This window comes from Sinohyriopsis cumingii, chromosome 19 (genome assembly GCF_028554795.1).
Source record: "Sinohyriopsis cumingii isolate HCF-2022 chromosome 19, ASM2855479v2, whole genome shotgun sequence".
NCBI classification, from domain to species: Eukaryota; Metazoa; Mollusca; class Bivalvia; order Unionida; family Unionidae; genus Sinohyriopsis; species Sinohyriopsis cumingii.
Genome location: NC_142979.1, coordinates 17,346,869 through 17,491,047, shown reverse-complemented (window position 1 = coordinate 17,491,047; position 144,179 = coordinate 17,346,869). Strand labels below are relative to the sequence as shown.

At 36.4% G+C, this 144,179-nt stretch overlaps 2 protein-coding genes across 3 annotated transcripts; both read right to left on the bottom strand.

Moving 5' to 3' along the window:
• Positions 1-23,950: 23,950 nt before the first annotated feature.
• LOC149775204 (uncharacterized) lies at positions 23,951-33,184 on the bottom strand. Its single transcript, XM_089943020.1, has 4 exons — positions 33,031-33,184; positions 31,584-31,722; positions 31,091-31,207; positions 23,951-24,057 (listed from the first exon to the last, which is right to left on the bottom strand). The coding sequence occupies exons 1-4, from the start codon at positions 33,076-33,078 to the stop codon at positions 24,041-24,043; spliced, it is 321 nt and encodes a 106-aa protein (XP_089799146.1). The 5' UTR covers positions 33,079-33,184; the 3' UTR covers positions 23,951-24,040.
• A 10,073-nt stretch (positions 33,185-43,257) lies between these two features.
• LOC149775203 (TNF receptor-associated factor 4-like) lies at positions 43,258-130,713 on the bottom strand. 2 transcript variants are annotated; one of them, XM_089944279.1, is made up of 7 exons: positions 130,213-130,713; positions 82,496-82,547; positions 63,237-63,341; positions 57,910-58,074; positions 57,056-57,214; positions 56,440-56,595; positions 43,258-52,674 (listed from the first exon to the last, which is right to left on the bottom strand). In XM_089944279.1, exons 1-7 carry the CDS (start codon positions 130,353-130,355, stop codon positions 52,063-52,065), a joined length of 1,392 nt encoding a protein of 463 aa, XP_089800405.1. In that variant the 5' UTR covers positions 130,356-130,713; the 3' UTR covers positions 43,258-52,062. The 2 variants fall into 2 exon arrangements, with proteins under 2 accessions (XP_089800405.1, XP_089800404.1); XM_089944278.1 differs by having other exon boundaries at positions 57,056-57,217; positions 130,213-130,711.
• Positions 130,714-144,179: the final 13,466 nt, after the last annotated feature.

Genomic DNA, 144,179 nt, shown 5'->3' with positions numbered 1-144,179 from the left:
CACATAGATGTTTATGTAGATGTTAAAGTTATTGATGATCACATAGATGTTTATGTAGATGTTAAAGTTATTGATGATCACATAGATGTTTATGTATGTTACAGTTATTGATGATCGCATAGATGTTTATGTACATGTTACAGTTACTGATGATCGCATAGATGTTTATGTACATGTTACAGTTATTGATGAACACATAGATGTTTATGTACATGTTACAGTTATTGATGATCACATAGATGTTTATGTAGATGTTAAAGTTATTGATGATCACATAGATGTTTATGTAGATGTTACAGTTATTGATGATCACATAGATGTTTATGTATGTTACAGTTATTGATGATCGCATAGATGTTTATGTACATGTTACAGTTATTGATGATCGCATAGATGTTTATGTACATGTTACAGTTATTGATGATCACATAGATGTTTATGTACATGTTACAGTTATTGATGATCACATAGATGTTTATGTATGTTACAGTTATTGATGATCGCATAGATGTTTATGTACATGTTACAGTTATTGATGATCGCATAGATGTTTATGTAGATGTTAAAGTTATTGATGATCACATAGATGTTTATGTACATGTTACAGTTATTGATGATCACATAGATGTTTATGTATGTTACAGTTATTGATGATCACATAGATGTTTATGTACATGTTACAGTTATTGATGATCACATAGATGTTTGTGTATATGTTATAGTTATTAATGACTGCATAAATGTTTATGTACATGTTACAGTTATTGATGATAGCATAGATGTTTATGTATATGTTACAGTTATTGATGATCACATAGATGTTTATGTACATGTTACAGTTACTGATGATCACATGGAGATAAGCAGGATGAACACACTTTAAAGCGAGTCAACAAACAAAACCACGTATATACATTTCTATGGAGAACAAAGTTAAATTTAAAACAGCAGATTCAGACTCGGTATATGAATGAACTATTTTCGAAATACTACAGGAATAGCACAATTTTACAAATTACTGACAACGTAAGTACTGTTGTAGCGAGATGTGTCCCTGGCTTGTTGTTTTTATCTAAAGATATAATACAGAAAGTCGTCTCTGGGGGGTTTTAATACATTTTTTTTAAAAACAAAGCGTGCGTGGCATTTAAGACATCATTACTACAGTCTTTAAAATCGATTTACTTGCAAAAATAATAGTGGAACGAAAAAAAAGAAATAAAATTAATATAAGCTACACTGAATCGAAACAACGGTTAATTGCGCAGTCTTCAAATATATTACACAAGTAAGCGAGGAAACGATTTCCCTACAAAACAACTTATGTCCGTCATGTAGAAGACAAGTAGCAAGCAGATACTATTGACACGCAAGCAAATGAAAAAAAATACAACCATGAATTCAAGTTCAGTTTGAAATTATATTTTTTTCCGAATACTCATCGGCACAAAAAGTGAAAACAAAAAAAAAAGATATAATGCACAATGCTTTCAGAAAAATCTTCAGTAATATGACACTTGTACTCCATTCTGAGTATGTTAGTAATAATAATTATAGCGGACGACACCGTTTCTAATCTGTGTATGTTAGTAATAATAACTGTAACTGTATTAACTTGTACTTCAGTCTGAGTGTATTGGGAATAAAAACTATAGCGGAACAACAAGTAAAAATAAAAAAGATATATGCACAATGCTTTCAGAGAAGTATTCAATAATCCAACACTTGTACTTCATTCTGAGTATGTTAGTAATAATAATTATAGCGGAATACTCCGTTTCTAGTCTGTGTATGCTAGTAATAATAACTGTAACTATATTAACTTGTACTTCAGTCTGAGTGTATTGGGAATAAAAACTATAGCGGAACAACACTGTATTTACTCGTACTTTTACTCCAGTCTGAATGTGTTAGTAATTGTAAAATACCCACAAATGGTGATGGTCCAGTCAGTGGTTTTGAATTTCATTTTTTTATCTTCTTGTATCTTATAAAAAGGGATACAAAGATTAGTCCAGCTCTACGATACATTTAGTACTATACATAATATATAAAGGGGGAGTCATTCTAAAATGTCGTACACATGTATATTCTAGTTATACATACTATATTTTGCTCAACGTTGATAACCATGTGACATATGAGATAAATTACAGGTATATATTTCTTAGTAGAGAACTAAGTTTTGAAGACTTTTCTAATATTAAAACTGAATTGCTTACATCGGTTGATAAATATGTCTTATTAATTAGTGTGTGTGTAATTTGGATTTTTAACGTAGCTTTTAAAAAATTTCAGTTATATCGCTACGATGTCTGCAGTGTGACAGTTTATAGTGATGTCTAGCACTGGGGCATCATGTTGCAGAAATGTAGCATGATGTCCCACCCAGTCATATTATCCTGACACCAGACCGACCAGTCCTAACAATAACATCTTAATGTTGAGAGCCAAGCGAGGCAGCTGTTAGTACCATTTTTGTTTGTCTTTGGTATGACTCGGTCGTGGATCGAACCCACGACCTACCGCATCCGATGCGGACGCTCTAACCACTAGGCCACCGGAGCGGTCATGAATTAGTACACGAAATATAAATCTTTTTCTTTTTGAAAAGCCATTCAAAATGTGCAAGTTGTAATTCACTCAAAATGGGAAAATACATTTTTGCAGTACTTAAAAGTATTTCTCATATATGACCGCGCGCGTGTGTGTGTGAGTAGTGAATAGGGTCACCCTAGCGACAATGGGAATTAGCATTACAGACCCCCCCCCCCCGGGTCACTCTAGCGACAATGGAAATTTAACATGGAGAAAAATCGTGGGTCACTCTAGCGACAAGGGAAATTAACATGGGAATAAATCGTGGGTCTGTCTAGCGACAAGGGAAATTAACATGGGAATAAATCGTGGGTCACTCTAGCGACAAGGGGAATTTAACATGGGGGAATAGAGTTTGGGCTTGTCTAGGGACAAGGGGAATTGAACATGGGTTTTTTTTTTTTTTAAATTTTTTTAAATTTAAATTTAAATTTAGGCAATTGAAAAGTCATTCTCTTTTCGAGAAATATGGCTGGCCCTGAAAAGGGCCTTTGGTGTTTCTTCTTCTTCTGCTTCTAATTTCTTCTTTTTCTCAACCAACTTCTTATTTTCTCTCCTACACTCTTTCTCTTCTTTTTTTTCTCCTCCTCTTCTTTCTTCTCTTCCTCCTCTTCTTTCTTCCTCTTCTCATTTTCTTCTTCTTTTTCAATTTTTTCATTCCATTGTCTTATTCTTATCCTTTCCTCTTCATCCTCCTTCTCCTCCTTTATCTCTTTCATGACACCACTTATTATGTCCTTTACTTTTCTCAAGTTATTAATTTCCATCTTTACACGATGGGGACTATAGGAATAGTGGTCTTCATTGAGTCTTACTAACATCTGCTCCATCATTCCTAAATTGTCTAAAACGTCTTGTAATTTTTGCATCTTGTCAAGTTGGTTCGAAGCCATCTTCTTTGTAGAATAGTTTGAACGACGCATACTGTGGGTTCTTATACGAAAAGCGCGAACGTGAAGGAAAACATCCCCCTAAAAACATAAAAATTGATCTTAGCTAGATCATGACCAAACAACGCGCGGACGTGAAGAAAAACATCCCCTACTTTCTCATTTCATAAAATAAACCCCAAACTATACTCTCCACATACGCTAAGAAACAATAAAGAAACCCATAATCTACTATTCACACAAACGTACGCGAACCGTTACAAACACAAACACATACACTCACACTATGAATAAAGAGTTAGTGTTTATATTCACACTACTCTACCTACACACACATTGGCAAATGGATCGTTATTTCTTTTCTAGAGTATTGGGTAGCCCTGAAAAGGGCTGTTTTTTTTGGAACTTCATGGACACCTGGTTAATGGTGACACCTTCCAGGCCTGGCGCCACATACACATCTTGTCCCCCAGTTACTTTTTACCTTTTGGGGGGAGAGAGCAGAGGCAGGATATGTGGCTTCAGAATCCCAATTTTCGGTTTCTGGGATTCTGAAATTTTTTCTTCTTCTCTCCTTTTCCTCCTCCTCTTCTTTGTATCTTCTCTCCTCCTCTTTGTATCTTCTTTCCTCCTCTTCTTTATATCTTCTCTCCTCCTCTTCTTTGTTTCTTCTTTCCTCCTCCTCTCTCATCCTTCTCTCTTCCACAATGGCCTCCGCGGCCAGTTCGTTCAACAGGCGCCTGGCATATTCCAGATGCACATGAAGTTCCAACAGTTTCGTCAATCTCGTGTTCATATTTTGGTACTGATCAATCAACAAGGGTAGCTAGACTGTCGAACGGGTTTCAATTTATAGTGAAAGCGCGGACGTGAAGGAAAACATCCCCCTAAAAACATAAAATTGATCTTACCTAGATCATGACCAAAAAACAACAACGCGCGGACCTAAAAGAAACACTCACTCACTTTTTTATGCTGCCCATCACTATTTTAAAATTTTTTATAAATCACTTCAATAGACTATCCACATACTCAAAGCAATCCAATCTAACCCCAAATATACACCTCAAACACCAAAAAGACATCATTTTAATCTACTATCCATACCAACGTACTTGAGCACTTACAAACACAAACACACAAACACATACCCTCACATTTTTTAAGAAAGAGTTAGTGTTTATATTCACACTACTCTACATACACACATTGGCAAATGGATGGTTATTTCTTTTCTAGAGTATTGGGGTAGCCCTGAAAAGGGCTGTTTTTTTTTTTGTTTGCTATGGCAATCTTTTTAGTTTCTAAGAATGCGATGTCCTCTGAGGATAGACTTTCTGGCGATAGGTCTGCTTCTTCGGAAAGAGAAGAAGAACTCTTTGGTGTCGATACGACAATCGACAAAGCCTCTGTCAGCTTCAGGTTGCTGCTGCTGCTGTTGTTGTTGCTGCTGTTGCTGCTGTCTCTGAAGTCTGTACGTCTCTGTCCATTCTTCTTTTTCCCTGTTCATTTCTTCTCTGAAGAGCTCTTCTATCAGGTCTTCAGTGATTTTTAACATTCTCACATTCTCTATTTCTTCTGGCTTCGGTATCAGACTGTGTCTGACCCTATGCAAATTCACGTAGGCTTCGTTTAGCTTAGCTAGTTTGGAGCACATCTTCTTAGGAGGATGAGTCGACAATGGATGATTAGACTGGAAACAACCCCCGGTTCTTAAAGTCAAAGCGCGGACGTGAAGGAAAATATCCCCACACGTTTTCGAGCCGCAACGTTCAGTGAGTGTCATGAGAGGGATAGTAAGAAATGAAAGAGCATCAATCCAACATTCTTATAGCTAAACAAAAGACAAAGGCATTTTTTTTCAAAACACAACATTTTTTATTCAAAAATCACTTAATACTAAACAACAACTCTAACATTTTTAACAATAATCCAACAATATAACATCAAACAATTTTTTTCAAATCACAAACATTTTTTCTCAATTGACAGTCTACTTTAAACAGGGCTGACAACGTTGTGATTTCCACTATTTGGAAATCATTAGGCCATTGATGGACACTACGTTTCCTAGCTTGAGACAAAAGATAATCATAATGGTCACAAAACCATCGATCTACTTTCACATCGTTTCTAGTAGAAGAACGAGGATCAAAATGAGTCACTAAATGTTCTAAGGAATAGCCCAGGCTGCGATGATGCAGAAAATACACACAGTACTGTCCACACACCAAGGAATCTGTGCCTTGTAATTTCACATTATTGAATCGGGTGGTCTGAGCATTTCTTCTCATAAAGTCGATGATATCGTCTTCCAAAGGGGGCAATCCGTACGAATCGAAATATTCCACACATCCTTCTTGAGGAAAGTAGACGGCTACCCAGTGGGTTCCTGGGAGATGACTGTCGTCCGTGTTGATCACGTAAGCTTGATGGTCTTTAGGTTTGCGATGAGGGAGTTCATCTTTAGCACAGACGACAGGATTCCAAGAAGCCGTATACGAACTGTGGTTCAAAAGGTAATAAAGTTCCCAGGTATCCATGTTTTGTGTTGTTTTTTTTTCTTCTTCTTCACAGGTAATAATAAGTCGTCAATTCGATCCTGACTTTTTGCTTGAAAATGTCTGACAAATAACCGTTTCTTCGTTTCGTCTCCTCACTCTGATTCAGGAGAGCTTCGATACGATGGATCTCTTGAGTGGTTAATGGTGGACAAGAATGTTCACGCAAGTCTTTATACCACTGGTGCAACACGTCTTTGTCCGAGATGAGACTCCAAGCCTCGTCCAGGTACTCGTCCAATTTTTCTTCTTGACTCAACATCAGGCATTTATCGTGTTGAATTTGACTGGGATGATCGTTTTGACATCCATAGCAATTTTTCTTGATCAATTCCGTCATTTTTTCGACCAAGTGTTTGGCAAAACAGGAGACTAAATGGGCTTCTTGTTCTGGCCATCTCGACTTCATCATGATCACTTCTTCTTCCACAGTTTTCTCACATTTCATGTGCAAAGTTTCTCCACTAGGTAAAGAGGGATAACAGTCTTCCATGGCTTCTAGTAATCTAGAATGACTTCTCTCAAACTGTTGATTTCTATCGTATTATCGAATTCTGCATACAGGATGACGTTCACCGTTTCATCAGGGTCTCGGTCTTTAAACTGAATTTCCACGCGAATCTGGCAGGATTTTATAGGGTGGAAATGTCCCTCCTCGCTGCCTTGGTCTGGAGTGAAATCAAAACTCCACAAAGCGTAGCCTCCTGCATAATCCTCGTACGTAATACCGTGACTGGTATTGATTCCTAACTGTCCGTTGGCTTCGTACAGGGACAAGTACGATCTCAAGTAATTCTTCTTGGTAAAGTCAGGTTCAAACGGTCGGGTACACAAGGTTTTGCCATCGCGACTGACTTCGATTTTGGACACGCCAAAGTGTTGAAAGTAGAAAGGATTTTTTTCGGCAGCTCCGTTGAAGGCTGTATTCTCGACGATACCAACGATCAAACGTTTGGGTAACTGTCCTTGGAACAGATGATCTTCGATCATGGATCGCTGTCCCTTGGGAATGGTGAAGTTTTCACTTCCACGCGTCGTATGGGATACTTGGCGTTCGTTCTGCTCAACGTCTGACTGATGTCGTTTCCCACTTTAGGTAACACTTCCACACGGCGTACGTAGAGTCTGGCTTCTTGGATTTTGGTTTTGTAACCGTCACTATCAGCCAATAAATGGAAAGCGGTACTGCTACGATTCAGTCTCAGGCGGACATCCACCCCGTTCAGCAAATACTTTTCTTGCAACCACATGTCCAAATGCAAACGATCCATCAGTTCTAAACTTGTGTCGACTCCCGTGATTCTCTTTCTTCGTTCTAGAAATCCATCATTGTTGTCTTTCTTTTCATTAGTTTCCAATATTTCAAACTTGGTAGGTTCGTCAGCTTCCCATACCACACAGGCATTGAGATGAGTGTCCTTGGCATCTATTCCGTACGTCAAGAGATTTTCCAGGTAGGCACGATAAGGGTAAGTATCCATGCTGCTACTGACCAGTTTGTTATTCAAGTACAAGTCCACTCCACTGAACAAGGAATGCATGAAATTGTTGACGGGAGCTACTGCTTCATCGTCTATAGCACCTCCAGTCTTATCTAGAATTTTGACTTTCAGGTACAAGTAACTGCTATTCAGATCGATGTAATCTTCGGGCTGTCCTTTGATTGCAAACTCGATGGGAGCGGAATCCGTCAAAGAGGAGACCGGGTGAAATTCCACCCACTGGGATTCTTGCATGGTCATCATGGTAGGTAGCATGGCAAACAGATCCAATTCCGACTTGGAACAAGCGCAAGACTCTCGGTGCATCATTCTTTTTTGTTCTTTCTCAATAATCGAAAACGTCTAAGTCTCGAACGGTTCTTCTCTTCTTTGCCTTTCTAGCTTGAAGTCTGGTGAAAGGGTGTTTTCTTCGTCGTCTCTTTCTGCCTTGTCCTTGCTGAATGCCTGACTCGGTAGCGTGCAGGGCATTTATAGGTGTGTCTCGTCGGCCTAAAATGTCTTTGCCCGTTTGCAGCAAGATATTTTTGCCTGCCCTCATGAAGGCTTCTTTAGGGTTTTGTTTGTCGATGATGACATTTTGGAGAAATTCTTTGCCTTGCGTCAGTGCCGCATCTTTCAAGGCGTGCAATCCGCGTGTCACCATCGGTTTCAACACCGGGGCCACCGAACGAAAGGCCGATTTTAACATATCTCCTAAACCGTGTCCTCGCTGTCGAGCAACCCCTCGGTACACTGGATACATGACTTACGAATCGTGAGAGAACCGTTTTCGAAAATGGAGTTTCACCGTGACTTTTCCTTTGGTGAATGGAATTTTTTGTCCCAAATCTCCTTTTATAGTAATGTTGACCATGTCCAAATACGACTTACTGACAGGCAAATAGTGAGGATGGACAAATTCGCGGTGAACGTGGTAAGTGTTTCCACCTTCCTCGTCAGCGTTCGTGGCAGAATCCACTTTGAAAGGAATGACACGCAGTAACGGCACAGAGGTGTGTCCCACCACGTTGTACTCCACCACATCGGAATACACGAACATCAAATTCAGTCCTTGATTCAGTTCTACTGGGGTACGAAATAACTTGCTAAAAGACTCGTTGTCGTAAACGATGGGTAATTCGTTTTTCTTCATCATAGCTATTCTCATGTTCATGTCTCCGCCCAACATGTCATACAATTCAGGACAAAATAAAATGGACATGATTTGACTTCGTTCAGATTTCATCGAGAAGCGACGAGCTGCTTTGTGGTACTCCATGGTGACACTTTTGTTGACATGCTCCAAAGGTTTCAGAAACACGCCATTAAACCTGGTGGGTATGGTGCTAACCAAATGTTGACCACTAAAATAATAGCCTGGGGGAATGAACAAGTGATAGGTGGTGTACTTTTGATTTTGTGTACGGGTTTTCTTGTCATATTTGACATTGCTATCCATCCACTGTTGCAACTGTTCGTCATGAACTTCCACATCAAAAAAATTTTGATTGGGAAGGACATTGAGGACTTGGGTCGGGTGAATCATTTCTACTAAAGCCACTTCCCAATGGGCTTCGTGATCTAAGGGGATGGCATGAGGTAATTTAGCCGTGTAACAGCACAACGTGTTCTTGGGAAACACCTCCATGGAACTGTCACTGGGTAAGGTTAAGTAAAATTGGTTTTGGTGACTCATAATTCCAGAGTTCTGTGGCTGTCCGAGGGGTTACTGGACGTCAGAGGCGTGTCTCCGCCCAAAATGGGGTTCTGGTTGTTGTTGTTGGAGTGGTGACTGACACTGGCACTGGACACAAGGTTCCCGTGGTTCCCGTTCGAGGAGAATTTCAGGGAGGGATTGGGAAGCAGGTAACCGATGCAACTGCTCAATAAAATGGTCCACAATTGTTTGTCTCCTTGTTGCAAACTCAAATTGGCGATGGCTGCCCCGATAACACAATACACCAGGAAGATTTGGCAGAAAAGACGATTTGCGTTTTAGGCACACGTTCTCCACACCACACCCACAAGGGTTGTTTTTGTAAATCTTGCACAGAAGAACGGGGTGAAGGAGGAGTGGTCGACGTAGCTGCGTCTGTGTGAAAGGGCATGATGGTCACTTCTTTTTATAGTCGATGACTTGCGAAGCGTCGATCCAAGAATCAAAACTGGGTGGATATCTTTTCCAACGTACTTTGACTTCTTTGACACGTCGTTTGCCCACTTTACGGGTTCTGTGTTCGAGAATGCTTTCGATGTCGTACACGTCGTCTTCTTTTATGGTAACTCGGGAAAATAAAAGGTTCCTTTGAGCACTTCTCCGTTCATGTCTTCCAATTTATAGACGGCAGGATGACGGCCATGCACTCGTCCAGTGACACGAAACAATTCGGTCGTCCAGTTAGGTAAGTAATCTTTGTCGAAAGTGCGTTTGGTTTTGCCAATGCGCACCCAATCTCCTACGGTCAACTCTCCACTTTTCTTGGGGACAGCCCTCGTCGGGGACGTACCGAACAGGCGCTCAAACACCAACACTTCGTTCTCGGGAGTCACGTCTTGCGGGGCACGTCCGATGCTTCGATGGTAAGATTGGTTGTACGCTTGCACCAGGTGCGGTAAGATGTCGATGTACTTCAGAGTGTGGTGATGCGTAAAATATTTCCACATGCGTTCTTTCAAAGTGCGTTGAAAACGTTCCACGATGCTGGCTTTGGTTTCGGGATTCTCGGTGGTAAAAAAATGAATGTCACGTTTCTTTAATTCTTTTTGGAAAGCTTGGTTCAGAAATTCGGTGCCTTTGTCCGTTTGCCATCGAAGAGGGTGACGACCGCTTTGTTTCAACACCCGTTGCAGGGCTCGCACTAGCTCGCTGCTCGATTTGGAAGTCAAGGGCACGACCCAGGCAAATTTGGAAAAGACGTCGATGACACAAAACAAATATTTGTAGCCACGATTGTAGCTGGCCAAATGAGAGACATCGGCTAAATCGGCTTGCCATTGATGATCGATGCCTTCCACTCTGGTGCGACTTCTGGCAAACTTGCGTCGAATGGGTTTGTGTAAAGTGTAGGTAGATTGTTCTTGTAACCATCGTTGCACTTGAGGTAAACGGAGACTTTTCAGTCGACTTTTGGCAGCACGATACAATTTTTGAACTCCTGCGTAACCTGCAGGATGGGAGGGATCGTAGTAAATGCTGGCTAAGACTTTTTCCATTTTTTTGTGTTTGTGTGTTAATAAGACACCCACTCTTGGAGGATGCTACTCTTTTTCTCTTGGGGTACTTTCTTGGATTGCAATGCTTTGCGTGTGCGACCGGCAATAGGTGTTGAAGAGGAGGATGTCTGAGCGGGGGATATCGGTTCTTGTTTCACTTCTGTCTTCACTTCTGTCTTCACTTTCTTTTTCTCTTGTGATGAAGAAGGGGTGGCCATCATCTTTTTAAATCCATCCAATTCTGGAGGTAGGTGGTGTTGTTAACTTGCGTACTTTTTCTGGTGGAGTTTGAAACCCTTCTTCTTCTTCTTCTCCTTTTTCTGTCTTGGTCACTGGTACTGGTACTGGTACTGGTGATGGTGCTGGACTTTTCATCAAGGTCTTAAAATCTTTCAGAGTGGGTAGAGCTGTTTCGTCTAAAGCTTTCTGGTGAAAGAGTTGCAGTCGTTGCAAGAGTTGACCGTACTTTTGCGATTTTTCTGTTTCGGACAAATCTTGGCGATCCATCAAGGACTGCAATTCGTGTTGTAACTCGGACATCTCGCTCAAATTGGGATTGGGAGGTAAATGCGGGGTGCGTTGTTCTTGCCACCGATGGTATTCCATCCATCGTTTGTAAGGCACTAAAGCTAGTTTTCGTCCTTCCATGGGGTTGTCAGGGGTCGATTCTGAGATCTTGGGACTTTCGAAGGCCTTTTTATCTTGCTCCCACCAGTCCTCCCAACATGGTTCCCAAGACTCCTTTCAGGATGGGGCCTAACAAGAGAGGCAAAATGTCTCCACGTTGGACCAACATCTTCTTTTTTTGACGAATGGGAATTTTCTTTCGAACCATTTGGCGAAGAACGTGACGATGCTTGCTTAAGCATTGTTTCTGGTGTTTGGACAAAGGGATCGTGCCTTTCAAAACGTTCAAACAACATTCGCACACGGTATCGATGACCTCTTTGGAGGCCGTTTGAATGAGTTTTTTTCGTAGGGGTGGAGAAGCTTTGGACAGGACAGATAACATGTCCCCATGTTTGGCTAAACGTCGTGGCAGTCCTTTCCTTTTCTTTCCTTGGGGTTTTCTGGAGGGTGACATATTTGAGTCTTCAGGAGCACCAAAAAAACACTGATACCCTACTTGGTCACAGGCCTTTTTTATACTGGAACGCGTCGCCACTGATTGTCTTTACGTCGTATCAGTTTGAGGACAGGCATGACACGTCGTGCAGGGGTACGTAACGGACAAAATCGAGCCAGTTCTTGCTTGGACAAATCCAGTAAACTTTGTAACATGCCCGATCTTTCTTGGACTTTGATTTTGGGAGAAGGTACTTTGTGAGCAGCAGCCACTGCCACTAAATTGGAGGGTCCTGCCACTGGGGAAGTTCTTTTGGGGGTCATCAACGGAGAAGTTCTTGGTGTGATCAACGTCTCCAAGTACTCTTCAGTTCTGGGTGTCATTAACGGAGAAGTGGATAAACGTGAGGCTGCCGGAGACGCAGTCACCGCTGTGGCAGGTCGTGGTTTGCGAGTGTAAGGTTGCGTCCTGGCCGAAGTGCCTCTCTTGCGACTAGTTTTCTTCTGTGGACTTTTCTTTTTCTGGGGACTTTTTTTCTTTTTCCGGGGTGGTGTCTGGTAAGAGGAGGGTCCTGCCACTGGAGAAGTTCTCCTTGGGGACCTGGTCTTTTTCTTCTTCATGGGTCTTCGTTGGACTTTTTTCTTGGGGATAACTTTGGGGGCATTAGGATCCCATCTTAAGAGAGAGCGAATGATGAACTCTCCTAGAGTACCGCTCCCTCCAGGTTTCAAAATGATTTGGTTTTTTTTGGTTTGAAGGTCGATGCGGGGATCGGCCAGTTGGACCAAAGCGACTTTGTTTCGATCGAAAAAGCGTTTGGTTTGATGAGGAATCTGAATGATTCCTTGGAGTATTTGACATGCCGTCACCGTGAACCATCGCAAGACTTCTTTGAGACTAGCTTCTAAGACACGAGCTCGTGTTTGTGGAATTTTTTCTCGACTGATGCCATACAAGGCACGAATCAATTTGACGGGAAGATGCGACTGAAGGGACGTCATGTTCACACTGTGTGAGACAGACGAAAAAGGGTCTGAGGTTTTTATAGATTTTTTATGTGGAGTGAAATTAAGTCGAGGACGGAGACGTGTACATGACAGGCCCTCCGTCTTGGCACCAGTGGTGAAACAAGTGGGTACGAAATCGCAAATCCTCGGGAGTCGTAGGTTTCAAATCGACGAGTAAATAGGCGTGTGGTGTTTGAGTGGCATCGTCGTACGCCTGAGTCAGCCAAGGCGTTCCTAACTGTTTGGCTAAGACTTGCACTTGCGATTTATCTCGAGGGCTTTTAAACAAGACCACGTAATGCGCATTGAGAATGATGGTGCGATGGGCTTTACTTTGTTGAAAGAAATTTTGGGTGATGTAAACGACACTGGCATTACGGTGATGCCCTTTGCGCGTGAACCACAATTTAATTTCTTCTTCGTCTTCTCCTAACATGTCGTCGAAAATGACCAAATGGGTTTGACGGGAGTCAGAGACGATGCTGTCGTCTTCTTTAGGAATGCCTTCCACAAACACGATGGAATCGCCTTGACTTTCTCGCAAGAGGTTGTACGCCGATTGCCACTCTTTGTAACACCACACGATCCGTTGAGGTGGCCGATCGATCAAATGATGTTTATGTTCGATCAAACGTTTGACGAATTCGGTTTTGCCTGAACCGCTAGGTCCAGCAATGAGCATGTTAAAGGGATGGCGAAGATACAAAGCCTCCCAACTGGCACGATCTAAGTGTTCGTCGATGACTTTGATAGTAGAGGATGAGGGAGCAGAGACAGCAGAGGTAGCCATTGTGTGCGAAATGTCACTTGTGACACGAAAACAAACAAGACAAGAGTTTATATACTTTTTCAGAACACGTTTATTGAATGTTTTTTTTTCAAACATGAATACGAAAGACAAAAATACATAAAAGCCAAAGGCTTAAGTACAAGAATAAAAGGCACATGATAACCAGTAACGTGGAATAAAAACAAGTGTCTGTACAACAACAACATGTTTTGGGTAATGTCCTAACCAGTTCTATAGCAGGGGGTAAGGTCACACAAGTGTCCTCCCGAAAGGGTCTTTCAGGCCTGTCGACGACAGTCCTGTCCTGGGTGACGGGTTCTTCTGGCACCGTCACTAACACGGGTTGAAAAGTAACTTTTTTCCTTGAACAACTCTCGTGCATACTGGGCCACTTCTTGGGTCCAAGCCTCAAAACCCCATTCTTTCCAGGCACGGACATCTGTCCAATGGGGATGTAAATCACAAGCTACACACACATCGTCATACACGTCTTGGGTAGCTAAAAGTTGACGAATCTTTTATTCCTGTTGAGGTCGAGAAGTATCCAGATGAAAACGCAAGGCTTTGAGCAAAAGGAGTTTTTCGTGACCATTTAAGGCCATTGAGGTGGTAAGTACTGATCGTAAAGAGTCCACAAAGAATCGGCTTGTAAACGAAATCCCAGAAAACAAGTCACTAAGACACACACCACTTGTCGTCCCAAATTGAATGGATACAGTTCTTGTAATAATCGATGGTAATGATCCACGGTTTGAATATGGTCATTGAGTTCCTTCCACGGAATCTGTTCAATAATATGTGACATAATCCGTGGCATGGCAACTTGATTTTATAGTGTCTTTGTTTCGGAAGCAATAAAGGTAATTTCTAACCAAACATGTTCGTTCTCCAGTAGGGAATTTAAATGTTACATACTGTAACTGAAACGTCAGAGTTTGTCTAGATGTTTCGTCTTTTTCTAAGCAGATTCCATGTAACAAATGTTGGTAATCATTTAACTCGTCTTCCTCAATACGTTGCAGTAAGTGAATCTCGAAGTAACCAAAATTACGAACGTCTAGTCCATCATCATCCCCAAACTGAAAGTGTTCAACAAGGTCTGACCACTGAAAAAATTTCTGACGAATCAGTCCTCTTATACCATTCAGGTACCAGTGGTTAAAGATCTGGTGACGTAACGGATGCAATTGTTCTTTACGTTTCACTTGTATTTTCACCAGCTCTCGGTAAATCCTTTCTCTCAACTCCTCAGGCAAGCCCAAAATGTTCTCTTGTAAAGTATCCATAAGTATATACACTGTTTTTGGAATCGTTGGGTGGTGGCCAATAGCCTCGTTTAACTTTGTGCCTAATGTAATATCCACTCATAATCAGTCTTCTTGTACTTTGGAACAGAGCATAATTTAAAAACGGATGAATCACTTTGAGTTTCCGTTTCACTTGTATTTTGATCAGTTCTCGGTAAATGCGTTCTCTCAACTCCACAGGCAAAGCACGAATGTTCTCTAGCAAAGTATCCATGAATAGGTCATACTAAATCCTCTTTGGTCTGACACAAGAAATGTACTCTTTGCACAAACATGGTTTTACTTCAGTGTCGAATTTAAATCGTTTAGTCACTAATTTGCACATTACAATTCGTTCAGAAGTTTCCTCTTTCACTAAGTTGACATTGTGTTCAAGATGTTGGTAATTCGTTAACTCTTCCTCTGGAATTCGATGCAGTAAGTTTACAATGATGTAGGTAGAATCGTCCATAACAAACCAATCCTTTTTAAAACTAGAGGATCGTTGATCAATGTCTGTCCGATGGAACACTTTCAATTGAATCAATCCTTGTATAGCCTTCACGTACCAGTGGTTCAAACACCGGTGACGTAACGGATGCAATTGTTCTTTACGTTTCACTTGTATTTTGACCAGCTCTCGGTAAATGCGTTCTCTCAACTCCACAGGCAAAGCACGAATGTTCTCTTGTAAAGTATCCATGAACAGATTATGGTAAGTTACTTCAATGTCTCGGTCCCACTAAGGGTAAGTAATGACAATTCGGTGACCATCGAGCATGTTCTACGTAGGCCGAATCTTGCGGTTCCCAGTGGTGAAGTGACACACCGCAACTGAAGCACTTGACTTTATCTCCTTCGCCCAAGTAGAAAAATCCGGCTCTGGCTAATTCTTCGGGGGTCGGTCCTCCAAGATACTTAGGCCATTTTCCTTTGAACGATTGAAGACGATTTTCAAAGTCGCAGTATTCCGACAAACGCACAGGAAACGAATATTCGTCTTTCACAGGTTCGTTTCGATGAGGGTTGAGTGACATGGGCAGGAGTTTGCTCAGGGCTGGATGACATCCGTAGGGGGGTAGACGTGAAGGTGAACATTCCCCTTTAAAACGAAACCCAGTAAAATGTCCAAGAGGACGAGCGGCATCACTTTCGCATCCCTCAGGTTGGACACGCACAGCATCACTTTCCATGATAGGGGTAGTGACACTAAAGTTCCCATGATGCTTTACGGCATCGCTAAGGTCACAGCGTACAGCATCGTACCCATCGCAAGGCTCACAATCGCATTCCACTTCCGAAGCCTCACACTTGAATTGTGCCTTTCTAAACAACTTGTTCTGTGTTTCTCTGAAAGTATTCATCTTGTTCGCTCGGTCTTGGTAGTCACAATGAACTATCGATCTTGCCTAGTGTTCCTTTTTATATACAGACCAATACCGACGTGACCGTACGGCAACGTAAAGTGATTGGGAAGTCTCACTCGCTTCTGGTACACGATTTGATAGACTTTTTCCAAGGGTCGACTGACGATGTGGTGAGTGGGTAAACGTCCAATCTTGTTCGGTTGATAGGTGGTCACTTTAAAGTTTCCATCCTCTCCCGATTGCAAGGCTTCTTTCAATACCCCAAAGTTGACCACTCGACTGGTACGATAATTCAGAGTCAGTCCTTTCACTTTGCACGTCGTGTGCACTTCTCCTTGTTTGTCCCGGTATTCGTAGCCGTAATTTTTGGGGCCGCCACTGACGAAACTTAGAATCTTGTCGTCGGGATGCTCGTCTGTCCAGGCTCCTAAACGGTCTCCTTCGATGTCAGGGTGATGTTGAATCGGGTGATGGATGTAAATGCAACTGTCCGTGTCAAAGTACAGGACGCGTTCCCCTAACAGTTCTAAAGCTTCGTACAATTTTAAGCGAGCATGAGCTGTCACGTAAGCCGCAATGATGACATTTCCAAAAGGGTCGTCTTGTTCAAAGTCCAAATCTTCTTCGTAATTGACCAAGATCAAATTCTCTCGAACGACGTCCACGTATTTCATGTATTTGGTTTTGTCGTGAATCATCTGGAAGTAGCGGGAAGGTTCTGTCAAATATTCCGTCTTGGGTAAACACGGTCGTTGTGCCATTTTACCCCACAAGCAATTTAACATCACTTTGGCAAACGATCGCCTGCCTTCGTTTTCTTCGATGTGGTCTAAAGAGATGCCTTCTTGTGCCCAGTATTTCTCTTTGAATTGTATTTGGTCTTCGGGAGTGTGACACCAGGAAGGATAGCCGCTGGCTTCTTGTTTCAGTTTCAAAAAGGCATCCACGTAGTCGGCGAAAATGCCTTTCTGACTGGGATCACCTTTGTGGTATTGTTGTGTCTTAGGAAAGTGGCAAATTTCGTACACTTCTAACAGTTGGTATCCCATGTCCAGAGCTTTGAACAATTCTACGCTGACCCAGGTTCCCGTCAAGGCACGTTCTTCCTGGGTGTGCTGACAAGGCTGGTCTTGGTTGCACGTTTCGGCACAAGTACGGCACAAGGGAAACATCAGTTTGCCTTGACAATGGTGAGGTAAGACGGGATGGTACAAGTCCGTGGGAGGCAAAACTTTACACTTGATCAAGCCTTCGTATTGTCGAATGTTTTTCAGGTCGATGTGTTCCGTCAGCAATTGCGGGTGCCCTACAGGAAAGCGACAATATTTGCACACGTAGGGATACAGCGAACACACGTCCAAGTATCTGATTTCTTCTCCTTTCTCTTCGTCGGCTTGGTACAGCAAACAGGTGGCATTGGTCCTTCCTCCGTACAAACTATCCCTCGGGTTCAACGGGTCCATGAACTGGTAACTTTCCACGAGGCGTTTAAACTCGGGATCGGTTTTCATTCGGTGATCGTACTCGTGTTCCCACATTTCCACCACTTGGTATCCTTGCTGTTCTAACTTTAGGCGTCGCTGACAAGTGTCCTGGTACAAGTCTTCCATGGTTCGTTGTAAAAACTGATTTTTAGTACCACGGTCAGGGTAACAGACGGGACATCCGTGAAATAAGCAACCGTTAAACTCGTACACTATCTTGGGGTTTTCTAAGTCCCAGCCATCGACCGAATACGTTCCGATGGTCTTTTCGCCCCCTCCGTTGCGGGCATGCTGAATCCACTTGTCTTCCTTGTCGCACAAGTAATGTAACCAACGTAGGGCTTTGACCGAGTATTGACGCTTGACATAGTGGGTCGTTTGAGGACTGATGACAGCCACAGTCTTTTCAGGCATGAATCGTTGTCGATACACTAAGGAACACGCTTTGGCAATGGTGCAAGCTTCTTTCAAAGGATCGACCCCTCCGTGTTCCATGAACAGTTCTCGAAATTTTCCACAGCAACGCCGTAAAATGTCCACGTCGGAACGACAATACTTTAACATTTCTTCCTGAAAGTCGAAAGGGTCCGAGGCATGAGCCTGGTACCAAGCGTAGAAAGCTTCTCGTTGTTCGGTACTCATGTTGTCGGGGTCGTAATAGTGAGCCTCAGGTAAATGGGGTAGAACGGCGTGTTGATTGGCTTCCGTATTGAAAAAGTGAGGAAAGTACCCTTTAGCCATTTCTGTCGTTCCAAACGTTTTAGGCATTCGGCTCAAAGGCATGGCCAAGTAGCTCATCGAATCTTTAAACTGTACTTGTCCCACTTGCATGAAAATGATTTTGGCTCCGTTCAAAGTCACTTTAGGACGCTCGGTGCCTTGTTCCGTATAGTACCTCAAAAGAAACTGTCCATCGTATCCGGAGAAATTGTGAGCCATCACCGTGGCATGACGATGACAATCTCCATAAAGTTCGATGTCCTCTTGGCTCCACGTCTTGTCGATGGGGTCTAAGACCCATTGGGCAAAATCGGCTAACGTGTTCGGTCCCCGAAAGATTTTTTCACGTCCTCCAGGAATCTTGCTGCAGTGAGGACAATGACTGAAGATAGGTTCTTGAATGCACTTCTCGCACGCTCGATGAGCCACGCATAAATTAGGAATGTGAATGCCGGTCTCTTGCATGCATTCGAAATCGAAAAAGATGAAATTGCCTTTCTTCTTGTGACCGTCCTCTTTCTCTGGTGGGGGTTGGTATTTTTGCACGTAGCATTGGTGTTCCAAGTCCACGATGTGGTGACAAATGTGACATTTTTTCTTTCCTTGACATACGTGTGCCTTGGCAGTATTGGTACATATGCCTTGTCCACAGGTAGGGCACAATCCCAGCAGTTGACAAGCACATTTCTTCTGTGAACCTTGTGTCTTCAAATGTTGTTGGTAATAGACAGGGCTTACAAACGTGCGCAGACAAGTTGAACAAGGCACTGGTTCTTCGCTCAGACAGGGTGAAGAGGCCAAACATCCTGGGCATTTCATTCCACAATGCTTGTGTTGCTCTCGATTGTTATAACCATAATCACATTTCTCACAATAATAAATATATCCAAGGAATCCGGTGATAGTGGTAATGGTATCGAAATGGTCATCGTGATAATAAACATGAATGTATTTTCCGTCCTTAAAATCTTGGCCTCGAAACAACAGAGGCCCGCGCACTTCTTGAGGGTGCACTTTCAAGGTGTATCGTGGAGCTAGGACATCTTGCAATTTTTGCGTCTCAGGAATGCCACAGGGTGTGTCTTTGGACAGGCCAGCTTGTTGCAACAGGAGTTCTGCTTCGTTTCGTTGTTTGGCTCGATCGGATCTTTGAATAGTTTTCCAGGTTCTTTTCCACTCTACCGTGTCGTTCTTATTGGCATAGGTTCGTCCCACCACGATGGCACGGGCTAAACACATCTGGTCCTGAGGGTTGTTAATTCGGACGAGACTTGTTTTGGTGTTGCGAAGGTCGTCCACCAATAACATCTTTTTGCGTCCAGTCCCTTGAGGAGGAGAGACGTGGGTCATGTCCAGTGTGGCTTTTCCATCGGTGATGTCAAACTGGTCATTAGATTGTTGTACGTGTTGAATCTTGTCCATGACTTTGGAAGCGGTCAATTCTGCAGGGGTGCTAAACTCGATCCAAACAGGGGATTTCAAACCGTCGTGTTGTATGGAAAGTCTCAAGCGATCGTCTTCTTTGGGTTGACATTGTTGCTTGAGTGCAGTGAGCAAAGAATCCCACACCCCAGTGATGAACACTTCTGCTTTATCTAACGGCACTTCAGCCTTGAAATCTTTAAACTTCACCGTGTATTTGTAAGCCGTGGTTCTAAATTTTCTAGAGGAGCGCTTTTCCGTCTCTCGAATGGAATAGTATTTTTCAGGGTTGACTAAGGGTGGTGAACTTGGTTTAGAGGTTTCAAATTCTGGTTCACTCATGTTCTCTTCAAAATCACTGGCATGAATTTGTGCCAAGATTTCAGCCCTGGTACGAGGCGATAGATCACGTTTCTGCCTCTTACTTTCTTCTTCTTTCTTCTCGAATGAATAGAATCGTTTCATCTTGAGTGCAAAACGTCAAATGACTCAAGTTTAAACACCATGGACTAATTTATAGTCATGGCAGACCAGCGTATATAAAAGGGTGTGTGTCTTGTCCTTTCACTATTCATTTCACTCTCAAGCCGAGCACAACGATGGAAGAGACTAACCAAATCGAACGTTTCGTCAGAGCTTTGCGAGGGGTCATTAGAAAATTCTCTTCAGACCAACCCACGGACTACTCTCCTTCCTTTCGAGATAAAAGTCAAGATACTTGCTATATCTGTCAGAAGAAAGGGCATTGGTCTTCAGAGTTTCCAGACCGTCAAAAAAGAAAAAAAAACAGGGGCTAAAAAAGACAAAAGTAAAAATACCTGTTATTATTGTAAAGAAAAAGGACATTGGTCTCCAGATTGCCCAAAAAAGAAACAAGAGGAATCAGAAGAAAAGAGGAATTCCTCTGAGGAAGAGAGGGGTTCTTCAGAGGAAGAGAGGGATTCTTCTGAGGAAGAAAGAAGACAGGTGAAGAAAAAGAAACAGGAGAAGAAAAGAAGAAGGGAAGAAAGCGAGGAGGAAGAAGAAGAGGAAAAGAGTGTGACGGTGAAAAAATTCAAAAAACAGAGAGACTAAACAAGGAGACAGAAGTCAATGAACTTTTTATTAAAGTGTTCTGTTGTGAATTGTGAATTGGATTGTAAAAAAATGGAGAAAAGAATAAATTAATGATACAAGGTAAGTGTCTTTGAGTTTTGATTTTAAAATAAGAAGCTACACTCACGCACTCATACAAAAAACGTACTATAAGGGTAAAATGGGTGGGCTATTTTTTTTTTGAGTTATTGGCAAAATTGAAGGGCTATCTCTTTTCGAGAAATGTGGGTGGCCCTGAAAAGGGCCTTTTTATTTTGGTGTAGGGGTGAGTTTAAGCAATCAACTTTAACTGCCTTAAGCCTTTGCTACGGCCAAGGCCTACTTCTGGACTGCGTAATGTTGATGATGATAATGATGATTGGGTTGAAATCACTAAGGGTGGTACGGTAGGCTTAGTCACAGGGTTAACGTGTTTAGGTCGGGAAGGTCGTATTCTCTTCGGTCGTAATAAAGAAGTCTGATACATTTGTTTCAGACTTCTTAACTCCGCTAAAATGTCCAACAGTACCGTGACCGTTTCATTTTCACCCTCTTGTTTCTTTGCTGCTACTTCTTCTTGCTGTTGTTGCTGTTGTTTTTTTTTTCTTACCTCTTCTTCTTGCTGCTGTTGTTGTAGGAGAAAAGCTTGTTCCGCTTCCTTTTGTCGTTGTATAAATTTCTCCAATTCTTCTTTCTGTCTCTGTCTAAAATTCTCCACTTGCGGTAATGAAGAAGGTGACGAAGGTTCCGGAACAAATTCTTGCGAGGAGAGAAAATCCACAAAATCCCAATTCACCTCTTCTGAAAGTAAGTCCGGGTTCCCTTGGGCAGTCTCCCCTGTTGGTGCACCCCAATGGATCGTTTTATGAGTTTCCGTCATGTTGAATCACTGTCGCATAGATTGACTGCACACAAGCGCTAGCGAATCTATATAGACCACGTGACGTCACAGATTGTTCTCTTCGGATTGGATGCGGGCTGACTGAATTTTGTAACGCGTGTTCGGATTGGTGAATGAACTCAATCCGTTTCAATCCTTCCTCTACCTATAAATAAGCGCAGTTCACTGCATTGATTCACCTGTTCTCGTCGCTTCAAGATGTGGACCGATGTGCAATCTTCTACGCTTGTATCTTCCATGATGTTCCGGACGGACATACCCATGTATGTCCGATCCAAGTGGACCGTTGTCCACAGGACGGACACCAGCCTGTGGATACGTAGGATTTACGTGGAGAGGCAAGGATGCCTCAAAAGAGTCCTGATTTACGGGCCAAAAGTGAGACGCAGTCTAAGAACAAGAAGAAGACCAGTGCGGTGCCCTTTATGTTAATGGATACATTAACATAAACCCAAAGGCCCTTTTCAGGGCCAGCCATATTTCTCGAAAAGAGAATGACTTTTCAATTGCCTAAATTTAAATTTAAATTTAAAAATTTTTAAAAAAAAAAAAAAAAAAAACATGTTCAATTCCCCTTGTCCCTAGACAAGCCCAAACTCTATTCCCCCATGTTAAATTCCCCTTGTCGCTAGAGTGACCCACGATTTATTCCCATGTTAATTTCCCTTGTCGCTAGACAGACCCACGATTTATTCCCATGTTAATTTCCCTTGTCGCTAGAGTGACCCACGATTTTTCTCCATGTTAAATTTCCATTGTCGCTAGAGTGACCCAGGGGGGGTCTGTAATGCTAATTCCCGTTGTCGCTAGGGTGACCCTATTCACTACTTGTGTGTGTGTGTGCTTCGCGCGCGTGAGTGTGAGTATATATAGAGTCACTTCAGGTAGGTACGTTATTCTTTGCATTCTCGTAAATAAAGAATTCGACGTCATGTTATGTAAATTAATTCATCGTTTTTCCCCTAGAATAAGAGATATTATATCATCGTTGCCAGAGGTAGACAAAAATAAATTACAACTATATACAGCAGAAGTATCCACAAGACCGTTTGAAATATTGAAATAAGCATTAATAAATCGTCACTGCTTAGATGCTATCAGCTAACTACCCAGTCGATGATTTTCAGAATATAAATGAGAGAGAGAGAGAGAGAGAGAGAGAGAGAGAGAGATTTTTTTTTTAAACACATTATCTCGCTCAGACGCCGCGGCTGAGAAAGAGTGTGTTTCACACAATTATACACGAGATCATAAAATTCTTCATCACACCACCACTATAAAACAGTAAAAAGCCATTCCGGCTTTTGTACATTTTCTCTGGCTCGACAAAGAAATTATGCTACTAGTCACATATCGATGCACATCCACCGATTTGTCATTTCCATTTGTATATTTTGATCCAGGCAAAACTCTTATGTTGTGAAAGTGGTTCGTATTCTAACATTCAGTGATGTAAGTCTATTCTGTTCACATTGTTGTATAGCGATGCAGTCAGCTTCAGTGTGACATAAGCTCTGTGGCGTAGCAAAAATCCAAGCAACTCCCAGAAGCGGTTGGGAACCAAAGCTCACAACAACAACATAAACTTTGGGGGGTGGGGGTGGAGCCCTAGAATTAAGTTCTGCCCTCGAGGGGTGGGGGTATTGCTACATGACTGTACAGGTTAAATGTAAATGAATATAATTTTAATCGGAGACAGTGAAGATTGTGTTTCTCGTTTGTCCTTCCAATGCAGAAGTTTGATACAAATGTATAATTTCTAAGTGAATTTTCACTCTGCAGCCCTGGCCAGAAAATACACTAAAAAGGAACCAAAAATAATTTACACAGTTTCTAGGTCGGTATATTTTTCTAATAAAATTGCTGGATCCGTATTTTGCACCCTGGTGCAACATCTTGAAGTACGTGTGCATATTGGTAAATGATGGTTTGCACAACTTAAGTTTTACAATTTCAGTTTTGTGGTGATCTTGTTGTGAAATTTTCCGCTTTCTCTTGTAAAAAAAGAAAAGCTAAATATATTCAGCGCCACGAGAAAAATACAATCTCTACTTCCAAGAAAAGTATAAATAAGTTGAAGAAGTGTGGTATACATTATGTAGATATTTATTACTCTTCGCGTATTAAACAGACGTCATGATGTTATCCTCTTGACAGCCTTGACTTCCTTGACGCTAATTTTAACGATGGCAAATACCTGTAACGAAACAAAAAGAAATGACAGAACGTCCAAATAGTGTTGTAAAATATACATAAAAAATTAATCATGCACCTGATTTGACAATATTATGGTGACATTTTATGTAGAAGGGAAGATATATTTCAGTTTCATTCAGTGGTATAGCTAGGATATTTGGCCTCCCTGTGCAAAGCTTACCCATGGGCCCCTGCCTAATCTATAGTGTAAAAAGCTTACCGATGGGCCCCTGCCTAATCTAGTGTAAAGAAAAATAATTCGTGGGCCCCTATGCTTTGCATACTCGTGCTAAGTGGTAGCTACGCCCTGGTTTCTTTGATAAATGTTAACAAAGCGGTGTCGCGGGTGGGTGGTTTGCTTACATGCTTGTAAGTGAGCCACAGATGAAAATTTCTTATTACCACCTTCGTGTATGTCTTACTTTCTTGCTTTTAACAATGAGCTTAAATACATCGATAACATTTAGTGAATTTATGTTTTTCGATCCAATGTACGCAGTGAAACGGAAAAAGACGCAGTGAAAGAAATGCATAAAATAGAATCACTAAAACTGACCTTGACCTTGAAGTTTTGTGGCGGAAAAGAAGTGTGTCGGACAGACGGAAAAAATTAACTCTAATCTTTGACCTTGATATAACTCACGCTGTGGCAACCAACACACCCTTGACTAATGATACATGGTTGTACTACATTTCATCAATTTTTTTTCAAATGACTTCAAAATTTACAAAGCAATATAAGTGTAACGGAAGGAAAAGCTTAATGCGGCACGAAACACACACACACACACACACACACACACACAAGAAATATCTGCATAATTGGGTAGTCGATAGTGAAATCAGCAAAAACCACAGGCAAACTTTGCTTCATCTGGAATGTGAGTTTGTATGGTTATCCAGCTTTGTATAGCTGCATTTTAAGGTACAAAAGTAGTTTCGTGAGTCTCACGATGAGGTGGAATAACATCGCATACTCACGATGAGGTGGAATAGCATCGCATACTCATACACTGAGTATATAAGATCAAAGACAGTACATAACCAGTTCCATCTTGTTGTCAATATGCAATGCAACAAGTAATCCGTTGTGCCATATGAAACTCTTCCGTCTTTGCAGTTGATTTGTGTAGCAAAACACAAAATCTTTTTTTTTCAGAAATCAACCATTTCTTTGTTAGTTATGATGTGTTTTTGTACATATTTGTTGCTGTACAGTACTTGGATATCTCTCATTAGTTGGCTCTGTAACCCTATCAGATGGCTTCAAAAGTTTCAGCAGCTTTCTGAAGAAGGTTTGGATAAAGCGATAAAAGACGTTCCGTTCGTTACCTGTTTTCTTCTAACTCATCCTCCAGTTTGTCAGTCTTGTCAAATGAATGCTTCAGTCGATAACCTAGCATTTCACGGTTGTGCCTATATTAAAAGGTTTGATTAGTCAATGTTGCATATGACTGTAAATATGTTCCAGCATTAGATGAAATGCACTCCATCGATTCTAATGGTGCATTTTCCTCGAAAATGTCTAAAAAGTTAATGTAACTTACAGTAAGTTGCAAATTTAATTTACCCTGGAAGATCCATTACATTGTCAACCCCATAAAAAACTATCCGCTAATTTTTTATTTCGCTATTCAAATTATGCATTTTATTCACTGGACCTCATCCGGTAATGAAAGACGGCTAATCGGAGAGAATCTCGTCATTTATTCTTATCCGCCTCGATTTAGGTGTGTTGGACTCGTGTTAAATTCCGTCGTTGTTGGTCGTCCCAACAATGTATGTTGTAGGCGCTTCAAGAGTTGTATTCTACTTCAAAGACGTTTCTCGATTTGTGCTTGTAACTATTTTGTGTATCTGAATAAGAATGGTATGTCATAATTTTTATCTATTGTACGTGATCCGATGGGCATCAACATTTTTGGCAGGCTCTTCACGTCTTTCTTTACTTTTTATTTTCAGAGAATACTCAACACTGGTAAAAGCTTGAAATTTTGATTTGACATATGCCAAACACAAACATAATACTGTACACGGCAAGGTAGTTCCGGTTAAACGAATGTTTGCTTAGCTATGCGGGTACATATCTGTAAGGTATTGTATTTTGCACTATCAACAAGACATTTCTTGTCATCAGCACATGATAGGCTATTTTGTTCGATTTGATCGTATCCATGTCATGAATGTATGTTCTAAGTAATGTCGATAGATATCATCACACTCCTTGTACACATAAGCTCTTAATTTTGTTTATTTTTCAAACTGTCTTTATTGCAATCATATATTTGTCACATGCGAAACTCGAGCACTGTAAATCCACCACAGTGATTGGGTAAGTTTGATCTTATTGACGTCATACTCACAAGAACTAAATCTTCATAAATATTACTTCTATCAGCAAACAACAACTCATTTTTGTAATTTTTCATATATATTTTCATCTGTACATATTTCATTGCATCTCTGGGTGGGGGTCATAAGTAAATATAGTTTTATAATATCCAAAACATATCATGGTCCGTTAGTAACTTTACACTCGCTGTTTTCAAGCTTGTGTCATGCGCGAGATTTGGAGCTTTGTGCTAGTGAGCAGGGTCTTGTTTCTAATCTGTTTTGCAGACATTGCAAAATTCTTTTACAACGTTAGAGATCATCACATGATAATGAATACAGTTTATTAACATGAGGCAATTTTGTTCAAGGGAATTAGGCAAAGCAATCAAATAATTCGTTGGCGTGAACTTCTTTTGGAAAAACAATTACTCCTCGTGTTTTCAAAGAGTGTTGTTTCCACGAACTTGTCATCCTGTATGTTCATTGGTACATGCTCTGTCATCCTGTATATTCATTGGTACATGCTCAGTCATCCTGTATATTCATTGGTACATGCTCAGTCATCCTGTATATTCATTGGTACATGCTCAGTCATCCTGTATATTCATTGGTACATGCTCAGTCATCCTGCATATTCATTGGTACATGTTCAGTCATCCTGTATATTCATTGGTACATGCTCTGTCATCCTGTATATTCATTGGTACATGCTCAGTCATCCTGTATATTCATTGGTACATGTTCAGTCATCCTGCATATTCATTGGTACATGCTCAGTCATCCTGTATATTCATTGGTACATGCTGCCGAATGAAACTATATATATATCTCCGTATCTAAATGTTTTTTTCCCCAGGAAGTTTCTTACCCTTTTTCTTGTTCCAGTCGACCATAAACTCTTTACTGAAAGAAATGCATTTTTCGTCGATATTATGGATACTTTTTACATAGTTTTCTGGATCATGTCAAATAGCTTCCTTATAAGACAGGTGTGACACATGGCCTGAGATGTTATGAACGAACAAAGGAATAAATTTTGGATATTTAAAACCTTAAAATTGTATTTGTAGGTGAAGGCCATCAATATTGCTAAAGTTAACTCGTCACGATCCCTAACTTTATTCTAACAAATTTCGTAATCACTAATGTGACAAATAATGTCGAATCGAACAGCTTTTCATCTCCTTTCGTGAAGATCAAGCGACTAGCATTTCTTCATCTCAATTCTTCGTGTTGTAAACTACCGGATTAAAATCAGTATTACTAGATACGAACGGTGCGTAATCTTGATGAATTGCCGTCATGTGTATCCAAAACCTGGTTGAATGTGATTTGAAATGTTTTCGTCTAACTTTTAAGATGGTTTATTTGTTTCTTCGTTAATTTATCACGAACGCATTCAAAGTTACGATAAGCAACACATGGAATTTTGAGCTCGATTGTGAAGTAAATAACAGAACATTCTTCTGGCCTGATGCCACTAAAGTTGCGAACGTTGAAACATAGTCTTTTGTGATCTGTAAGTTTTATCAGATGTCTTAAAATAGTAGAAACACTTTATTGCAAATGTGCTTTTGGCCTTTACTTTTATCTGTCTGGCTCGATACAAGCCATGATAGAATTTAAATGCCTATATAGTGATATGTTGTATCGTGATAGTTCGTGGCACCGTCGAAAAGTATGAACATGTCAACGACCTGATCTTTTTAAAGTAGTGATACAATAGACTTGTTTTCAACTACTTCAAGCACGTTGTCTAATTAATAAATCATTCATTTTCATCTATGAGTACTTGTTTATGCTGTTTTTCGATGACCGACCAGTATTATCCGAGGTAGTATTTAGAAGTAATTCGACTGGATAAAAGAAACATTTGTCTTCTTTGCACTGAAAATTGATACGTGTTATTTTGTTGTTCTTCTTCGTCGTCGTCCTAACAGGTAAAATGATATAAGTGACACCCTTTAACAGTTTAAACTGACACATTTTAAAATAAAGGGCATTGATTTTATCAAGCATTCACTTGGAGGTAACAGTTATATATGTGCTAAATTCAGTGCTTCGCTTGCATAACAAACCATCAACTGCATTTTTAATTGCTAAACTGTGAAATATTTCAGTAATTAAAAAACGCCAGTATATCGTTTTTAATTTTTGGCCACTTTGTAACAGCGTGTACTTTCTGAGACTAAATTAATGCTGAAGCAGAACAGTTACTGATTGCAATTATTTTATTTTTCTCTTTACAAATCTTACACACTCATTTTCCACTTGAGAAAAGATAAAACATACAACTTTGCTGTTACCTCCTGTAAATTTATATGAAATAGCTTTTAAAGCAGCTATTCTCTTAATTTATATTTCTTGTTTTCTTTTTGCATCAAGTGGCCTCTTTTAAGTTGCAAACTGTTTTCTATGCTTTTTTTAAAATTGTTGGTTGCTTTTTGCTTTTCGTTTTATTTCATGTAGGGATTCTCTTCCTATGATGTATTTTTGCACCGCGCAGTATTGTCATCCTATATAATTCCTCTACTTTTCAAAATATCGTACATGACAAATGTGGTAATTTCATCTAAAAAGGATGTCAGCAACCGAATTATCCCTTCGTAGTGGATTCACTTAAACAGGGTTTCACACAGAATCATTTTTTCTCCAGCAAAGTATAACGTCATCGCATACTAACAGGAGTAATCCGGTGGTTCGTCACATTTCAGTAAGATACAAAAATTGATTTTGAAAAATGTAATGCTAACTTTTTTAATAGATTTCCAAAAATTCAAAATGGGGGGGGGGGGGAATAAATAATAACTACATGATTTGTACTTCGCAAACTTATTACTTGCATTTTTTAAAATAAAGATGCTGATATACCTAGTCATATGAATATCATGTCCATTTCACCTTTGCTGAAAACCAAAAATAAATCGTAAATAAGTTTTACACTTCCTGACCACTGCATTTGTCTCTGTCGTGTTGATGTAAACATGTACAGTATCAACAGTGTGCCCATACGATATTTCCTAAGTAAGCAGGCCACCATGGGCTTCTTTTGTTGTAAGGGTGTTGGACTATCAGAGATGGTTATCATAACCAATTCCACGATTCATGGGCCATAATGACCTACTTCTTCAGTGAAGGAATAGTGCGTATCAATATGCATCCCCCAACAACTTTAGATAGGAAAGTATGTAAGTTATACAAATAAAAACCTCTACGTAAATCTGTAACCTAAGTCAGTAAAATATGACCTTTTAGTCAGAGTAACCTCTTATACAAGTGTGGTATTAATAATAACATGAACACTTAAAGCACAAAATTAGATAAAGTCAACCGATGCGTGAAATGTGGGTAACAGTGACCCACTTTTGTGATAAGCATCGTACTCTGCAAGATGCATCCTCTATTCCAGATTACTGATTTCAAATATTGCAGTATGCATTACATTGTGCAAAAACACCTATGTGGTCATGAGCTAATGCAGAAATTGCACTTAAGCCAGTATAATAATAATAATAATAATAATAATAATAATAATAGTAATAATGACTTTGTACGGCGCCTAATCTTTAGAAGCAGTAAGCGCTTTACAATATTAAATAACACATAAAAACGTGCACAACGACAAGATTACAAAAACAAACACCTGAAATTACAAAACGAAACCATGCTGGCAATAATTAAGGAAATTAACATTATTAAGTCTTTAAGTCTTTTCTTGTAATCGAAAAGGGTGAGTTTTAAGAGCGCTCTTGAATGAGATCACATGAGATCTATGGGCAATTCGTTCGACGTAAATGGACCTTGGTAAGCAAAAGAACGTTGTCCGTATGACTTCGTTTTAACAGTGGGAACAATGAGAATGAGAGTGTTGGTGGATGAGCGTAAGTTTCTAGATGGAGTGTGCACATGGGTGAGGTCAGATAGGTATATTGAACTGGAGCCAGTCAACGAAATGTAGCATAGTGAACAGATTTTGATGTCTGATTCTGGATTGAGCGGGTAGCCAATGAAGATTACAGAAGAGACAGGGTGGGGTGGGGTGGGCCCAGTTCTTCGTACTCTAAGAATGACCCAAACAGCAGTGTTTCGAACTCAAGTTTATGTTGTAAGACTAATCAGATGGAAGTGAATTACAATAGTCATGTCTTGAACGTACTAAGGAAGACACACGAGTTTTAGTGGCATCAACCGAAAGGAAACTGCGATGGAGATTACAGTATTACAAAAGTCTCAGTTTGATCAGAGTGTCATTTACGATTATTTCATGGCTTCCTTCTTACAGCTATAAATGGCATGAAATATTAATCAATTTCCATTTCTTTCAACAGAAGTTGAGCTTCAAATGCAATTTACAGTGGAAAAATACGATTTATCCGAAACGTAATTTAAAAGATCATTTTTTGAAGTATTGTTCGAAAATAATTACCTTCTATAACGTTCATAGTTAATGTAATATGTTTTAATTTTCCAACGCCCATCCAGTCTCTTATGAGACCACTTTGCTTAAAGTAACAATTGAAAATGGCCGGAAAACAGTTATGTTTAAATAATTGACGTTTGAGCGTATTTAAGATCGATGAAGAAGGCACCAGTATCTCGCTTAAAACAAAAAACTATATATATATATATATATATATATATATATATATATATATAAATGAATCAATTAATGTTCATGCAAAAATACAATATATATTTACCGATCTCTCCAAGTGGCATTTCGTATAGACCAGTGCCCATACATCTGAAGCCCTTGGCACAGGGACAGACATAATACATTCCGGACGGTAAGGGTTGGGGAAAACTGACCAAGCAACCTGAAATTTTAATACTGATTTATGCAAGGTTTTCTATATCAGTCCATTGGTGATCATGGTCAGGTCGATCCGACATGATTTCAGATATGTGATTTCTGTGACCACATAGAGTTTCATGATTCAGAATTTATGTACCGATTGAACATACGATTTCTTCCATCTATGATTTGTTAAGATGCATGGCACGTGGGCACGCTATATAATATTAATACTTCGAACAAATCATTATAAAAAGGTGGTAATTCTTCTAATATATTACAATTTTGATGTACCTTTGCTTGGATTATCAAGAAAATATGATGTAATTTCAATGCCCTACTTTTCTTTTGTTCTTTTCTAATTGTTAAAATAGTAAAATGTGATATCATTTACGTACGTGAGCCACCAGTTCCAAGCCTATGGCACGTTCCTTGCGGGGTCGTATCACGTTTTCCTCTGACTTTGGTTTCCGTCACGCAGCATTTGCCATAACCACAATCCGTTGCGTCATCACAGTAACTAGTGGGTGCTATAGACTTGAATATAGAATGGAGAAAATAAGAAAAACCATCTTGCTTTCACTTATAAATAAGCCTTGGTTACAGTTGTCTTTGCATCTGAGAACCATAGCTATTAAAAAAAAATAATAAGAAAAATTGAAAACCAAAAATTAATTGGTACATAATGTATATGTGTGTTCGCGCGCGCCAATTTTGCAGCAAACAAAGAACTTCGCAGTAATGATTTATAACTCTGTCGGTATGACATCTGGATACTTGTCACATCCTGGATCGCTTTCATACAAAACAAAGAATACGGGGAAAAAAAACACATAGCATGTATATTGGATGACGGGCAAGCAGTATTCCAGGAATAAACGCTAATACATAATGCCGTCGAACTTTAAAAATCTTCGCCTTTCTGAAAATCATTTAACAAACAAAGTTTTGTAGTCCCGTTTTAATGTAAAATTAACAGTTCGACCGAGTTCGTGTGGTATGTGATCCAAGGGGCGCCCGCATATAGGGGTATGGGGGTGGGGGCTTCCCACGCCACGATTTCACTTATATGCATGTTTTGGTCTTCATCCGTAACATTTAATAGCTCACCACTACGGGCTTGCCCCCACCCCTGGAAATAATTATGCGGACGACCCTGATTGTATGTGGATTTCAATGAACATAACCGTCTTCATGACTGTCCTAGATAACATCACTGCATCAGTACACCAGGCGGCAAAATATATTGGACAAGAGAAAGCTAGTATTTAATAAAACTAACAATTTCAATGAATAGGGCAAAATTAACATGGCTGCCTTAAGGAAAGCAATGTCTATGTAGGAGAGTTATTTACGTCTGGGTAATTAGAGGTTTTCCGTCGTTCGACTGAAATTAAAACTTGCCCCCTTTTTGTGACCTTCATCAAAATTACGACTTAAGTGCGAAGATAAAATGCAAGATATATGACATACCAATTTGTTAAGGAAATAATTTAAAAACAAGATGGCCAGGTCTTACGTTTCGATAACACACACACACACACACACACACACACATACATACATACATACATACATACATACATACATACATACATACATACACACACACATACATACATACATACATACATACACACACACATACATACATACATACATACATACATACACACATACATACATATATACATACATACATACATACATACATACATACATACATACATACATGCATACATACATACATACATACATACATACATACATACATACATACATATATACATACATACCATCGGTTGTATAAATCATATGAAGTCCATAAATAATCCTCTTACTTACCTGAACAATATGTACAAGCAGTAAAGTAAAAATAATAAGGGATAACATAATGAACAAAATGTTTTCACTGCGAGATCCGTGTGCCTTCTCTGTTGATTTTACTATATATACGACGATAGGAAGATTAGACAAATATATTCTAATGTATACCTAATAAGTAAATTAGCCAATCAAAACAGAACAAGCAGTTACCTGGAAATAATAGTCCACATTTCAACGAATGACCTTCTCATCGCCGTTTTAAATCCAAATCCGGTACAAGTTTAATACATCAATCGGTCCTGTACAAACGCGGATTTTCAACCGTTTTACTGATATTTTCCATTAAAACTCAACATACAGAACAACGACATTGATAATAGGTCATTGGTAATGCATGCCATCGTCCCATACTAAGACATTTACATAACAGTGCTAATGCAGGCCATGGTCCCATACTAAGACATTTACACAATAGTGCTAATGCAGGCCATTGTCCCATACTAAGACATTTACACAGCAGTGCTAATGCAGGCTATTGTCCCATACTAAGACATTTACATCACAGTGCTAATGTAGGCCATTGTCCCATACTTATACAGTTAAATATCTTATGTTACGTGTTTAGGCTCGAATAAACAGTAACAAAAGAAAGAGTGAAAACAACAAGCTTTGAAAAATGTAACAAATAATTTATTTCCCTGGGGGAAAATAAAAACAATGCAAAAATGAAAAAAAAAGAACTTACGGTTTTACGAATGAAATCCAAAAATAATCCAAGAATAATCCACCAATTAAATTTTAGAAGTCCTAGTAATTAAATATTCTAATGAATTCAAGTTCGAGTCCCGACGAAAAAAATCCAAAATGGAAGGCGATTACGTATACTGTAGTCAGTATAGAACTGATGTGTACATTCCTTTGTGAACCACATAAAATAATTTCCGAATAAAATTTAACTAAATATCTTTGTCCAAGAATTCTGAACGAGCACTCAAATATTTATAGGAAAAAGAATTATCCTTTAGAATCCAAATAATCTGAATAAAATTAAAATGTAATTCCTAAACTGGTCACAAACACACTTTCCAGGGTAAAGAAAAATCCTCAACTGAGAAATATCTCTATAACAAAGGTTATACAGTAACTTGAAACAAAGCAGATTCTAGAATTTTCGAGAAGTATTTACGTCTAAAAGCACGTAGTCCCAGTATGACCTTGATAAAAACCAATCATTTTACTCAAAGAATAAGATACAAATAAAAAGTTGTTCACTTCTCTCACTGAGTTCTAGATCAAAGTCGGGAACTAGGTCAGCTTTAGGTGTTTACAACTGAAGAGTCAAGGTCAAACTATTTTCTCAAAATGTCTCTAGCTCCTAGTAAACAAATCAACATTATTTTGACATGTAATGAAATTAAAAATAAAAGATTTTAAAACTTACAAACAAATAAATTAAATCAAATATAAATCAAATCAAATATACATAAAACATAACAGTGCTAATGTAGGCCATTGTCCCATACTAATACAGCTATATAACAGTAGCAATGTAGGCCACTGACCTATACTACAACATGTACATAACATAAATTTAATAGTGTGAAGTGATAAACTATATTTTACTTAACAGAGTGAAATGAAAAAGAAAAATAGTCAAGCAATCAAAATAGAACAATGAAGGAGGAGAAAATTTTTTTTTTTTTTGTTATGGGGTTTAACGCCATTTTTCAGCACACGATAGGCTATACATGGCGGCCAGTATTAATGGTGGAGGAAGAACCCGGGAAAACCCCGGAAAGAACCACCGACCCTCGAGAAGCTACTGGCAAGCTTTCTCACATACCCACAGTGGCTGAATCTTAGACTCGAACCGCCACAGACAGAGGTGAGATGGCAATGATCCGTAACGAAGAGCGCTTTAGACCACTCGGCCACTCGGGGCCCCGGAGGAGAAAAGGGGAATTACATCAAGGAACTGTTATATTACATATAGCTGCTTGAAACATGATGTGAACAATAAAAAAGCATGCTTTCTGTTATGGAATGATTGAAATGAGATATTGTGCAAGGCATCCATTACGACTGAAATGACATGTTGATTTTCACCCATTCCGGCTGAAATGATATCTTTAATTCTTATGAAAGAGACTTTTTATAATTTTCTGAATAAAGATGAAGGATAATTTGAAATTAAACAATTCTTAAGATTATATATTTTCAGGGATTCCTAGTCTCTTTTCGAAAATGAAAGATTCGATAATGGGCCATTTCGGGAGTTTAATTAAAAATACACGTATCATGGTTCTCTCTCTCTCTCTCTCTCTCTCTCTCAGTATAATGAGGCAAGTACTCAAGATTTGTATTTTCTCTTCTCTCACCCCAATATTTATTTGCGTATATCGTGCAAATTAGCTGGTACTAAATTGACTCTACGTGCTCCATGTTATACCGATGGTGCAGACTCAAGACTTTCCATTGACGTATCGATCACTGTAACTGAAAACACAAGGCTCAAAATGGTAGGTTCCTTGTCTTTTCTGGCTCATTTGTGCATAAAATCGCACGAAACAAAAGAAAAAGTGGCTCGAGAAATCAGTAGTATTTAGTTGGTGAAAATCAGCGTAAACATACGACCGAACAAGCACGAAATGAAAGTTTGCCTACACGTGATTCGATTATGCCACTACTAATGATGGGTTTGATCTTTCTTATATTTTTATTTTTTGTTTTAGTTTTGTTTCCACGTATTATGCCAAGTATATAGAACCCGTCATGTCTTTAATGGTCGTTGTAATCAAGGAAAGTATGTTTAGTGGATAACATTTTTAGACATAAAATAGAAATTATCCCACACCCATCCTAATTTGAAAAACATACCTGTAATATACATAGTATAGAGATTATCCTACACACATCCTAATTTGAAAAACACCACTGTAATTACTATTCCTGTCTTAACAGGAACATACAAGATTCACAAAACAGATAAATATTCATTCGTTTCGAAACCACTTACCTTGACATGCAACAGTAAATTATAATTTAGTATATATGTCATCAAAAACCGCACCTCTATTTGCGTTCCTAAGTATATTTTGTAGCATTCTCTTGTAGACACAAACACGCCGAGGTAAAAAAAAAAAAGTCAGGAAGATGATGGATTTATACATCTCATATACAGATACAAACAAGGCTTAAAAAAATTACAATAAGCACGATTTGGATGATATCAATATATTTATTAAGATTTACTTTTTACCGTACCTGTCCGGATACTGCAAAATATGTATTTTTCACGTCACTTTCAACATATTCAAGACTATATCGTGTCAAGGCAATAAGGGGCCAAGTGCCTTTCCCAATGATACACTTAGCCAGTTTGGAAAGGACCTTAGATCCCATTATACACCGAAAGGAAACTCCAGAAACAAGTCTCGTTACATGAACTCCTAACTGGTAACGGTATCGTTCGTATAGAACAAATGGAAGAGATATTGTTATAGAGTACATACTACAGACTCATGCATACCTCCTGAAGGGTAAACTTCGACAAGAGTGCATACTTCGCCAGTGTCCACTAACATCGAAACACTTTTTTCTCTCGAGTGTATAGACTTACAGTTAAAGAGCATTTTGATGACGTATCACCCAGAGAAAATGTTGTTGTTGTTGTTGAGTGTTTAACACCATTTTTCAGCACAAGATAGGCCATACATGGCGGCCAGTATAAATGGTGGAGGAAGAACCCGGGAAAACCCCAGAAAGAACCACCGACCCACGAGAAGCTACTGGCATCCAGAAAAAATCTTGAACTTAGTAATGAATGCAGTTTATATACACACTTTTGACCCCATATCTTAATGATTTATACTGGCACCTTTATCTTTTATTTTATAAACTAAATGACATAAATTCAGCATAGTTACTTTGTATCTTGTATAAAAGGTAGTGTTTACTTCTATTTGAAAGAGTTTACATCCAAAAGTTTTTTTTTCTTTTCTTTTCTTCATCCTGTTTTGCAAATGTACTTTGACAACGCTAGATATTAACTTCTTAGACATAGTTGGACGAGTCAGAGAGGTCTTTCTTATGACCATGATCATCTTTACCATGATGACAGGACGTTCCCTTAATAGTAATCGGAACCAACTGTTTCTCCTCGAATAGGCAAAGGAAAAAAATATCAGTTACTTGTGGGAGAGAGGCAATCGAAGGGACGATGTTTTGGACGTTGTGCCAGTGCCTGAAAACGCGTCACTTACCTCCGAAAACCTCTATAGTGGCGGGCTCTCTAGATCGTGCAATTCTTTCGATGATTGAAGGGTTGAATTGTTTCTGCTGAAAGGTTCTCCGGACAAGAACTAAGCGTGAAGAAAAGGACGGTCCCGCCAAGGATGGAACACGTGGGGTCGAGGCTGTTTGAGAAGATTCGGCCTGGCCAGGATCTTTCTGGGTAGATTTATCGCAATCGAGGGAAAGAGCATCGACGGACTAAGCCTCGGGATCCAAAACTTGAGGAAGAAACGAAGGTGGACAGTATGTGATTCCACCCGTTGTACAAAGATCAATCATCATATGCCCCATAGCCATATATGGCAATCTGATGAAAAACCGACGCATGGAGGGACTATCCTGTAAGGAGAATCTATTCCCTCCTTGAAAAAAAAAAACTCGGCCAAGACACTGATTCTGCTGGGAATATATCTGATCTGGATGTCGGTGTAGCATTTTGCGCACCAACGGAGCATTGCCCAGACCAGCATGTAGAGTTGGGGTGATTTGGTACTGCCCTGTCTGAGGAGGTACGTCACCACCGCCGAGGTGTCTGACACCATCTTGTTCTGAAGGTGGTCGCTCCAAAAATGAAAGGCTTTGATGACAGATTTTATCTCCAAAAGATTGATGTGGAGACCAATGTCCTCTGGTCGTTGACAGAATTTAAGTCCATCAACAGATGGGTTCCCCAACCACAGGTACTAGCGCGTGTGTATCCGGTTTGGCTGTTCGAGAGGTATTCTTGTCTTGAGCCAACCAGGAATGACACTATCCATGAAGCTGATCCTGTAACAGAACGGCATGGATAGCAAGGTCATCTGCAAAGGGTGCCTGTAGAGGTAACGGGATAAGAGCCGCTGATTCATAAAACAGAGAAGCTGAGGCATTTCAGCAATTGTGATTCATTTATTAGAAATGGTTTTTGCAAGGACGACTATCTGGACCACCCAAAGATTGGAAAGACGTACCAGGGTTAGGTGAGTGAGAAAAGCCATACCTAGATGGATGAATTGATGACATGAACAAATATGGGACTTCACTGTTGATCAGAGAACCAAGATGGTGTATAAAGGAAAACGAGATCGTACTTTAATCTGACTAAAATGGAACTGAGCATATGTTTCTGTAGGATGTCGTACAAATAAGCCACCGTGGAATAAGATTAAGTCGTACGGAACAGGACTACGAGTAGGTTCATAAAAGCCCATGGTATTTTCTCGGTATCTAAACCGCAGGAATATCCATAAAGACGGATTTACGGAAACGTGAAAATATGCTTCGGTCAGATCGAGACAGATGGCAAATTCGTTCGGATGGAAGGAGAGTTTATAGGCCGTCTTAACCATAAATGGTTTGAAGGAAAAATCTGGAGGTTGTGGATTCATCACAATCTCCACTGTCCACCTCTCGACGAGCGTCCGGATCTCTAGCTACAAAAATGTCGTTTATCGAGACCAACGGGTACGTTCGTCAGGAATAGAGAGGACGAAGGGGATGGGTTGGCAAAACAAGAGCATAAGCCTTTTTGAGGCAATTTAGATCTCCCACTCCCTCTGCGCATAAAGATTGATCCAATGCTGTTTGAAAAAAAAAACGTACCGGATAGTTGTCTGCGGTCGGCTGAGGATCCTCGATACATATGCCTCCAGAACTGATTAGCAGATTGTCATGTATACGATTCGGATAGCGGTTGGTTTTTGGGTTGTGAAGGGAACGATACCGTATCTCGTTGTCTCAGTTATCACGCCATCGAGTGTGAATTAGAGAAGATGTATATGGCGATGGTTGCTGCGCAGAGAGATGGAGGGGAAGTTTGGGGATGCCTGCCACCACAATTCCTAGATCTTACCACCGAACAGCCAAGGCGATCCAAAGAGGTCAGGGTCAGGGCAGGATGTGCATTGCCAGCCTTAACTATAAGTAGGAAAAACAATTTCGAGAAACGGCACGTCCAACAACGTAGATGTGGCCACTTTATTATCAACGAACTTTGAAAACGTGTAGAATGCCTGTATCCACTGAAGATAAGCAGACTAATTCAGACTGATCTCAGTGTAATTCTTGTCTAACGATGGGAGATCTGTGAAAAAGGCATTGGAATGGATCTCATACCAGCGAGATAGCAAAGAACGATGGAAGTTGACTTTTAGAAAAAGAAAGGATTTGGAATTTCCCGTGTCACTGGCTTTGGCAGATAGACTGTCAGCAATTTCCTTATTTTAGCACCGACAGCGGCGAAAGACGGAAAGAAGGGCTGAATTCTCCGTTGCCAAAGACAGCTTATGCCATTACTGTATGCCGGCATGGAATGGAAGTGTTGGTTGGCGGATATTCTGAGTTCGGCAACACCTCATAAATTCCTCTATTGCTGCCGTAAAGCTATATTCAGTCCGCTCCATTGTGGGATCTGAGCATGAACTATCATCAGGTTTACACCCACACTCAGTGTGCGAACATTTCCGGTTGGGATCAGTATTGATATACGGATAGTTCATTCCCGTAGGCATAACCTGAGCGTGATCGTTGTCCCTAAGACTCTCAGGTACCGTCCAAGAGGGTAAGCCGTGAGTAAATAGTCAGCTGTATTGACAAGATGTAGTCGTCGAATCGGTACGGACGGCTTGTTGATCTAAAAATAAGCCATCCAGTACGGGTGTTGAGCGTACGGAGGACAGTGTACACGGCTGTACTGCCGGAGTAACTGTAATTTTTGGCGGACGGGTGGATCTATCAATATGATCCCCGGCAATATGAACTTTCCTTGATTCTAAATGACGAGGCATTCGGTTACTGAATGGTATAGATTTAGAGCCGGACGGCTGGGCAGTACGGTCGGTAGCCGAGACGGCATCAAAATTGGGGTTAAGCTAGAGAGCACTGCTCAATCAAGTCAATGTTAAACCCCATCAGCCCGGACTTACAGGTCACGCTCATATATGGAGTTACTCAACCTGGGCTAACTAGAATTGGGTGGAAATTCTCCCAAAAGGGTCGAAATACTTGACTTAAACAAGAAGAAAAAGGAAAGACGAGGATAAATTGAACAGAACTAATCAACTCTTTCTTTGATTGTTGTACCAAACGACGCAACTGTAACTCCTGCGACAGTGTAAACCGTAGAAAAGTCTCAGCTTTCTGCATTAACCCAGATGTAATTGCGTCCCCCATCAGGCTGGCCAAAGATTCAGTATAAGTGAAATATATCAGTACTCTCAGTCCTTTGATTTTCTAATGTTCAAAGCACCAGTAGTCTGTGTTTTTCGATTTCCCATGTCATTATCCGTTCTGGCAGTTTTCCATAGAACTGTCGACCATATATTTTCCGACCAACTAGCGCACATGCCGACAATGTACTCATGGTACACGTGAGACACGTGGCAACAGCTTTGATAAATAAATAGTGTGCAAGATCGCGAACTACATCACGTTCTATTACAATGTAGCCGTGTAGAGCCATGCGGTCAGAGCAATAAACTAAGTCTGCATAGGTGCTTAAAATTCACATAATTATGAATTTAAATAAAAAATACGGGATATCAAATGCAGAATAATCCTTAAGGGGGCAGGGGCCAGTTTTTATGTACAAATTTAATGCCGCAATCGGCGACCTAGTATAAAAATCAAACACACAAGTGAGGTCAAAAAGGTCCATATTTGTGGGTACCTATATTAAAACAAAACATAAGAATATTATCCAACTGACCAGAGAAGTCAATGGCAGTTCATAGCAGAAGACGTTTATGCACCCCAATCCCATATATATACCTGCAATTTTCATGTCCGAATGTCATTTTTGACACAAGTGCAAATACAAGCTCTTTTCCTGGATGACAATTCTGCAAAACAGTGCGTACTAAGCAGGCTGATGCAATTGAAAGTAGTTGTCATCGATGCCGTTTTTGAGATATTCTACTTTCCCCAAACCCATGTGTTTACTGCTATGGGAGGCTAGCTCTTCTTCCTAGCCGACTATTGGTATTTCACTATCAACATACTGCAGAGTAACTACGGAAAGTGTACAAGCCTGACATACATTTTAAGAAAAACACAAGTCCGAAACACAGTTCACATATATATCCATATCTTTAGTTAGTAAACAATAATAGCTGAAAAAGTCACACCAAAGCCTTAAGTTAAAACATTTGCAAGGGGCCAATTTACGAAACTGTACCTTGCCACCTTAACACATACAAAAATAGCAAATTTCTCAAAGAATGGAATGAAAATAGCACATATATCCACTTGGTTTAGGAGGGCGAAGTGGACAAAGTCATTTCAACAGCGAAAGCTTAAAACAAACGCCACCTGTAGGTAGCAAGGGAGATAATTGTAAGAGTTATTGCCCTTTGTCTATATTGCGCAGACAGAAAAGATGAATTTTCGTTTATACAGGGCTAGATTCGAGAGGAAGCACGGCTTTATATTTCTAACGTTAATATGACCGGGAACGTATTCGAAGGAGAAATGCCTGCATAATCCATTAAGGTAAACAACTGTTGAAGAACAGCTGGATGGGCAAACTGGGCGATATTGCCGAATATTCTTAGCACTTAATATTGTTACACGCACACGGGTATTTACTTGACCGAGCGGTTGTCAAACCCTGGCGCGATTCTCGCTAGAAGTCATAAGTTTACCCCGACTTTCCAAAGACTTCCATACAACTTCATTAATAAATTAGAAAGCCCGACGTGTCCATTCTATACCTAAATTTTCCTCTAATTAAAGCAAAACCACAGATAAACCAAACTGCCAACTATCTATCAATCGCACCTCTGCGTGTTTTGGCTTCATCATGTTTCCGTACCACCAACCGTACACGCCTTAGATAATATATGAGTACTCCCTAACAATGGGAACTATTTTAACTCCGCCACATTAGGCCAGTCAATGTATGCTTTCCAGGCACATTTCGCCAATATAACTGCACCATATTCGCCCACATGGCGACATAAACGGTGTCTGCCAAGTCCCTTTTTATTTATTCCCTTGTGTAATTTACCGGTTTAATACCGTAAGTACTGTCCTTGCAGTCACGCTACCAATGTATACCACTAGATTTTAATATGGACTTTTTTACAACAGGGACATTCATTCGGTTTTGGTCGGAATTCACTACTAGTGAACCAGGACATCATGGAAACACACTAACACTTCACTCCGTGACGTTTGCTCCTAATAATTAGCTCATTAGTTCGGGCTAGGAATATTTCCATGGTGCCGAATTCAAATAATCACACAAATCTAAGGATTGCTTAAAACGGGGCGCTATAACCAAGTGCGCATACTCTAAATTTACTACAATATCTTTCTCTTCCCAGACCAGAGAGATATGTCTGCATGATCCATAAAGGCTTAGATAGTTGTAATAGGCTTTTATATTCTCGTGTGACATTGATAAATAAAAATATGTTCAGAGCATGATATTGTCCCTAACGTGTGGACAATACAATCAGTCCACTCTAATGACAGCAGAACGGCTAAGGAGGAAACTGCTACTTGACAGGAAGACTCAAAATCAGGAAGACAAGACATGTAAGCAGGAAGGCAAGATTTGTAAGCAGAAGATAAGACTCATAAGCAGGAAGGCAAGACTTGTGAACAATAAGGCAAACAATTTAAGTAGGAATGCAAGACTTGTAAGCAGGAAGGCAAAACTTGTGAGCAGGAAGGCAAGATTTAAAAGCAGGAAGGCAAGATTTATAAGCAGAAAGGCAAGACTTGTAAGTAGGAAGGCAAGACTTGTAAGCAGGAAGGCAAAACTTGTGAGCAGGAAGGCAAGACTTGTAAGTAGGAAGGCAAGACTTGTAAGCAGGAAGGCAAGATTTGTAAGGAGGAAAGCAAGATTTGAAAGCAGTAAGGCAAGATTTGTAAGCAAAAAGGCAAGACTTGTAAGCAGCGAGACAAGATCTGTCAGCAGAAAGGTGAGACTTGTAAGCAGGAAGGCAATCTAAACATAATACTCAAGACTTGTTCATAGCATTTCCAGTTTATTGAAAATCAAAGTAAAAGTATTGTACTTATAAGCAAATAATTTACTTCAACATACTAACAGTTTTGACAAATAACATACAGACATTTAATTACTGACCATATTCTGTAGTATTATGAAAATAAAACATTTCAACAAGTTTAACTGTCTCTACTGTTATTTTTTCAAAAAGATACATGCTCAGATGCAGAGCTCTTTACCTTTTCTTAAACGGGCATATTAAATATAGCTATCCACAACATTATCAAGGGCATATTAAATATTGCCATCCACAACATTAAATATTGCTATCCACAACATTATCTTTTAGGCATATTCAATATTGCCATCCACAACATTATCAAGGGCATAATAAATATTGCCATCCACAACATTATCAAGGGCATATTAAATATTGCCACAACATTATCTTTTTAACAATGCAGCAAATGTTTCAGGTGCAACTTTAAAACTTATTTGTAAATTAGGTAAAACAGAGCAACATGAACTAACATAATTAGTAAAGCTGATTCCAAGACAAGTCGACTGTATTATGATCTCTCGTTTATTATAATGCTCAAATTTTCAGCTTCTAAAACTTGATAATTAATGAAGAATACCTAAACAGATTTGAAGATTTGTCTGCAAAAATGGGACAATATAAAGATCATCAAAGTTGGCATGCTATGTTTTTAGTAAACCGCCAATACCTTCTAATAAATTTTTAAAATATATCTTCAAAAAATGATTTAGTCAATTGCAAGATATCATTTATTTAAAAAGTAACTCAAAAAGGAGTAAGCTAAGTCCCAATATTTAAAAATGAGCTCCCCCCATTTTGTGAAAGGTGAAATGTTAAAAGGACAAAAATAAACAATCTAGTACACGCAATTGTGACTATTAACACATCATTAAGTTTTATGTACAAGAATCACAAATTTAAAAAATGGCAGGTATTATTAAAAAGTCTTGGCAGTTAAATTTACATAAACACCTAAAAAAAACTGGCATTAAATAGAACATAATGAAAAAACCCACATGAAACTGAACTGAAGCCTTGCATTTTACAATAGAAACAATATGAAAACTCAAGTCCTCAAAATAACTGACACTACTGGCTGAAAAGAATTTAAAGGAATTGACAACAAGAATATTTCTACTTTTAGCTTGGTGTTGAAACCATTTCTGATATTATTTTAACAACAAAATGGTAACTGTGGTGGCCATAATGGATGTAAGATCAGCACCATTTTCCTTTAGGACAAACTATTATTACATTATTTTTTAGTGAATACCCCATGTTGATATGACCATCCATCCATGAGTCATAAGAAGAAGAAAAGGACATTAACAATGGCTACCACAGCAGACAGAATGGATGTAATATGAGCACCATTTCCGTTCACAACCAACGAGATATCGTAAGAAGTCTTTTGGTGAAAACTCCTTTGGATACGACTTTCTATTTAGGAGTAGCAACAACAAAATTTGTGTTATGGCTGCTATAATGGATGTCAAATTGGCATCCTTTTCATCTAGCACCAGATAGATAACTTAAGAAGTGAAAACTCCATGTTGATATGACTATCAGTTTAGGAATAGAATTAACAAGATTTTCATGATGGCTGCTATATGGATAACAGACTGGCAACATTTTCAAATTAGGACCAACAAGACATCACAAGAAGTCTTTTCGTGAAAACCTAATATCAATATGACCATCTATGCAGGAGGAGTAGAGATAACAAGATTTTCAAGATGGTCATCTTCAAACTAGACATTATATAAGAAAACCCCATGTCAACATCACTTTCTTTTCAGGAAGAGAAGTGATAAAAAAAGATTTCATGAATATCAAATTGGCACCATTTTCATTTACAACCAATAAAGCATCACAGGATTCTTTTAGTAATGCCTATCTCTGTATGACCATCAATTCTGGAGCTGCAAAAACAGTTTTAAAAATGCTGTTGTGGTAGCCATAGTTGAAGTCCATGTGGCAGTTTTCTTTTAGGACTATGTAAATCTTCGGATGAACATGTGTGTAAAGTTCCATAGCAATCCTCTAAGAGGAGTAGCAATAGCAAACCTGTACTAATGGATGGAGTTGATGGACAATAGGACTATGACCAGTATATCTAAACAAAATAAATCATAAATATGACTACCAATCAAGTGTACACTGTTATGCAGGTAACATATATTTTCAAATGACTAATGGACCAATTAACCCTTTACCTCATAGAGCATAGTGACAAAGTGCAGCGCGCTATAAATAGAACACCTGTTAACCTAGTTGACCGCATACGCATAGCCTGCCTGTGAACTGTTAAGCAATGTAGTGCATGTTACGTTTAACAGCAATTTTAACCATTTTACATTTTTGGTATACATCTATTATATCTGGAACAATTTACGAGTAAAGTCCGATTGTTATAGCTGTGTAATTATTTATCACGGAAGAATTTGTTATGTGCTTTAAAATCTGGAGAGAACTCGTTCACCATCATGTCAGTGAGGCTGTGTGACCAACCATAGCTGCCATTTCTCATACTCAAAATTTACAAGTTTTTCGTCTGTATCTACATCACTAAGTCATCTGAATTTGATAATTTATAAAAACTAATTGCTGCCTACATCAATATCAGAGCCTTTACCAAGGTTACTGAATCTTTCATAATTGTGATTCTAATCATGAAAACTTCGTAAGTACTGAATGAAATCCGCGACTGCCATTTTGGAGAGTGGAAATTACGACCCAATTACTTTAAATAGCAGATATTGACCAGTACATAAAAACTGACCACGTGATCTGACATAATTGTCATTCACAGAAATGAATGTAGTATCTAATAAGGGGTTTTCCCCGAAGGTGGCGCTACGAGAACCGGCTTAAAATGGCTGATGTTTACAGCCGACGTCAAAAGGCATTTCCATGCAACTTTTGTAGAGGCATTAAAAGGCGCTTCCATGTGACCTTTTGTAGAGGCATCAAAAGGCGCTTCCATGTGACTTTTGTGGAGGCATCCAAAGACGGTTTCATGAGGTAAAGGGTTAAAGCATCATGCTACACTATGTCAAGTTAACATTTTCTCATATATAACCAATTATAAAAGCTTGTGATGAGAAATAAACATTGGTACAATGTGGATGCAATTTTTTATGCAGTAGTGAAAGACTGAACAAGCACACTACTCACAATAAAGTGTGAAGCATCAGTAGTTACCTCCCTTGCTATCTGTGAGCCTTTATAGCTTCAATTAATTCACAACACTGCATGGAACTTTATAGCATATTGTACAGTGGTTGAAAATCAGAATTACGACTTGTCCTCCAAAAAGATATATATATATATAACAAGCAAAGTACACAAAAGTGTCAATCTCTGAACGGCAATTTGGACAAAATGAAACACATGAAACAAGCTAATATCTTCTTTTCTATAAAGACTCGCACATTTTTCTAAAATTCTGAGATAAATCCTTACTTCCACTTCTCTTCTGTTCTGAAAAAAAAAACTTGATGAAGTTTAAAGATAGCCCTCATGACTAGATTCACACATCTGGTTTCAGTTCTATGTACAAATACAAACCAGTTGCCTGCAAAAACCAAAACCAACTATTTTGGTTCTAGACTGAACATGATTAAAGGTAGGGATGATTATTATGAGAAATCTGATTGGGTAGATTTACTTTATACCAGAATATTCGGGTGTTCATATTATTTTCTCTCTTTTCTAGGTCTGGAACACATAATTTTTATAGCTGTAACCAGCATGACAAATTAAAAACAATGTTCCTCAACACACCACTGAGTGTTGCCTAATCTAAAACTGGATTAGGTTTCATTCATTACATACTGTATGTACTCACTTATAAATAGAGTCGAACTGCAAAATAAATAAAAAATCCTGATCTGCCATACCATAATGCACATGCAGATCAGGGTCTATGCTGTTTGTCCTTTTGATTACTCCAAACAAACTGCAATGAACCAGATCTGCCAGCACATTATGCGACAGCAGATGTGGGTCTGTGCAGTTTTGCAGTTGCACTTATCTTATAAGTGAATATATGGGGTCAAAGTTTGTCCGACTAGTTGTTTTTATTTTAGGTGGCAAGGTTAACTGATCTATCACCTTGGACAAATTTACAAAATTACATGTACATTTTAACAGTACTATTATTTCATACATTTTTCAAGAAATTTTAACTATGAACAAATTTTACTCTCTAATGTTAAATTTTTCAAAAATAAAATCTTTGATGTGATAAAGAATGCTTTATTAATTAGTTGACATGCACATTTTCAGGTTCACAATACTGAAATTGCATCCACTGATATGGCCAAAATTAATGAGCATTTAAAGTTGCTGAGGAATGTGCAAGATTCTGTATACAAAGACCTGTGATGATAGACAACATAAGAATGGTCTGGGACTGTGCATAAAAACAAAAATCAATGCACTGTTGTAAAACATACGACATTTACCCCAAAGGTCAAAGGATGATATAGTGTAGTCTTAGTTTCATGATTAAACGTCCAAAGTATGAAGAAATTCTATCAAGGGTTTTAGGAAAATACAAGCAAATGAAAAAATTTAAACCAAACTTGCACATTTTCTTTGACCAAGACACTGACCTAAAGGTCACAAAATTGATTACCTTAGCATAATGAGGTCAACCTGAATGGCATGGGGGGTCAACTTTAATTGTATAATGAGGTTTAAAAAAATACATTAAAAATTCAGAACATTTTTGGCACCTCTGTATTAATATAAAGAAATAATTGTTGGTCCTGGGCTCACCATTAATCCAAATGAGCGAAAAATCTGGATATTGGATGGTTTACTGAACAAACTAATAATAAAATGTATGGACCACTTAATGTATCCAGTAGATGATACATCAACAGATCTACTTTCAGGCAAACAAAACAGTGCATGTATGTCATTCATGTAGGTAGATATGTAGGTATGTATATATGTTGAGTTTAATGATACCTCAGCACAACAGTGCCAACAAAAGGTAAATGTTCCAAAACTATAAAAGTAAACTGCATAACAACTTACAAGATAAACCCTGGAATAGCAGTGCACTTAAATCATTTTGGTAAATGTATGATGTATCTTGTAGAATATTAATGCCTACAAAGCTAAAGTTGAAAAAAAGAGCACCAATAAAGTAAACAAAACTGGCAAGTTACAAATCAATATAAAATAAATAATTGTGTATTTCTCCATCTATGAGAAATTATGAGGAAAATGCTACACTAGCTCCCACTACTTACAGATTTGTCTTGTTCCTAAATACAGAAAAATGTATGCTTATCTAATGAGGAACATCTCAGCTGTTTTTCTTTTAAATATTCAACTTTCAAAACTATGACATTATTCTAAAAAGAATTTCTTTTTTAAAAATGACTTCCCTATGCATGTAATTCATTTGCCATATACCATACCACTGAATATTCAACTTTCAATACTATGACAATATTCTAAAAATAATTTTTTTATAAAAATGACTTCCCTATGCATGTAATTCATTTGCCATTAACCATGCCACCTGAATATTCAACAGGTGAAACTAAATGGGTTTGTCATGTTATATATCAGGTCATGTTTTGCAGGCATCTAGTTCACAATTGGTTACAAGCAGGCAATCTTTGCAGGCTTCCATATAGGTATAAACAAAGCATATATATAAGGTTAAACATCAATAGTATCCACACTTATATGTAATAATTCACTCACATTACTTTAGCACTATTGTTTAGTAAGGAATAAATAATAATGGAATGAAAACCTATACTAATTATGTGTAGATTATAGATTTCCACAACAACTAATTATCCCTGCACCATAGCTCTTTCTACAACAATGGAAATACATCCAAGAGTACTGAATTTGCATTTGAATAGAAGGGAATCACAACCATTTTGTCTGCACTCTGACGCATTTTTACGTACTTTTTTATTTCTTAAAATAACAGGTTATTTGGTACATTCTGAAAACCTTGTTTACAACTCAAATTTGCACTCCAAGCATTCTCGTGCATTGTATATTTTTGTCTCCCACAACTAGAACAAAATTTCGAAGGAAACAGTCACTAATATCTTTTTTAACAGTAAAAATATTTACATGCTTCTGAAGAAGTTAAATATATTTTAAGATACAGTCAAAGCTGTCAAGAGTGGCCACTCTGGGAAAACTGTAATTTGTACACAGGTTACCTCTCTACACAGGTTACCTCTTTACTCAGGGTAATGTTTTAAACAAACACCATGCAATGAATATTGTTATTATTATTTTGTGTCTATGTCATTCTCAAATTGATCAATCTTTGTCTAATATGTGCACCATGACAAAATAACAACAATTTCACTACTGACTGACGTCTTACATAGGACTGTAAAACAGAGGACTGACTTGTTGGTCTGCCGGCTTGTATAAGTTAGGTTTGGAATCAGCTGTTCATGCATTAAAAATAATATCTGAATCAACCTAACTGCAATCAAAAGACAGTCAACAATATATGAGAAGCCTGTGATAAACAGGAAATCAAAAGAAGCTGTACATTCTTTGTGACCCATGAATTTCATGTACCTTTACATGCATGAACCTTTTTCTTCAGAAAAGAGAAAGTTTTAATTTACAGGCAAATAGATCAACATATCGAACTGCACCTATCACACTGGCATCAAAGGTTAATTCCATTTCAGCTGTGACAACACAACTACATTTCCCACCATCCAGCAAATGAATTGCTCTACCATCTACCCAATGATAAAAACTGCCTCACTTTTAAATATGACAGTTTGATGCCTTTGCATTTCACTGCCAGCACAAATGGAGTAGATAGTAGAAACAAAACGAAGAATGTCTGCATATCATTTCACATGATATTCCTTGATCAAAAACAATTTTGTTTACATCAACTGAGTGGTTACTGCACATATAAGGCAGTGACTGCTTAAGGTCGGTAGAAACCATTGTTCAGCCAGGAAACACCTGTCTACTGACTGTAAAAGGCAGGTGACCATTACAGGATATTTATATAGGAAATTTGACTGGCCATTGTGAGGAAGTGACCTTTGAGCAAAGGTGACCATTAGGATTAGTTTGACTTTATACACTAATTTCAATTTTAAACATTATGAGCATGTATATGATTTTAATGCAAATATTGATACATTAATATATGTATGCATATTTGTTCATCCATATGCATATTCACTTGTGATTTTTTCATATACCAAACATTTCTCATGTGTGTTTAAATATATGGAACAAAAATAAGGAATTGATGATGTGAATTAAAATGCCTTCTTTGTAAGTAACTAAAATCTATGTAATAAGAACCTATGTCCAAGCTATCACACAGACATAGTACTGCAGAGAATTTGAACTTGTATCTGAGCTATCACACAGACAAGATATTGTAGAGAATGCCTTTCTCATTAATAGCTGATAAATTGTAGTATCATTTATTTTCATGGGACTCAATTTTCATAGTTTTGAAGAAGAAAAAAGGACATCTCCATGGGTACTTAAATTCATTGTTTTGCCAGTCCAAGTTTGCAGATGTTTAGGTTATTTAAATTCATGGATTAAGCTCAATAAATGACTCAAATAGAGAATGTAAAAGGAACAGAAATATGTGGGCAGCAAATGACATTCACCTGTATGACTGCAAATCGAACATTTCTCAAGATAAATCACTTGTGCTAAATGTCAAAGGGAGCTGAAGCAGCCAACAACACTAACCTACTAATAAATTATTGAAGTACATGTGTATGATCTCTTCCTTAAACATTGTCCATTAAGTTACACCACTGATTATTTTCTGATGATCACAGGATTAACACAGTGGCTTAAGAGTGGCAAAAATCAACTTAGATCCACGTTGGCTTGGATAATATCATCATTCCACATGTGAACGAAGTACATGACCAGTGCCCCTTGCTCAATGCACATGTGAACCAAGCACATGACCAGTGCCCCTTGCTCAATGCACATGTGAACCAAGTACATGACCAGTGCCCCTTGCTCGATGCACATGTGAACCAAGTACATGACCAGTGCCCCTTGCTCAATGCACATGTGAACCAAGTACATGACCAGTGCCCCTTGCTCAATGCAGCATGCAAGCAGTGTCAACATCTGATGTGTTCGGAGCCCATCAATGTGTAAAGATGCTAACAAAACTAAAACAACAGAATCACTCCTTTGCTTGAGCCTGCCACATCAATGAACACTAGGTCTTGAGTTTACTTAAAACATCACCAATGAAGCCAATTAATGCTGCATGGATAATTGCACAAAAAATGTGAAAGATTGGACATAATTATGAAGGGACGTGAGAATACTAGACTTGTTTAAATCAACAATTTCAGGATTATTTATTTATGAGATTACAGAAATAATGTTGATTTATCAAACAGCTTTGTTGATCTCTAGAAAACACAGTAATAAAATGGGTGGGGGGCTTCTTTATATGTGGCTAAATTTTGGCGGGGTGGGGGCATCAATTCGAGGTTCAGGGCAGCAATGAAATCCACGAAAATTTGTACTCAGTGAAAATGAGTGACACTACAGTAATTAGTCTATGAATTTAGAGTTAATAAATTCAAATTCTCTGATGAAATGCAGCGAAAAATACCCTTTTTATTAAATAGCTCATGATTTTACTCATTTTGTTCAATTTTCTTATTTTCTTTTTAATAGAGAATCAAAACACAATTCTGTGAGACATAATTTCTACAATATAGCTCCAGTGAAGAATAGTTGCAACTGTCATTGAAAGTCATGGTTTGATGAAGTTTGAAGTATCCACTTTTACCTTCAGAATTATGGAATCATCTTTGATGTAATTTCTGGTTTTTAGGATTTCATGTGAGATGAACTTTGGGTAACCAAACCCGAGCTGGTCCTTGTCCTTGCAGGGCTTCTGAAAATGTGTCCATGTTGGATCTGGCACAAAACTCTCCGATATATTTGCCCTCTGTTCCAGATCTGAATTCTGGTCGAAAACTGCGAAAGAAATTGGCAGTGTGAACGGCCAGTGTAAGATGTTATCATACTCTCCTGATAACAGTTTTATGTACACTGACAGGTATTTTCCTTCACCTGACCCATTTCCATTAAGAAAGACTGAGGCAGCCATTTTGTACCCAAATCTGGATGTATAGAATGGTTCACTGACTATTTCAGTACTTTTGTACATAGATTCAATCAACTTCTGCTTGTAGTCTGTGATTTTCCACACAAATGTTCCATCTGTAACTTGAGTGACTGAGTAGAGGGCATTGCACAGCTGAGTGATTTGTGTCTGCTGATTTTTCACGAGGTCACACATAATTTGAAGGTGATACTTTATACTGTCCTCAACATGGCGGTCCATACTGAATCTGGGGCACTGAAATAAACACAACAGGAGTTGAGAAATTGGAGCTCATTTACTTGATCAAACTGTGCATTTGTCAAGAACTTAAATAACTTGCTGATATTTTTATGACCACACCTACATAAAACCGGAGAAGTCACACAAGTTGCTTAAATATCTCCTGTCTCTTGTGAATCACACTATCAAATTACAAGGTGTTATCATATACTGCATGATAAAGCAGAAAATAAAAAACACCTATGTATCAGTACCATCCATAATTCCAAGATAACGTTAGTGATTTCAACGAAGTTAAAGACAGTGATTTAAATCGACAATGCTATCCTTGCCAAATTTTTACTACAGACAGTATCCTCTTTTAAGTGTTTCTGAGTCTTATTCTGTTGCAATGAGGTTAATGTTGTTGTAAGAATACATGTTGCATGTAACTCTGGGTAAATGGTTAATGTTGTTGTAAGAATACATGTTGTATGTAACTCTGGGTAAATGGTTAATGTTGTTGTAAGAATACATGTTGCATGTAACTCTGGGTAAATGGTTAATGTTGTTGTAAGAATACATGTTGCATGTAACTCTGGGTAAATGGTTAATGTTGTTGTAAGAATACATGTTGCATGAAACTCTGGGTAAATGGTTAATGTTGTTGTAAGAATACATGTTGCATGTAACTCTGGGTAAATGGTTAATGTTGTTGTAAGAATACATGTTGCATGTAACTCTGGGTAAATGCTGTTACCTAGTCACACAGAGAAAGTATCTGTCAGCAATAGACAGGTTTTCTAGTCATTAATAATTCGTGATTTATTACTTATTACTCAAAAATGCATGTTATCAAAGGAATACAGGGATCATATGTCATCAAAGGAATACAAAAGTGCATGAGCAAAATGAGATGTCATCAAAGGAATACCAGATTACATGAGCAAAATGAGATGTCATCAAAGGAATACCAGATTGCATGAGCAAAATGAGATGTCATCAAAGGAATACCAGATTGCATGAGCAAAATGAGACATCTACACACTGAATAATACGCTGAATGGACTTGTATCCAATAATATGTTGAATGGACTTATACCCAATAATACGTTGAATGGACTTGTACCCAATAATAAGTTGAATGGACTTGTACCCAATAATACGTTGAATGGACTTGTACCCAATAATACGCTGAATGAACTTGTACCCAATAATATGTTGAATGGACTTGTACCCAATAATACGCTGAATGGACTTGTACCCAATAATACGTTGAATGGACCTGTACCCAATAATGTGTCAATATGTCTTCACATTCTACTCACACATTACATACCCCTCATGGAAAATAAGCAATCACAATACCAGTGAGTTATCTGAGAACCTTATATTTGAAGATACCCCCACCCCCAATCACAAACCAATCTAAAACGTAATTAGTTATAACTGTTGAATAAAATGTAGGTTCCAAAGTTTCACTAATGTTTCATGCATGATTACAGTACAGTTCACATGATTTTTTGAAATACCATGCTTCATGGTGTTGGTGGGGAGAGAGTGGAGAGGATTAAGAAACAAAAGTCCACAACCTCTCTGTGCATCATGATGGAGTTGCTGTGGTATCCTGTGGAGAATAGCTATGCAGACAAAGCCTTCTCACAGAACCACAATGACCATCACAGTGAAGTGGATGTGGTCTCGATAATATAGGCATGGTTTACTGTTTATAACACCTGCAAGCATGCTCAAAAGAGTTTCAGAGTGAAACAGAAAGAGGCACCAATTTATATCATCATCTATTCACAAGCAATTTACTTGTTTTAATACTGGAAAAATGCATACCAATTAGTTAATTGCAAACATTCTCTAGTTCGAATGAAGATAATGTGATTCGCCAAATACAATTTTAGATAATATTATATCAATGCCTCACAAAATGTAATAATACTAGATTTTGTGTAAGGAATCTATTATTTTTATCAATGTTACATTTTTTGGAATCTACAGATGTATTTATTTCCTTATTTCTGTTTTTCTGTTTGTACAACATACCTTTTTAATGATATTGTAGTAATAAAAATCACATCCCTACCAGACTGAATTGAAACAAAATTGACAAGTTTTGATGGTAACCCCAAACATGAGTTCTCATTACCATAATGTACAATTTCTTCAAAACATTTATATTGGGGTAATTGAAAAATCATTATTAAGATCTTGTACTATTTCCTATTAGGTAATGTTTTTGGGAGGTTTCAATGCTGTTCAAGAAAAGCTCAACAATGTATGCCTTTTGTCAAGTCAGTGCATAAGTGTGTTCAGATTTCTTTGAATAAAGTAAATGCATAAAATGATTGCAAAAGAAGTTAATCAATCTTTCATGAGTATACATGTACTGAATATACAAGACTTTTGAAATTATTTTTTTATTGTCCAAATATATTATCAAACAAAAGATGACTGATTCTTCAAATGATATCTGGTTGTGAATCATTTTTGATGTCTCAGTCTTTACATGGATGGTCTTCATTCAATGACTTTTCAAATGTCAAATCAGTACTGTGGAGAGAGTGAAAGTGGTGATTTGTACACACTTGTTCCTCCACCAAGGAACATTATAGCAGAGCAAATGTAGAGGGTATTAAGGTGGCGCTCGACAGTTTCGTATTTTGCATAGGTTAGGATTTTAAAGGAAAAGAATTACCCCGGCTTTCCTCACTGGTTATACTGGCTATTTAACAAAGACCTTGTATATCTTAGGTATAATTCAAAGAACCGTTAATTCCCTTTATTTTGGTGTATGATTGATGGGTGTACTATGGGTTATAGAGTATACAGCTTGGCCTTACTTCAGATGTGCACCTTTCAAAAAAGTTCTAGCTCTACTTGGTCATTTTCACTTCCTGAACTTCAGAGGTAAATTGTATAATACAGAGCCGATAACCTTTTTTACATTTTATATATTTGGTAATTCATTCATTGCACTTTCAGAAGCTGGTATTGTCTAGTCTGGCAAAATTCATTTTCCCTATTTTAATAGCTGCTATGTAAAGTGTACTTTAGACTAATTCAGGCTGATGTTTTAACACAAAGGAGCAGTCATTTTAGTTAGCAGTGTGCTTAAATCATGTAAAATTTCCAAAAGTACAATATCCAAAGAAATATCATCCACATTACATTAATGTGGCATAGAGGTATGCCAACATTCTCTCCATTGTGCATGTTTTTTATGCAAACTACTTCACCTTACATACGTCACTCTCTCAAAAGTACATATTAACTGGTGAGCGCCCCCTAAGTCCCATACCATAAATAGTGCAGTTTTAAAAAATCTTGAGCTGTAATGTATTCCATTTTGAATTTTCACAAATGCTTTAAGTTTATTATATATATATATATATATATATATATATATATATATATATATATATATATATATATGTATGTGTATGTTGTTGTTGTGGTTGTAGGGTTTAGCGCCATTTTTCAGCACATGATAGGCTATACATGGCGGTCAGTATTAATGGTAGAGGAGGAACCCTTTATTTAAAAAAATAAAGAATCTCTTTATTTTACTGCACATCATTCAGACATCACACTACGGTATTATTTAACTGAAAACAAGAATTCTTTCAGGACATATCATTGGTATGAAGTAATGCAGTATGGAGAAATAATGTGTGATTCTGACACGGTTACTGTAATGGAGGAAAATAAAATGACTATCTGACAAAAAGGGTTACATATTACATGTAGTTTAAGAATATAATCAATAATAAAACCAAATCACAATGGTACCTTGTGTTTACAGCCAGCATGCTTAAATGGACAAGACACTGTGGCTGAAGGACAGAGCTCCTGTACATGAAGATCCACCTCTTCCCGTGGGATTTTGGAAGGATCACAACGATTTGGGCACATCACAGGGAAGCGTGGACACTGATACAGATGTGCCTAAAATAATGAACAGCAACTATCAACTCCCTGTTCAACTTTTAAGAGTTGCCTCCCTTGCATTAAGAAAATTTTCATTCCTTAACGTCCCCCAGGAAAATGAAAAGATTTAACAATCCCAGCTTGGTACATATGGATTCTGTATTTATACATGTTTTAAGCTGTAAGTCTTGATGTAATTGTGATGATATACATAATATTCATTTAATGTGGAAACATTTTAGGATTTTCATTTTGATATTGAAAATAAAGCCTATATTTCAAACTAGATATTTCCAAAATTGAAACCCAATTTAATTTAAGCTACATTTTATAAAGGTTATCTGTATATCTGCTTATAAATTATTATTTTTAAAAATATTGTGTTGCCAAAGATAGCCATACCACCAATTAACAGGAAACATTATCTTTAACTTGAAATTGCACAGAAAGGTATGATCATTATTATGCATAATTTTACCTGAAGCGTTTCATGAACAAATTCTCTCAAACAATACTGGCATGTTATAGTTCTTTTGTGACATTCGTTCCTCATGTGGTTGTCAAGGAAACGCCTCTCCAACTTGGCTCCACACTTGTTCTCACACCACACTATCTCATATTGACAGTTCCCAGCATGCTGCTAATGAAAATGAACAATGTCAACATTTACAACATAATTCAGGTTAGACTGTACAGCATGTAGTTTATGTAAAATGAGACCTAATTTATTTTATTCTGTACATTTTGTTTTTTTCCCCAGTTATTATTATGGAGAAACCCATGTTAGTGTGAACCAAGACATTACAGCCACTTTTTTGGTGGCAGCAACAACACTTTGTTATTTATTTTGATTCCAGCTTTTAAGCAATGCTTTGTCTACGATTTGGCATGTTGGCCATGGACATTTGGTTGTATTGAGCTGAATTGGTGAAAATTTGTATCCACAATTACATGCAAACAAGAGTCCCTCAAAGAGACTGAGAATCTACTGGCCAAAAACAATTACAGGATTCCAATATAAGACCATTTCAACTTTTTCTGCATTAAAACTATTTCTATATTCTTGAGCAATAACAAGATTTTGAAGATGGCTGCCATTGAGGTGCTTGCTCCAATAAATACTTTTCAGGAATTTCTCAGGAATCAAAAGTAGGGCCACTTTTTTATTGAGAAATATTTCAAAATCAGGATTCCCAATTTTACCCCTTGAAATGTACAACTGAATATTCTGTTCCCAACTAAATTAAATTTATTTTTAAAATGATCTACCAAACCCTATTCCCAATTACCCTACTATTCCCAATTACCCTACCAAAATATCAAGATGAATACCAATTCCATCTGATCTGCAGGGAACTCTTGGTTACAGAACTCGCAGATGACAATTCTGCATGGGCATGAGAACTCCAAGTGATCATCCAGACTGAGATGGGACAGGAGGGCAGAGCATTGGTTTGGACACTGGATGGAATCAAAACGACATGTGTCTAGATGGGGCTGAAAAATAAATCAATATAATAAATAAACATTGTAGCCTGTAACAGAAATGTGAATCTCTGATAACTGGATTGGAATAAAAATAGATTCAAAGAACACAAGACGTAGTCTCCAACAGGACACTAGTTTCCTACAGAGCCACTTCGGGTGCATTTAATATTTGCATTGTAAATAACAAAATAGAGATAATCAAGTTAATGCTAGCAAGTAAATTATAGGAATCAATGTCTTGTGCTTTTGTGGATCTCATCAACGTCATGCTGCCTACAAAATTTGACCAAATTCTAATACTAATTAAGGGACTTTTATGCAGAAATAAAAATAGGCTTGTCTTGTTGTTTGTTTTTGTAGCGTTTAATGCCATTTTTCAGCACAAGATAGGCTATACATGGTGGCCAGTATAAATGGTGGAGGAAGAATCCGTGAAAACCCCCGAAAGAACCACCAACCCATGAGAAGCTAGTGGTAAGCTTTCTCATGTACCCACATTGGCCAAGCCAAAGACTTGAACCCACGCATACAGAGGTGAGACAGCAGTGATCTGTAATAGTGAGCACTTTAGACCACTCGGACACTCAGAAACCCCGATAATCAAAGGTTATACCTCCATTACATGATGCTGAAATTGACAAATGAACTGTTTTTATAATTCAATTTTTTTTGCTAATGTTCATGAAAGGAAAATCAATTATAGATCAAAGCTGAATCGAGGATATTTTGTTGTCGATCCCATTTAGTTTATGAGATAAGAGTGGACTACATGCCAATTTCTAAAAAGACAACCTTGAATAACACATTATATGTCCACGCCAAGTTTAATAACAGTACAGTTTAATGCCCACTCCAAGTTTAATAACAGTACATTTGATACCAACTCCATGTTTAATAACAGTATATTATATGCCATGTCCATGTTTAACGTCAGAAGTTACTTTTGGTTTTTTTAATGCTAAATCTACAAATTATCCTTCATACAGTATGATACCTACAGGTGTATCTAACAGGAGTCCCTTCAAGCCACTGATGCAGAAATCAAGATAAAACCATTGCTTCATTTTAATTGTTGAACGTTTAACCCATCTCTGATATTCATCAGTGACAAGTTAATAATTAGCCACTGTGGCAGCCATATTAGCTTTACAATCAAGACCATTTACCTTTAGGCCAAACTGGACACCATTAGAAAACCTTCAGTGAAAGCCACATGATCAAATTACCATCCAGTCAGGAGAATTACTGACAAGATTTTCAATTATATTCATTGTGGTTGCAATATCAAGATTTTCAAGATGGCTGCCATTGTTCCCACAATATATGTTAGATTGGCACCATTTTCATTTAGTACCAACTAGACATCAGCGTAAGTCTTCAGGTGATAATTTTTTAGATGACTTTACATCTATAAGGAGTAGCATTAGGAGTTCAAAGATGGCTTCTGTGGTGGCCACATTGATGGCAATTCAAGACCAATTAGACAACATAAAAGATCTTCTAATAAAAACCTCATGCTCATAGGTAGCGCTCTACAGTTTCGTATATTACAGAGGGTTAGAATTTTACAGAAAAAGAATTCCCCCAGCTTTCCTCACTGGCTATTTAAAAAAGACCTTGTATATCTTAGGTATAATTCAAAGAACCTTTAATTCCCTTTATTTTGGTGTATGATTGATGGTTGTAATATGGGTTATAGAGAATACAGCTTGGCCTTACTCCTAATGTGCACCTTTCAAAAAAGTGCTAGCTCCACTTGGTCATTTTCACTTCCTGAACTTCAGAGGTAAATTGGATAAAAAAGAAGCCAATAACGTTTTTTTTTACATTTTATATATTTGGTAATTCATTCAATGCACTTACAGAAGCTGGTATTGTCTAGTCTGGCAAAATTTATTTTCCCTATTTTAACAGCTGCTAAGGATAGTGTACTTTAGACAAATTCAGGCTGATTTTTGGAGCACAAGGGAGCAGTCATTTTAATTAGCAGTGTGCTTAGATCATGTACAGTTTCCAAAAGTACAATATTCAAAGAAATGTCAGCCACATTACATCAAAGTAGCATAGCGATATGCCAACATTCTCTCCACTGTTAATGTTTCAAATGCAAACTTCACCTTACATATACCACTCTCTGAAAAGTGCATAATAACTGGTGAGTGCCCCATATGACTTTCCATTTTGGAGTAGTGAAAACAAGATTTTCAAGATGGCCTCTGTGATGCCATATGGGATGAAATATTAGCACCATTTTCATCTGGGACAAACTATATACCATAAAAAAACACCATGTTCTAACCATGCTGGATGGACATATTAGATGTCAGATTGCAAAATGGTGAAAATCAAAAGTTTTTTCGTGGAAACTCCATATTCATATGAACATCCATTCAGGTGAAGTATCTGATGTCTAAGCAGCACCATTTTCACAAGACCTTGAGATGAATGTGTGTGTAAGTTCAAGACAAGTAACAATATTTTAACAAATTTGTGCTAATGAATGTACAGATGATGAACAGGTCATCCCGTAAGCTCTCTTGGTCTAAAAAAAACCCCAAAACTACAATATAAATGTCCAACATATTATTTATTCATCATTTTATATAACCATATTTAACTAAAACTGGAGTCTAAATTTTATTATTGAGACTGGTTGTATCTTTTGATATGAAGGGAGCCAGTCTGAAAACCAATGTCTAACAGATGGATAACAATAATAATAATAATAGAAAAATAAAAAACAGTGTGTTGATCTTTAATACTTTTTGTGTGAGAGACATCAAGTATTTCAGTTGTTTTATTGTCTTGCCTCAATTTCAATGTGTACGATGCTACATCAATTTCAATGTGTACGATGCTACATCAATTTCAATGTGTACGATGCTAAATCAATTTCAATGTGTACGATGCTACATCAATTTCAATGTGTATGATGCTACATCAATTTCAATGTGTACGATGCTACATCAATTTCAATGTGTATGATGCAACATCAATTTCAATGTGTATGATGCAACATCAATTTCAATGTGTACGATGCTACATCAATTTCAAGTGCTACTGTGTCAATGCATTGTCCCATTTGCAATGCCATATGTTCTGGAAGTATTTCAAACACCATTGCAGTGTTATCATCGTTGCAAATAAACATTAATAACTCAGTTCACCTCTAGTATCCAGTAATCATGGTACTTTATTTTAGGACTTATACACTGTTACCTCATAAAGCATGATACGGTATGGTCTTGAAGCAATCAAATTGGTTGAATCTAATTTTAACATTGCTACTCAATTTGTTTCACCTTGTTTAAGTTCCTGGCTAATAAAAACCAATTATTATTAGTTACATGGTTTGTTAGTGACACATTATGTAATTATGCCAAGTTGAGAGAAAACTTGCCAGGTACTGCACTGCAGGTACCCAAAACATCTTTCGTATTATGAATCCCATAGCTGAATGAAATTTAGTTCAATAAAAATTATCAACTTTAACGAGACCATATAATTTCACATCAATTGCAGAAACAAAATGTCCTGATAATAACACTGATGGACTTGTTGTGTTTCATTTATTCCCATGCTTTTATGCAAATTGAGTAGCTAGAAGTAAGCATTTGCACTAGTAACATACTGACATGATATGTATGAAATCTTTTCATGCTTTGCCTGGTAGATGAAAGCAGAAAACGCAATCAAATGGAGGATTTATATTCCACAAAGTACTGGATAAATAAGTGCTGCAAATTTTTATTTTCACGGTAAAAAGTTGCACAGAAAGAAGGGAAAAATTGAGAGCACAAATTTGTAATACTTTTCCTCTCTCTTGAGCATATCTAATTAAATACAATCATGATTTATTTTCAATATTAGTCTTTATTTATGTTTGTAAATGATTAAATCCAGGCATTTTTAACAGTGAAGAGCTATCTTCATGATAATCAATGATCACTTCGCTCTGCACCATGATCACCAAATAAAAACCTCTGCTGTCTTGGAATTCACTATACGATTTGGGACATTCTCCCTGCATTGACCAACTCTGGACACGTGTATGCAAATACTAATTCCATACACTCCATACATTTACTTTAGTTGCTATGACGACTTGCTAAACTACATAAAATTCTTCGTATAAATGTGTTAACTTGTATTTGAATAGCGTAAAATTGCCATGCTCATTGGAGCACTTCAGATTCTTCAGTTTTTGGAGGTAAGCAGTTCTTGCACATTAATGAGCTCTTAAATGTATTCCCATAATGCCTAGATGAAAGTGATTGGTTTTGGAAAAAACACCCAAAACGTTTTATGTTTGCAAGTATTTCTTACCAATATAAATGTTATGAGCAAATTCCAGGTCTCTGGTTTGTTGAAAAGGTTGGTTATTCTCTAAATTATTTTACATCTTATCAACAAAAATATTTTAAAAAAACAAACACAATACAAACCAACTGTAGCACTGAAGATTTTAAGTAATGGCATAACATACTGATAAAATATGCTATAAGTATAATATTACACTAAATCCTGCATGTTAGTGCATCTTTTTATACCATTAGTGATATATTATTGTGAGGGAAACACTGTTTACAACAGTAACATCCCTAATCAATCAATCAATTACACATACTGGCAACACGTGCAAGGGACCCAAAAGGGTAAATATTATGGGCATGTTAACTATAAGCATATGCTTCCAACAGAGAGAGAAGTATGGAAGTGGTAAATCATAAAATGAAATAAACCATCATCTAGCCAGATTGCTAAAAGGTTCAGACAGATGGGAATTAAACCTAAAACAAACAGAATTGATCTGAAACATCTGTGTGTCAAAAGTTTCTATTAAAGAGGGAAGGATGATTATCTCATTTAGATGAAGAAATGAGTATAGTAAAAGTGTATTTTCTTCTCTACACAGGAACATTACTGTTATTATGTTATATGTACCAAAATAAAAATAAACTATGCCAGTAAGTACTGGGAATTTTTTTAAAAAAATATTAATTTGTTTCTTTTCTCTTTATTTAATAAATATCCTAATTCTTGCACACTTTAAACTTTAATGCATGCTGAGGACAATAATATTTTTAACCAAGTGATACTTTGTCCTACCATTATATGATAATGTCATGGCACTACCAGTCACACTTTCAGTGACAACCTCGTTAACTGACCTGCAAATTCTGAAGCTTGTCCACCCAGCGACACCCTTCTTTGTAGTACTTGCACCTGATCAGACTATTCATTATTTCACTTTGCACCTCAGGGTCAGGATAAATCTGAATAAATGAAACAAATACTATGTAGTTATGCTCTGTTAGTTTCTAATTAGAGACAGCATACTATTCTCTCTTTAGTGTTTTATTCATTTTGTGTGCATTATTTTTTAGGTTCTAATTCCCTGAAAACCATAACCACTATTTAAAGTCATTCTGCTCCAAAATATATTGCTAGACAGCTGTGACCTTTTGCCTGAAGCAGGGGCTGTGGCTATGCTATGTGACACACTGTCTATTCATGATGCCTATTAGGGCAACGTTTCATTGAAACATCTTGAATTCTTCACTGGTTCAACAGTTTTACTCCAGACAAGGACACAAGTCACAGAATTGCATTTTGCCCTGCCTTGATCATGATTTTGTATCAGCTAGGTGCAAGATGCACAGTTTAGTCTTGATATATACCCGGACAAAGTTTCATGAAAATGTGGCAAACTGTTACATCGTTTTTGTTGTATTCTAACTAGCTAACAGTTGGAGGATTGGAAAAATTCATTTATCCAAGATATTTTATTGTTTAATCTGTCATTTCAACAGCATCAGACTCTTGAAATACTTAGCAACACACCCTTCATACCAAATCACATAAACTGTCGATGATGGAGAGTAAACCAACAGATTAGGCTGGGAACATGCAGTATCATGATTTGCAAAAAATGACAACACAGGGTAAAAGGATCCAGTCTCCAATGTAAGATGTGTTGACATTTTATACTATATGATAAAGTGGACTCCCTCGTTGTTGGTTTAACAGCCATTATTGACAATTAAGCAATATAGCATGTGCAAGTGTGTAATAAATCAACTCAGCTTACATGCAAGTCAAGAAACAGACTATTCTGAATTGTGAAATCTGATTGTAAGGTACCGTATTAAATTTCCACATGCATACAATTTTCATATACTGAGTGACAATTTAAAAAAAAGGTACTATTCACTTATTTACAGTAAAAAATGTCAATATAATCATACAATACTATGTATTCTGTGTATTATAATACAACATATATCACAATGAATGAACATTAGCAATCTGATGACATAATAGAGACACAACAACACACTCAAATGTTCTCAAATATTCAATGGAAAAATATTGTTATTGGAACTCCTAGTTTTAGGGCTAGAACTCATTTTTTTGGCAAAGAAGGAGCTTTGGACCACTACTTTAATGGTTCAATTACATGCACAAATCAACTTTGATTTCTTTTATTTATGGGGGGGGGGGCAAGTGCTAGGATTGACATTGAAAAACAGGGTTGGCTGGCTGACCAGAAACATGTAATATTTTTGTGTGCCTTACCACATATGTTGAAAATGTATTATAAATGATAACATTTCTTTGTTTCTTCTTTGCACTTTAAGGTGGAAGAAAGATGTCCTTACGATTAAGGTCAAAGTTCCCTCTTACTCATTAGGCATTTATCTATTTAATTGTTTTTTCTTTGTTTCTTAGTTCCTAATTTATATTACATACTAATGGAATCTCTGTTTATGCTTCCAAACTGGAAGAAAAATCTTATTCATACATAGCTTTATTTTGTAAAATGTCTTTTTTTCCAATGACTTTTTTTTGTCTGCATATATTGCATGACTGATTCTCTATTTCAATGTGACCTTTTTCACTGTGATGAAATTTTTTTCATGATCACTCTGTCTTGGACTTTTGAATCAAATTTATGGTGGGTTTGGTCCTATTTCATTGAAATTACACCAAGCATATAATGCACATTTGCTGCTTTTGACTGGCCATAAAATACAACCTTCTTCCAATTTGGATGATCCAGACAATTACAGCCATTTTTAATTATTCTTGGAATACTGCTTGACAATTTGTCAAAATGTATTTTAAAATATTTTTATTTCAATTGATCATAACTTTGGAGCAATTACTACATAGGTGCTACCACAATCTAACATCACATGGTCAAGATGTGACTGGTCACATGGTCAAGATGAAGTTCATAACCTGCATGTCATTGTAGTGCTGGCACTTTCCACTGCATCATTTCAACAACAAAACACACGATTAAGAAAAAAAACCCACTTTAACCAGAAGGTGTGCCCAATCATAATTCTCAACTCTATGACACCAACCAAGCGAAAAGTACAAAGTCAGGAGGTACTTAAGGAAGGGAAGCATGGTATGAGATTATATTCCAAAATATGTACTTAACTGACTACAGGAATATAGCAAAACAAGTGCTGAAAATAAACACAAAACCTTAACAAAAACGTCTTCCTTACATTTCTTGACCCCTCGACCTACCCAATTTACATAATTTAATATTTAAGACATTATTGACTTTTCACCAGATAAAATAAAAATGCAGAGTACAATAACAAATGTTCAGATTTTAAAAATTCTAATTTGGAGACATAATGAAAGTTCAAATCCATGCAGCATACATTGTTATTTTTCTTAATAATTTCTTGTGTTAAAATTTGTAAAGGTGTTACCATACTTAAAACATTATAACAAATATTAAACCAGCCTCTGTGACTTTGAAACTGTATAACGTTGATACAGAACTCAATTAATAGCCCCAAGCTATGTATTAATTTAAACTGTGTGCATAACTTTTGTCTATGGTTTTAAGTTTATATAGCTAACTTTTGTTCATGATTGAAACTTGTAAATAACATGTTTATGTAGCATGAGTTCAAGATTAGTCGTGTTTACATTTTGAATAGGTTTTTCCACTGGAAATCTTCAGATTCTATTACATTATAGGTCAAGTGAAAATGTGCATAAATTGGGATCTGATAAACAAATGATTCATTCTTGTACTGTATCAGCCTGGGAATCAACAATCTGAGTTTGCAGTTGTGTCAGATATTTTTTGAGAGGTTTTATTTACAAAAAATATTCAACTGAATTACTAAAGTGCTCACTGACTTAGGATTAACACACTCTTCTGGGATTATTGTGGACTTGTTCAGTGTCCTTCTGGACTGTATCACTATGTTATATTAGGACATTCAAGCATATTGGAATTCATTATTTGCCATTTAATTCACAATACTGCAAGTGTCTCTTAAAGTTTCACTCTGGAGAAAGAAACAAATTGTTTGTTTCACTTTCTTTTTCTCACATAATTTAAGACCAAGAGTTGTAACACATGACACAAGTCAATTCATATACAAACAATTTGGGAGCCATGACTGTTTCATACAGTGATAATGTACAAGAAAATGATTATAGGTAGCAACAACAAAACCACAGTATCTAGGGACATCACTCATACAAAAGTATGACCATAGCAGAATATCATAAAAACTGAAGTCCAATTATCAGTCAGAAACATGCATACACAAAATGACCATTACAGAGAGACAGTTACAGTGGGAACAAACAAGATACATGGATTGTAAAGTCAACAGTGTAGCTGGGCCTGACATTCTGAGTAGGCACCTCCATAAACGTTTGTAAAAGGTAGCTGGAGTGTGTGTGTGTGTGTGTGTGTGACTGTGTGTGTGTATGTGTGTGTGTGTGTGATAGTTAATTTTTATTCAATTAATAAAAGCATCCCCATCCTCAAACCCAATGGGCAGACAGTGTATTATACTTATCTTGAAGCAATTACTGTGTTGAAAGTCTTGAACCAAATAGAAGCCATCAGAATGAAGAAAAAAAACCTCCCAGTCCACAGGCAGAGAGCAATGCTTACATGTTCAAACTATATTCTTTTTAACATATCCTTCTGGGTGGCAAGGTTGTTTTTTTATTTTTTATAAAAATGTGTATTTAGTTTCACAACTTTCTGGAATAAAGCGTAAACAAATATGAATCTAACAGAAATGGGAAAACTTTTCAGTGTCAAAGTGACCTAATTTTGAGGCAACAGGTAGGGAGGGGCCAATGTAAATCTCATACTTTGTGACTGTGGACATAATTCAACTTTTCAACATATTATGATACAAAGACAAAAATTAAATCACAATAACCCATGCCCATCAGGAAGGAACCTGTCAAAAATTGAAACAAATATAAAGACATCTGCAGTACTGCACTTTATTTCTCTGAACTCAATCCCAAAATATCAATAAGCAAACAAAGTTGAGAACTTTTTTAGATATCTGAATTCTTTCCACGTAAAAAAAGGACTGCATGCTATACCACTCCTGGACCTAATGTGTGACTGCAAGATTCAAGCTAATTTGTAAATTAAAATAAAATGCAAAGAAGAAATCAATCAGCTTCATGAGAATCACACATTATAAATGCAAACCTTAACTTTGCAAACTTCAGTAAATCATCCCTATACAGTGGTCCCCCTCTTGAACGAACCCCCTGACCAGTGGCCAACTGCTTCTTGCGGCCAGAATCCCTAGGCACCGACGAGTTTGTGTTCAAGATGTCTCCAGATGTCAGGTTTGTTACTGAAGGAAGTGCTGGCTAAAGTACATGTAACACTAAGATTATATCATTATCTATAAAAGCTGATGTTTATAGGAAATGGGCTCAACAATATTGTGATAGAGTTTGGGGCTTCACACATCCATCAAGTTGATGATTACAACCGGATGCAATTGTCAAGATCATAACATGGTCAGCATAGGCTAAATACAGATTTTGTGGATTAACACACACACAGAAATTAACCTTGAACAAAACAGGGTACCAGACAAAGACCGAAATATTATGTGACAATACATCTACCATATCCATCATGAAGAAGGCATTTCGTCCACTCTAAAATAGATTCGTCTGCAGAATTAAATCGCATACAGTTAGCAACATCCAAATAAATATTACCAAACATTAACATGTCTTCATATAAATGGAGACGTATTACTTTAGAAGAAAGTCAGTTATTCTACTCTACGACATCGGGGGTGGAGAGGGTGACTTGCAGAACAATGTTATGTAGAAATGACTTGAATAAAACAATTTTATGCTGAAAAGACTCAAATAAACAACGTTGTAACCAACATGGAGATTATTCAGCAGCAGTTGGGAAATGGAGCAAATGGAAAAATAATTATGTATGTACAAGATTTAAACGATGTTTTTGAATTGTTTTGCAATGTGCATGACAACAGTAACCACTCGTATATCATGCTTACGTTAAGAATAAGAACTATTAATGTATATTCAGTTGAAATAAGTCTATTCTTAAGACAAGAAGAACCTTTTAATAATTAATGTCACTTTTAAACAAAGATATTAAATGCTTTGAAGTATGTAACTTTCTTACTATGTACACTGCATATACTTTTCACAAAAAATGTAGTCCCCCTCTGGAAAGGCCACCGGTCTTATAAGGCCATTTTCCCAGTGCAGAATGGGTGGCCGTATAAGAGGGGGACCACTGTATTTACAAAATTCCCCTCTCCTGGCCTTGTCATGTAGATTGTTTGAGAGGTTTTCCAGCCAAAATTTAGTTTCTAAGTACACGTACACAATGAACTAGAAATATGACTGCTTAAAAGTGATTTTCTTTGTGATAAAAAACAATGTTAACTTCAACAACTACATTTATTTGCATAACTTATTTATGTCATAATCTCTTAGTCTGTATATTCCTCAAAATCAAGCCTCTATTGTCATCAGTTTCATTACAATTGAAGAAATTTTTAAGAGATTGCGTTTTGCAAATTTAAAAAAAAAATAAAATAAATTTGGCACTGTTTAGTCTGAAAATAAAGTGTTATACCTTTCCTTGGTAACCAAGCTTCACAAAACAGATGAATCTCCATAGAATAGAATGGTAGGATGAAATGTTTCATTCAGAAAACTCTGAATCTCATAAACCAACTGGAATTATTACACAGCTAAACACTTTAATCCATTATCTGGTACTATTTGTGTCCACAAAGAAAAAATCCCACTCACAGGAACCAAAGACAATAATGAATGAATTATATGTCCTTTCTTATCTTCATTAGGTCCACACCTGCCTACTTCAGTGCACATTAAGTGCCAAATCCATAATGATAAATGTAGATGGTGAAAATAACACCATCAATAAAATGGACATGTATATCAATAGTCATACATGTGCCTTAGGTATGGTTTGGTAGACAGCTTATTTTACCATCATGTCTGACTCTCTGACTCATAAACCCTATGTACCTGCATAAAAGTAAAAGGCAACAACTGCATGGACCCAGAACTACCGCTGCATAATATTCCAACCAATTTTGGTCAATACGGTTTGTTAAGGTTAATTGGTAAAACAAATAAAATAGATCCTGATCTGTCAGTGCATTATGCAATAGCATTTCAGGATCCATCTTATTTACAATTGGATCTGACATCCAAGTAAGTATATACGGTACTCTGCTTTGTCCTGATACTTGGCTATGACTTTAGTAATTGTCACATACCAATCTGACCCTGATGGAGTATCACTGAAATTTTGTCACATCTGGAAAAAGCAATCATGTAAAAAAAAATGAAATTTTATAAAATAAGTGGAAAAACTGTACACATAATTTTGAAACAGTGACAATGAAAAAATCATCTTCACGGTTGTTTATCGTACATTTTTATTTTATTTTATTTTGCATGATCACTTTTTATTAACAGTAACATTGTCAGTAACAAAGTGAAAAGATCTAACCTAGTGAAATATATGGATATAAACTTAATTACAAAAAAAGTTTTGTAAATTGTAGATTTTTCATTAATCAGCTCCTAACCCTCAGACTAACACCATTAAAAATTTTCCAAAATAAGTATGCTGTCATTTCACATTTCAGTTCATCATCAAAATAAGTATGCTGTAATTTTACAATTCAGTTTGTCATCAAAATAAGTATGCTGTCATTACACATTTCAGTTTGTCATCAAAATAAGTATGCTGTCATTACACATTTCAGTTTGTCATAAACATGACCTCGAAACCACCATTTATGTAACCCAATTACACAATTACCATTTCCCAATAAATCTATATATATAACAGGCTCAACAAAAATATAATTTATTATGTCTGTAAAGAGGGTGTCAGAAACAAACAATTCTGCTTAAAATGCCCTGAAAAACACTGATCCACACATTATTCACAGTTTGGCTCTGACATGTAGGACTTGTGAGTTCAGCAAGTACAAAGTATCAAAGTAAATGTTGCTCATTCCAGCCGGATTTAATTGCTGCTACATGCTTTGATCCCACCCTGCTTCACTATGACAATAATAAATGGAGATTATTTTCTCCCTTCCAATCAGAGAAATATCTGCACTATGTTCAATGATTGTTTACACAGGTCAAATGTGTATCTAGTAGATAACCATAAGGTGGAAATGTTAGTAGGGAACTGAAATTTACCATGAATGTAAGTTTGGCATGTCTTGCACAGAGACTTAACCAGACTTAATTCACTTTATCTGTCACAGTGATCTTTATTCCAACAATCAAGTAAACAAATAGAAAAGTAACTCTGAGCCTAGGTAAATATAAAGATAATTAAGTTATGTACAAGGCAACATTTGGATGGAGTAGATAATATCATAAAGAAAAGAACCTAGGGGCTTACTACACACAATACATTTATATGGTGACCAAATCAAATTATGGCAATCCAATATATGCTACTATTTTGTCAATATCCTTTGTGCCTTCGTAATTGCCTTAGCTATAAATCCTCTAAAATAAATAACTCACTCGTTAAGCTGTTAATTTCCCTCAAAGATGGTATTTATTCCTAATCCTGAAATTGTAGCTTTATTAAAAATATATTTTTGTAACTATTTCCTAATTTGTATTTTGTTGAAAATGCAAGGGCATCACATGTCTATATATTTTTTTAATTAAAAAGTGTGCTCAAATGCTATGAATTATGAAAAAAATTCTTTTATAAAATAAACTCACTACATGCATTATCTCAATACATTACAAATTAACATGCTCTTTGTTTATCATTAATAATGCCAACAAACATTAATAAGGCAAACAAACATTAATAAGGCCAACAAACATTAATAAGGCCAACAAACAGTAATAAGGCCAACAAACAGTAATAAGGCAAAGGTTAGAAACTTTAGACCGTGCTTAAAAAAGAAAACAATGCACACATTTATAAATCCATCCATCATGTCAGCAAGAAAGAAAAAGTTCGTGCAAGAAATCAAAAATAAATGATGTTTAACATTTGCTCTACAGGATGCATTCAAGCCATCAGTGTGAGTGACAAGACTGATTTTACACATGGACCGATGAGGATCTGACATCTCAAGTGTGGAAGACTGGATATTTTTCTTGCAAATTTGCAGTATGCCAGTGTATGGTTCAATAATTCCTTAGATTCAAGTCCAAATCATTTCAACTAGACTAAATTTTACACTCCACTGTGAAGAGGACAGACCCTTTCATTGCATTGGCCCCTAAAGGGTACAGAAGAATATCTGTCTCAGGTTAAAATGTTTAATATCGATGGTGACATGTTAATCTTTAGCTGATATGCGACTCTGCAGTCCACTGACCAGAAAGTACCCTTATGTCACTCTTAAGGATACAATGACCTTTGTCCCAGTTAACTTTTGTTTAAAATAAATATTTTATTTCTTTTTCTTACATATTGAAATAAGTCTTTTTTCCACTGACTAAAGTAAGCTAAAGTTAAAAGTTTAAAAATAAATTTAACATTTCAAGATTAACATTATATTGCACTTTTTTAGGATCTGCTTGTTAGAGAAACAAGAAATAAATGCTTTGTTTACACCTCAGTGATTTTGAAAATATTGTTTCTCGATTCTGCAATTACTATTTTCTTTCATCAATTTTGCAATAAATGTATTCTTTCATTGAGTTTGTTACAATGGGTGCTTTCTTTCAAGAATTGTAAATTGCACATTGCACCTGCAAGCTGGACCCTTTTTATTTAGGACTTACCAGATTTCAGCTGAAAAAAATTTGGGGTAAGATAAACATTTTTAAGTTCATCTTGACTCCTCAATTTTTAAAAATACCCCCCAGTTCTGACATCAAGATTTTCTTTTGATTCTCAATCTTACACCCTAGGTGATACACCGAGTCAATGCATACAAATTTATTGGTAAATATGTATGTTTTTATAATGCAAGCAAGAGTGACAAATGCTTGTTAAATTCTCAACTATAACAAATTATTAATTACATAATTGTTTCTTATTTTTTTATATAATTTGGACAGCTACAGCACCTTGCATCAAAGTAGGTCACCAGCACGGCAGTGTGACCTGATGACAAAACCGAGATAAAGTTTAGATATGTAAGGAACTCATGACATTCCTCAATACAAAATTGCTGTATGTATCATACACATTCATCACTACAGTACCAATTAGATACATCTACATGAGATTAAGGGTTCTTCCTATCTTGGGGAAACAACAGCTGTTGATCCATGCAAGTTTACTTCAATGTATAATGTAACAGCTGCTATCTAGCTGCATTCCACATCAATACTGGTAGATGTCAGTAATGTCAGACACTGCACTGTTTTGACAGTAAAAATGAGTTTAATTGTCAGTCTATTTATAAATGATTTACATCTGAAAGGTTAAAACATGCATTCACACAATGAAGTGAATAATTATGGCATACCGTATATACATAGACACAGGCACACACAGAAAGTGTAATCTAAAACCGAAGATTTAGGGGAGTCAATCTCCCCTTTGTTTACTAAAAGATAAAAGTATAGGAGGGATTTTGTTATTAGAAGTAACAGTAGGGTTTGCAAATATAATGTACATTCTGGGGTTTTTTGGTTTTAAAAAAAATAAAGTAGTGTGAATCTTGCAATTATAGAATAGAAACTGTACATACAATAATAATACATTTACATGCACTGAATATAGTCATATTTCAATGTTTTATGTTGTACAAAAAGTCATTTTGTTATACAGATTATCCCAAAGATATGAAGATAGCCATGGTGCTAAAATACTAATTAGTCCTAAGTTCTGTACATATTTCAGAAAAAGAAAACACAAACCAAAACTTGTATTTTCATGTTATTTATTCATCCACGACTAATTCTGGCATGTAATTTGGTTTTGCTTTTACACTTAATTTAGTCTTACTGTTTCCAAATACCATTTAAAGAAACTTAAGGAATGATGCCATCCAGAATGATGCCATCCATAGAATGATGCCATCCATAATGATGCCACCAGAATGATGATGCCATCCAGAATGATGATGCCATCCATAATGATGCCATCCATAGAATGATGCCATCCAGAATGATGCCATCCAGAATGATGATGCCATCCATAATGATGCCATCCATAGAATGATGCCATCCAGAATGATGCCATCCATAATGATGCCATCCATAGAATGATGCCATCCATAGAATGATGCCATCCATAATGATGCCATCCAGAATGATGCCATCCATAATGATGCCATCCATAGAATGATGCCATCCATAATGATGCCATCCATAGAATGATGCCATCCAGAATGATGCCATCCATAATGATGCTATCCAGAATGATGCCATCCAGAATGATGCCATCCAGAATGATGCCATCCATAATGATGCCATCCATAGAATGATGCCATCCATAATGATGCCATCCATAATGATGCCATCCATAGAATGATGCCATCCAGAATGATGCCATCCAGAATGATGATGCCATCCATAATGATGCCATCCAGAATGACCATGCCATCCAGAATGATGCCATCCACAGAATGATGCCACCAGAATGATGCCATCCATAATGATGCCATCCATAATGACCATGCAGTATACCATGTATATTCACCTTTAAGTAGAGTCAGCTACAAATGATAGAAATGCTGATCTGCTGTCATATAATGTGCCGTCATCCCATCCCGTCATTTTGGGTCTACATTGCTTGTTTTACTGATTGCTAATAACAAACTACACAGACCTAGATCTACCATCACACAAAGCACTGACAAATTTTGGTCAGTGCAGTGTGCAGTGGGACTAGACTTGTAAGGATGTATGTGTTTGTGTGTGTGTGTGTGTGTGTGTGTATATATATATATATATATATATATATATATATAGATATATATACATACACACACACAGTAATAAAAAAGCTGATATTACAGATGCTGATGCTATCATAAAACTCTTCCCCCATAATGCTAGGAATTTTGCCAAACTACTTTTCTCTTCTCTGTACTGGAACATCTAGTTTTAAATTTTGTATTTCTCTGACCAAATATTTAAAATACAAAAAGAAATAAAGTTCACACTCTGTTTTCAGGAATGATGAACCCACTCGAGTAAATACTCATAGGTGTATCTATCAAACTGATCTACATCTGTAATACTTTCACACAGCTCTCATCTCTGGTATATTATACTATTTCTATTTCAATTCTTTTACCTTGCCACAAAAACATTAAGTTAAACTTAATCTAGTTTACATCCACACTATTACAGTCACTGACACTATTTTAAATACATTTTATACACATACGCTTGGAGACTTAAAGTCTTTGACTATAAGGTGGTCTTTGATGTTCTAATTGCCAAGGGAAACAAAATTGAAATTAAAACATTGTCCACACTTGTTCATTGATCAATGTATAAACAGGTTTCATCAAACTTTTTAAAGTATGTAATGCAAGTATGTATGTATATATGTAAAAGTTGTGTTTCATATTACACCTTTATGCTGTGGATCAGGTAAGTGTTACAGATCCCACAATGATTATTTTACAGGTATTTTACAGGTGAGCAGCAAAAAGCAATATTTATGCTAAATTCTATAGTAAATACAAATAAAATACCAAATCAAATGTGTGTGTGTTTAGTTGACATGTCAGCTTGTGAATGCAAATTCACACATAAAACTAAATAGGAAAGAGAAAAGCTTGGAGCACTAGCTTTATTTATTAATGTTGATGCCAGAGTCAGGGATCTATTTCCCATATATATGTATAGGAGATTACCTTCTGAACATAAAACATGTATACAATCATCACTGTCCTATATATTTCTCTTGCCCCCTGAGGACTAGACCCAGATTCATATCTTGACAATTGTTCAAAGCCCCCACCCATAAAATGCATACAACTTTTTGGCATTAAAAGGAAGTTAAAATGTGCTGGCATGGATTGCTAGGTCTATCCTTATCTGTCATGGGCCCCATCCCTATAGTCATAACTTCAAAATCATTGGGGTTCACATCCAGTGGAGATGCTGTGGCACAGTGGTTAAGACAGTGGACTCATGACAAGAGGGTTGTGGGTTCGATTCCCACCATTTGATCAGCCTGATTTATATTAATACAAGTAGTTTTAAAACTTATTTGAACTGGCGTTAAATTGTGATGACGCATGCTTTATATAACACATCTGACCCAAATCTAATTAGAATATGGCCTCAGCCAATCAGATGCAGGGTCATGCCATCACTCACTATCAAACTCATCCAAAAACTTCATAATATAAGCGATGCAGAATGCCGACACTGAATTTAGCCAGGATTTAGCCAGGATTTCATCAAAATTGAGCTCATTCCAAATCTGGATGAAATCTAATAATGAAGGGAGTTACTATTTGCAAATGAAATAGGGTTGGTTTCAAACAATTCAAGACTACAGCTGTCATAATGACGCTAAACACCAACCATCAAACATGGCCATGGTCTCATTATGTCTAACTGCACACCACATACCAAATTTGGCTGAAATCCAATAATAATTAAGGGAATTACTGTGCTAAAACAAGAAAATGACAGATACATGGAATAAAGGATAGACCGAAGGTGAAAGAGACAGACCCAATTGAAGAAAGCATCGGGACAACTGTACAGTACTTGAATAATTACCTATGCAAGACTGGGTAGAAAATGTTTCATGACAAGATCAAAAGCTACTTGTAAATTTAAAACCTGGAACTACATGAACATTACAGACAATAAATAGCTGGTCTATAAATGGACAGTCCATATAGTAAAAATTTACCACTGGGCACCTTTGTAGTCAATTATTATGTTAAAATATGGCACATGCAATGACCAGGTGTGCACTGCCCTTCAAAGGTCAGCTTTATGAAGGCCAAGATCCTATATGACATTTCAGTCTTCTAAAGGATATATATGCCTTTCACAGGGAATGGTGGGCATGGAGTAATTAGGGCTAATGGATGAGAACTGAGTGATCCTTCATCCACTAAGCCTGCTACACTCCATGAACTGTTTGATAGGAAATGGTAATTACAGATAATACTCAAATACAGGTGCTGGAAGACGGGAGATATTTTTACATGATGGTCCATTGATCCTGCAGAGCACAGTTTTTCTCCCATGAGAGACAATAATAAACTTCTTCAAATGCAGAATTAAGTCATAAATTATTGGGCCTGTGAACTTCAAAGCATTACCCCCTCAAGGGCTAATACAATACCTCAAGGGCTAATACAATAAGATCAAGGGCTAATACAATATATTTATGACAAGGAGCCATGTAGATAATGGCATTCTTTGATTGAATTCACCAGTAAACAAAAGCTTTGCACCCCACCCCTACGATTATATATCCCTTCAACACATGATTATAAATCCCTTCAACACATTCAATATGTGCATCAACCTTCCATGACTCATTATCCAACTTCTTGTAACTGTGGAGTCCCCACAGATTTATTTATGTAAAAAGAGTCTTTTGAAGGGACCAATGCTCTACTGTCTAAAAAGAATTTGCTGGAATTTACAGTAAGTCTAATTCTTCCTGCCTTTAAATTTTTTAATACTAATGAATAATAAAACCATCTCAGCTACTCTTGAGAAAAAATATTTTCTTCCATTTGAGATAAATATTCACAAAATGAATCTCGGCCAATGTGGGTATGTGAGAAAGCTTGCCAGTAGCTTCTCGAGGGTCAGTGGTTCTTCCCAAGGTTTTCCCAGGTTCTTCCTCCACCATTAATACTGGCCGCCATGCATAGCCTATCGTGTGCTGAAAAATGGCGTTAAACCCTAAAACAACAACAACAAAATGAATCCAGTACAAAAATGGCCAGACAGACAGACAGACAGACAATGGATAAAGACCATCTCATTAGATCATCTGGCCTATTAACAGTAGAGCTAAAATCTAATGTAATAATGTTTTTAAATTTCCAATCACGATGCAAACAGTCAGATAAATACAGTACAATAAATGAGACTTCACCAAATTGTGGTCTACATTGCAAAACAAAAAATATAAAAAATAACAGCCTACCTGTGCAAACTTAGAAGAATGTCTAATTATGAAGTTCCCATTTGTAACTTTATTTGTGCATAATTTTGCTTCAGAATATTCTCCAAGAGTCGAACTAACATATATATTAGAAAAACAGAACAAAAACTGGCAATGTATTCATACATACTTCATTTCTGTCTCACTGTAGCTTTTGATCATTTGCTAAGAAAACTTGGCCTAAAATGTGGATCAAACTGTTCAAGCATCATATAGTAAAGCTTAGGGTTCAATTTCAGCCAGGAATATAGACAAAACAATTGCCAATTATTGTATCAGATTCAATTAAACATTCAAAAACTCAAGTCTCACACCTAAGAATGCCGAATCTCACTAAGAGCACAAATACACTCTGAACTAACAATTACCTGATGCTAATCAGTTTATGAATTTGATTAGGTGTATGTAAGGTGATATTTCTGACACCAACATTCTTTCAGCTATAATGTGTGAACAGTCATTAAACAAACATTCCTAACCAAGATTTTAATTAGAATATGAACACAGATGTTTATGTAAATGAATATTAAATACTGTTCTCATATTTCATAAAAGAATTTGATAATGAGTTGTATTGTTGTATTGTATCCTATAAAGCCAATTAGTGACACAGCAAAACATTGGGCTAAATGACTAAGGTATTTACTGGTACTCAATACAGATAACAAGTAATCATCTTCAAAACTGATATATAGTAGGATCTGTACTCTAATTTATGCATGCTGACATTTTTTTTTACTGCTGTGTAGACAAATAAAAGTCGTCATCAAGGCAACAAATGTTATGACTATTTACAGTGTAGGAGTTGCTACAATTTTCAACACAACTTAAATCATACTAGCTATACATGAATGTGGTGGATAAAGAACCTGAGAATATCCCTGGAAAGACCACCAACCCACAGGGAACTAATGGCAAGCTTTCTCACATACTCAAGTTGGTCAACACTCGAACCCACACAGGCAGGTGAGATATGAGCTCATGTGAATTCGTAAACTTTGAATGCATCAGACCAGTCTTAAAATACTGACTACAGTATTATATGATAATATTTTGAATGCCTCAGACCAGTCTTAAAATACTGACTGCAGTATTATATGATAATGCTTTGAATGCCTCAGACCAGTCTTAAAATACTGACTGCAGTATTAAATGATAATGTTTTGAATGCCTCAGACTAGTCTTAAAATACTGACTGCAGTATTATATGATAATGTTATGAATGCCTCAGACTAGTCTTAAAATACTGACTGCAGTATTATATGATAATGTTTTGAATGCCTCAGACCAGTCTTAAAATACTGACTGCAGTATTATATGTCTTGAATGCCTCAGACCAGTCTTAAAATAATGACTACAGTATATGATAATGTTTTGAATGCCTCAGACCAGTCTTAAAATACTGACTGCAGTATTATATGATGTTTTGAATGCCTCAGACCAGTCTTAAAATACTGACTACAGTATTATATGATGTTTTGAATGCCTCAGACCAGTCTTAAAATAATGACTGCAGTATTATATGATAATGTTTTGAATGCCTCAGACCAGTCTTAAAATACTGACTGCAGTATTATATGATGTTTTGAATGCCTCAGACCAGTCTTAAAATACTGACTGCAGTATTATATGATGTTTTGAATGCCTCAGACCAGTCTTAAAATAATGACTACAGTATTATATGATAATGCTTTGAATGCCTCAGACCAGTCTTAAAATACTGACTGCAGTATTATGATAATGTTTTGAATGCCCCAGACTAGTCTTAAAATACTGACTGCAGTATTAAATGATAATGTTTGAATGCCTCAGACCAGTCTTAAAATACTGACTGCATATTATATGATAATGTTTTGAATGCCTCAGACTAGTCTTAAAATACTGACTGCAGTATTATATGATAATTTTATGAATGCCTCAGACCAGTCTTAAAATACTGACTGCAGTATTATATGATAATGTTTTGAATGCCTCAGACCAGTCTTAAAATACTGATTGCAGTATTATATGATAATGTTTTGAATGCCTCAGACCAGTCTTAAAATAATGACTACAGTATTATATGATAATGTTTTGAATGCCTCAGACTAGTCTTAAAATAATGACTGCAGTATTATATGATGTTTTGAATGCCTCAGACCAGTCTTAAAATAATGACTACAGTATTATATGATAATTTTATGAATGCCTCAGACCAGTCTTAAAATACTGACTGCAGTATTATATGATAATGTTTTGAATGCCTCAGACCAGTCTTAAAATAATGACTGCAGTATTATATGATAATGTTTTGAATGCCTCAGACTAGTCTTAAAATACTGACTGCAGTATTATATGATAATGTTATGAATGCCTCAGACCAGTCTTAAAATACTGACTGCAGTATTATATGATGTTTTGAATGCCTCAGACCAGTCTTAAAATAATGACTACAGTATTATATGATAATGTTTTGAATGCCTCAGACCAGTCTTAAAATACTGACTGCAGTATTATATGATAATGTTTTGAATGCCTCAGACCAGTCTTAAAATACTGACTGCAGTATTATATGATAATGTTATGAATGCCTCAGACCAGTCTTAAAATACTGACTGCAGTATTATATGATGTTTTAAATGCCTCAGACCAGTCTTAAAATACTGACTGCAGTATTATATGTTAATGTTATGCATGCCTCAGACCAGTCTTAAAATACTGACTGCAGTATTATATGATAATGTTTTGAATGCCTCAGACCAGTCTTAAAATACTGACTGCAGTATTATATGATAATGTTTTGAATGCCTCAGACCAGTCTTAAAATACTGACTGCAGTATTATATGATGTTTTGAATGCCTCAGACCAGTCTTAAAATACTGACTGCAGTATTATATGATGTTATGAATGCCTCAGACTAGTCTTAAAATACTGACTGCAGTATTATATGATAATGTTTTGAATCTTTGATATCATGCAGTGTGAAAAGATGAATTGGTTATAGTAGTTAAGTGTCTGCATAACAAAGTAAAGATACCTGTGCAAATGTAGATGTAGAGAAGCCATGTCAGTTTAGTGGCTAAGGCAATGGTTTTGGTTTGATGATGGTTAATCATAGGGTGTAGAATAGATAGGGTTAATTACAGGGTGTAGAATAGGTAGTTCAGCAGCCACATTTGTTGTATGCTTCATTGTGCCTTGTTCAAAATGCTCAGTTCTGGTGGTAGCATATTGGTGAAACTGCCAGGCTGCCCATCGTTCAGGTAAAATGGGCAGAATAATATCTGCTAGTGACCTTATTGGGAAGCATCTATATACATACATCTGAAGACATGGGTGAATTATGCATCGTGTCCTGTTTACTTACATTACTGTACATTGATTTTTATTAAAATTGTACATATGTTAAAATTCCATATCTTAACATTTTCTGAATTTATTATTTTTCTATTAAAAAAATCATACATAGTAACTAAAGCACTATCTTAGTTACCTTCAATAAATCAATCTTCTCAAGATAACGATAAAATCCACCTTTTTTTCAAATGGAGTGTAGAATCCTCCACCCCCATTTTTCATCTCTAGAAGAGATCCTGTATTGTGTTGTAAACAGTCATTTAAGAGATGTAGATTCGTAGCTAGGTACTGGCTGTGAAATATTGATATTTTATGCACGTGATTTATTCAGAAATCCATGAAAATTATTCATGATAAAATCACTGCATCAGCAGTCCAACAGCTGGGATTGGAATTTATTGATTTCCAAAATCCATATTATCAGTGAAGCTTGACAACAATTAATGAATACAATGCTCTTCATTTGCCAAATTTGTTTTGGAAGTGAATTTAAAATTAAGGATTTATGACTGACTTTGAACTGTTCTTAACTGATATCAGACAGAAGCAGGAGAATAAAAATTCCTGGTGGTATACACATGTTTAGATGCCATCAAATAAATCAAACAAGGTAAGTTTTGGAAACAATCTCTGATGGTGTGCTCTCATTCTGTGTTCATGTTTTTGTTGGGGATTTTTCTCCCCAAAAATAAATGTTGCAGCTGGATGGTTATTAAATGTACTTTAAAAAACAAAGAAGGTTATAATTGTAAATAATAAAAAATTATTGATACTTAAAAAAATCTAGCTTTCCATTTAGGATTTGGTGTTGCTTCAATTTTAATATTATCCTCCCATCATTTCATCTTTTTCACTTTGTACTTTAAAAAAAAAAAAAAATTCTTAACAAAATGAAACCCTACAAATATTTTTCTGCCTTTCACATGATTATAAAAATGTATAATATGTATTTCTGCCTCTCTAATTAAATGGGTATGATCATGAATCCATTTAAATTTGTCACATCTTCTTTAATCATTAAACACCTAATTTTAGTTCTAAGCTTTTAGGAACTAGCTATAACGTGACCTTGAAATCATGAAATACCAAGGCAACTTATTTTTGTATTTTTATGTACAATCTTTGAGGCAGCCTAGTTGAGACACCCTTCTATGTAAGGCTCCCTCATTATAACAGTCCGGTTTTACATGTCCCATAAAAAGCATTATAATAAAAGAGCACTGTAATCAATGCCAACCGTTCTAAATTGTTTGACATGCTGAGTTAGCAACCGGTCAGTCAGCTGGACATGTTCATGAAATATCTTTTTTGGAAGCTCTGAATAAAACAATGAAGTACAGCAGAACCCATCTTAAAAGACCACCCTCTGACCAAAACATAATGGTCTCTCAAGAAAGGTGGCAGGTCATGACAGGTGATCTCTCATACCATTTGTGTTTCAAGAAAGGTTTTACTGTATATTTCACAACAACTAATAATCACCATATGCCATATTTATATATAATAATAATAATAATAATAATAATAATAATAATCCATCATCAAAAAATCTTGAACATACTGCCATATATGTCAGGTATATCCAATGATTGACTGATTGACAGACAGGTAGAAAGATGTACCACAATATTCTGGATTCTACCTACCTTGGCATAATCTAATGGTTTGTCATCTTCAGGACATTTGAAAACACCAGCACTGAAATGAGAGAGAAAGAGAACACCTGAATATGGGGAGGAGTTTAGACTATGAAGTCAACTGCTGTATAAAAAAAAAAATGGTATTATAGGGGGTGCTCTGTTGCTGACTTTCTGCCCCATGGAATCATAACTTAAAAGCACCTACCATAAATTCTGATAATAGTGTTAATGAAGACTTCTAACATGCCCCTAAGTGATCTTGTGTGCATATGGAGTCTGTTACAACAACAGCTAATCTAGGGACCTTGATGTTTTCAAAAATGGATTGTTCACTGCAGGCTCCTCATACATGTCCTAATGGACCGGAGCAGGTCTGGGAGATGCTCATGACAAAGGAGGGCCCCAATAGTGTGATAGGTGGAGATTTATGGCCCAAGAACATGTGCTTCTGTTTGCCTCCTGGGAACTACTGAAATGGGCATCTGGAAATTGGGAGGCAGATTATGCACAACAGTATCACCTATGGATTGCTCTGGGCATGATGCCTACAACAATGCTAACACCAACATAGTGGTGTTAAAATTAACAAAAATAATTAAAGAGTGGTCTGAAAGCTAATGACCAAGCATTCAATTATGATTTTCAGTAACTGATTATAAACAATTGCAGTTCTCTGGGAAATATTTCCTTTTTAAACCTTGAGTTTTATAGCTTTCATATCATCATAACCCAAAATGTTTTCACATCAATGATAAACCATTTCAGACATGTAGTCTTTAGGTTGTTAATAAGCAAGGCTGCTACATTTACACATGTATACGGCTTAGTTCATTTTGCTGGCTGTAAATGTGAAATGCATTTTTTTAATTATCAATCATTATGAGGGCTAGACTGGTATACCAATAAACTGGTATACATCAATTTACATACTGATATAATAACTGATAACCATCCACATCTGTTTCGGTTTCAACACCTAATTGTAAAATTCCAGCATATAATCATCATAAAAACTATGTTCAATCAACAAAATAAAACCAATAAAAGCGATGTTTTCTGTATTAATCACTTGATCAAAAGTAAATAAAATCTACCACTGTTTGAGCTACATGTCTTTAGTCTTCCTTTGATGCAAGGACTATGAAAAAAAGAATATTCTTTCATTATCTTTAAAATTAAATAACAATTATAATATTTACAGCTGTAGTTTTTTTGTTATATGAAAAAACCACCAGCATTTTCCTACTTAGCCTTGAATTGTATCTTTTGGATCCAAGACAAGTCGACTGTAACTAAGCTTGAACAGGTACTTGTCAGGTGTCTGTTCTAGGCCACACATTTGTGAATTAACTCATTAATCCCACATTTGCACATCATGAGACAGTACCGTACTTACATGCTCTGTACTGTCCAGATCATTTGATATACCAAACTTGGTGGTAATACAAAAAAGTAGATAGATGTAGCTCTACAAAGCTACCAAAATAATATGGACTTTGTATTTGTGTTACAAAATCATAGTGGGGAAAAACCTAAATTTTGAGACCTGATTTGTTTTACACCAATATTTGCTGGTTGTCAGAATTGGATTTTGTATCTGGATTTTAGATTTTTTTCTCGCCTGAGATCTAAAGCAGACCAGTCTGAACTGCATGTAGACAGGTGAATCTTTGCAAAAAGTAGGAGAAGTCTGAGATTTGGAGTAAGATGTCACCAGGACATGCAAATGATATTTCCAATCAGAAAGCAACAAAAACAAAAGCAAAAAAACAACTCCAGTTTTTACCCTTCTGCACATGTGAGCTATTTAACCAATTAAAAACAATGTTTGTAACACAACTTGGCAGCCAGCTTAATGAAAATCTGTTGGAAGCAGATGTATTTTTGGATGTATTCAGAAGTAACCCCCAAAATTTATTTCCTACTCCCATTTCAGGCACAATTGATGAAAATCTCCAGGGGTTAACTAGCTAAATCTAATTTATACAAAAAAAAGTCGCTGAAAAATTAACAAAATCAAACGATATTTTGAAGCCCTAATAGTATTTCTTCATTAAACTGCTCCTTTTTATTTCCTGACCTGTTGTTCTCACTACATGTGTGGTTTGTCAAAGAATTGCCTGTTTAATTAGGAACAAAATGATTTACATATCTTGAAAAGAGAAGAATATGGAGATGTTTAAAGTCCAATACTAGTACTGGATAAAACAATGTTTTTATTTAAAAAATAAACTATGGAAGACATGTTTCTTTTCAATGTTTCAACTATGGAACATTTTGTGCAACATTAAATTAGGCAAAAACAACAACAATTTTTATAGGTAAACATGCTCAAATCATATTACGTGTATTGTCAATATGTATTTTGTAAATGAAGCTACATATATGTGTACTGCAGTGGAAGTGGTCTCCCAAGAGCCAGTCCAAATCAGTTTAAAATTTAAATTTTTCTCATTACAAATGTAGTGTCATTAACTTTTCAGCTGACAGTGGTAATCTGCATCTCATTCTTAACTTAGGCAATGACGATTTAATTTTCTGAAGGGGTGTGGGATTTATTTTAAAAGAAAATTCTAAGACATAAACATTCGGCTAATGTGGTTATGTGAGAAAGCTTGCCAGTAGCTTCTCGTGGGTCGGTGGTTCTTTCCGGGGTTTTTCCGGGTTCTTCCTCCACCATTAATACTGGCCGCCATGTACAGCCTATCTTGTGCTGAAAAATGGCGTTAAACCCTACAACAACAACAACAACAAGACATAAACAGCCTGAACCTGTAATTTGCAGAAACAAAGAACTAATTGTATCCATTATAACAGTCAATGTAAAAGAAAAAAAAAAATCGTGGTGCAAAAGAAAAGCATAGGTCACACACAATTGAAATTTAATGGTTGGTCCCTTACTTTGTATGCAAAGGATTAAAAAAAAGCCATAAAAACGATAACCTTTGCAAAAAATATTAACTATCATCCTGCTTTGGGAAAAACTAATGATTTTAAAATATCACACTAAGATTAGAAAATAAGTGGTTTGTTTCTTGGTTGAAAACAAAAAGGTTCTTATAATGTTTTTCATTCCACACATGCTGCATGTTTCATCTGATACATACATACAGTACATCAGTACTGATAAAGATACCCCTCATTCGTCTTGCAACAGGGTCTTTCATACACTAAGTTGTGCATGTGAATATTACACATCCATGTTAAGAACAGCTACAGACTCCAATGCACATGACACATCAGTTTTGGCTACTGATAATTGTAAGCACACTTCCGGGGGCATTTTCCAATTTAAAGCAAATGCTGCTGATTAGGAGAAGAGGCAGTTTCTAAGAGGATGAAACCTTCCTTGTCTGCTGAGTGATTCAGACCTCCATTAAGAATATCACTATTAGTTATAATGTCTGTCTGTCTGTCTGGTTTGGTTTGGTGTTTTATGGCACAGCAACTTAATTAGGTTAATTAGTGCCAAGGCAAATGGAGCAAAGTGCCTGGACCAAGGACACAACATGGTAGCCAATTCATTCTGATCTGATGGCAGGATTAAAACCTATACCCTTTTGGTCGTAAGTCCTGCATGCTAACCTGACTGAGCACACTGCACCACTGCAGCTCCCTTCAGAGCAAAAAAGAAAGCAACTCCATCTTAATATAGGTGAAATGCCGTATAGATCTAAAATAATTTGAGGGGAAGGGTATAACTAATCAACTTATTAATATCTTAATTACAAAAAATAATGTAGACAATACCATTTTACTTTAATTGGCTCTTATACAAAATATAATGTACTGTATTTCTCAGTAGGATTTCTATTGCAATATATTTATTATTACCATGTGAGATGATGAATTCATTTATTTTTGTGGAAAAAAAACATTTTGGTTTTGCAAACAATATTTTGATCTGTACTATCTACATTCTTGGAGTGGGAAAGAGTTTGACTGATTCCACAGAAGGATCATTGTTTGCTGGTCCTTTAAAATTCATGATTTTCATGACTTGAAATCCACAACATTTATTACTGCATGAAAAAATAGTGGATCTGAATGGTAACGTCTCATTAGAGTGCAAACCATTAGAGCATATCCCACTAGAGCGCAAAAAATATTTTTGTCCTACTAGAGCTAATCTTATTAGGGCGCATCCCATTAGAGCGCGAAGAACTAGTATCACTAGAGCGCGAACTAATCAAAAGAATTTTGAAGAAACAAAGTATTTATTATTCTCGTTCGGGGGTTTGATCATTGATCTTTGCATTTTATTATTTTACGATGTGTCGTACTCATACTGTCCTTGGAGCTGGTTTCTTTGTTTTCCTTCCCGGTATATTTCTTTATGACATATACTTCCTCCTTCAGACACAAGGTCTTGCGACTGGTTTCTATAACATGGTCTCTAAATTATAGTGATCTTGACCAAGGATCAATCTATTACAATATTGTGTTTGTGTTATATATGTATCTATATTGTTTTAGTCATGTAATATCGTGTCTGTGCTAGGAATGACCACTTAATATATTTTAATTTGCATTACATTTTGTATCTACTTGTTTATTTGCGTACAAAGAATAAACCGGTGTAAGGTATAATAGTTGTATAAAATTATGTCTATTGATGGTTCTCTGATTTCTGTCTAGTAATTATTTTCTAATAGTGACGAGACCACTGTTTTTGTACATATTATATATACATATATATATATATATATATATATATATATATATATATATATATATATATATATATATATATATATATATATAACATCAAACGTGATGGCAATTCAATCTTGTTAAACTTAATTTTTTTCTCCGCGCCCTTTTGGGAATGCGCTCTAGTGAGATTTGTTTGCGTCCTAACGAGAATTTTTTTTCTTTAGTGCCTCACTGAGCGGCGCTCAAATGGGATGCGCTCTAGTGAGACCAAACCATCTGAACTAATGGTTTTGTTCTGAGAAAATTTAATAAACTCATAACACAGTTAACAATGACCACATGAAAGATGAAATCACAATTCACTGCACCATTAAAAAATTTTACTACTGCTAACAAGACTCTAGATATAAAAGAAAATATTAATATGTTGAACATAATATCGATGCAAGTCTATAGAACAGAGATATAAAAGAAAATATTAATATGTTGAATGTAATATCCATGCAAGTCCATAGAACAGAGATATAAAAGAAAATATTAATATGTTGAACGTAATATCCATGCAAGACTAAATAAGCATATACCTCTTAATTTTTCACAACTCATGTAAAAATTATCGATTTCTAAATGCACTTGCCTTGTGCGAGGAAATCAGCTGCAAAAATATGGCTAGAACATAATGATTTTCCTGGAATCTATGACTACACGTTACTCCTCCAACTGTTGGTCAAATAAGTCTCAAAAGGGAAATTAAAGCGTGTGTGTGTGAGAGAGAGAATTGGTGACACAATGACATGCCGTCATTGTGAACATTTTTTAACCTTTAATTAACACAAAAAGGGACAAACATTTATGTAAACATTGTGACAAAAATTTCTACATTGAAAAATCTTTTATTTTCATACAATAAATGTCTAAAAAGGTCACAGTTTCCTGATATTAATTTGTAGACCTGGCTGTTAATGACAAAATGGAGCTAATTTGTTTTTGAAAATGAAGTCTGGAGGACTAATGAACTGACAAGGCCAGCTGTATGTAAAAGGAAAGTGACTCACAGCTAATGGTCCATTTAACATCAAACTTCAATCTTGCTATCAGTGCTCAACCAATACATGGACAATTTAATCCTGATGAATGGCTGCCTAATACACTAAAATTCTATAATTTCCAGTTAGTGGCAGTGATTATAGCTACTTAACTCCTGACAGATAAGTCCATATTGTTATGAATTTAACATCATTACTTTGCAAATGTTAGTTGTGACTAAAAGTTTCTTTATTCAGCACATTCTTGCTTTTTCAGGTTTCCATGTTATCTTAAATACAACACAGATACACATGTATATATGTCAGGTAATATGACACAGATACACAAATATACATGTCATTAATAAAACACAGATACACATATATACATGTCATTAATACAACACATACACATATATACATGTCATTAATACAACACAGATACACATATATACATGTCATTAATACAACACATACACATATATACATGTCCATAAAAAAACTTATTGCTAATTAGTTTAGACAGTATTCTTAGCTACATTCATCATTTACATACCAATGGTATCTTTTCTCAACTATTAATTATGAAGCTACATATTATGTATGTATGCAGGTTGGTATGCAGGTAGGTATATAGGTAGGTAGATAGGCAGGTAGGTAGGTAGGTTGGTATTGAAATGTTGCTTAACATTTTTCAGTCATACATACATACATACATACTAGAGCTGGGTACCATGAAATATTTGTAGCACAGTATTTCTGAGCAAACAACATACATACCATGGTGTTAAAAGATAGATGACAGATCATACTATAAGCTCCTCATGTCTATTATGACAACTAGAGTAAAAACAAATTATGATAATATATAATAATCATACACTACATATCTTAAATGGACATATAATAACACTTTGTTATCACATAAACTGGTAAGAGGTACCCATCCAAAATACTATATGATGTCAAACATACTCTACAAAATGTGAGGTAAGATTCGGTTGGTTCCCTATTTTCTATAGAGATAAATAATCGCTTCTAAAGTCCTTTCCTGTCAATCAAATATTACCCTGGAATATGTATCAGTAGTATTAATTTCAATAAAAATTTGCTGAAGTTTATTACAAGGGCCTAGTAATGAACCTTTGGCATTTGAGAACTTTGTTTATTCAGTTGCACTGGAATAGATTTGGTATTCATGGACGTGTCATATGAATAACAGTACGAAAGTTTGCCTCAAAGAGTACAATCAATTTTAATAAGAGCACAAAATACAGAGAAACTGCTTTTACTAAACTGATGGTGAATGTAGATTTAAATTTTTAAAAGATGTGAACTGCAATGATACAAGGCCAGACATTGATTCAACATTTTAAATTTCTTTAATTAATGAAAAATTGAAGATGTGTGATAAAAAACAAGTAAAAGTTTTGGGATTTCATGATATCTAGGCACTAAACAGACTTACTACCATTGGACTGTGATGGTCACTCAAATGCACATGGCTGACTGTTAGGTCATAAAACCAACCCCTAAAACCTATACCCCTCCTCTATAGCAAAGGGTATATTAACATTAGCAATTAGTACAAATGCATCCTGAATCATTTGTCATGATCAGGGACAACAGGTGCCCTTTTCATGGCATGTCACATACATGCAATATCAAAAGACTTTGACCAGGTCAAGTAAAGTCTGATCAGACAAGGAATTTGTTGGCTAGGGTATCACATTTTAATCTTAACTATTTCTAGATACATACAATTATTTCCCTACATACAATTATTTCCCTACATTACATTCTATGTCAACTTTGTCATTCTTACCTTTGTATTCTACCTTCTTGAATGCCAGTCAATTATTAGGAACTGAGAGAAGATCCATATATATATGCTGCTAACTAGATCAAATGATCCAAACACTTCTTTGATGCATCTCTATGACCAAGGGTCATTTGGAATAAATTGGAATTACTGTATATACTCGCTTATAAGTTGAGTGAAATTGCAAACAACAAAGATCCTGATCTGCCATAGCAGAATGCACCAGCAGATTAGGGTCTACGCCGTTTGTTCAACTGATTACTCCTAACAATCTGCACAGAACCAGATCTACCAGTACATTATGTCTGGGTTTGTGCAGTCTGCAGATTGACTCATAAGCAAGTATAGACAGCAATTCTCATTTGTTAAAACCCTGCAGTTTGTAAGATATATACAGCATGGCCTATAGCTGGGTGGCTTATCCTAAGGTCACCTGAACTAATGCACAGTGCTTTCCAAACCACTCCACCCTCCACTCATGCATGAGAAAAGAGCAACAAATGGAGGCAGGACCCATGATTGCTCAGTGGTTAGCATGCTAGACCCATGCCTGTAAGTGTGCAGGTTTGAATCCTACCATTTGATCAGCCTGTACATGTGCAGGTTGAATTCTACCATTTGATCAGGCTGTAAGTGTGCATGTTAAATCCAACCATCCGATCAGCCTGTAAATGTACAGGTTGAATTCTACCATTTGATAAGCCCAGATTGGCTACTCTAGTATGACCAAGAGGCCAGGCACTTTCCTCCAATAATTGCCTTGACACCAAATAACTTATTTGTACTACTGTGCCATAAAACACGTGCTGTGCATGTAATATCATAAATGACCCTTTTCTCATTTTCTACCTACTTGAAATGACATAAAATCAAACAATTTCAGAAAACTATTGAATATAAAAAGCTGCCATCAAATGAAGACCTCAAAAAGAACAGCCACCCTGAATAACTTCAATCAAAATATTTTTAATAGAGTACACTGTAAGAAACATTCCAACAAAGTTTTTGATGAAAACTATGGCCATTCTGCAGAAAATATTGAAAATAGGCTTTCTAGATATAACTCTGCTTGCACATGTGTTAACATATATTCATACTAAGTTTTACCAAAATTGGTTCAGTCGTTCAAGAGATGTTAAAAATACATTTTCTAAGGAAGTCATTCCACAGCTAGGGGATCCACCCAAGACAAAATGAGATTAGAATATGTCCTATCAAACATTTTATCAAGTTTGAATGCAACTGGCCCAGCTATTCTTGAGAAGCTGAAAATAGGTTTTACACATGGAAGACAGACCAATGCTAGGGAAGCCACCAAAATTGCAACTCTACAATCGTAACAATTTTAGTCAACCATTCTTGTCATGAAGTTTGATAGGTTTTCCGTATGTTTACTATAGAAGCCACAGCATTGCTAGGGAAACCACTGCAAGCGCTATTTGGCAAAGCATGTATTCCTAAGAAATTTAATTGATATTGACCTAGTAGTACAAGATGTTGATGGATGACATATGCCAGACATTGCATGCTGGCAGTACCATAAGCCCACTTTGCTTTAGAGACGGGTGAACTAGCAACTAAAAAATACGGTAATTCTGGCACCAGTTTCTACAGTATTTAACAGTGACAATCTCATTATAGAGCTGTCTCTAACATAACTATCACGGTTTGGATTACACATCCTTTTTGTTTATCTGTTGAAAACCAACAGAGCCACTCTATATGGTTAGTTACACTGTACAAAGGCAACAGACTGTTAATTGGTCTCCATCCCAGTGCCCACAATAAGAAAAAAGCCAAGTCAGGAAAAACTTGAGTAAGGCCAAAATGTCAGAAGTCAGGATAATGGGTGGGACAAAGTGACACCTTCCTGGCTATATGTACACACCTGTATGCAATTGGCTTAAACTTCTACCTGAAAAACACCTTTATCTGTGTTCAATAGCTCAAAACTATCTCAAGAGATGGAAAGCTAAACAAATTTTTCACTTTTTTATCTGCATGTTTCCAATCAGTAAAGTTTTAACATTATTCTCAAAATCAGCAAAGTCATCAGGTTATGGAAAAGTATAATTACAGAACACAATATCCCAGGAGAGAAAAGATGCATTGTTATTATTAGAATGAAGTGTTTGCCTCTTGTATAACTCCATTCTGCTAATTCTCGAAACCTTCCGCCCAACACCAACAGGACATACATGTAAAACTAAAACTTTTCTGCACATATGTTACAACGTACATTTTCCAGTCATTGCTAACAAGTTATTAGTTTATATCAGTACCTTAGATCTCATATTTTATGTGACTGTGAAATATTGTGAACATATACACTTGCATAGAAGTCTGATCCGATGGGGGTGGGGGGGCACTGTGTAATCTAAGGCATTCACCTTTACAGATCACTGACAAAAATTCTCACCTCCGTCTGCATGGCTTCAAGTCTCAAGCTTGGCCGATGTAGGTTTATGGGAAAGCTTTCTAGTAGTTTTCCATAGGTTGTGGTTCTTACTGGGGTTTTCCTGGGTTCTTCCTCTACTGTATTTACTGGCACAATGTATAACCTATCATGTGCTAACAAATGGCATCAAGCCCATAACAGCAACATAATCCAACTGCAAACAGCAAAGATCATCATCCAGATTTGCCATCACATTGTAAAACAACCTGGTCTATGATGATGGACCCAACATCTATGCAAGTGTACATGGCAATTTTCTTAGGTAAACTGCAATATGTGGATTATTTAGGAAACTATTTTTTTTTAGATTTTCTTCAGAAATTTTATGCACCAAATGGTAAAAGTCACAATCTGGAAAAATTGCAACAATGGTTACTGTTTCATATTATTTGTTTTATATATAAAAAAGACACATTCCTACAAGCATGTTAGTGCAAGGAACCATACAAATAATTTTTTTTAAAACCCCATTAAACAAGCATGATGTTGTTGCTGTTGATGTAGAGTTTAACGCCATTTTTCAGCACACGATAGGCTATACATGGCAGCCAGTATTAATGGTGGAGGAAGAACCCAGGAAATCCCCAGAAAGGACCACCGCCGCTTGAGAAAAAAACTATTAAAAAATAACATCAGAAAATTTAAAAGAACAGTTTTGTTTGCTTTAGCAGAACTTTGTTTCACAATTTTCTTCTAAATTAGTGTGGTCATTTTGTTAATTTGTTAGAAATCCAATCAAGATTTTCTTAAAACTGCTTTACTAAGTATGAAACTATTCACATAAATTTTCTTGTAACTTGTCATCAATATTTCCTCTTCTTAGAGCAACATTTCAAAATTTTTTGTTTAACATCCTAAGAAATAGATAAAGAACCTTGAGAGGAAGTTCTATTTAAAATAAACACAACACGATCAGGGACAACACAAGCCTCTTCGAATGCTTTTCAGTCTATTCAACCTTGAAATCCAATCATTGTCCAATTTAAGCTTGGGTCACAGCATATAAAAAGCCGGAAACATTGAATGAATGGCATTTCCTTCAATACATTTGTGCTTTTTCAGAGTAAGAAAAGCATTTGATTATATTGTTATTATATCCTGTGCAATAGAGGAAGTTAAAGATTTCAACAAATGCTTCATTAAACTACCTTAAACATTGCAAATATAACTAAATGATCACTACCCCTTGACATTAAATATATTTTTTAACCTGACATATACAATTTGCAACTGATTCTATCATGCCTCTTTAACATTATTGATAACAATAAGATTTATAATAAACTTTCTCCCTTTTCTAATGAACATAAAGGGATAAGAAAACTGTGTTTGTTATATAAAATTAATTATATAATTACATGGACATATATTAAACTCTGAAGCCAAACCTGTGCAATGTGTTTAAATTAAAGTGACTAAAACCAAGTGTTGTTCAATATAGCCACATTGCTATATCTCCAAGTCACAAGAATTGCTACTAATACCTCTGGAAGATGGCATCAAAATTATCTAATAGACAGTAAACTTGAAATACTGGTGCAGAAAGTGAATTACAGTAGGTTGTTTTGTAAATGAAGGTAATTTGTACTGTCTGAAAACAATCAACACTTTTGAACAAAAGCATTGCAAATGGCACATGATGAACCTATCTTATGACCTTTTTCCAACAACTGAGCTTGACCTTTGAGCTAGGAACTTGTATACTGTATGATAAGGTATGCACCTGAGTAAATTGTTATCAAATTATCATAGAGGTTAAAAATTGAAAGCATGATAAGGAAATAGGCCAATGATTTACTATCCATTATTGTGACCTTGACCTTGAGGGCATGAATACATAAGAAACTGACAGGTGAAGATGTATAACCAGCCATAGTTTCATTGAATTATCTACATCAGTTTAAAAGCTATACCTCTACACTGTCATCAATAAGAATTTTCCTTGCTATTGAGTCAGGGGTGTGGTTATGGTATGAAGTCACAATAGACATGCATGAAAAGTTTCATCACAATACCTACTGTGGTTCAATACTCTGGACAAACACACAGGGGTCATGGCTACGGGACAAGACAACCATCAAGACATGACATTCAATTGGGCAAAGCTTCATTACAGTACCTCTAGTGGTTTACACAACTGTGGCACATGACACACTTTCAGATCATGATATACAATTGGGCAAAGCTTCATTACAGTATCTCTAGTGATTTACATGACTGTGGCACATGACACACTCTCAGATCATGATATACAATTGGGCAAAGCTTCATTACAGTATCTCTAGTGGTTTACATAACTGTGGCACATGACACACTCTCAGATCATGATATACAATTGGGCAAAGCTTCATTACAGTATCTCTAGTGGTTTACACAACTGTGGCAAATGACACACTCTCAGATCACGATATACAATTGGGCAAAGCTTCATTACAGTATCTCTAGTGATTTACACAACTGTGGCAAATGACACACTCTCAGATCATGATATACAATTGGGCAAAGCTTCATTACAGTATCTCTAATGGTTTACACAACTGTGGCACATGACACTTTCAGATCATGATATACAACTGGGCAAAGCTTCATTACAGTATCTCTAGTGGTTTACACAACTGTGGCACATGACACACTTTCAGATCATGATATACAATTGGGCAAAGCTTCATTACAGTATCTCTAGTGGTTTACACAACTGTGGCTCATGACACACTCTCAGATCATGATATACAACTGGGCAAAGCTTCATTACAGTATCTCTAGTGATTTACATGACTGTGGCACATGACACAACAAATCATGATGTATATGGCCCAAAAACAATTGTATTTCGCATTGCACTGGTTTTAAAATTAGGGTCGGTAGGTAGGGTTTTTCCGGGGGTGGGGTTACCCTGGGGGAAAAAGGTGCTATGGTTGGCAACAAAAAACAGGGATGATCGGCCAACTGGAAACACACTTTTTGGGTCGGCCTAATTGGGAAATGATTCATTACAATACTAGAAATGGTTTACATTTTATACTCTGGAGAAGGATACAAACAAAAGAATTACATTTTCCCTTGTTGTGACCTTGCCCTTGAAGACACACCAACTAGTAATTACACATACTTGTGCAAAATTTCATACAAATCTCACTGACTGTTACAAAGTTATAGGCTGGAGAAGCCAAAGTAAATAGACGATCCAAGGGACAATGCCATAACATATATATGTATGCCAGACTAAGGACAAGCATATAAAGATGCAGTTGTTGTTGTTGTTGCTGTGGGGTTTAATGCCATTTTTCAGCACACAATAGGCTATGCATGGCGGCCAGTATTAATGGTGGAGGAAGAACCTGGGAAAACCCCAGGAGAAGCTACCCACGAGCAACCCACGAGAAGCTACTGGCAAGCTTTCTCACATACCCACACTGGACGAATCCTAGAATCGAACCCATGCAGACAGAGATGAGATAGCAGTGATCCGTAACAGAGAGCGCTTTCGACCACTTGGCCACTCTAAAGATGCAATCAAACCTATCCCAACAGTAACCTGTATATAACAGTCACCTGGTTACAATAGCCCTAATTTCTCTCCTGCCTATACGTTTATATACCCGGTAATAGTCAACTGTTTTCAGGAGTCAGCAACCAGGTGTTTTCTAAGCAAACAATGGTTCATCCATGCTTTAGGTGGTGACTGAAGCATATGAACAGTGAGCAATCTATGTAGCTGCTGCCCAATTGAGACTCAACATTTGTGACAGATGCTGGCTGAAATCTTGACTTTTTTAAATATCCGATAAAAAATGTTTATCTGCGAGGTGAGATATGAATTCATTCCATTTTGTTAGGAACAGGGATCATTAAATATTTACAAAACTTGTTTGTAAAGGCTGGCAATGTTTGAGTTCATGTGTAGTAACGACAGCCACATTAAACTTTACTTCATTCCCAAGCTAACAGAGGACTCTTTGAACTGGCAACTGATTAATCGAGATATTGTTTTAAAGCGTGAACACCTGTTCCTATGTCTAACTGCAAGTTGGCTGAAGAAAGAATCAGCCTACTGTTTTGCAATCATGTGTAATTGGTAGTTAGTCTCTTTTTGTAAGTGCAATTTTTTTTAAAAACGTCACCGATTATTTAATTTAAATGATGAATTAAAGTAAGCAGAATAAAGTAAACTTGCAAGAAATATAACTTTGGTACAGAAAAACATGTTTATTACTGCTGTAAATAAATAAATAATAATAATATAATAATAATATTAATAATACTGGTATTTGGTGCATGGCATTTTTCAAAAACCAAGTTTTAAATGTAAATCTGCATACAGAGTACGAAGGCCAATTTTGCATTTTCACATAGGTGGTCACTATTGACAGATTTGACTATTTTAAGCCCAACTCTTAAGTAGCCAAATTCGCTACTTACTCAATTTTTGATTGAAACTTTACAAACTTGCTACTACTCCATCCACCCAACAACAGTGCATCTTTAAAGCTGATTGAAAAAAAACGTTTTTATATATTTCTCATTGATAACAAAAATGGCAATCGTTCCATATCAACTTCAGAGGGTATCTTGATCAATACCATCTACCTGTTGTCCACTTGACTCAACATAAAACTGAATTTTCTCAATCTTTTTTAATGTCCATAAAATAATGATGAAACTTGATTTTTATTTTATTCTTGGATATACAAATATACAATTTTTATGGAATTTTTAAAGGTGTTCTTAAAACTGTTGCCAAGTGATCTAGCATGAACCACATTTCTAGTCACAAGTGCCACAATGCACCCCAGTCATGTTAGATGCATAATAAATAATTACAACAAAGAAGAAACTGTCAAATGCCCATGTTTAAACTTGTATTTCAACTCAAGTATGCTTCAAAGTGACTGCTTACATATTTTTTCAATGCTGACATAGGAAAATCGATAGAAAACAACCTACCTCTCAATACATTGTAAAACTTGAGCTTTGTTTATTAACACAACTGTGAAGTGAACTTAAGTAATGTTCAAGTGTTAAGACTAGAAAATGTAAGATACTTTTGTCACATCTTTGGCATGGTTGATCTGCATCAAATCGGGAAAAAAAATAAAAAACCACTGTGTGTATCCTTGAAAATAAACTATATTAGCTTGTACCTGTAAATCAGAAATATATGAACAGAATGTATTACCTGTAAATCATATGTATATGAACATATTTTATTATCTGAAGAGACCTAATCTTGCTAGGTGTTGAAGAACAGGTGTGCATAACAAAATCATGTTCATTCCTCTACCTGGGCCATGGTGGTCAAGCTGTCAAAGGTGCCCACCTTTACAGATCACAGACATATCATCTCTGTCTGCATGGGTTCCAGTCAACATGCTCTGCCAGCATGGACGAGAAAGCTTGCCTGTAGCTTCCTTTGGGTTGGTGGTTCTTCCCAAGATTTTTTCAGGTTCTTTCTTCTCCAGATATACTGGCTGCCATGTACTGAACCTATCATGCACTGAAAAATTGTTACCCCTCCCCCAACATTCCTCGAGAATATAATCTAAACTAGACAGGTAAATGCTCAACCCAATTAATGTCAAATTTTGTTTCTTTCCAAGTATACCTAAAGGTAAAATACATATGCATTCATCTAATGCTGAGATAATTCAAATTGTTGCTTACTATTTTCAGTTAGAGCTAGACAAATTTACCTTCTCAATTCCAATTTTTTATCATGAGTTTTTAATTAACAGAAGGTTAATAATTTGATAACACTAATGTTTTTCATTGAACTGACTTTGTCAACATCCCCCCCTCTAATGTGTAAACAGTAAATTTCAAAATATTTTTGATTTGTCCTGTACATTTCACACATCTGCAATTTAACTGGCAGTCCAGGTAAATCAAGAAGATCATATCCATCTACAGTATCAACATCTATCAACTCTTCAAAACAACAGTGGTCAAATAATTTCACATATTCAATGTCAAACAAAAGCTGATATCTTAAATTATCAATTCTGGCATGTAAGACAGCATCTTGACATGTTATTTCACACATATGAAACTAAAAAAATACGCTGTCACTAATGTACCTTTTCATATTTTTGATGATTTTTATGCTGGCTTTCAGCAAATCTGCTTTCCCCAATACAGGCATTGTGAACAGAGCTTCTATACCTTTTCAAATCACTTCTGGCTAGCATACGGGTTGAACTGACAATGACAGTGGTTTTACCAAAACACAGTTAAACCCCCAACTTCTTTCACTTTTCCCTCCAAACAATGGATTATCGACAGCTGGCATGTAAGGTCACGAGACCAGTGACAGGAATAAAGGCAGCAAATTTGTAATAGAGGGGCCAATCCAAAAGAGGATCAAAATAACTGGAGATAAATTTAGCATGAACAAATTACAGTAACAAATTAATTATCTTTCTGTATTTAAATGCACGAGAGCTTAATAACTGACAATAACAATTACATCGAAGAATTGATGCCTATAATGACTTGTAGCTTGTTCAAATAAAATTCACAAATAATGAAATATGAATGCAGAGTCTAGGAATGATGAATTCTGTCAGCCATTACCCAACCACTCACTGTTGGAAATGGCCTTATTGGTAAACTTTAAAAAGACAAAACATTTATACAATATGTATAATGCATGAAAAAGTGTTGATGTTATTTCAAATATCTAGTTAAATAACACTAAACTAACAGCTGCAAAGCAAGCAATAATGACTGATAGATCCTAATTTTCTTAAGTTAGTCAATTGGTAAAATCATGAAAAAAATCTTTTCATTATTTATACATCTTTTATTTAATGATTTTCCTAACTGTTGAAAATGAAATTTGTAATTTGAAATTTAATTTCGGTATACAAAATGAAATCATGTATGTGAAAGTGTTGTTGTAGTTGTTGTAGGGCTTAACACCATTTTTCAGCACATGATAGGCTATACATGGTGGCCAGTATTAATGGTGGAGGAAGAACCCGGGAAAACCCCAGAAAGAACCACTGACCCACAAGAAGCTACTGGCAAGCTTTCTCACATACCCACATTGGCCGAATCCAAGACTCGAACCCACGCAGACAGGTGAGATGGCAGTGATCCATAACGGAGAGTGCTTTGGACCACTCGGGGCCCCTATGTGAAAGTGAATATTGGCTTGTACCAAACCAGATACTGTTCTCCTAATGTAGCAGACCTGGAGTATTGTTTCATTTGGTATCACTGTTTTTAATGGTTCCATGTGTTCCATTGAAATATTAAGAGAATTATTATAGCAAACAAGTAACAGGTCAAATAAAATCAAGCAACTTTTCATTTTGCAAACATCAAAACTTTGTTTAATTACACAATTTCTTGCAGGAAAATGTAAGAGTGCTTCTTGATCACTTTGATGCATAATTTTACATTTCATAAATTGGGGTATTTGTTAGTTTATGCCATTATTTTAAGTATTTCACTGCCACTGCATCTATTTCGAGGTGTCTGATATTTTAAAATAATTTTCATACTAGGGTGATTTAATCTGATACAGTGTTGTAAAAAGCTGACAAATTTGGGACTCGGGAATGTTTTTAGGTGGGCAACAAGTAGCATCAAGAAAACAATCATGAATCAAGTATGAATGATTGGTAACTAATGTAACGATATGTCAATTATGTCTGAGGATTTTTTACCTGTACCAAATGTCTTGATAAAAAATACTATCTATTATACAACGTTTACCAGCATAATGAGTAGTCTTTGTGATACGATTTCAGACACATGAAGAAATGAAATTATGTCTGTAATTAGTTTTATTATTCTGCTTACAGTAGATAAATTTATTTGTAACATAATAGATTTAGAATTGAAAGAATTATTTGTTTTTTGATGATCTCACGAAACAGTCTCACTTTCACATACATAATTCTATTTCATATGCTGAAATTCCATTTCACATTATGAATGAACATATTTATCAATCTGGAAAACCTTGAAATAAGATATTTTTAAACTTAAATAATGCAAATATTTGTTTTTAAGTTTATGATTTTACTGATTGATGAATTTAAGGATCAGCAATTACTAACTGTCGATGCTTCATTTTGAATGTCAATTAACAGTTTATAACACAATATGCAACAGCATTCAAAGTGATGACTGAATCGTTTTGCCTTTAACAATCAAATAAACTAACGTCTGCATAAAGTCCGAAGTAAAACAGCATTAAACAGTATGAAAATTAAGAAAAAAGTTTACAATGCTTCTCTTCCTCATTTAAATTTATGAAAGAATTATTTTAATAAATGTCCTTTTTACCAAAAATAATAATACCTCAACTATAATTACAGCAAACAAAATATTTCTATTTTTGGCATTAATTTAAATGTACACAATAAAAATAATATTTTCATGATTCCACTTTACATGTGGATATTCCATTTAGTAAATAAAAAACTCCAATGTGCTGATATGTACAAAAACAAAACAGAAAATGATGTACAGTTGGAGTAGAGACACTGGGCATTAATTTGCCAAGTCAAGTCTGGCTTGGAGCAAGTATAGATGTAAAAGTATTTATATCAATGACAATATCTATGGGTGCTGGAGTCAAGTGTCCTATTTCTAGAGCAAGAATGATGTCCACCAACAAAGCCTGCACCAACCCTCATTAAAAGTAATGGTGGAACAATTCAGACAGGAAACATGACTACTTCTTTCCAACTATAGCAACTATTTCAAATGCCAGTGTCCATTTCCTGGTCAACCTACACCCAGCAGTAGAGCTGACAATGACTACCCGGGTACTCTGGTACCAGCCCATTGATGATAACCCAGGTACTCTGGCACCTGCCCAATGATAATAACCCGGGTACTCTGGTACCTGCCCATTGATGATAACCTGGATACTCTGGTACCTGCCCACTGATGATAACCTGGGTACTCTGGTACCTGACCACTGATGATAACCTGAGTAATAAAATCGGACACCAGGTACCCATTTTAAAAGAAAAGGAAAAACGTTTCTAAGTTCAGATCAAAGACATCAGGAGCAAGTGAGACACAGAATAACGATTACAGTTTAAGGCTCATGTCATGTGACTATTGGCTGCTGTGCATTTATCCATCATTAGACCTATGTTTAATATCCTTATTTTCTATTTATAGTAACTGTACACGAAACAATTCCAAGAAGACAGGTTTCTTGAGTGGGAAACCACATGTTATAAGATTCATATTTTGATACAAAGATGCACAGTGGACCAGTCTAAATTGAAAACAAAATGCACCAGACATTAATCGAAATGAGCTTAAATGTCAGTATGTTAAAGGAGAGGGATTTTGTTAAGCAACAGAAAAAGGGCAAATTAATAGAACTTTACTACAGCATTCATCATTTGTGGACTTCAAGACCATTCAGCAAAAGTTATGTGAAGACTTTTTAAAGTGAGTGTTATAAATAAATAATTTATCAATTTGTTCTGGGTCTATACTCTTACTAATTCACATGGATTTAGCCAATTTGTGACAAGAATTTTAATTGTAGATCCAGATAAGTAACAAAAATAAATGTACATTTTTCTTACAGTTTTATGTAATTATGGCACATAATATACAGATTGCTCTTTTTGTACCAGATTACACTTTTTTTTGCACTTATATTAGTAATAACTATGCTTATACCTCCCTTGGGGGTTGGTATGTAGGAGCCTACAACAAAGTAGTTCAGGTTCACATTTAATACAATTTCCTTTGATCGGGTACACAGGTAACCAATGATACATTTGAATTGATGGGTACCCAATATATGTTTCCTAAATTTTGACAGGTTTACTCAGCAGTGAGTTTTGATTTTAAGTGATTAACACATTAACCCTTGGTGACAAGTTTACGTTGCAGGAGGTAGTAACCTACTGCCAAGCTTTGTAGCATCAAAGGTCATGTAAGATACACTAAAGTGGGTGGTATTATAGAAAGGTAGACAGATGTAGCTCTACAATGATACCATATAATCTGGAATTTCTAGTTGCACTACAAAATAGAGGGAAAAAACCCAATATTTTTCCACCCAAAATTCGCCCATGATCGGAATAAAATTTTGTGTCCGAATTTGAGATTTTTTGGTCTCAGATCTAAGGCAGACCAGTATGAACTGCAAACAGACAAATGAACCTTTGCAAAAAGATGGATAAGATGGGCATTTGGAATAAAGAATGGTCTTGATACGAAAATAATGGGTCTGTTAAGCCAAAAAAAAAGAGAAAAAAAAAGAACTTAAAACTTTTATCCTTCTGCTCATGTGCGAGCCAAATAGCCAATGAAAAATACTGTTTCTAACACAACTAGGCATTAAGTTATTGGAAAATCACCTGGAAGATGATGTATTAGGATGTATTCAGAAATAGCTTTCAAAATATGTTTCCTACTCGAATTTCAGGCAAAAACGACAAAACCCTCCTGGGGTTAATGTGTTAACAAACAGCAACTCTTTTGACACAATACTGCAAAATAATTTTATTTGACTGAAGTTCCCTGCCCAGGGATATACCATGGTAGCTGTCCAAAGCTGAAGTGGCAGTAGGATCTGAGCCCACATCAGCCTAGCACAGATATGGGCAGCTTCCTCCAGGACACAGGCCAGACAAGTGAGTTGGAAAGCCACACACTTTAATGTAAATTAAAGGAAAAAAACAAGTCATGGGCCAGATCCATCCAGCAGGCCTTATTTTGCCCATCCCTGCCCAAGTATGTACCATGGAAGCTGATAGAAGCTGAACTGACAGAAAGATATCAACCCACACGAGTCTTGCACACTAATAACTTTACCACCAAGACTAAATTATCAATAGGGACTGCCAAAAAGAAAAGATAAAATTAAAAAATTAATCTTCTATACCATTCAACAACATCCTCCACAAAAAGGAAAGAAGGAAGACGAAGAAATTGCCTAAATCAGGAAGTCAGATAACAAAATTAACCAACTGACAACTCTTATCAAATTAAATTTAATAAGTGGTCATAAATAAATCCAGGAGTGTTATCAAGTACAACAGTTTCCAAAATGTTAATCACTAAATTTAAAAAAAATATCAATGCAATTACTCCTACTTTGTAGCAAACTGAACTATAATTAAAAAATAAATATGGGACTAATATACTATATTAAGGTGACCACTGAATATACGGACCATAAAAATTTTAAATGTTCATTTCCCATATCCTCTGAGAGGAGACTATACTCAATTCCAGCTTTAATTCATAAGTTTCTGGATATTTTCTTTATCATAGATTTACTGTATGTAACAAATATTTATGATTCAGAAAATTCTTATATGTGGTACAGTCAAATTTGACAAGATTAATAACTTCTGCAGCCATTTAAAATCAAGTCCATCATTATGAAAGTCTACTAAATACTTGTGGCTACCAGTACTTACTGTTTACACTTAGGAGATAAACTTTGTAAATGAAATAATTTGCTAAATTTTCACAATCAGTTTTAAGTCTATATTACCAATTTTTTTTATTATAATTAGCACTGACTATCCCCAATGGCAGCCCCTTTCTATTTGCTGATTCTTTCCACCTTCACCTGTCCTTATTGTCCTAAGCCAGCAAAATTCCTTTAATGGGTTCCAGTCATAAACAATGAAAGGCCCCCTCTATTGTCCAAACAAGGCACACGCCGCAGTCCTACATACTTATCAATGTAAATCAAGTATAATGAACTACAGATATGATCTGCTGAAAATTCCTATGGCAAACTATTATTGCTTATTAAAATTCAAAGAGCATATCATAATGAGTTAATTGGATGAGAGGGAGAAAAAAAAAAGACACCTGCTGTTGTCATGGAAACTTAAGTCTTGGAGAGCAGATGTTGCACTGTTCATCAAATATTGCTATCAAATTAATTTCACTCTGCTGAACTGGAGGGTATTATTTTTGAAAGGATAGACCATTCATTAAAGGGAAAGTTGAAAATGAAATTCAGGTTTAATGGGCCATAGTTTCCACCAAATCTTGCTTTCATGGTACCCTTAAATTATGACTAACTCACTTTTTGATGGGATAATATATCAAATTTGGAAAAAGATTCCCTCTGGGGTGAAAAATTGTCTTTCGCTGACAGATCACAAGTACACAAAATTTACTTGCAGTACAAAACAAGTGCACAAAAAATATGTGTGTAGTTAAATACCTTTCTTAACTCAACTTTACAAACTAAAAATTTTAATGAAAAGGTTATTTACTTGCATATCAATTCAATCATTGATTGGCTATTGTCAAACCATTCTTAATATTCATGTGTATATTGATATATGCTGGAGATTCATACATCATGCAATATTAACACAGGAGAAACAAGAATGAAGGAATATATACTTGATATCATTGAACAGTTTTCCAAGAGGACAGTGATAGAAAAAAAAATGACTTAGTCATCTTAAATCAACCTCATCCATTACAAAGTCATTATTCCCTCCTACAATGGATGTCTTTCTAAGTACGGACACTCAACTAGCCAAAATGAATTTCCAGGAATCAAAGACAGATTCTTCACTTTAACTGCTGAGTGTTGAAACCATCCCTGATACTCTTAAGCAATAACCAGATTTTTAAGAAGGCCACCATGGCAGCCATCTTGGATATAAGATCGGCATCATTTTCATTTTGGACAAACCAGACAACCTAAGATGTATTTTGCTGTAAAGTCCATGTTGATACGACCATCCATTTAGGAATAAAATATTTCAAAACTCATATAGGCACCAGTTTCATATGATCAACCACCCAGCATGAGTAATGACTGCAAGATCAATGATGTGGTAGTCATATTGTTAGTCTGCACCATTTTCATTTATGACCACCAGGCAACATTTAGTGAAAATCCCATGTTAATATGGTGGCCAACTGGCCATACTGTATGACTGAGTGGCACCATTTTCCTTAACAATAACCTGGAATGAATGTATGTTTGTAAAATTTCATGGCAATCTTCCAAGTAGTTTAGGAGGAGTAGTGACAATGAACTTGTACAAATGGACGTACAGATTTAAAAATGTGCCGACTACTAGTATGTATGTGAACATGATCATCTGACTGCATGCACTGTATGCCCAAATGTGGTACCATTTTTAAATGCTCAACTTTTGGCTGAATGTGTGTGTGTAAAGTTTCATTGCAATCCCGTAAAATAACTTGTCGTACCAGACGTACTCAGTGATCTGTAATCCTCACCATTTTCCCAGTGCCAAATTATGTGCATGTATATATTACTCATCATGCCTATACATCCCACAACAACTCCTGCAGTGTTGCAGACTTCAGGGGGCCCCAAGTGGCTGCGTGGTCTAAAGCACTCACTGTTATAGATCACTGCCATCTCACTTGTCTGCATGGGTTCAATTTTTGGGATAAGCCAATGTGGATATGTGAGAAAGCTTGCAATAGCTTCTCATGGGTCGGTAGTTCTTTCCAAGGTTTTCCCGGGTTCTTCCTCCACCATCTATACTGGCTGCCATGTATAGCCTATCTTGTGCTGAAAAATGGCGTTAAACCTTACAACTACAACAGCAGACTTCGGACCTTGTGCTTTAAATGATAGTCCCTTTATTAGTGAATAGAAAGGTCATTGTTACAACTCCCCAAACAAGACAACTCCCAAAAATTATGAGCACAATCAATGGTTCTTATTTATCAGGATAAGCAAAGGAATTTGACCATTCACCATTCATCATTCACCATTCACCATTCATCATCCACCATTCATCCAATGGTGGTCTTCTTTAACTTTGAAACATTTTAGTTGATTTGATGCAAGACACTTATGTGTGTTATGTGATGTGATTTGGATTTTTAACGTAGCTTTAACAATTTTTCAGTCATATCGCTACGATGTCTGCAATGTGGCAGTTTATAGTGATGTCTAGCACTCAGGCATCATGACGCAGACATGTAGCATGATGTCCCACCCAGTCACATTATCCTGACACCGGGCCGACCAGTCCTAACACTAACCTCTTAATGCTGAGCACCAAGCGAGGCAGCTGTTAGTACCATTTTTGTAAGTCTTTGGTATGACTCAGCCGGGGATCGAACCCACGACATCCCGTATCCGAGGCGGACGCTCTAACCACTAGGCCACCGGAGCGGTCCAAGACACTTATGAAAGAAAATAAATGGCCTTAAAAAGAGAGAAAATAAGAAAGCTGCAAATTCTGCCTTAAGTCAATCGTCCATCTTTGCAATTTATCATGTATCATCTTAACACATGTAAATCTAAAAATGACAATAAAATATATTACAATATTCAATTCCATCACAAAATATATGAAATAAGAATCCCTCTAAGAACCTATGCTCTACTGCCCAAAATGAATTTATAGGAATTCATGGTATCATATTTTTTCTTCTAGTGTCAAGTATTGAAACTATCTCTGATATTCTTCTGTGACAAGATTTAATTAGCCACTGTTGCAGCAGTGTTCGAAGTAAGATCAGCACTGTTTTCATTTAGGACAACCTAAACATAATTATAAGACTTCTGGCCAAAATTTGATGATAATGCAAGTACGATTAGAAAAATTTGTGACAAGACTTTCAATGATTTCATTATGGCAGCCATACTGGAAGCCCAATCATAACCATTTTCATTCAGGACCAAGTACATCATTATTAGTCTTCTGGTGACTTTCAGTTTATGAGTAGCAACAAGATTTTCATTGCCATGGTGACCATACACCATTTTTATTTAGTACCAAGTATAATGTCTTCTGATAAAAATCCAATGTTGATAATACCCTTAATCGAGGACAAGTAGTGGCTAGATTTTCAAGATGGCCACTAGTGGCCATATTGGAAATCAGATCGGGACAATTTTTATTTAAGACCAACCAGATAACACAAAATGTCTTCCAGTGAAAACCCATACAGATGTGACTTTCCATTCAGGAGTATTAGCAGTAACAAGATTTTCAAGATGGCTGATGTGGTGGCCACAATGGATTTCAGATTAGCACTATTTTTATTACTGAAGAATTAAACATTATTCAGAGTCTTTTAATGAAACCCCAATGTTGTTATGTCCATGATATGGAGTAGTGATAACAAGATATTAAAAATGGCTGCTGTGATTATTGGATGCATAAACACAACAATTTTCATTTAGGACCAACTGGACATCTTTGGTCAAAATCCTCAAAATCCTGTCAATATGATGTTCCGTTTAGGATTTAGCAATAACAAAAATGTTCAAGATAGCTGCCATGGTGACCACATTTCAGCAGCACCATTTTCACGTGTGAATGTATGTGTAGTTTCATGGCAATCCTCCAATCACTTTAAGTTTGGTTTTGTGGGGTTTATCAGCACATGACAGGCTATATATGGTAGCTGGTATGTTCTAATTGAGGAAGAACCTAAGAAGACCCCAAAGAAAAACACTGCCCCACTGAAAGCTAAGGGCACATTTTCTCACATACCCATCTTTGTCAAACTGAGACTCGCACAGAGTCTTAGACCACTTCGACCTTTTATCTACCTTGGTAAAGACCTTTAAATCAATTATCTAGCAGCCTTCAAGCAGCATAGCCATACAAAGGCAGGTATCCATGGCAAGTGGTAGTAGCAGTGCTGACAATCAGATGAATGGCAAAAAAAAAACACAGGCCATCCCATTACTCTTCTGACCTATGACCTGTGGAGCTAAAAACTGTTACCACTCCAGTGGCCAAGTGGTAAGAGCATCCACCTCGGATGCAGGAGGTCGTGGGTTTCCTGGCCGAGTCATACCAAAGACTTATAAAAATGGTACTAACAGGTGCCTCGTTAGGAACTCAGCATTAAGAGGTTAGTGTTAGGACTAGTCGGCCTGGTGTCAGGATAATGTGACTTGGTGGGACATTATGCTACATGTCTGCGGCATGATGCCCCAATGCTAGACATCAATATAAACTGTCACACTGCAAACATCATAGCAATATGACTGAAAAATTGTTAAAGTTACGATAAAACTCCAAATTACACACACACACTAAAAACTTTATTGTGTATGTATTTTATTTGCAAAGTCTTCAATCATCTACTAAGATATAGCTTTTAAGATGCCATTATTTCATATGTGAAAACAGCTGGCTGAAGCATCGCTGAATAGGAATACTGTCATCAAATACTATATGTGCAAATGAACAAAGATAATGAAATTAAAGTATGGGACGCAGCAAGCCACCACAGAACATCTGTTGAAGCAGTGGACAGCAAATACTGCTTTAATGGGATACTGTTTACATATATACGGACCATAGTAATCCTGCCAATGAGAACTTAACACGTCTTGGCTGTAATTGTAGATGTCACATCATATCAAATTTTCAAATAAGTTTAAACTAACAAACCCTAGGCAAAACCCACCAAAACCTTTTCTTTCTTGTTCATCTAGTTAAATAGTAAAAATAATATACAACACTCAACCCTTTGCCCTGCATTATGATTAGGTTAAGGCAAGTTGTGATTCACTTTCCATGGATTTCCTCCTTTGTATGGTCATGCCACTTAAAGGCTACTAGACAATTGATTTAAACGTCCTTACCTAGGTAGACAAAAAGATCAAAGACAACACCTGAGGGTTTTACCTAATTTACCAGGATTTTGAGTATTTATCTACATGTTACCACAGTTTTGAGTATTTGTTCTGGGTATTCAAATATGGCTTTACAAATTAATGGCTGAATATTCTTGCACCTAACTAGCAAAGAAAAACCCTGTCAGTCTAACAAAACAAAACAAAAACAGCCAAGAACAAAGCTAAACTAAATGGGAATTTGTCTCTAAACCATTATTAAGCTAAAACTTCATCAAGATACAACAAGTTACTTTGTTAACAAACTAAAATAAATGTGGTTCAAAACTTTAATGCATTTATGATTATTTATTAACTTCACACTGCCCACACACATATATATAAATCCTATCACATTAAGATTTTATTAAAGGAAATTAATCCATAATATATTGATACCTTGCTTTTGTTATCTATACAAAATTATGCAGATTACAAATAGTATAGTTGTAAAGTTGTGTTTTTTTCCCTTTATCTCAAACTGTAAATTGTGCTCAGCCTTCTTACTTCCTTTAAGGTTATTCTTACCTCATGTAAAAAAGGCCATAAAAGGTGATGCATGCAACCTGTCATGGAAAGTTTGGCAGTAAGAACATGTCCTCAGTAAATCCAACCTTGACCTCAACTGCAGTTTTGTTTTATTTACCTCCTACTAACAGGATAAAGGAGTATTTGAAGTACGTCAACATTCTATGATTTGCCATTCTGTACAAATGGCTACTCAATAATTTGCTATCAGATTCCTAAACACTACTATTGGTTAACACTTGGTAACTAAAATGGTAAGGATTGTTAAATTTTTTCATTACCTAAATTCGGGTTCATAGAAACCTAACTTGCTTAATTAACCAAGATGTGCAACCAAACAATCTCTAAATGCAGAGGATGTAAACAATAACCCATTTCCTATAGTGTTGTATGAAAACAAATTAAAAATATAAATGAAACTTGCATAATATGTACAAAAAAAATTAAAGAATACCAACTTCTCAAAATATTTATTCAGAGAATAACCACCAGAAACCTGTCACTGTCACAGCAACCTGGAAAATGCCAGATTCACCAGACAGCACATATCATTGCAGTAGCAACATGATACCAATGAAAACATCCCTTACAAGTGCTCAGTACTTGATGATACCAACAGGCTTCAGGTCATTGTTCTCCAAAAAAATATGCTGAAAATTAATAGTGCATTACAATTTTTTACAAACGATAAACAACTTTCACTTAATATTTTCAAATTTTATGTACAACAGCATTGGAAATTGGTTGTTGTTTACATCAAGTGACTATTGGACCACTACTGTCAGAGACAAGTAGGTTGTGATAACTGGGTAGTCATATGACAAGCAATCCAAAGAGTTCCAGGTAAAACTTCCTCAACATTGTAGTTTTGTCTCGTCAGCAGAATAAACATATAGTGAATGTTATATGCATTTTCTGAGAAAAAATAATCTTAACGATTTCATGAAGGTATTGCTTGATGAAATGTCTTTCAAGTTTGCTAGGCCAGCTATTAAGCTACTACCCTAAGCCGACACCGCATAGTGTCTGCAAAGTTCCAACTTTTCAATAGCACCCCAATGTAAAAGTCCAAATATCTAAAATGAGGTGGGAAGGGTCAGAGGAAACGCGGATGAATATGGAAAAATCTGTGGATGTAAACCCTCATACGAAACTGGAAGCAATCCTTCATATAGAACAAAGTGGAAATGATTTGGTACTGTGCTGATCATGCATCACATACCCCATTACGGGTGAACCGCAGATAGTGTAAAATATTAATCTTGTTGAGTGTACCAGCTTCCATCGTGTACGATTTAATTTTTTTTATGTCAGCTCAGTGATGGAACTTTATGAGGTATCACTCATGAAAATCTTGGTCTTTAGTATGGAACGAAGTTTATACAACAAATTTTGTTTCAATCCAAATTAAGCAGCGGCATGTATCACAGGTGTGTAACATCTTATTAATCACTGCTGCTTTTCTTTTTCTCTTCCTGTAAATGACAGATATTACCATACCCGAGTTAGCATGGGCTTTTAGCAAAACAAATACAACAGTAACAATACAAGGCCAGGACGGATGCCTCAAATACTGATCCTTTGAACACAATAGCTTTAGTTGCCACCTTATATGCAAAGCATTGTTGTACTACTAAACAATCGGACACACTTGAGTTTATTTATGTCTGCAAGGCATCTCATGTTTTACATACCAGTCTGTCGTTACCATATAAACTTAATGCAAAGTATCCATGAATGAAATTTGTTTTGAATACAAATCACCTCTCCCAAGGAAGCATAAACATATTACAAAAGTATACTAGTTAAGTAAAAAAAATGAGAAAATCCTTACCTTCAACAATGAGTACTGAACGGAGTGTAAATCAAAACACAAATAATTAACACGTGGCGCCTGGCCGTGTGCCAATGATCGATGTTTTAACGTCACTGTCTCAGCAACAGGTAAAGATCTGCAAGCAGTTGATGCTGGAGACTGGTGCAAACTGCAGGCAGATTATCGATTAATGCTCCACTCTTCTTATTCACCACAATATTGCAAGTTACTGGTCACAAGTACCACTGAGAATGCGATTAAAATAAGGCTACAACGACTCGGTTTCACACAGCTCTTTTCTGTGCAAACCCCGAAAGGGTGTACTATTTATAAATATTTCGGAATTTTGGACTCAAATTAAAGATAGACCTGCCCGAGATGGGAGACATACACCAATTATAGAAAGTGTGAACCCCACCTCGGACACAGTCTCATCAAATCTTTATATGCGGGAGTGATCATCCTTAATGCACTCATATAAACCCATATGGTTTAAAATTAACACATTAAATAACGCTCGCCGCCGAAATTCAAAATTGTATGAATACTCCCGATGTATATATAAACACGGGAGCAGATAAGACAACTGGGTTTACTATAAATTTGGCACAGTATGCTGTCCCAACATGAAAACAAAATAGCATCATAACATATAGCACACACACATAGCACACACGGGACATAGGCGACCCTAGCAAGGTCAACTAAATTACTAGGGAAGGAATTCCGAGAGAATAATTGAAATCGCTCTCGGATGAACAACCCTATAGACACACTAGGGACCTCTAAAAATACCCCATTCCAAATTTCTAAATAACATAAAACTTCTTTCAAATTAACTTAAAACAACAAGCAACATATCCTGGGGATTACAACACACATAAAAACCATTTAAAGCTTTGGCTAGGATGGGGAGGGGATCTGTCTGGTGCCCAAAAAAAAAAAAAAAAAAGGTTTCATTTACTGTCGGGAAAATTTTACGAAGTCGGTAAACGTGAGAAAGAACATGCACGTGAACGTCAAGGATGTGGGAAGTACCTGTTTCAACTACTGCTTATAAGCTTTGTTAAGTAGGATTATTCTATTACATTTCATTTTTTAAAAGTATCCATAGTTTTCTCAATAAATGTGGCATCGCTAGGAAAAACAAAACGTTGATGACAGTTTCTGCACACATAATCGATTTTTAATAATTTCTTTTTTCTTGCACACAAAAAAAAAAAAAAACGAACACCGAGCGGCAACTACATTGGTGATATTGACTTTAGACGATCATAATATATTTCTATCAAACGTTAATTTTTCCATATTCCCATTGCATGATAACAAAGACATGGCTGGACAGTCGCCGCTTTTGTTCGCCAACAGTAGAAGAAAACAACTCGCAACTGTAATATCAGGATATTACGTCAATCACAGAAAAAGGACATGCAGTTACTCTGAGAAAAAAAAGATATGTATTATGTATGCAACTGATTGAATAATTTATTATACATGTATAGTTGTGTGCATGTGTCATACGACGTTCTCTAGTCCATCAGTTTTTAAATTCTATAGTTTAATAAAAATTAAAAATGTCAGGTCTTTTTTTTAGTAACACGGTCGTCATATTTGCATGGGTGAGTCAACGTTTTCAAGCAACAAATGTGACGTATTTCACCGTCTTTGGTAATCCTATTAATTCCGTACATTTTGGAGTTAGATCTCTTCGAACACATGTATACAAGAGTTGCTCTTGCTTTTATTTGTTCAATTTCTTTTAGAAATAAAACCACCATTTTAAGTATTGGACGCAGGCGACAGTTTTTATCGAATAGGCTGCTCTAGAAACCAGAAAAGAAGTGTTAAGTCTGCTTGCTATCATCGAGAGCTTTCGTTGGGTTTGAAACGCAAATAAGTTATTACGTTTTGGGCCCCCTGTCTATAGTCAGGTTAGAAAAGATAAATTGATAAATGAAATAGCCACGTTTTGTGCGGGGTTTTCGGGTTTAATTTATATCCTTGATACTTTTTCGTTTTTAAAATGGGGGGGGGGGGGGGCGGGCGGTACAAACAAATGTGAGGGTAAGCGAACACCACCATATCATGCATGGTCACTGTGTACTTCACTAAGTTTCATCTGAATAAAGACATTTTGTGACCAAATTTGTCACATTACAAAATAAACTTGTCCCAGATAATAATGTTGAAAGTGGATTTAAGTCCTCCTCTCGTAAATGCTAAATTAGTTTAAACAAAGTACCACCCATACAAGTTAAACTTTTCACAACTTGGGCAAGTCTGACAACTGTAAAATATGAGTGATCAGGAGGGTAAAATCATTTATCAAAGGAAAGGTATATCTGTACCCCTTTAGGCATGTTATGATAAACAACCATCTAAAAAAAAACAACAGTTTACTCCACGTAGCCAGCTATCGATGTGACAGTCTGGTACCATCAGACTTGGACTGCCAATGAGAAATGAGGGATCATTTTCATACAGTTGGATTAAAATCAGATCTCCAATGTCCCTCATATATAACAATGGAGATCTGCTTCTAATCTGATTGCATTTTCATATATATATATATATATATATATATATATATATGGTTCATACAACCCTTCAGAGTTCTTTTTCAAAGATTTCCTATGGTTTTAATGAAGAACTAAGAGTTATTTTTTTCTGGAAACTTTAACTTTCTCCATATATAAATAACAATAAACCAAATTTAAAAAGTGATAATTCAGTTTTTAAAGTTTTATATTCCTTATGATAAATTTAAGGACTTTTTATTTAAAAAAAATTAAAGGACTTTTTCAAGAAATTATTTGTACAATAAAATCAATGTTTTAAAAATTAATCAAGTTTTCAAGGCAACCGTTCAAATTCATGGCTTTGTCAAGCTTGTATGATCCATGTGTAAAACCCCCATCTCCGGTGAGAACTCCAAAAACTCTTTGCAAATTAGCTTTTATATTTTCATCACAAAAATGTACCACTGACTGACCATAGCTAAAAAGCATCTTCAATACACAGAAAGTCCAACTTACTGCCTGTTTAACAAATATATGATCAAGTTCATGCTTAATAAACAACAACTTCTTTCAGCCGAACATAAACCATTCATTTGACTAGTTATAGTTTTATTTCATAATAGCAAGTAATATTTTGATTCAACAAATACAATTCACCAACCAGTAACTAATACACATCATTAAAATACCAATATGACTCGTAATATATTAATTAATAATAATATAAAAATATATTAATGTATTGGTACGCAGATAAAATGTTACACCACTATTTCAGACGTCAAAACTGTATATCAAATACTAAATTAAAACAATTCTAATCAGAGCTATTATTCCCAATGTCTTTTTGATCCAGAATCCAAAATAATGGCACTTTAGGATTCTTGCAAAATGCTGTCCAAGAATTCTAAGTTCTCCACTACATAAAAGGATTAGCTTGTGTTATACCATAGCAACATACATGTACTGTATTAAAAATGTTATACCATAGCAACCTACATGTATTATATTAATGTTATATCATAGCAACCTACATGTATTATATTAATGTTATATCATAACAACTTATATGTGCTATATTAATAATGTTATATCATAGCAACCTACATGTATTATATTAACAATAGTCACAAGTCATTTTAACTGCAAAACAATTTTGAGAGTAATTTACCCCAAAACATAAAGATTCTCACAACAGAGGTTGGTGTCATATTGCAAATCTTAAGTCTTAATTGTTAGCCATCCTTTTGTATATAATGAGACATCACAAAATGGTAAAAAGGGTGAATTTGAAAAACTAATGTAAACAGTGTTTACTTTGTAGTGTTTCAGATCTACCGTATAGATTATGGATCATCTACCTTAGTCTCATATATTAAAGCATTTTAATTTGCTACAAAATAATATTAGCTGTAAAATAATCATGATGACAACCAATTATATGCTACCTAACCAAGGACTCCTGACATCTAATACATATTCTTTTGCATTCAGTGTTATGGCTGTAATGATAATAACTTATTTATCCATTCAGAACTTGTACTTCTCGTACAACAGTGTTCATACCTGCCAGTGAAGGGAAATATTTTCTTAAGCTTATTCCTGATGGTAGCTATACCATAAAACATGAATAACAAACAATTTAATACTAAAAATGAACATATATTTAAGTGTATATATATTTAAGTGTACACATATTTAAGTGCAAAGCTAATTGTATGCAATTTCAAGTTCATAAAGCTGAGTGTGTATTAATTAAATCATAGACTCTTGGTTAAATTTTATTCTATTTTTTCAAGTTTAAAACCCTATAGTTTAGACAAAGCAATTGTTAAATGGAAACTGAAACAGTGATATAAACCCCTTCCTCAATAACTCATTAAGCAACAGGGTGCATAAACACTGACTTCAGCCAAACAGTTTGTTAATAATAATAATAATAATAATAATTTAATACAAATAATGTCTCCATTTTTCAAACAGTAACCCAATTAGTTTACAAATCTTGTCTCCCTTTGGTCCATCTATTATGTATAAGTAAAGGTACATGTAAAACATTTGATCATACTGAAATATCGCATAGCCAATTTCGTACTCTTTGATGAAAAATATTCAGCGATGATACTTCTCTCACTGATTCTAGTGAACTATTCCATATCTGAGGGCCAGAATTTGCAAAAAATTTCTGAGATAATTATTTCTTTAGTTTTTATATTCTGTATTCTGACATTTTTTTAAAACACTAACAAGGTCAAAATTTGGATTTGCTTTCTGTGGATTGATAATATTTTGCAGATACGGTGTGTGTTTGTATGTGCCTTCTGTGTCTGAAATATTGTACTAAAGTTTAGACATTCTCATAAATGAGAGTAACCATTATTTCTATTTGGTCCCTTGCAAAATTGGTATCTTGGCATTTAGGGTAAACCTAAATGCTCATTTCTAAATATCTTGGTTAGGTTTGGCAGCCATTAGCCCAAAGAATACTACATTGATTATGGTAGGACTGAATATAGCTTTTGTAAAACTTACCTCTGGAAAGCAAGGAAAATGTATTTAATCTTGGATACCAACAGCATGCTCATTTTATGTTAATTTGTTATCAACACCTAGGAATGTCATATATTAAGAAATGAGCTGGAGTGTTTTAGGTAATCTTAAGCCTTTTTGGGTTAGTTTTAGTCTGTTACATGCTTAGAATCATGGCATTCTGTCTGGACCAAGTTTCCAAATTATGGCATATTGCAAAATGATTTTTTTGTAGAGCTAGGAACAACAGTGCATCTCAAAAGGAAGATATGCTATTGAACACTCATTTTACAAAGAGATGGATCAATACTAAAGACATGAAATAGGAAAGGACCTAGTACTGAACCCTGAGGAACACCATAATGTACAAGTGGGTCATAAGCCATTTCATAATTATCCCTCCACATTTGTACTATTTGACAGAATATCACTTTCCATTAAGTCAAATGTTTTTCTAAAATCTACAAAGAATGTACCTATAATCTTACTTGCATCTAAGTCTTGAACCCTCTTGCCTTATAACAATACTGAAGCAATTTCACACAAGCATATGGCCCTAAATCCTGATTGTTTTTTTATACGAAAAGCTGTAGTTTCTGAAGAAATCCATTAGACAGTTATGCTCTTTTGCATCTAAACTGAAAAGAGTGGGTAGAACTGAAATGGATCTAATATGACTGACATAACTCATATATCAATATTTTTGAACTGGGGTGTTTTATCTACCTTCCATCTGTGGGAGAACTGATAAGTTTTAATACTTGGATTGTTAAGATATGTAATGTTGTAGGCCATGACTGGCCAGTTTTAGGAATCTTGGGCCATTTCAATCCATTCCTGCTGCCTTTGACGGATCAAGTGTAGAAATAAAATTTGGATACTTCATCTTGCACATACATTATTCCCTAAGTAGGCCATAGTTTGTATTGGTTGCTGCCTCTTTTAATTTTGCAGACATATTGCAAAAAGGTAATAAAAAATATCAGACACATGATTTGGATCAAAGATATCCTGTCTTTCATGTTTAATATATTTAATATAACTAAATTTGTCCCTTTAAATACCTGTCCCCAAGTTTTTTAAACATTTTCCACAATGCACAGTGACTTTTCTTGTCACTCTATATTTCTCTGCCAGTAATTTTTCTCGAGTTATGGTTTTGTGGGTTTAATGCCACTTTTCATCACATACTGGCTACATTTGGTGGCCAGTATATTTAGTGGAGGAAGAGCCTGGAAAACCTCCACCCAAAAACAACCAACCCACAGGAAGATACTGGCAAGTGTCTTAAAACACTTGGCCACCTGAGGCCCCTTCATTTTCTTAGCTTTTCAAGAAAGGTTTGTGGTTTAATTTTTCCACAGCTCATGATCTCCAAGCAATACCTCTGTCTCTTGTTCACACCAGACATCAAACATTCTGATCATTACATCTAACAATAATTTTTGCATGGATTTAATAGGATAACAAAAATCCTACCTAAGAAATTAATTCAGATCATACAACAAAATTCCAGAGTAAAGAGAGTGATCTATAGACATTATGATTATCTTCTGAGGGAATGCCCTGTATTTGTTTTAATTTGCACCTATCATTTGTGATTGCTCTAATCATCCATTATTTAAACTATTGTCAAACGTGGATCTATTTTATCAATAGGACTTTGTACACCATCATTCAAATTGAATTATAATTATATGTCTGTACATATTGGGCTGTGTGTGTATATATATATGTGTGTGTATATATATATATATGTGTGTGTGTCTGTCTGTGTATTGATTGATCCATGTTTTTCGAAAAACACAAAATCCTCATCCAACACCATAAACCAAAGCAATGCATAGAAGCTTTTACAACCAACTGTATTCTTTGCCCATATGGCAAACATTCAGAAGAATGAATATTAACAATAGAATATACTTGTCGTAACCTTGTAATACATCTGCACCATTATATCACACATATCACTCAATATGCATGAAAATGGATGAGCCAATTACATAAATAATTTACATATCTAGTTGTTAAATAGTCATCTCTTGCATGGAAAATTATATTATAAATTGGAAAATGAGAAATGCTTCAAATTTTGTTAGACCTTAAAAAGTAGGAAATATTATCGCTGCTATTTTTGTACATTCACTTTTGTGCATCTTAAATCGGTGGATTTGAAAGATCATGCATCTGCTCTAAATTATCGTTGCTATTTCACATGTCCACTTATCTATTGTAGATCTAAATCTAATGGACTTGAATGAAAGATAACTGCTAATTTGTTCATAAACATTAATTCTTTTGAGCTTTTTACATTCTGATAATGAACAATATCAATAATAGATGCATATTATGGTAACTTTAACTGATTTTATCTATGGAGCATGGGACTGTTTGCTAAATGTTGCCCTAATTGATTGATTTTAGCTATGGGATGATGACATGACTGTTTGTCAAATTTTGCCCTAATTGATTGATTTTAGCTATGGAATTACAGGATGGTTTTTCATACTTCTGCTGGAATTGATTGATTGTAGCTATGGGAATACAGGACTGATTTTCCTACTCTTGCACTAACTGATTTCTTCTTTTTGTTTTGATTGTGAGCCAATCTGAACATCTCTCAAATTAAACAAAGATAAAATCTTTCTGGATTTTCCATCAACAGTCACATGTTTAAACCAATTGTCCCAATCATACAGATCAAAGAAACATTATATTTCAAGATCATTTCCTTTCAATTAATGTACCTTTGTTTTCATTGTGTAAATCAGCAGCAGAATACCCATACAGAGATGAATGTAAGACAGCCATGTCTTGTTAAGAAACTAAACAGTATTTCTAAACTGATTAAGCAAAGATTTGATTTATGCAATCACTTGTCTATATTAGTCACACTGTTCATCAGGTGTCCTCAGTACTCAGGTTATATGTTTTCTTTGTTACCCTTCAAAATGACACCTAAGCAAAGTACCTCATGGGGGTGCTTACAGCAAGTATCACTCGATATCCTTGTTTGCAGTTTTTGGTAAAGGCAAGTTATTCAAGACTTGCTTTAAGTTAGTTTTCTGAAGAGTTCTTGACATTTGAATTCATTAAAACGCTTGACCATGCTAATTACCATCAGTACTTACAAAATCCAAATGGCACATACACAGATCAGTCAATGCATAATGCACCTGCAGATCAGAGCAAATACAGCTATATAAGCATAATGATTAGAACAAATAAAGCAAACCACAATCTGCCAGCATATTATGTGATAGCAGATTTGGGTCTCTGTTGGGACACATATTGGGAACTCTGAATGATGTTAAAATTTGCTATCAAAGTTTGTAAGAAGAAAACAAAATTTCTAACTGAATTCATGAACAATTTAAGTTATAAGATTCTCTTACCAACTGCAAAAGTTGTGAATTTCTGCACTGCAGAAAAGTTGATACCAGTAATCATGTATATTTACTGTGAGTTGGTATCAGTAATGTAATATAATCATGTACCTTGAATGTCACTGATTGAAATGCCATTTAAGAATGCTACAGATTTTTAAAAATTTATAGAGACTAAAATTAGACAAATCTGTCAAGGCTGTTATATAACACTGACCAATTTTTTTAAAATATGTTAAAAGTGAGTCCATTGCACTTTGAGAATGGTTTGTTTTTGTTCTGGTTGTTGTTGCAAAGATAAAACAGCATTCATTAAGTGCTGCACGCTGGTTTATCTACACACCTATATTTGACTATGCAACCCACTACAATTTGCTGCAATTCCAACTCCAAAATATCTTCCGTTTTTATGTACTACAATGTAAACACAAAAAGCATGCCTTACTTGTGCAGCGCTGAAACAGTGAAATGACAAGAGTTATCAAGAAAGAAAACCCAGTTTAATCACCATATGTTTGTTGGGAAAACTTCCACCAAATTTCAACTAAATGATGGATAATGTTCTGCCATTTTTCACTTAGAATCTCGAGCAGAACAAAGAGTGGCCCAGAGATCTGTTATTTCATTATAAAATGGCACATCTTAATCTATTTCATCCCAAGATCTGTTCTTCTGTTATGAAATGGCAGATTTTACATTTTTAGTCTATCAAGATCTGTTGTTCCATTATGCAATGGCACATCTAGGTTTATTCCATTCCACAATCACTTGTTCCATTATACAATGGCAGATCTAGGTTTATTCCATCCTAAGATCTGTTGTTCCGTAATGAATTATTGAAGAGTCCATTCAAGTTGTGTGCTCCCCTTGTCTCGATCATGTAGGACAAGTGTTCAAATTTTGAACAAGTTAATTTTGATTAGATGCAGTGGCACCGCATCCAATGAAATTCACAGACCCAAAGCACAGAAATAGCTGCTCAGTCCACCAAGGTGTAGATAGGGTTAACATATTGGAACTATGGCTACTGAATATAAGGAATACTTACAGAAACTGCATCTTCAACAAAATGATAGTGCCGAGTTTTTGCTACCAGATAACTTTGCTGACAATGCAACTTCAACTGTTCCATTTATATAACCCAGGGTCTATTTTAAAACAGATAATTGAATGGGGAGGAAGGAAATTTCCCTCAATTTAAAACAAAATGAGATAATTTTCTGCATATATAGAAGGGTTTTAATGAAGAAATAAAGGAAGGGTTGGAAATTTATGATACATTATATAAATACAATCTGTTGAGATACTTATAGCAATTAACATGAATGCCACAACCTAGACTAGACACAAGTTCATTGCTGTTATTTGACATTATAAAGAAGTAATCATCAATGTGATTTATTTCATCAGTAGGGCCCATTAAAATCATTTGTTTAAAATCAAATGAATTTTAAAATTTTTAAAATTAAGTTTTAGTTTCTATATAAATGATGGTTGTTAAAAAAATGTTTTTAAAGTCTTTATTTGATTTGAAGCATATAATAAATATGTTTTTGTGTTTGTACAAATTTTTTTATGTAAATTCGTTGTTAGCTTTCTCAGCCTCTATAAAACCCATTTATTCATGCTAATAGTTATCAGTACGAATTTCGTACCTTCATATTCCAGGTTTTTACATCCGGCTGTATTTCTATTTGTAGTTTCTACAATCACACCACCCCCTAAAGGGGTGGGCAGGTATTTAGTTACTATCTGAGATGTCCAAAGATGTCAAAAGGTATATGTGAACAATGAAATATATGTCTATGATGATAGACAATTTTGAACATAGTTCAGTCACATATAAATCTTAGAAAGCATATTTTTTTACATATAAAAAACCCAGAAATAATTGCAGATTTGGAGCATGCCTATTATCTTTTATGGGGTAATATGGGGCTGAAAATGAGTCCCTATTTCAATGTAAATAATCCCTAATATTAACCTAAAATGTATTTTGTTCAAATAACTGTTGCAATTGTATTCCCAATTTATATTTCTCTCCCAACACCCTTCTATATTTTTTCCCTCAAAACTTCAAAGCTTTAGCAAAGAAGTAATAACCAAAACATCATACTATAATTAGAGAGGAATTAATTAGTGTCAAGATCATCTGCTATTGGATAGGGGATAAAGTGTGGAAATCAGAACCACATTTTCATAGCTGTAATTATTTTAAGCAAGGATGAATACAGTTGGAGGACTGATATAAACAGATAGATTAAATCAAAACCCAAATAGAAATGTATGAAAACAGTAATTCAAAAATGTGGTGATTAAATACCTGTGTATGTATCATTTGAAAAGAAGCTATTTCGTTCTATTCAAATCACGATTTGACAGGAATCTGAAAATTGGGTATACTGGTAAAATGATCTCCTTAATTACAATTATCAATTTACTGTCTGTATATATATATCTGGCACTGTCCTCAAGGCATATGATACAAATTCTATCCAGGTGAGAACACTCCAACAACTTTACTTTTTACCTGGTGGAGTTCCTATTAATTTAACATTTCAGTACAATCAATTTATAATGCAATGACACATTGCCCAAGCTCAAATATATATACTGTATATCTGTAAATTAAAGTATGACTTTCAAAGTTAGAGGCAATGTTTTATAAAATGCTAAGCTGATGTTCAAAATAGCATCCTTAAATGTTGCAACTGTATTGCCAATTATGTTTAAGAAGAGGGAAATTTGAGGGACTTAATTTTCACAAGTTTTGTCAAATAGCCAAATATTTACTGCATTCCTCAATGTGAACACACACTGGAATGCAAATATCCCATCTCTGAAATGTAGCAATATACATTCTTAAAGAATGTTCCTCAGCTAAATAGACTGCAGTTTTTCAATTCTCCCATTTATAAATCAGGTTTACTGGAAGAAAAAACATTCAGAATTTGAGCACTAGCATATATGTGCTTATGTGCCATAAAACACTACCACACACATTCAAGTATGGACATCTGATATTTAAAAAAAAATGAATTCTGTAAATATCAGACCTGATCACAAATTGTTAACCTCTGACAAGCTGTAAAATAACTTTGAAAGTTGTTGTAGGAATACTCATCGACTTTATGTTTTGGGTGAATTATGCCTCTGGTGGAGTGCACTATAGACATTATCATCGAAAGGGCTGAGAATTTTCTGATTGCATCTTTGTCTCCTTCTGCCACCATATTGTTCCACATGAATGAAAGTGGGTTCAGATCATAGTTCTCAATGGTGACCAATTTCATCCAAGTTGTTTTATTTAAACTTTATGGAAAAGGTCCAGGATGTTCCAGTTCCAGTAAAGCTTGTTGTTGTTGCAGTTTAATGCCATTTTTCAGCACAAGATAGAGGCTATACATGGTGGTCAGTATAAATGGTGGAGGAAGAACCCAGGGAAAGCCCCTGAAAGAACCACTGACCCACAAGAGGCTACTGGCAAACTTTCTCACATACCCACAATGGCCAAACCCGAGACCCGAATCCATGCAGAGTAAAGCTTGTATTATCCCTAAATTCCAAATGCATGCACACAGCAAATCTTGTACTATCCGAAGATTCAAAATGCATTGGTAACTCTTAAAAAAACTTGGCTTGAATAAGGCCTCGGTTGGCCATTCTTTTGTGTTTGTATTTTTGGATTGTTTTTGCAGCACCACTACATCAATGACCTTGAATCAAACCACAGAATGATTTCATACAAGTTAAATTTACTAGTGAAAATGCTTTTTGAAATGTTTACCTGTTTCTTTAAAAGTTGCTGTACTTATTATTTGTTAATGAAACATGTTTGCCTTAATAAAGACTGTCAAATGCTCCTGAAAGAAATCATAATGTGTATATTTTTAAACAAACATTTATGATTTAACAAGATTCTAACCAAATTCTAAGTAAAGAATGCAAAAGATGAGTGCTGGTGAAATTATACAACTTTCACAGTGTACACATGACACAAGTAGAAAACACACCTGTTACCTTCCCAGTGAGTGGGTGACAGGTATTCAAGTCCTAACTTACATACCATGTGTACTTGGTTGTGAAACCAACTCCTAAGTATCTCACAGCATATAAAATATTCATCAACTTAAACAATTTTACACAATTACACAAAACTGGATCTTCAAGCACCCCAGCTATATTTCTGAAAACTTGTCTAGTATTACAGGACTTTTGCCATGCAGTTTGATTGTAGTGAGTTTCTTTGCCTAATATGACAAGTTTTAGTGGAGGGGGGGGGGTCTTCTGTGAAACATGTACTTATGTCAGCTGAAAATTAGGGGTTCAATTGAATCACTTGAATCTCCTCTGGGTCCACAACTGAGGGAGATACGGGTCAGACAGGGTCTTGAGACTGGAATACACAATTGCTGAATTCATGTCAATTTCTAAAAATCATGCCAAAACGTCAGCAGAATGCATACAAATCATGAGGTTCTGACAAATCTTATAGTTGAAGCCCATGGCTGCCATTTTGCTGATGTGGTCTACCATTTATTAGAGTCAGGTAGCCCACAACGTTACTATATAATATCATGAATCGTTTTAGTACAAATATAACCAAAACCTCTCTCCCACTATAATAATCATGAGGATTGAGTCAATTTTCAAGGACACTGGACACTGTTGGGATGGGGGAGAATGTTATACTCCCTCAAGTTGCAAGACTGCTTACAAAATATAGTATTAAATGTGGACGACAGCAAGAAAGTAATATAGTGGCTTTTTAAGCATGGAGTTTTATACTTAAGTCGCTTCTCTGGGCTACAAAATTTAAACATGGTCAACATATAACTTTCTAATTTTGACATTTATTTCTGAGTTTAAGATAAGAACTGGGTAGAATGCTCCAGGTGTGGAACCAACTCAGTTTTTTAAATCTGATTAGGTATTTTGTCAAATTATTGCAAAACACAAACTTCCCATACCAAGATGGCATCACAAACATCATTATTCCCAATGTTTAGATGCTATAAAATGGCTAAGTGACCACGACTAATGCATTGTGTATTCAATTAAATGACGCCATTTGAATGAGAGGTCCTGTGTCTAAGGTGCTTGCCTTTACAGGTGACTAACACATCTCACCTCTGTCCATGTAAGTTGCCATAAGTATCGGCTCAATCAGCATAGGTATCTGAGAAAGCTTCTTGTGGTCAGTGGTTCTTCCCAGGTTGTCCCAGGTTCTTCCTGCTGCCATGTATAACCTGTCATGTTCTAATAATGGCATTAAATCCCACAAAACCAAACACAACACATTAGAATGGGTGTTCTCACACTCAACAAGTACTGTAATATCTGACATGCATGAAATATCTGGAATTTGTCTATAACAGGGTTTATATTAATTAAATGCATCAAAATAAAACATAAACTGTACTTTCAGCAGGAACAATTTCCTGGAAGACTTGGAGTGATTGCTTAACATGAGAAATTCTAATGGTCAAATTATATGCCCACACCCTTTTTAATAGTCCTCTATGTAAAAGATTGAAATTTGTCTACAGTCACAGTGACCTTAACATTTGACCTTTCTATTGCAAAATCAACAGGCTTCTACCAAACATGAAATGTAAGTTATCCATAAACCTGGGTAAAGGTCTAAGAGAAGTACTCATGTTATTGTGTGAACACAAGTTTTCTTCTTTCAATCAGTTACCTTGGCCTTTTGACCCCAACTTTGATAGCATTCATCCTTACCAAAAAGTGCAAGCAATCTACAAAGTTTGGTGCAGGTATATGAGGTAGAACTAAAATAATTATGGAGAAGAAAAAAAAATTCTCCTTTCATTTACTGTGACTTGGACCTTTGACCTTTTGACCCTAATGTTGATAGGGTTACCGTATCCCAAGTAAAAGCCATCCATATAGCTTAGTAACTGCAGATGGTGGAAAACTCAAGTTATTGAACATAAACTATTTTTCTTCTACCTGAGTAATCTTCAGCTTTTGACTGAAATTGATATGGTTCTTCAGTACCATAAAGACCTATCGCAAGTACAAGTTGCCTACCATAACATAAAACACTTTGCCTTTTTTGTGAGAGTATAAGAACTAAACTGAAATATGTAATTTAAAACAAATTTTAAACTTCCTTAAATCTCTTTGGATAAAATGTGCAAACATGATGCTTATATCAAGTGCTCTGTTGTTGCAATATCCTGTGCATCATATTTGCAATTCCTACATTGTTTTTGTATTTAGAAAAAACTCGGTTTAAAAAAATGGAATTTGAGGCTGTGGGTGGTGAATAAGATTTCTCTCCCCTGTATTCAGATCTAGAATAGACTCTGCAGAGATGGTCTACAGTGTACAAAAACATCACAGTACTTCTGCCCGCTTATTAAAATCTATCCATGCCACAAAATTATGCACAACATTGGGAGGCTGATGAAATTCATTGTTTCACAAACCTGATGTTATTTTCTACTGTACTCTATGCACTACCAATACTTTTTTAAGACCACCTATAAGACTTCACTGTGATGGTACTACTGTACTCTATGCACTACCAATACTTTTTTAAGACCACCTATAAGACTTCACTGTGATGGTACTACTGTACTCTATGCACTACCAATACTTTTTTAAGACCACCTATAAGACTTCACTGTGATGGTACTACTGTACTACAAAGTCATGGTTCGCTGGAACCTCGAACAGCTGTTTTGGGGACTCTTCAACTTTACGCATCTACACATTTAAAAAAACATCAGGCAAAAAAAATCAGTGTTTCTTGTTGGCCAACCATACTTGTTTTTCTTTGGCAACCCAAGCACTTTTCCCCCCTGAGGTAATTTTTTTTAATAATCCTGAAATTGATTTGTGCAAAGTGAATTTGTCTAGACCAGTCATTAAATGCAGTACATTATGAATATAAATATATATATATATGATATTTGTAGAAACTACCGACCCTAATTTTGAAAACAGTGCAATAGAAAACACATTTCTGGGAAGCTTTCACATTTCAAGGTCAAAGTCCTTCACAAATCCAGGGTAACAATACAGATGAACAATGCATTCTTGCCTTACACTTAGAGGATTGTATAAATCTATCATGCAAGTAATCTTTTCATATTAACGGTTAAACCGCATAATAAAATGTTGACAAATGCCAAAACGTAGATAACAATGGAAAGATTTAGTTCTAAATTTCAATAGGAAGTAACAAGTACCATAGTTACTTGCATATAAGTCCAACATAAAACAGCATAGACCTTGATCTACTGGTTACACATGTTGGCATATCAGGGTCTATACATGTATAATCAACCTGATTAAAACTGAGATATTTTTAAATAAGTAAGTCTTTGAAGCAACAATAAAGGTTCACATTCTGCTGACCTTTGGAATTCACTGTAAATATATTTTTAGTAACTTAGCAAATACGGTGTTGCATTTCATGTTAGGTAAAGTTGTCATTAGAAAAAGACATGTTCTGAGTGATATTCTTTACTTCCATAAAAGTCATAATCTGATTGGTAAATCAAAGGGTAAACCAGCTATGTCATATTGGTGTCCATTAGATAATTCAATTTTAATCAGATTTACAATAAAATCCACAGATTACAGATTTCAACATTTATCTCTGAAATTCTTGTTATGGAGACATAACATTACAAATGAAAATTTACACACTGCAGTATAATTTCTCCTAAGACTGGGGACCCCAGGTAGCTAAGTGGTCTGTCTGTGTGGTTGGAGTCTCAGTTTGACCAATATGGGTATGTGAAAAAGCCTGCCAGTAGCTTCCGGTGAGTTAGTGGTTCTTTCCGAGTTCTTTCTCCAACCAAATATACTGGCCACCATCTACAGCCCTCATGCTGAAATATGGCATTATCAACCACAAAACCAAACCTTCTACAGAGGTTGGAAAGAAAACAGGCCAAATAAACCAAAGCATTGTTAAAGGTTCTTGTAAAAATGTAAAACTGTCATCTTTGTTTTGTGTTTGACCGACGTATTGTACTTGTCCATTGTGCAGAATAGCAGTGATTACCTTTTTTATTACTTGAAGTGCAAGAACAACATTAAATTATAAAGTCAACTGGTTGGTTGATAGGTATAAAAAAAATACTTTGTAACGTCGCCCTCTTAGTAAAAGGGGTGGTTAATTGGATTTGGCTGGAGTTATCTAGAAGATGACCTCCCTTGATATTATAGCCTGGTGGGAGTGGAGAGATAGAATTTCAACGAAGAACTGAGCAAGACTATTGGGAAGAAATAATGCAATACGAACCCCCTTAGACAAGAAAAATAACAAATTTAATTAAAACAAATCAATAGCAGCAATTCCAATTCAACTTAAATTATGTCAACAGAATTTAATAGCAGTGTCTAATCTGTATTTATTTCATCCTAATAACGTGTGGTGAAAAGAGCGCAATGTCCACGACTGATTGCATCACCTTCTTCCCTTGATTGTATATCAACATCTTCCTATTTCCTCTACCCTTTACCCCTTGCTAGACTTCCTAGTCCTTTATTCTGAACTCATCACTCATTTTATTGGACTGTCCTGTCTCTCCCCAGAAAGCTGTTCCATAATGCTGTTCTCTTTCAGAAATTGTGCATCCTAGCACTAAACCCTATCTTTTCTTACAATACAGCCACCTGGTCCCCTTTTCTTGCTTAACTAGGAAAGCACTATTTTTTTTAGGTTTCCTTGGAGTCAAACTAGTCTCTTTCTCAGGAATTTTTAGACTAAAGAATTTTGACCAAGGTCGTCATTTTAAATTCACATTACTACTAAAGTGTACACCTTAACTGACTCTGCCCAATCATAAGCAGCGGTTCCTAAATTTTTCCTAAGATAATCATTTCTTTTGTCTGATTTTAGACAGCTTATGGTACATGTCAATTTTCCTTTGAAAATGATAATTTGACATGGGTTCCTATCAAGTGGTTATGGTTGGTAGCTCAAATGTTTACTTTCTCAGCACAGCGTTGCAATGCCCTGGTCAAATCTCACTGGGTCATAAATGCTAGCCTTTAAAGTTTAACAATGACAACGTGGGGGGGGGGGAGAAAAGAAGAAAGGTTGACAAAGACTTTTCTGGCTTATGTGTGATACAATTTTAATGCTCAATGCATTCAACTTCAAGGTTCAATACAATTCAAAATTCAACACTTTACATACTTGAAGTTAGAAATATAAATGCAAAACAGAGTTTATCTGCACAGGAACAAGATTTTCACAAAGCTGACATGCACGTGTTTTCTTTTAAGTATGTAATACATGCACGTATATTCTACAAAAGATAACTAAGTCAAACAGCTAATACACACACACACATATACAAACAAACAGGCATATCTGCGAGACAATAAAGGACCTGCTTGCAACATAAACGTCTGATAAGCTGGAGACAGGTGATATACGGATACGTGTATACGGTAATAGTGCCGAATTAGTACGCACTTTTCGCACTGCTAAAACATGCTGTAAAATACTGACCCAACTACAATGTAGTACAGGGCATACAAACTACAACCACAACGTGGGAGTCAGTAATAAGTTACTCACACAAACAAACATTTGGGAAGGTCTATGACATATTCAAGTGTGTATTAGAATTAGAAATCACCTTGGACAAGCTAACGCTTACACACACCCTCAACATGTAGAATAGCAAGTGGAACAAAACTCCTCACTAAATAGCATGTCCTTTGTTTCTATCAGATAACTTTTGATACGAGATCTGATAGAGCCTAGAATATTTTAAATATGAATACAGCCCTATACACTCGACGACTAGTTATTTTTAATGCTCTATCGCGTTTATCGTTGTACACATAGGTATCATGTCAAGAGGACAAATAACATCAGAGTAATATTATAAATGTTAATGACATTGCTAAGCACTAGACTGTAACTATAAATAGTTCTACATGAAGATAATTGCAGATTTTTCTTACAAAACCGGGATTTTGCCAACAATCGGAGGGCATGGTAGTGGAAAGGGGATGGGTCTATCTTCTATAAGGAGGAATAACACTTTCTGTGTCAGGTCCAGTCCCAATCTCATCTGCTCTTTCCCCCTCGTTTCATATATTGGGTCATAACTGTCGAAATATCGAAAACTGTGTTGGGAAGGTCAGATAAAACTCGAACATTATAATTCCGCCAGTGCCCGTACCCTACCCTCTTCCACCACCACCACCCTTTATGTCACACATCCAACGTGATTACCAAATCACATTTCGCTTTTTGCGCACCTACTTACTGTATGATGAAAGAAAACGTACATCATGCTCATTTAATAGTTCCTCTAGTGATTAATCATTGTCTTAGTATTTTCTTTATTTTACATTTTTTTTTTCTTCTGAAAACTGAACTTACCTCAAGTATTCCTGCAAGCAAAGATCGCAAAATCGATGACCACACGTAGTAACTTTAACTGGGTCTCTCATCGGCAGATGACACAACAGACAGTAACACCTTTTTCTTAGTTTATGAGGAAACGATCCCGTATGTCCAGGCATTTTGTCCTTTTATTCCATTCTCTATTCCTACCAAACACGACATGCAACTCGCATAAATTTATCCCGCTGCTGGCAAATCTAACCCAAACGCTGATAATATACACGAACTCGCTGCCTACAAAACGCCAGCTGTCGTCTTCAGTGTACGTGTGTGTAACACCGATAATACTATACTCTCCACACGCGGAAACTCAGCTGGTGATTGTTTTGGTTCTAAAGGTAGGCTTAGCTATATTTCCGGTATCGTTAGTCAGTTGAGTAGATATTGCGGTTTTCCTGGTCTTATTAGTATGTGAATCAATAAGTCTCTTCAAGCAGTTAAAATATTAACTAGGCAGAATGGATCCAGTGATGGCCCGTGTCGTTGAAAGTAACTTATTGATTTTTGATGTAGAGTTAATCAATTCAGTCTGGTCTGACTGGACGAAAATAGAAAATGACCCAATGAAATTAATTTTCTGACATCAGCCGCCAGAAAAAAATGCTTTTCATGGATGACCTACTTCTAATTTTAGGCTACTTGTATTGCATCACTTCTTACAATAGAGTAGTAAACATCCCATTATTTGTATAGTTGTATTTTTAGTACGATACGATACAAACTTTGCTTGTTTACCACTAAATTTAAATAAATCCTTCTCGCACTTTTCTTTGGTGAGCTATTTTAACATATACTCACAAACATCACTCATTTTTTATGATTTGAAGAAGAATGAAATCAAAATTTATCACGCTCTAGCCTTAAGTCTCTGATCATCATAATTTTCCTTGATGGACAATATAAAGCGAATTCTTCAATTCTTAAATCGACACAACGGTTTTGCATTTGTAGAAATTAAACTTGTAAGGGGACGTCCATTAATTATGTCAAAAATTTTTAGGCAGTTTTTTACCCCCCCCCCCCCCCTTGTCAACAACTGTCAAACTTTCAGTGACCCCCCTACAGCAATTTTACAGCACATGCAAATGGAGGGGGGGGGGAGAGCATTTGCCTGAAATGAACAAGAGTCTGTTTTCAAAGTGTACAATATTTGTAAGGCATTAAGGTTACTGCATCTGGTTGAAGAAGTTGTATGCTTGTGTAGGCTACATAATTTATTTTATATATTATGTTAAAGATGACTGTATAATAGAGTTTCCTAGGCTCAGTTATCCATTCTTGGAGGGGTAGCTCATGGACTTCAATATATATAGCATCTATGCATATAACATAGATGCTATTTAATAGAAGTCCATGGATACTATTTAGATGTCTATGGCTCAGTGCAGTCTTTGAATTTAGTAACAGCTTCCCTTAAAAATATGTCTACAGTCTACAATCTACATTGAATAAAAACAAAATATGATGATGCAAGACTATGACTTCCTTGGCAAGAGCTCAACCGGTTTAGGATTAAACTGGTGGATTGTTGACGGGCGAGCGAGTGTTTGCCATACCAACGCACCGACTAATTTCCTAATTTTTTATTTATTAAATTTATTGTAAAAAATAACATTGTTGATGTCAATTTATCTTGAACTCCCCCCTCCCCCATGTCAACAATTGTCAAACTTCGTCAAACCACCTCCCCCCCATTTTGTTGACATAATTAATGGACGACCCCTAATCTATCCATCTATATATCCGTTTGTCTGTCTGTATCACAGTTCCGGTGGCCTAGTGGTTAGAGCAGGCGTGGGCAAACTAAGGCATGCGGGCCGCATGTGGCCCGCCAAGAGCTTTCATTAGGCCCGCCAAGGGTTTTCATGCGGCCTAGGAACAAGTCATCATTCGCACTAACTCTGTTTATGTTACTCTGTTTATTAAATAAATGTGCTTCTTTTGAAGTTTAAGTTTTTAAATATTAACAACATATTAACAACTGAAAATTAATTAGATGTTATTTAGAAAAACCTTTTGCTTTTGCTATTTCAAATATTAATTATTTTACTTAATGAACTATGCGGCCCGCGACAAGTTGTAAATTTGTGTATGCAGCACTTGTACTGGAAAGTTTGCCCACCTCTGGGTTAGATCGTCCGCCTCGGATGCGGGAGGTCGCCGGGTTCGAATCCCGACCGAGTCATACAAAGACTTTTTAAAAAATATCACTTTATGCTGCATCGCTAGGCGCTCAGCATAAAGAGGTTAGTGTTAGGACTGGTCGGCCTGTTGTCATAATGTGACTGGGTGGGACATCATGCTACATGTCTGCGGCATAATGTCCCGGTGTTAGACATCGCTATAAACTGCCACACTGCAGTCATCGTAGCGATACGACTGACAATTTTTAAAGCTACGTTACCCACACACACTGTATGTATGTAGCTAGTTAACTACCATTATGTTTATACGTGCCGTTCAATCGTATACATGCATACCATCTTGAAGTGTCACTTTTAAATTCAACGTCTTTTCAAAACGCTTAAAACCTTTCTGTGTTTGTGGCTATTAATAACAAGCGTGGGATTACCGATTGGTAACAGTGTTAACTTTTACGGGGGGGGGGGGGTGAGATTTTGATTTTAAACGAAGCTTTAACAATTTTTCAGTCATAATGATTAAGTTTGTATTTATGATTATATTCAGGATGAGATCTGAACTCGAACCGAACGAATGGTGCAAATACTTGAATTTCAGCTACAATCTATCATTATTTAATAGACCTGGGAATATTTGATTGAAAATCTGTATGTATAATATTGTTTAGCATCAACGAAATTGGGACAAAGAAATAAATAAAATAAATAGCAGACAAACTTGACATGCACACGAACCTTGTTTTGTGGCCGTCTTGATTATTTTTGCCAGGTTCCATGACGAACCTGGGTTCCCGATCGAATGTTGTCCGGATTAAGAACGAAATTCATGACAAATCCGTTACAAGTCCCGCAAAATTGAATGTAATTGCTCGCTGTGCAGAAACATCTGCCAAAGTTTATGTCACTGAGGTTTTGTTGAGGATGGTCAATTTGTTCTGGCGGTATTCTCTCTCTCCCTCTCTCTCTCAGCAACGAAAATGAGTTTCTTCAAATCATTTTAGTCAATTAGAAGCAGAGGAGTTACTTTCCATGATTTTGTTATTGGTTACGTTTTAACACCAGCAATGCATGGTAATAAAATGCAGTCATTTGTCGGCTAAATTAACACTGAATTGTCGAGGTCAAAGCTAGCTTTTTTTTCTTCTTCCTTTTTTTGTGCGGAGGGTGCTCTCTCCTGTTTGATCTTTGCAGACCAGGTAGGGAGGCCCTCCTGCCCTAATTGTAAGTGTTTGCTATTATATTATGTGTTTTTGTATTATGTCTATCTATCTATCTATCTATCTTTTCCAGGATATTTTGAGTTATGTGCATGATATTTTTGTTTTTAGTTAATCTAGACATTCATCATTCGCTAAAAAAATATTCTTTTGTCTTTTGCTATCCTTTCTTCTTCTTCTCTTTGCCTTCTTTTTTCTTTCCTTCTGGTTCTGTCCCTTTCTCTTTGTTGGTCTCGAGTTTCTGTAATTGTCGTTGTTGTTGTTGTTGGTGGTGGTGGTGTTATTAGTGGTGATTTTGGGCCTCTGTATCTGTTTTCCCTTATTCTTGCCTGTTGAAGTTTCCTCTCGTATCATTACTGTTTTTTCTGCAGTCTTTTTGCTGTTGCTGTTCTAGTTGTTGTTGTTGTAGTTTATGTTGTTGGAGATTTTGTTCTCTTTTTTGCTTGTCTTGCTGTTGGTGTTTTGAAATTTGCATTCCTTCGGTTAGCTTTCTATCTCTATGTTCTGGTACTACCGAGCGAATAAACAAAGTTAGTCACGTTCTTCACACTCTCGTTCAAAATTCCTACAGCCCCCGTAGGGACAGTCTGATGGATACAAGTTACCTAACATTACAATGTACTCCGATTTAAAAACATGACAATCCGTATGCCCAAAGGCCTGTAGCATGACAATTCTCGTGGAATACGACAAAACAGCCCGTCAAAAGCCAATAACCTAATTAAAGCGCGCGCCTCATCCTATGACGAAATTTCATTATGACCTTAAGGCAGGTTTACCGATCTTTGTCCGTTACATGGAATGCCTGCCTCATGCTATGCAAACAAACTGTTCACACTATGAAAGTTTGAACGGTAATCTGTCAAAAGAATATCTAGACTTCAGGCGATTTGATAATTGCGGATATTCGCGCACAACTATCATCGAGTATTTCTCAACTACTATTATAAAGGGTGTGCACCAACTGTCGCACGGAACCAATTACCGCACGAATGCTACAGTCTTAATTCTTAATATATTTGTCAATGGCAGACACAACACATGCACTGAATTAAGTTTGTTAATATTCTCCTCGACTAGTTCAAAACATACTGCACAGAGTAACAATTGTTTGGTAACGCGATTCCATGTTGTCACTGATGTAATCCCACGCTGTCACTGTTGTAATCCCACTACTACTACTACTACTAATCGTCAACAGCATGACCTACCATTAGTATATTTACCAATCACCTATATCAATGAAAGAAATGAACCACAAGGTAACAATAATGTTCCATTGAATGAAAGAAAACTGAAAGTATACTTAGTAATGTTGATGACGAAGAAGATTGGTTTCGTTTGGCGCTTTGCGGCACTGCAACACAAGCATGTTTTTCAGTCACATGCCCAAGCACACACCACAGAAGCTGCTTCTGGCTGGTCCGATAGTATTATTCGAACCCGCATCCATTTGGTCTTGAGCCTGGCACACTAACCACTAGCTATCGCTTCTCTCTTAAGAAGAAGACGATGAGATCATGATGATGACATGTATGAGGATCTATTCGGAAGAAGAAGACGATGAGATGATGATGATGACATGTATTAGCATCTATTCAGAAGAAGAAGACGATGAGATGATGATGATGACATGTATTAGGATCTATTACATAATAAGGTATAATACCATGTAATATAATGGATTTTCACGCTTTTCATCACAAGCATGACCAAATCTACATCGTTTTTGTTCCCAAATAACTAGAGTAATTTAACAACAGCTTCGGATATGTATTTTTTTCATTAAAAAAAAACATATTTGGAGGACTTTGAAAAATCGGTATGACGCAATTACGCGAAGCAGCTATGTAATCTTCCCTGTAACGTTACACACACTTCATTGCTTGGGTAATATGTTTCCGGAATAAATGCTTTCAATATATATATATATATATATATATATATATATATATATATATATATATATATATATATATATATATATATATGAGAGAGAGAGAGAGAGATTATTTTAAAAAAAATACAAACGCGATAATTCTGTGCAACAAGTTTCGCATTTGTATCTGCAAATGGAATACACTCCAGCCCAGTTGATCTTTGTTGTTGTGTTCCAAAGGGGTCTGCTTTTGGACCTGTTCTCTTCATTTTGTACACTCAGCCGCTCTCAAGTGTCATAGATCATCATCCAGTGTCTCACCAACTGTACGCTGATGACACCCAAATATACAAATCTAGCCAACCAACTGAAGTTGATGCTACCATCCAAGGTGTAGAGAGGTGCATTTCTGACGTGAAATCCTGGATGACATGTAACAAGCTGCAGATGAATGATGATAAAACTGAGGCCATTTTGATCACAACACAAAGACTTTCTCATTCACATCCTTTACCTAAAACAATAAATATCAGCAACGCCAACATTAAATTCACACAATCAGTGCGAAACCCAGGCGTTACTCTGTTGTGAGACACTGGATGGTGATCTATGACACCTGAGAGCGGCTGAGTGTACAGAATGATGAGAACAGGTCCAAGAACAGACCCCTGTGGAACACAACAAGGTAGGGGGGCGCTCACCAATTAATATGTACTTTAGAGAGAGTGACGTATGTAAGGTGAAGTGGTTTGCATTTAAAACATGCACAGTGGAGAGAATGTTGGCATACCTATATGCTGCAGTATGTAATGTGGATGGTATTTCTTTGGATATTGTACTTTTGGAAATTTTACATGATTTAAGCACACTGCTAACTAAAATGACTGCTCTCTTGTGTTAAAAAATCAGCCTGAATTAGTCTAAAGTACACTATACATAGCAGCTATTAAAATAGGGAAAATGAATTTTGCCAGACTAGACAATACCAGCTTCTGAAAGTGCAATGAATGAATTACCAAATATGTAAAATGTAAAAAAAAGTTATCGGCTCTTTTTTTATACAATTTACCTCTGAAGTTCAGGAAGTGAAAATGACCAAGTAGAGCTAGCTCTTTTTTGAAAGATTCACATTTGAAGTAAGGCCAAGCTGTATACTCTATAACCCATAGTACACCCATCAATCATACATCAAAATAAAGGGAATTAAAGGTTCTTTTAATTATACCTAAGATATACAAGGTCTTTTTTAAATAGCCAGTATAACCAGTGAGGAAAGCCGGGGAAATTCTTTTTCTTTAAAATCTTAACCCGTATGCAAAATGCGACACTGTATAGCGCCACCTAGATCACCTGGGCTGGAGTGTATTCCATTTGCAGATACAATTTGTGTCCTGTTGACCAAGTAGGACTTGAACCACAGTAAGGCTGTAAGAAGTGAATAGGGATAGTATAGCGTCAATGGGAATTAGCATTAAAAACACCCCTGGGAACATATAGCGTCAAGGGAAATTTAACATGGAGAAAAATCGTGGGAACATATAGCGTCAAGGGAAATTAAGATGGAGAAAAATCGTGGGACTGTTTAGCGACAAGGGAAATTAAGATGGAGAAAAATCGTGGGACTGTTGAGCGTCAAGGGGAATTGAACATGGGAATAGAGTGTGGGTCTATCTAGGGACTAGGGGAATTTAACATATGGAAATTGAACATGGTGGGTCTGTATAGTGTCAAGGGGAATTGAACATGGTGGGATTGTCTAGGGACAATGATGGTAGAGGGTCAAACACAACAGAGACAGAAACATACATACACTAGTACAAGCGTGAGATTTATATATAAAGCATTACCAAGACCTGAAATCTTGCTGGGGTTTAGACTAAAATGGATAAAATTAGTAACTACTTACAATATCAACTTCTGTGACGATCGTGGATAAATACCTATGTATCTATAATCAGCTGAAATTCCTATGAAATCCCACTATCTATTTATAGCTCCAACTTGTGGGTTTTTCCTTTGGAAAATCCCACTATCTTTTTATAGCCTCAGCTTGAGTGACGTTCCTGTTTATGAATTCTAGTATATATGTATAGCTACAAAATGTGGAAATCCCCAAGTCGATATTTATAGTCTCAAAATTTCCAGCGTCAGTGACGTCACTGTACTGAACACTAGGGGATAAATGGCAACAGTGTTGCAAGTGGCTGACCTGAATACGCGCTACTGTAGGTAGGTAGGTAGAGTGTATCTGATAGGGATAAAGTGAGTTTTATAGGGACAAACAGAGACCAATACACACACACACAACATACGCGCGCAGACACACTCACACACACACACACACACACACACGCACACACACACACACACACACACAGGGAAGAGGAAAAAACAAACCCCAAATATACTATCAACACAGAAGGGAGATAATGCAAACCCCAAATAAACTATCCACACAAACGTACGCGAACGCATACAAACCCCAAATATACTATCAACACAGAGTGAAGAAGAAAAAGTTTTTTGAAAGCACCTAAGCCCTCACCTGCAATGACCAACTCTGCCAAACACCTACACCCCACCCGTCCCCACCTCCACTTCCAACACTACAAAACCCATTTAACCCGTTATTTTATGGCATCAGCGTGTGATTTAGGAAACATCAAGACACAAAATGATGGATGAATAGACTGATTATTGTTTACCGACTTGCATGCCTAAAGAGCGTGCGTGAAGGAAAACATCCTTCCATTTCAATTCTAACTAAAACATGATCCAGAGGGATAGAGAGAGGTCAAAGAGCACAATTTCATAAAGTGTGAGTAAAAAACAAAACACGCCATCCTTATTATACAATGTCAAGACCAAGAGACACTTACGTTTTCTTTCTGGTCTATTCTCTTTTAGAAGGTAGTATGAAATTTCACATCAGGGCCAACGCATCGGCTCACATTGTCAATTTTTCCATTTCCATGTCTTTACTGGCACAAGTTCTTCATCATCTTCAATTTCTTCTTCTTCTGAATCCCTCTTCTCTGTTTCGTCTTGTTTTTGTTTCTTCTCTTTTCTCGTAGGGCACTCTGAATTCCAGTGTCCTTTCTCCTGACAACGATATTAGGTATCTTGACTTTTGTCTCTCTTTCTTAGACGAAGCAGGTATTCTGGAGACAAATACCCATTTACCTTTGCAGATATAGCAAACTTCATTAGCACTTACACACTTTCGTTTGACTCTCATCAAATCAACGACCAAAAGAGTAAGTTTTGTTGCCACTTTCGCTTGTGAATTATGCTTTCGTATGACTTTTAGCAAATATTTGACCAGCAGGTCGATCTGTGCTGACTCTTCCATCTTCTTGATCGTTTGAGAGCGGAATGAATACTCTGACGCTAAGACACTCTCCTTATATACAGAGACCTGCCGCGTATGTAACCTAGTCAAATGTAATTTTGCAATAAGATGAAACGATTTCATTGAGGAAGTAAAAGGCAATGATGTACCGTATCGCCTCACACAAAACCTGAAGTGTTAGTTCAAATCCGTGTCAGCGATTTCGAAGACGACATAACTGGGCTTTAATCAATGCTCTCCAATTATGCCACAAAACCACGAGTCCTGATTCACGACAAAAGAAATTTCGTTCGGTCCATAAAAAATAGTATCACATCTGAGAAACGCAAAAACGAACTTCCAGAAAACTGAGAACGACGGCTTACACCTACAACGTAAATGTATGAGTTCAAGTAGTGCGTAAAACTTAGTCAAATTAAATTTTTATAGTCAAGACGAAACGATCTCTTTTCGAAGAAGAAAGCAGACACCAAACGACAATGGCGATCCGTGTCACACAACACTTTTCAAAATGTGTATGATCAGAGGTTTGTTCTAGCGATCTGCACAGTTAAATTAAATGTTGATGTATTTTGCAATAAGACGGACACAATTTCCATGGGATCGCCCATGGTACGATTGTTCGTGCATTAGTTTAATTTTTAAAAATAATTTTTTATATAAATCGCCTATAGGATAGACCCAGTAAAGCATGGCCATTCTCGTCACTGTCTGAATAGCTACTCAAGTCAATTCGAAGCGAACGCGGTAAGAAAATAAGTATAGCCAATGAAATGGCTTACAACGGGTGATGCATTGTTTTGTTCTAGGACTGTGTGGCATAATAATCCCTATGTTCTTGCGTTGTTACCATTACAGTGCAGACACTGAAATATGAACTTACCAGCCCCCTTTGTGTGTGTGTGTTGTACCATTTCCTCTTACCACATCAAAATACTGAGCGTCACAGTATTGGTTCGCGTTTTCAAGCTGGCCATTTTTTTATATCTCACTTAAACATTTCGACATAAACACTCACACTCACATCGGTAGAGTCAGAACAGACGTGTTACAGTATTGAGGGGCATGTTATCTTTTTTTTTTAAACTAATAAATTTGGGGTTTGTATGAAGTAAAGAACCGAAAGTACAGTGAAACTCAAGGATGATGACCCAATCTGTCTGTCTATTGATGCGTGTATTTACTTAAGAAGAAATATGACCTCTAAAACACAAAGAGATACGGCAAGCATGATTAGATTAAACACAACGATGTTTTCCTTCACGCCCGTATAATTTAGAGTTTCAATCGTCTTTGAAGACAAACTTGGTCTCCTTTTGTAGGGCTTGAAATAATAAAAAAAAGCTGAAAAATCTTAAACACTTTGCTATAGATAATTTCATCAACAGACTAAACAACATAAATACCGTTACAACAATAGAAAGCCTTAAATCTTCTATCAAAAAGAAATGCATGAAAAAAATTAAAGATTAACGATAACTAACCAATGAAACCGAATTTAACAAAGGCAATGACATGTGAAGAAATGCCTCTCACTTTGGAAAGGTAGGCGAATGTACTCTGCCATGCACCATCAACTTGAAAAAAATTATAAACAGAGAGAAACCTGAATTCAAAATTCAGTTGGTTTTTTTTCTTCAAAATTATTTCGTTTCTTTTTTTCTTTTTTTTTTGGAACAAATCTAAGCACTAATATAGAGTGGAAAAGGGAAAATGCACATACAAGCTTTGATATTTCTGAAAAAATGAGGGGATATTCCTAACGTTCATAACCACTTATATATGCTTGGACTTGTCTGTGACTTATCCACAAAACAAGATGTACATATTTCTGGTCAAGCTGCAAGTGTGTGCGTGTTTTTGAAATGGTAAAACTTGGATATACAATTTTCTCGTGACACTTATAAAGTGAAGAGTCTGTGCAAGTGTCAAAAGCCAAAGTCATATAAGTTTTGTATTTTGTACGGCTTGTAAAGATTTCCACTTAGGAAATGTGAAGTATCACAAGTTATTATCACAAACAGAAGTGGAACATAGGGGCTTGCAAGAAAGAAAATAACCCAGACAGTTGGTGTCATCAAGAGTGCTAGAGACGGTACCCGAACTTGCTTGCTTGCTTACTTGAATTAAAGTGATTTTCGCTCTAATGGAGCATGTATCACTGGTTTAATAACGCACCGCGTGATTTTTAATTACTCCTGGGGAAGGAAAGAGAGCCTCATCCCCCAGGCTTTTATGTACTCACAGACTATTTTTAAATTTAGCCACTCAGGTGTAGGACTAACTAGTCCTTAACAACCTGACTGAAAGGCTTTACACATGAGTGGGAATTGTCTCACCACACACTCATTTTTCTGTCCGAGCGTGGTAAAGGAGGAAAAAAGGTGCTCAGCAAGACAGCCATGGATGTTAAGTACTCACCAAAACGCTAGCCGTACTTATTTCAAATCAAGTCCCGTTTTTTGCTAATCGACAATAATAAGTACCAATAATGTGTTAACCACCTGTGCAATTAGTTCAAATCTAACGAGTCTGTTAAATTTCCTAACATATCTGTCTAATATTAGTACTTAGTGTACATAAAAATAGCCATACTGAGCTTTTTTAAATTATTATGTCTAAGCGACATATACCAGTTTGGTCACTGTTAGGTTCAAAAAGTTAAGTTTGTTGCAGTGTTCCAATGGGTCAAGTTTGTTTCGAGAATAGTTTAGTCAAGGAGGGATACCAAGCCAAATATGGTTCCCTATTTAATAAAAAGCAATCTTTTGGAGCCCTAAAAAAAGTCTGTTTTTTCGGTTAGAAGGTAACACGTCTCTCTTTTGCTTTCACGTTCTTTCCCGCACTCCTAGTCTCATGATTCTTGATATCAGGAAATGCGTAGCCATGATGGGCGGTAATGTAAGCAGCGGCTTCTACCAGTTGACTGAGGGGGTATCCAGTGTAGGTTTGTCTGTAGAATTGGGGAAGAACTCTGACCCCTAATCCCCATTGAGAAGGTCTTGGTTTAAAGGTGTCTAGAGATCTGTAGGCAACGTATTGTATGGCTCTAATAAACTGCCCTGCTATGTTGACGTCATACAATGCTTGATCTAGCCCCATTTCGGTGTACTTTTCAACGAGGGTCAGCGTCCCCCTCCTCCTCCTCAACCGCCTCAATTTCCTTTTCTGGTTCTGATACTAATTCTTCAGTTGAGGTAGATAGTTTCAAATCCGCTGCTATGGTGTCTGTCGCTGTTATTGTTGTTGTGGTTGTTATTTCAGCTGAGATTGCCTGTAGTATCGGAGTGAGAAAAGAACGTAGTGCCTCCGATAATTACATTTGAGTTTGCCATACCGTTTGTCTAACATAATTGGCCCTTTGTTTTGCCACCACTCTTTCCGGTACGGGTTGTTTGTTAGGTATAGTCAGCTGTTGACTAGATGTTATTTGTGTTCTCGAGGTGGGTGGAGTGCTAACTGGCAGAAACCGTAAAGTGGGCAAACGACGTGTCAAAGAAGTCAAAGTACGTTGGAAAGGATATCAGGCCAGTTATCATTCTTGGATCGACGTTTCGCACGTCATCGACTATAAAAGAAGCGACCATCATTCCCTTTCACACAGATTCAGCTACTGCGATCACTTCTTCACCCAATTCTTCTCTGCAAGATTTACAAAAACAACCCTTGTGGGTGAGGTATAGAGAACGTGCGCCTAAAACACAAATCGTCTTTTTCTGCCAAATCTTCGTGGTGTATTGTGTCATCGGGGTAACCATCGCCAATTTGAGTTTGCAACAAGGAGACAAACAATTGTGGACCATTGTATTGAGCAGTTACATCGCTTACCTGCTTCCTAATTCCTCCCTGAAATTCTCCTCGAACGAGAACCACGGGAACCTTGTGTCCAGTGTCAGTGCCAGCCACCACTCCAACAACAAATCCATTTTGGGCGGAGACACTCCTCTGACTTCCAGTATCGCCTCGGAGAGCCACACAACTCTGGAATTATGAGCAATAACAACCAATTTTACTTAACCTTACCCAGTGACAGTTCCATGGAGGTGTTTCCCAACAACACGTTGTGCTGTTACACGGTCAAATTACCTCAGACCATCCAGTTAGATCACGAAGCCCATTGGGAAGTGGCTTTAGTGGAAATCATTCACCCAACACAAATCAAAAACATCACCGAAAAGCAAAACACTTTCGAGGTGGAAATCCTGAATGCCCAATTGGAGGAAGAAATCAACAAAATCGGGTTTTTAGGGGACACAAGAGCAGCCAGCAATCCAGCCTTCATTATCTACACCTTGAAAATTCCTTCAGGTTATTATTTTAGTGGTGAACATTTGGTGGACACTATTGCGGACAGGTTCAACTTAGCCTTTGGCAAAGCACTGAACAGAGCCAAAAAAGTGTGAAGATTGAGTACCATAAAGTGGCTCATCGTCTCGTGATCAAATTTCAAGATACAGACACATTGTCCCTCAGGTTCAATGGTAGTTTGTTTGAAATTTTGGGTGGACATGCAGAAATGGTCGCAAACAATATGAGCCCCAAGATCAAAAGTAATATGGATTTTTACAGAGCTTTTGGAAACCCGGTAGAACTGAACCAAGGACTTAATTTGATCTTTGTGTATTCCGATGTGGTGGAGTACAACGTGGTGGGACACACCTCTGTGCCGTTACTGCGTGTCATTCCTTTCAAAGTGGATAGTACCACAAACAATGACCAGGAAGGTGCAAACACCTATCACGTACACCGTGAATTTGTACATCCTCACTATTTACCCGTCAGTAAGTCGTATTTAGACACTGTCAACATTGCTATAAAAGGAGATCTGGGACAAAATATTCCCTTCTCCAAAGGGAAAGTTACAGTGAAACTCCATTTTCGAAAACTGTTCTCTAACGAATTGTAAGTCAAGACAGCTACGAGTGACATTTTCACCCTATAAAATACGGCCAGATGCGTGTGGAATTTCAGTTTGCAGAAAATCTACGCGCAGATAATACGGTGAACGTCCTCCTGTATGCTGAATTGGACAATACGATATAAACCAACAGTTTGAGAGAAGTCATTCCAGACTATTAGAAGTCATGGAAGACTTTTATCAATGTTTATATAGTAGGGATTCTTTGGACATGGAATGTGAAGATCCTGAGGAAGGAGAACCCCAAGACAAAGACGAAGAAGTCATCATGATGAAGTCTAGATGGCCAGAACAAGAATCACATATAGTTTCCTGTTATGCTATAGTCTTGACAGAAAAAAAATTAAGGAATTGATCAAGAAAGATTGCTATGGATGTCATAACGATCATCCCAGTCAAATTCAACACGATAAATGCCTAATGCTGAGTCAAGAAG

Bases quoted from the DNA above. Each gene is read 5' to 3' on its own strand.
- LOC149775204 (XM_089943020.1), bottom strand. From the start codon at position 33,078: ATGTTATCCCTTATTATTTTTACTTTACTGCTTGTACATATTGTTCAG. The intron at 31,723-33,030 runs GTAAGTAAGAGG...TCTATATTCAAG, and splicing joins TGCTTGTACATATTGTTCAG to TCTATAGCACCCACTAGTTA. The intron at 31,208-31,583 runs GTACGTAAATGA...TTAAAATTTCAG, and splicing joins GCTTGGAACTGGTGGCTCAC to GTTGCTTGGTCAGTTTTCCC.
- LOC149775203 (XM_089944278.1), bottom strand. From the start codon at position 130,355: ATGCCTGGACATACGGGATCGTTTCCTCATAAACTAAGAAAAAGGTGT. The intron at 58,075-63,236 runs GTCAGTTAACGA...TTTATTTTTCAG, and splicing joins ACAAGCTTCAGAATTTGCAG to CCCCATCTAGACACATGTCG. The intron at 57,218-57,909 runs GTATTCATCTTG...CATTTTCATTAG, and splicing joins CTGCAGATCAGATGGAATTG to CAGCATGCTGGGAACTGTCA.